The sequence below is a fragment of the Telmatherina bonti genome (genome assembly GCF_933228915.1).
Source record: "Telmatherina bonti genome assembly, chromosome: 7".
Taxonomy (NCBI): domain Eukaryota; kingdom Metazoa; phylum Chordata; class Actinopteri; order Atheriniformes; family Telmatherinidae; genus Telmatherina; species Telmatherina bonti.
The window spans coordinates 34001335-34145513 of record NC_136625.1 but is presented as its reverse complement, the minus strand read 5'-3'; the positions used below and the strand labels follow the sequence as shown (position 1 = coordinate 34145513).

The 144179-nt window shown below is 40.9% G+C and overlaps 1 protein-coding gene across 1 annotated transcript; it reads left to right on the top strand.

The window, feature by feature from the left end:
• Window positions 1–38789: 38789 nt before the first annotated feature.
• Window positions 38790–98625, top strand: ephb3a (eph receptor B3a; the record flags this gene model as incomplete). The annotated part of the gene is made up of 15 exons (XM_079243588.1): window positions 38790–38847; window positions 52843–52907; window positions 56310–56982; window positions 59035–59190; window positions 66583–66918; window positions 67585–67709; window positions 70666–70822; window positions 71009–71117; window positions 71351–71403; window positions 77618–77740; window positions 78437–78684; window positions 82512–82727; window positions 85486–85635; window positions 88505–88698; window positions 98514–98625. 15 exons carry the CDS (start codon window positions 38790–38792, stop codon window positions 98623–98625), a joined length of 2775 nt encoding a protein of 924 aa, XP_079099714.1.
• Between the last annotated feature and the right edge of the window lie 45554 nt (window positions 98626–144179).

Genomic DNA, 144179 nt, shown 5'->3' with positions numbered 1-144179 from the left:
TTTACTGTCACAATTAATGTGGACCACTTTAAACTGCAGTCAGAAACGCAAACATTATGCTTTAATTCCCTCAAAAGTGCAAATATCTCACATGGTCAAGAGGTCAAAGCCAAGTGTGGCAGGCATTATATCAGATCCTATTCAACTGAATAAGCTGTGAGATGTCAAAAAAAATTTTCATCCACGAAGCAACAGCAAAGCGAGAACCTGTGAGAAAATAAACGGGTGCTGTTGCACAATGACAGCTCAAGGAAGGTATATGGCCTCACCTTTACAGCAGCAAGTGCAGCCTTGAAGAGTACATTTCTCCTGTGTGTGTTTGTGTGTCTGTGCACTGCTCAATAAGGCAATTAAAAAGGCTGGCAGTGAGTGGACATGTCTTCTTGTTTTAATGTCTCCTCTGTGAGTCCCAGCGGCACGTTTCTGTCACAGCATCCATGAATGGAGACACAGTTGGAGAGGCTGTTGGAGTGTGATCTATGTCACACTGAGTAGCAGCTCTTTACAAGACTAAAAATTCCATTCTCAAAAAGCTTTATAGGATTTGATTATAACTGTGTAAATACCATTGAATGTAAATGTATTGATGAAAGAGATTTTATACAAAATAGGTCAAGAATTATAATATAATATAATATAATATAATATAATATAATATAATATAATATAATATAATATAATATAATATAATTCAAAAGAAACACTTCACAGTTTTCCAGACTGGTTTCTGTTTTTCCAGTGATGTAAACTGCTTGGTAAAAATATTAGACCATTAAAAAGCATGGCTATATTTCAATCAGAAAATGTGTGTTTTAATTCCTACAACTATGCATAGGCTATACATAGGCTATTACACAGTGTGCTTATTAGAATATAAACTAAAGCTAAATACAGAAACAGTTTGCAAAAAAGCCAAATTGCTCCTTTATTGTTTTGTTTGGAGAAAAAGGAGAAAGAAGCATCCAGGCAGGAGTGGAATAGGACAAAGAAATAGCTCTGTTTATGATCAGCACATTATAAACCTTTGCATTCCCTTAAATGTGAATATTAACTGTGCAACCGTTAAAACAATGCAGTGAGTTAGCAAGAATCGCTGAGAGTGATATCAAATACTGAGAAAAAGCGTAATTTGTTAACAAAATAAACGCCTATATTTCATCATAACATGGAGGAACGTTTAGCATACTTAGCTTGTTCACAGCTAACTGTTAGTTTGTTCACCGCTAAATGTTAGCTTGTTCACCACTAACTGTTAGCTTGTTCACAGCTAAATGTTATTGTTCACCACTAACTGTTAGCTTGTTCACTGCTAAATGTTAGCTTGTTCACCACTAACTGTTAGCTTGTTCATTGCTAAATGTTAAGTTTGTTCACGGCTAAATGTTAGCTTGTTCACAGCTAACAGTCAGGACAGGAATTTATCCTCTTTAATTCTCTCTCTCTCTCTCTCTCTCTCTCTCTTTTAAATTATCTTCAATTCTCAATACATTTAAGTGACTAAAGCAACATCCCAGATTTGTTCCCTAAATTACGAGAATATGACTCCATAAGTGTTCAAGTCACCTGAGACCCCCGAGCCACCTGCTGATGGTGGTCTTTATGCATTTTTAGCTCTCAAAGAGGACACATCCAGGTGAAAGAGGACACCTTGTCACTGTTAAACTAAATAATGACAGATGGTATCAAGAAGCAATTAACATGTTATGTTAATTGATTACTCTAAATAGTTGCTAGGAGTGAGTCTGAGCGTAAATGGTTGTTTTTTCTCTGTGTGGCCATGTGATGGAGTAGCAACCTGTCCAGGGTGTACCTGCCTCTTGCCCTATGATTGCTGGGATAGTCTCCAACTTCCCTGTGGCCCTAATTTGAACAGGCAGTTGAGAAAATAGATGGATGAATGGAGAAAGAAAAGCAGGAAGAGTTTGAAAAGGTCTGCACGTCATTTATAGACATAGACATTTATAGACATTTATATATCATTTATATATATTGTGAAATGCAACAGGGGATGAAGAGGAATGATGAGAACTGTGTTTTGTACACCTTGACCTTTTCTTTTTTTTTTTTTAATAAGAACTCAGCTTAGTATGGATACTGAATTAGTCAGATTATCAACTTGCTGCATGTGACGTTAATGGGGATGTCTTATGTCTGTGATGATGTCCTAATATTTGTTATTTACATTGTATTTAAAATAAATGCAAACAATACATTGTATTAAAATTTTTAAAATTGTAAATATATGAAATGGTAAAAAAAAAATCTTGATGATATGGCTATATTTTCTAAGGTTTTTTTAAACTAAATATGAATTTCATTAAAAGATAAATTCATAATAAAAGCTATAATTATGCTGAGCTACTTGAAGACATGGAGATGATCTAAACATATACAACTCTGTGAAAGTGCTGTGTCTGTCCTGAACACACAACGAGAATGAAAACAGCATGTAATTGCTTTGAACTGGGAGTGTGAAATCAGGATAATGGAGATAAGTGCAGAAAGGTACATGCTGTATGTTTCCTTTAATTACACACGACTTTCTGTTTCTTGGTACTGACAGGTCTGAAATGTAGGACATCAGGTACTTGACAGGCTGTTTGTGAGCTCCTGCTGTGTTCTGCTTTACAGCGCTGCCACTGCTGCTTATTTATAAAATTGGACACAGAAGTTGTGAATGTGAATACCCTTTTGTCTTTTTGTGTTGGGCTTGTTGTGTGTCCAGAATACATCTTTCTCCTCTGCCAGAGTTAGGAAGAGGCTCCAACCCGTGGTGATCCTGTAGAGTGAATCTAAGGTTTGTGCTCAGAGGACGACCCATTTGCGGTAAAATCTGGAAAAAATTCACGTTTTCTTTTGTTTCATATGTCACAGAAGTTTTCAGCGTATTGATTTACATGTTCATGCTCTATACGCTGAAAACAACCCTGCAGGTTCAATGTAAAACAACTCAAATCCAACATGTTAGCTTAGCAGTAGCAACGATTAGGTTAAATAAATTCTCCATTATAAACAGTCTGCACACCAAAGAGATGAAGCCCAATGTGGCAGAGAACAGGCTGATTTCAGGCCAGCTTCCTGTTGCACAAGCCATATGCTGATGATACCAAAGCAGCTTGGCATCCTACGGGTCCAGCACTCACATACACTGCCTGGCCAAAAACCAGCCACCACCTGGATTTAACTAAGCAAATAGGTGGGAGCATCCTAATGGATATTTATTGCATTGGTGATCATCCTTCAGCTACAACTTATTTGATACCAACTGAAGCAAAATGTAGCTTCTCGCATCCTGCCTTTACCTACTGTTGGGCCCCTGGGCTCAGAAGTTTTGCGTTCTCCAAATGTAACATCAGTCCCATTTTTTGCCCAGCTGGACCTGTCTCAGTCATCATGGCCCGTTCGAATTAAAAGGAACATATGATTGAAAAGTATCTTAACTGCATGTTTTAAGTTTCAAGATGGCAAGATATGTAGTACCGTTTACAAATCCTCCGACTGCCCCACCTTTCTTTTGTAATATTAAAAAGTCATATAGGTGATACCATGCTGATTTTTCTTCTTGATGAAAAGGCAGCGGGCTTGTGTGCAGTAGAACACTAATGCTCGGATCTACTGAAGGTTTGCACATCCAAAAGTGTGTGTAAAGTAATTGCACATGCAACAAAAATAATTACGAGCTGATTTTTTAACAGCTTGCATTGAGGTTTGTGTCTTTTAATGATGCACAAAAACAGCAAATCTGCATCCAGTTGGTGCGCCTAATGTAATATTTAAGATGGGGTGTTCACACTCCATTTAACCTTTCCTAGGCACTCAATGAAATACCTTGAAATAAGAAATTTTAACCTAAAATTGCCCTTCTGGTATGTACTACGATCTCTATTCTGTTGTTACATTTAAAAAAAAAAAAAAATGTTTTATGCTGAAAATGAAAGAAAACAAGGTGATCAAAAATAGTCACTTGCCTGATAAAGGGTTAACACCTGGGAGCAATGTTGCTGCTAGTAACTATGTCTATATTTAATACGTTTCAAAAGGATGTGAAGACAGTTTGTGTGCGTTATTGCGCACATGGCTGTAGTTATTGTCATAACAAGGTGATGTTGAAACAAAGCAAGGAGACACAGAGAACATGTTCTTCACCCTCCTGTGAAGATTTGTAGGATGAACCAGGAGACAGTCATCAAAACAGGTGGCTTATCCAGCATTTTGGAGCTTTTGAGGGAACTCAGGATGAATGTGGAGAGGAGTCACGCACACCTGCAGATGACAGATGTTGCGTGTTGCAGCTGTGATCCCCAGGTGTGCTGTCCAAGTCCTAAATGTGTTACCGGATGGTTGCGGTTATTGGGTTTCCACGCACGTGGCAGTCATTAACTGAAACCAAAAAGTTTTCTTTTTCCAGTAGATGGATATTTTATTTTTCTGTTATTCACCTTCTAATGTCTTTATATGTCTTTTCACTTCATCCCCTTTTTGCATTCAACCAACATCATTAACTTTTTTGTAAATTTGCTCCCATACAGAGTTTATTTGTGTGTCAGATTTCTTTACTGGAGGTCATGTTTTCTTCCCAACTCGCCTTCTAAGTAAATCACCCGCAAACTGTGGTTCAGCCCTTTGGAAAATTCTAGATTGCACACACAGATTGGAAACATAACAGATCCGGCTTTAGCTGAATCCATATGACTACATACGCCATTGCGCATCCATGTCAAAGAGCTGGGCTTCGCAATTTGAGTTTGCACACGGGTGGCGGGATTTGGCGTGGTGGGAACGGGTTCATTTGGATCAATCAGCACTCTCAAATGTGCATAAGAGGCTGATTGACTGAAGAACTTACAAGTTACATAACAATTTTTTAGGTAATTTCATCCCAAAAAGTGACAGGCCCCTAAACTCCGTGGGCTCCTGGGCTTCAGCCCAGGTAAGCGGCCCTGCACGCATCATAAAGAGTGTGGAAAAACACGCCTTGTGGTTGTGGAGAAAATGTTAGCTTGTTTCTGGGTCAAATCACTGGCATCAAGCAGAGAAAACATTGAAGGAGATGCAAAGACTGCTTAAAATGGGTTAAAAATTGTTCTTTTTTTTTTTTTTCTTGTCCAGCATTTAAAGCAGGCAAAAAGGATTTTCTGGATGCTGTGTTCTGCTGGGCATATTTACTTTGCCAAGGGAAGCATCATGGATATAATGCTCCCCTTGATATTCTGGATTTATATTTTATTTTTCTATTTATTTTGAATAATTGTTTGTATTACAAAGTTTGTACTGCTGGACCGGACCGGAGAGGACAGAAGAGAGACAGAAAGAGAATCGAAAAGAAGAGAAAACAGAAAACGCCTCATAGAGAGAAAAAGAGAGAGAGGAAGAGAAAAGAAAGAATGAGAAAGAGAGCACACATACACACCAGGGTTAAGAACTGTTCAACACACTATTAATAACTAAGTGTGCAATCATGGTCCTCCAGGAAAAAAATGTGGTCAGAAAAAAATCCTGAATGATGGTGATCAGTGATCACTAAAATGCTTGTTAAAATGAAATGAAAGAAAAACAACAGTAAACCTCCAGACTAGGTTTAATAGTAAAGTAAGAACGTTTCCACGTGAACAATATGAAGGGAACTCAAGGAATTGGGACTGAACAGCTGTATGGCAGAACAAAACCATATTTGTGTTAATTTTGACAACCATGCATCATTTCTGTTCCACTTTAGATGCCACTTTGTGTTGGTCAGTCACATCGAATCGCAATAAAAAATACATTTAAGTTTGTGGTTGTAAGGCGACAAAATGTGAAAAAGTTCAAGGGGTGTGAATAATTTTTCAAGTGTGTCCAAAGAACGAGGTCAGCTGATCCCTGAATATACTAAATGAGCAGGTTATGTCATTTTCCTCGATGGCTTGGCCATATTTCAAGAGGACAATACCAAGATTCATGGGGTTCAGATTGTGAACGAGCAGTTCAGGGAGCAGGAGACATGGTTTTCAGACATGGATTGGCCCTCAAAGAGCGCATTGCTTTATGGCCCCCCCCCCCCTCTAAACACAGAAGGCTCTGCTTTCTGATACTTTTTCCTACTCTAACAAAATTGTGTCATAAATGAAGTAAGAAAGTTAAATGGTGTCTAAGGCCAGAAAGAGAAAGAGGGGCAAAGGATCGCTCCAGAGGCCATCTAGAGGTGGACAGCGGTAACAGGTTTAAGTGCTTCTTCTGGTGACACAGCTTGGTGATGGTCGCAATGTTGCAACTCTGCTGTTTAGAGTGTACATCTTTTAACCTGGCTCTGCGATGGATTGGCAACAACAATTCCACAACTCTGAATTGAAATAGGCGGTATAGAAAACTAATGCATAAATATTTAATTGTATTTTATTGAATTAATTTATTTAATTTTAATTTTGTTTCTATAAAACTGCAGTTTAATTCAGATATTAAGGTTTTAGTGCAGTGCCATCTGAGGGTCAGAAGATTCATGCAGACGTCTCAGCTAGTGTTTATTTCTGATAGGCTCTCTCTCTCTCATGTAACTAATCTGTAGCAACAGCCTTGGAAAAACAGACACCTTCAAAATGATCAAATCATCTATAATTATGCTTTAAAAACTAAAAAAAATCCCAAATTAATTATAAATATGTGCACCACGAGAACATCAGACAAGTTGACGATTGATAAACTGCAAATACTGACGCACCATTTCATGAAAACATTCATTCATTATCCTAACCACTTAATCCAATTCAGGGTCGCGGGGAAGCTGGAGCCTATCCCAGCAGTCTTTGGGTGAAAGGCAAGGTACACCCTGGACAGCTCGCTAGTCCATCACAGGGTCACACAGAGACAAACAACCACTCACACTCACTCCTATGGGCAATTTTTAGAGTAATCAACCCAACATACATGTCTTTGGATGGTGGGAGGAAGCCAGAGAACCCGGAGAGAACCCATGTATACACAAGGAGAACATGCAAACTCCACTTAGAAAGGCCACTGACCAAACCTTGCCACAGTGCTAACCACCATGCCACCATGCAGCCTACTTCATGAAAACATATTAGACAAATATTTAATAACAAGAATGCAGCCGTCTTTAAATCTGTTTACTTCCCTGTTTGAGTTAACAAACTGGTTTCGTCATTTCCAGCAAAAAAAAATCCTTCAAAAACAAATCCTGAAGGTAACTGGACTGCACGGCTTCGTAACGGTTCCTCAGTCTAGCGACGCTACAAGGCAATGACAACTCCAGGAATTTAGCTACATAATAAATGTCAGGAAGGGATCAAAACAAGTAACTTGGATCGTGTTGAAGCCACTCAGTGTTTATGGGGAGAAGGGAGGGTTGACTCTGGCAGTTACACCCTGTCCAGGTTAGTGTCTCATGAGTTCACCTGTACCTATGTTCAGAGTGCACCTCAGGTCTTCTTATGACTTACAGAGAGAATTTTTACCAGTTCTGATACATTTCACACCCATTAAATGTTACTGCAGGCGACACAAGCTGTGGTAAAACCCATAAAATCTGAAGCAAAAGCACAAGGTGTTGAACTTTTAACAATGATAGCTTGATATGGTTGAAAAGTCTTCCAAGAACTGCCTGATTTTTGTGGCATTTTGTTCTGCGTGTGAACGACAGTGAACAGTCTAAGTGAAAGATGAAAAGTGAAATGGAGCAAAAGATCACAGCAGAGATGCGATCCAAGGATACTGTGGCTCATGTTTGGCACTTCTGTCCAAAAGTAATAAGTCCACTGCATGTCCTGACAGCTTGCAAATAAACTGCTAAATGTTACTCTGAGCAGGCAAATGAATGTCTTTCATCATTTATATGGATAACTAGTTAGTCTCAGCAAGTGAATCACGAGTAATAATAACAACTCTGCACTCAGACTCTTTCATAATCCCTGCATGTTTGTTTAAAATGAAACCTTTTTAAAAGCAAATAATGCATCCTTCGTGTGTTTTAATTAGGTCCGATGTGTGATGAGGTGGAAAATCCTTATTGAAACCTTGAAATGTCAGTGTGTAAAACGGACTCAGCACAGAATGAAGCCTGCTGTGAAGAAACCCGAGCTGTTGTGTTTGGCTATTGCACTTCACCTTTCTGACACTGGAAGGCGCTCATGCTCCATAAAGAAATGATCTTCCATCCATCTGAAGGCACGAGGAACTTGCACAATGAGGCATACAGCAGGTTGCATCATGATGTCATGATTCCGTTGCCTTCACGCTGGATAAAATCAATCATATCTTGCTACATTCTGCACTACAGTGAGGCTTCACCCTCTGCTGACTCTGCCCAGTGCTCAGATGGAGACGGTTCGGAGCGAGCAGGCCGTCACAAGTGCTCATCATCATAATCATCAACACCACTACCTATGTGTACTCATAAAACCATGGCCCTGGGGGGAATTGTGTGCAGCAGAAATATGACATGAACCTATCTCAGGGTGTTTGCTTTGACTCATACACATAAGGGCGCATAGACTTATACTTGATCTCATTATGAAGCGGCCTCACAGAGAGCACAGACTGACTCCTCTGTGTTTTTTTTTCCTAGCCTAGACCAATGAGGTCATGCTACATTGATCACCGTGGGGAGCTTTGCGATGCACAGGTCGTACTCGTTGTAGGATTATACTAATCTGTGTGGTCTGCCATAAACAAGAGAAAATCTGGTATTACATTATATTAAGACCTAATACCTAATGGTTGTTTTTCTTTTTCTTTTTTCATTTTTAATTCAGGTTTATTTTATTGCAAAATATTGTACATTTCTTTGAAAAAAACAAAACAAACAAATAAACATGAAATCTTAGTATTAAACTAACATTAAGAAGTTATTTTCCATTCCAACTCTATCATTTTATTGGAGTTATGTTTTCCATCTCATCTACCTTTATTCATCATTCACTCTCTTTTCCGCTTTGGTTTCAGTGCATGTAAATGGGGAGACAGAACCAGAGGACAGAAAACCTAATTAACTGCTACTGCAAAAGGGGCTAAAACACTCAGTAGAGGTGCAAGAGATGCAGGTTTAAAACTACTTGAGGCTACTTTAATATACTGCCTGGACAAAAACACTTGGACTTAATTAAGCAGATAGAGGAGAACTCCCACAGGAGAGTTACTGCAGTGATTAATACAGTATGTTTTAGCTGATAACAAGTTATGTAAGTTTAACTGCTGCGGTTAGCTACTCATTCCTTAAACACCCATGTCAGAGGACAAATGACTGTAGAAAAGAAAATACTATGGAGTTGTGATAACAGCATATTTACATGAAACTAGATCAAATTATTGTGTTACTAGGACCAAAAATGGAATTTTTCAAATGTATGTTAACATGCTAACCTGGCCTCTGATGAAGTGATTAAAAGTCTAGCCTTGCATGTGATCCAAAAACCTTGAAGCCCTTTTAATTTTAGTTCATTTGCTAAAAATATTGCACATTTATTTGAAAAAAAGGAAAGAAAAACACAAAAACACCCCAGAAACACTGTGTCAAGGATTTCCAGCTAACCGCTAGCTGCTATTAATGAAACTGACCGACAAAAAGTTGTTGCTTTTATCTATGGAGTTATGCTGTTTTTCTAATTTTCAGATTCACTTTTCCAGTTTTTGCTTTGTTGGCCATGACTGTAATTGAGGAGACAGTCACATAAAGAGATAGCCTTTGAACTACTACAAAACCAAAATTAGCCGCTACATGAGGCTAAATTATCAAGGTACGAGAGATTCAGGATTAAAAACTACTAAAACTTCTTTAATTTGTTGCCTAAACAAAAACATTTAGACACCCACTGGAGAGTTTAAATCACTGCAGGGATTTAAACAATATGAAAGAAACGTAACAACTGCAGTTAGCGTCTTCTTCCTTCCAGCGCACATATCACTGTAAATAGAGAAAGTTATATGGAGTTGTGATAACCAGTAGTGTAGTCCAGGGTATACGCGGGTATATGGAGTATACCCACTTCTTTTTCAGTCAGAATTGAGTATACCCACTTCTAAACCCCCTGTGATGCTACTTTTACAGTTACAAATGTCCCTACACATGTACCTACGTAGCGCAGCAGCTCAGACGAGGTTACCAGTATGCTACACTGGTCCAGTTAGCCATCAGCTGCATTAACTTCAGCCTGAACATAGACATAATACAGATATATATGTCTATGAGCCTGTCCCTCTCCAGTCTGTGTGCCAGTACTGGTTTCGTTATTCCCTAATTCCTCCTCCCTAAAACCGAAGAGCAGAAATGATGTGACGATGAACAGATATACTGATGGATTTATGTATAGTCCTACAAGTCACTGTTCCTGAAACTGTGTTTTCTGGGCTACTTTTATGCTGTTTTTTTTTTTTTTTGTTTTTTTTTAATAATAAAAGGCAAAAAAGTTAAAGTATGCCCACTTCCACCACTGGTGACAACAGCATACTTTCATCATGCAGGTGCTGTCTCAAAGCACCTACATGCCCAAAATGAGCTTCTCTTGCCAAGACAACGGCAAACTCAGATTTTTAATATGGCAAGAGTTATAACTTTATTTATACATTAATGTTGCTAGATAAGGAACACACATCCTCAGGTTGTACACACGCTTGGTGGGTTGTTTCACTGTCCACAACAGGCCTAGCAAAGACACTTAATTGTTTCCTCTCCTGTCCATGTGGAGGCAGTTTTCACTCTGCTGAGTGGCCTTTTTTAAGATGCAAAAAGGGAAAAATGTGGGTTTGTGCTTGTAGTTTTTGTGTAAAAAGGCCTTGTAGTTGTTGCAGGTCCGGTTAATGAGACCATACAGCGGTTACTGATAACAAATGTTAACCAAGCAGACAACATCATGCTGCATCGACTCATCCTCACAGAGTCATTTATTCAATATTTAAACATTTAAATAAATGCATTTGCCAGGTTCCCTGGGAAACAGTCACAACCTTTTTCCGTCCAGTTCAACTCCACCACAAATTGTTAAAGTCCAGGTTTAAGTTATTTTCACCTTGAACAGGCTTTGGAACGTGCACAAAGTTAACATGACAAAATATTTATTATTGGTTGCATAAGCTTATGACTGAATCCCAAAGGCATGCTGACGCCTACTGGCGTAAACCCTAGTTTACACCCCACATAACCCCAAATCAGGAATGACATTGGATACACTAACCCAGGGATCCTCAGTCCTGGTTCTCCAGGCCCAATGTCCAGCAGGTTTCCCAGTGTCCCTGCTGGAACACACCAGACTCAGATAAATACACACTGATGTGAATCAGGTGTGTTGCAGCTGGGATGCTTGGAAAGCCTGCAGGACACCGATCCTCGATGACCTGGATTGAGGATCCTTGCACTAACCCACTGATAAATCCTTAGCACAAGCTGGAATACATATTCTTACCCAAAGCAGTGGGAAAAACTTGAATAAAAGTTGGGACCACATCTTTTGTGTGTGCCACATAATGAAGCTTCAACTTGCTGCAGAGCAAGAATATTGAGGTCTGGAGCAATAATAAGAGATTGTGATGCTGTTGCAGAACGATGGGCGCACCAAGGCAATAAGAACAATGGATGAAGCAGAGTTAAGAGCAGAAGTCTCCAGTCTGTGAAGGCTGAAATACGATCCAGGGTAGATTGAGTTAGTCAGGTCTGAGTTTAGCAGTGTCACGTCTTAAAGTGAGGTCAGCTGATTTCCTGAAACTACAGAATGACCCTGTTTTCTGTCTAATAATAGATTTCTTGATGATCTGATGTAGCTATACTTTTAGGTGGTGATGATGCCAGAAAGGATCAGTTCAATTCTGAGAGGTTAAGGGAGCATGAGGCATCATTGCCAGACTTCCACAGAGAAAAGTCTTCCACAGACCTGGAAGACTTTACAGAGTGGTCTGACTCTTCCATCGTCAATGTCAGATCTTATTGAAGAACTACAGCAACTCTAGATTGTAAATTAAGATTGCGACCCTGCTTATTGACAAATGAAGCACTGAGTGATCTCTGGAGTTCTTTATGGTAGTGTCTTCTGGGAAGGGAGCAGTACAAAGACAGGAAGAGCCTTAAAGTGAGCTGGATCTTACACAAGTGTCTTGCATTTAGGGATGGACGCATCACTGTGGAGCCGATACTTTGATATCTGCCAGTCAAAATATTGGATTTGATACTATTCTGAATATCTAGATACCACTGTGCTGATACAAAACATGCCATTTTTTAACTTCTCAGAGTTTAATGCAATAAACTGTGTGCAAAGCCCCGCAACAGTGTGCTACTTCTGACACCACCATCAGGTTTCATGATGATGATTTTTCTTGTTACTAATGCAGGTGAATCATCTTTAATCAATCTGTAGTTTAATTATTTTATAATTTTAGAAATATATTTTTTTAATCTGATATTTGTTTAACTTACTAACCAGTATAGATTATTACTGTTTTAAAAGTGTTGTGGATTTAGGAAGAAGTGGAGCCAAAATGCAGGATGGAGAATGAAGGCAGACGGATGCTGGAGCAAAGGTTTAAAAGAGCAAAAAAAAAAAAAAAAAAGCCATCAAATACGACATGATGGGGAAACGTGACAGATGACAACAGAAACTGAAAACCAAAGAGAATAAATATGCAGAAGGACCAATGATGAACAGGTGATGTGAATGAGAAAACAAACCAAGAGCGTTTATAAGCAGGATGTAAAACAGGATACAATACAAGAAGGAAAAGAACCTACAAAATAAAAGAGGAAACCAGAACTAAACATGACAGAATTGTAAAACTAAATCAAAGAACACGCAGTTCATTTCCACCCATCTGTTAATTCCCAGCTGATGTTTCAGTCCTACATTCACTTTACATGGATAGATTCATTAATAATGGATCCACTATGTCTTGGATATAATGTGATATTTGTTGCATCTTTACACCTTAATTTGTTCCCTTGCACTGATGAAATTTCCACCATTTTTCCTGTTCTGGATGGTATATCCAGAATTTTACCCAGATCCAGATCTAACTTTGATATCTTGTAAAACCTGTTGGGAACTTCTGCATATTTTGGGCAAGCACCCTGATCATTTATTGTGAAGTTATATACATCAGAGGCTGATGTTTCTACAGGAGTCCCATGGGTTTTCTGCAGGATTCCCACAGAATGGGAGTCAACACTACTATTTATCATGTGATTGGAATGGTACAGGGTAAAACGTTACTGGGAGCATATGGGAGCGGGAAACAACCAACCAACAACCGACTAAAGAAAAAGACAAAACAATTTTGTAGTTTTCACTCAATAATCCTGCTCTGTAACCCAAGTAAGAAACGAACTACACTACCCAGAAGCCAACAGTGCTTCCTGCCAGAATTTAAATAAGAAAGAAATGGAGTTAGCAAACACCTGCAGAGAAACCAAGAAGCAATGTCAGTAATGATGATTAGGTTAGCAGAATTTAATCATTTAATCAAAATCAACATATTTCCTAAGAACCAAATAAGTTTTAAAAAATCCCAATCATTCTGAGTGGTAGTGGGACGGGATTGGGAGTATTTTATCAGGATTGGGACGGGACAAGATCTTTTCTGTGGGAGTGGGATGGGACAGGAGAGATAATCCACACGCGTGTCACCCTCTAACATGCATTTACATTGAAAATGGTCAAATGTCGCGAAGATGAAGAATCCTTCAAATGATTATGGGTCCAGATGGTGACCTGGATTACTCCATAAGTAATATGGCACCTAAGTTAAACCAAGACCTGTTCTCAGGAAGTAAATCATCAAAATCTGTTCTGTAGTTTTAACAGACAGACAGACAGATAAATACCGAACACAACCTGCACCACCTCCTCGGTGGAGGCAACACGGAGCCTGCAACCTGCACACAACGAGAGCGCTGCTTGTGTTTACCTCACTGTCCTATCTGCCATCGGAGAGAATTATGAACATTTAAAATCACACTTCTGGTCATTTTAGAGTTTTACTTGCTTTACAAGTCGTCTGGAGTTGCAGCAGAGCAGGACACGGGACTTCCTGTGCTAACTGAAGTCTGCCTCCAGGGAACTCGGCAATCTGCTCAGCTTCTCTGATCTGTTTTTTTTTTTTTTTTCTTTTGCTTGAGTACAGCCTGAAGAGGCTGCTGCTGCCTGTGCAGGGTGAAGAAATGCTCTTCTAGCTGGAGCGAGGCACCGGTACAGCACACAGGTTTCACTCTGAAGGAAAAAGTGTAAAAATCTAAACTGTCTGACGTCATTTAGTCCGTCTGTGCAGAGGATGGTGTCATAGAAACTGCTTTCCTGAACACTGTTGAGGAGAATAATGTATGATCAAGAGGCCAAAAGCCCTCCGGTTTTCTAGCGAAGGAACAGTGGTGAGTGTTAATAATAGATGTGGAAAAAGATCTGGCTGTCACATTTCTCAGCATCTGCATGCATGAGATTCAGAAATGCAACATGATCAGAAAGAGTTTGCATTTCATGAGTAAACACAGTGAATTTTAATGACCACAAGCTCACACAGAGACCTTCTCTCAGATCTGCTTTGCCTGCAAAAAGAAAGAAAAAACACAGTTTTCTTCATGTGAAGCTATAAGGGGGCCGAGCAGTTATTAACAGCCAACGCACAGTTAAAAACATAAATATGTTTACAAGACGAAGCAGCGACGGGAACACAAGGCGCGCTGCGTCTCAGTCTCCATCCTCTGTTATCTAATTTGTCTCAGTCCGTTTTGATCATGTCCCTGCGCTCTCTCAGCTGATGAAAAACAATTGTCTATATTCATTTTCTGTCTCTGCTGTTCCCCGTTCTCTTCCTGTGGGAACCCACTTGGCTGCACTGAAGGCGGGCACGGGATGCAAGAACAGAAAAATTAGCAAACACACCAAAGCTAGTAATTGTTAAATTGGAGCAAATGGACCCCATGTGGACCAGGCAAATAAACTCAGAAATCAGCAAAGCCTACCCAGACTCAGTTTATCTAAATTCCAATAGTATGCTCAGTAATGGAAAAACACTGTAGAAATGGCTTTTCAAATAGACCCCAATGTAATCCCCCGGCCCACTGGGGTCCATTTAATCAATGCTACAGACATGAGCATAGAGGAGGAACAGTCTGCAAACGGAAGTGGAGTTCTGAGTCAGCTCGCAGGAGATTAAAAAGTAGAGGTGGATGAATAATGGAGGAGGAGAATGGTGAGAAAACTGCAGAATGTGGCGAATCATCAATAACACCTCCTGCGAATTATTCTGAAGGAAAAAGACTTGTGCTGAAAAACTGTCTGTGCCCACCGAAATGAAATTGTCTTAATTAGTTTTTTTTGTGTGTGTGTGTGTTGCCTCACTCCTCCCCGGATGAGCGCTCATTATTCCGCAAGTGTGTTTGCTTCAGATCACCTGAAGTCCTGAAAGCTGCAGCAAACGTTGAAAGTCCTGCGAAATAACTGACAGCTCTCCACTCATTAGCTCGGGAAGTCGGAGGAAGTGCAGGCGGCGCTTTGGTGAAGCTCTACGCCCTAACCTGGAGCTGCTGCTGGCGCTGACAGCTTCAGCAGTCGATTCGGGAGCAGCCTCAGCAAGACTAGCTGCAACCAACACCGATTCATAATCAATCAGCAGTGCTCGACAGCACACTGACAGCAGTTTGTGGAAAGCCCAGCAGTGCCTCTGCCCTGGAGCAACAGATAGCCAGCTCCTTGTCTGAGTAATCATGTACTCGAACTCCTGCAGCAAACAAGGGCTCCTTGTTTCAGAGATCACAACATTTATTAGAAAACTCCTGGAAATCATCTCCTGATTGTTTACTCTCATTATCTGCCAATGTCATCCTGCAACTCTTCTTTTCTGGCTTTTGTTGACCGAATATTTCCTGTTGGAGCTCTCACAACTAATTGGTTTAATTGGCTGGAGGTCAGTAAGACAGCTGGGTATAAACAGCTTTTCGCAGAGTGTGCGTGAGCGGTTGCGTACGGCACAAGTTGGGAGGGGTGATCATCTATTGGCTTAAAATAAAGACTCAGAGACTCCCCAGAAAGCTTTGTATTGAAGGGGAAAGCAGAAAAAAAAAGCCAGTGAATGGTTGTTATCTTGGAGCCCTCGGGCAGTGCTGCCTTTAAAACAGGAAGAACTGCATGAGCTTAGGAACTCTTCTATAAACCGCTGTCATTGCTGGATCTTCTGTACACATATATAGAATATATGCAAACAAAATCCAGACATGCTGCTGCCCTCTCTGGGCTCATTCTGACTCACTGAGGTGAAGCAGAAAAATGTCTAGTCTGACAGAATAAAAAGAAAAAAAAAAAAAAAAAAGAAATTATTTCTATTTTGGGACACAATGGCTACCTGATACTGCAGACTAAAGAGGAGAGGATCACTCCAGCTTATAATCACTGCAGGGCAGAAAAGGCAGCATCTGTGAAGGGAACAAACCCACGTCTTTTTCATAAAAAGCCTCGCTGCATCGTGGACTAGAATCATAAACGAGTGACTAAAGGAGGCAGCAAACTAAAATAAAAAACAAGAAAAAGTTTCACTTTCAGACCTGCAGCGGTTTGTCTCTTAAACATGCTGCTGGCATCGGATTTAATGATGTTTGTAAAACTTTCTGATAATTCTTGAGGTTATACAGTTTTTCTCGACATGTTTCATGTTTTTTTGGATAAAAAGGTTTGAGGAATTTTGCACAGTTGTGTTAAAATGTCAGTCAGTGAATCACAAGCTGAAGGCCACGTCTAATTTACTTGCTGTAAGCAGACCTGAAAAAAAGAAGGAAAAATAAAGCATCTAGCAGATGTTTCTGCTTTCTTGTAGAACATTTCCCTTTCATGGACCATTTAGTATCATAAACATGAATCATTTTATTCGTGGAACACATTTTTTCTTGTTTTCATAACCGTGGAGATGAAAATAAGAAGAGAAATACCTTCTGTCCGAAGTTTTGCTCCCATTTGTCTTCTGATCAAAGCAACAAAATGGCTGAATATCACATCAGTCAGTCAATATTTCAATAAATCTGTATTCATGTAGTACTTTTTATACATTGTGCAGCTCAAACTGTTGTGCAAATCCAAAGCAGACTGTTGGGTCAAACAGTCAGCCCACCCCACCCATGGACACAGCAAGGAAAGGCTGTTGTGAGGAAAACCAGATCTGTGTATAACATGGCATGTTGGTGAGCTCATTGTAAACCAGTGTGTTGCATACATGTGTTCTTGATTTACTGAAAATGTCTCATGTTTGAATTGTTTTTGGTATTAACTTAAGTTGTGAAATTGTTCAGTGTCTTTCGCAGGGTGGTCAGGCTCTCCCTTAGAGACACGGCGTGAAGCTTGGTCATCCGAGAGAGGCTTAGAGTAGAGCTGCTGCTCCTCCACGTAGAGAAGGGCCAGATAGCTAGGGCATCTGGCTAGGATGCTTCCTGGACACCTCCCTGATGAGGTGTTCTGGGAACATCCCTCTGGAAGGAGATCCCGTGGAAAACCCAGGACACACTGGAGGGATTATATCGCTCAGCTGACCTGGGAACGTTTTGGGATTCCCCCTGACAAACCGGACGAATGTAGCTGGCGAGCAGGAAGTCTGGGATTTCTGGCTGAGGCAGTTGTGACCTGATCCTGGATAGGCCATAGAAATTAACGGCTAGACTAAACTTATTACCTTGAAAATAGAAGAGCGAGCCAAGGAGATGAAAGAAAAGTGGTTTGTGAAACTTTTGCTGGAATCGAAAGGAGTCGAGTAGCGTGTCAGAGTTTAATGATTTGTGAAAGGCTGGAAAATTACTTTACTTCAGTTGTTTAAATTCCCTCTCTAATAGCTTCTGCTAGGTTGTGGCAAAAATCAAACCCATGGGGAACACAAAGTTCACCTGTTCGACAATACGTCCCTCTGCAGTACCATCAGCAAGCTGGATCTTTTTCTGATGAAGACTCCATTAGGATTGCTCTTCATCACCAGTCCTGTTCATAACTTTTATGGACAAAATTTAAAAATTCCACCGGGGCATTGCGAGGCTCTTGTTAGGTGGAGTCCGGTGGACAGTCTCAGCTTTTATGTGGGTGATATGTTTCTATTTGCATCATGATGTTCAACTGGAGCAATTCCTAGTGGAATCGGTCAACAGGCGGATCATTGCTGCATCAACAGTGATGTCACATCAGCATTGGCCTGTCATGGTGAACAAGGAGCTGGGCCAAAAACCAAAGTTCTGGACTTACCAATATATCAACAAGCCAAGCCTCCCTGATGGCCACGAGGTGTGGGTAGTGACTGAAAGAACAACATCATGGCTGAAATGAGACTCCTCTCCAGCAGGAATCACCAACTCTTGAGCTGTTGTCCTGCAAGATGTTTCCCTGCTCCAACACACCTGCCTAAAATTGAAAGTCATTGAGCAGAGCTTGACAGCTGTTGGGAAAACTTTTTGTGGTGGTGAGCGCATATGAATGTCATGTGGCTCAGGTTGGCCCCTCCCTGCTAATCAGCAGGTACCTATAAAAGACACCTGCTGATTTTCTTGTCTGCTGGCTGATTCTGCATTGGTGGTGGTGACTGGCTGCCCTCTGTACTCCTCTTCCTGGCTTGGTTTTACCTTCAGGGTGGTGAGTAGAAACAGGAACTTGAAACGAAAAACTAATGTTGTAGTTTTACTAATTGTGTTTTCTGTTTTTATAGATCCACCTGCTGCTCTTTTAATTGGCATAATTTTATTGTAGTGTTTCTTTTAATCAGTTCTGTTTGCTTCTTTTGCTTTAGTTTTGTAAGTTGACTTTAGTTTTCTTTTGTTTGAATTGTTTCCTTTAGGCAGCTGAGAACCATTTGGTGGATGGGCTAGGCACTCGTGGTTGGGGACCCTCACGTTTGGTTTGGTTTGTTTGATGCACTGGGCATAGGAGGGATCCACAGTTATAGTTTGCAGTGAAGTGTGGTTGTATTCATAAGGTGAGAGGTAGCAACACACTGGGACACTCCTTCCCTGTAGGCTGCCATCCACTGGTGGCCTGGTTTCTTTAGTTTATATAGTTATTTGCTTTTAAATAGGTCTTAACAGTGGGTTTTATACCCAACTAATTTTAGCCTTAAATTTTTGTATTTAATAAATCGTTTAAACTCCCTCCCACGTCTCTTATTTCAACAGGAGCGACCCTGCATTTATTTCCTGGAGCCCTGTGCCCAGGTGGTGTCTGGCATTAGTATTAAATAAAAGTTAACTTTCTCATTTTACCTTTTGTTGTTCAGTTATTTTTGTTAAGGCCTTACCACTTTACCACATTCTTAATTTTAACTTAAATCAAGTGTGTTGCAGCAGGGAAACACCTGCAGGATAGTGACCCAAGATCATACCACCTCATCCAGCTCTTTTTGATGCAGAGGAGCAGCAACTTTAGATGAACTCCTGCCTTATGGAGCAGTTTGATCCCTGATCCACAGGGTTTCTGGCCTTTCCTTCAGTGATAGATGAGAATATTGGCCATTTGCATCAAAAAAGGTAATATGAGAAGGCTTTGTCATCTGGTTAGGCCCTGAGAAACTCAGGACACCCTGGAGGATCTACTGGTCTACATACCAGCTCGGAAATACAAAATTATAGTAACTAGGCAACACCATTAAAGACTGTGTAGGTTGTCAAAGTTTTATTGCTATGGTTACAAAACCAATACTCGTTTTGAAAGATTACGTGGTAAATTGGACCCATCATTGTTTTTACGTACACAAGGGAATAAAATGGTTCCTGAAAGTGTTACAGATTGACTGAGACCATTAGCAGAAGGACTGGTGCTAAAAATCAGTTTAACTAAATAACCAATAAAGAGCTGGTTTTTGCTCTGAGCTGAGGTAAGAGATGACTACAAAGGGGAAGCCGACAGGTGGGTGAGTGAATCAGTCCAAGATTTGGGATGAAAATTTTTCTATTGATCCAGCTTACCTGTTGCTGAACGGCAGGTAAGCTGACTGTTAAAATGTTCTCCACTTTAACAGCCAGATGCACTGGGCTGCTTGATCCAGCACTGGAGAGACTTGAGACAAGATTTAGGTTGGCTATACTGCAGATATAGTGGAGGGCGGACCTGGGCACAAGCAGGAGTCGGATGAGCCATCAGCCACTAAGGAATATACGCATGTGGATAGCAGGGGCAGTGTAAGGAAGAAAAAAAAAAAATGTGTAAAGTTGGGTGGTGGAGGGTGTTACAAATCAACAAGTAATGATTATACACTGTTATATCCAAGCAGCAACCTCCAGCGGTTAAAAGTGAAACGTATACGAAAGTGACTAAAATTACACTTCCTCTCTGATCCATTAGGGGCTCCAAGACAGAGCAAATCTCCATAGACTCCCATGTTAAAAAGACCAATATCCATCCATCCGTATTCTGCCACTTTTACAGGGTCGAGTCACGGGTCAGCAACCTAAGCAGGGAAGTCCAGACTTCCCTCTCCCCAGCCACATTAGCCAACTTTGTGGGGGGGGGATTCCGAGGCGTTCCCAGGCCAGCCGAGAGATATAATCCCTCCAGCGTGTCCTGGGTCTTCCCCGGGGTCTCCTCCCAGAGGGACGTGCCTGGAACACCTCACCATGGAGGCGTCCAGGAGGCATCCTGACCAGATGCCTGAGCCACCTCAACTGGTTCCTCTCGATGTGGGGGAGCAGCGGCTCTACTCTGATCTCCTCCCGGATGATCAAGCTCCTCACCCTATCTCTGAGAGCCCGGCCACCCTGCGGAAGAAACTCATTTCAGCCGCCTGTATACGAGATCTCGTTCTTTCGGTCACGACCCACAGCTCATGACCATAGGTGAGGGTAGGAACGTAGATTGACTGATAAATCGAGAGCTTTCCCTTCTGGCTCAGGTACTTCACCGCGACAGAGTTCGCATAACTGCAGATGCCACACCGATCTGTCTGTCGATCACACGCTCCATCCTTCCCTCACTCATGAACAAGACCTCAAGATATTTAACCCCTTAACCGGCGGTGGGCCGCTCACGGGGCGTTTTACGTATTTTTTTTAATTTATTTTTTTTATATCATGCTCCTACAATATCTTAGATGTTTCCTATTTCAATAAAATTACGCATGACGCACCTGTTGGCTCTCCTCTTCTGATTGACACCATTTTTGAACAACTGGATTGATCCATGGTCCTTCCGTAGCCAATAATACCCACTGAGTGTCAACCCAAGGGGACTGACAATCCCATACTTTTCCGCTTACAGACCTTGCCTATCAGCTCTGATGCCAGTTCTGACACCACTGTCGTATAGCCATTTAAATTCCCATCACGGTGATGTGTGGCTTCTGTGTGTGGAATGTAAATGGCTTCAGAAAGTCTCTGCGTAAACATTTCCAACAAGTAGTGTACTTGTGTGCGTCTGTGCGCAAAAGCTTTTTCCCTGTATGAACAATCGCAAAACACTCAAAAAAATGGAAATGCATCCGCAAGGAGGTGGTGGAGCCATTTACACAGAGGGACAGTGATTTTTACAGAGGAAGACGTCTGACTGCAGAAGATGTGGTTCCTGAAGAAGAGCATGGAAAGTAAGCACAAACTTCTATATGCAGCTACAGTGTCTTTATAAGCTGTTTAGATAAGCAACTTTGTCGTTTATGGGATGGAGGGAGGGGGTGCTTGTTTACTTTGTGTGTCGGGATGATGGGGAGGAGGGGTGGGGGCGTCCGCATTGTTTCTTTTGTTTACATTCTCACTGTTGGCGCATTTACAGTGGTTCTGTTTGGTCTGCCAAAGACGTGGGACCTGGTTTGAAACTTGGGGTCTTGGCTCTAAAACATAGGACCCCCGGTTTATGTGTGTTTCGTTCAGTCCAAGTCTTCGTGAAAGCAAAAAGACCAATTATCGAGGAGACGCAGCAGTTCAGTATCTATATTTCCCTCCAGTTGTAAACATTTGTTTAAAAAAATCATAGAAAGAAAGAAAATAAGTTGCTGCTGATTTATCTGTGTGTGTGTGTGCGGGCCGCTTTCATACTCTGTGTGCGCATGCATGTAGGGATGCGTGTGTGTTAGAACATACACTTATTACAGTCACAGTATTCAATTCAATTCAACTTTATTTATATAGCGTCAAATCACGGCAATGCCATCTGAAAGACGTTTCACAGACAGAGAGGAAAACATAATGAAAGTCAATTCATAATAGCCTATGTATGGAAAACAACAGATTGAGTTGAGTCCTACTCAATCTCCCATCCTGAGCATACTGGCAACAGTGGGAAGGAAAAAACTCCCTTTTAACAGGAAGGAAACCTCCGGCAGAACCCGGCTCAAGGACAGGCAGCCATCTGCCTCTGCTGTGTGGGGGGAAGAGGACAGAAAGACAACAGACAACAGGAACTGCTACTCCCGGCCAGGGAGACCTGCTGAGACAGGAGACATACATGTTAATGATGCAACACTGTTTTTTGTTTTTTTTTGGGGGGGGGAATAAAAGAGAGCGATACTGAGAAAAAGAAAGAAGCTCAGTGTATCAGGAAATGTCCCTCAGCAGTCTAAACCTATAGCAGCATAACTAAGGGATGCTAACCATCCCTAGCTATAGGATTTACAAAAAAGATAAGTCTTCTAAGGTCATTAGTAACTTTCACCAATGCCGTCTCAGTGCTATGATGAGCTCTAAATCCTGACTGAAACTCTTTGAATACTTTATTTCTGCTCAGGTGGGCATGTAGCTGAGCTGAAACTATTTTCTCCAGAATTTTGGACATAAACGGGAGGTTAGATATAGGTCTATAATTTGCTATCACCTCTGGATCCAGAGATAGCTTTTTAAGTAAAGGCTTAATTACAGCAGTTATAAATGATTGTGGTACATATCCTGTCACTAAAGACATATTGATAAGACTTAGTAGTGATGTATTAATTAGAGGGAAAATGTCCTTAAAGAGGCTCGTTGGGAGAGGGTCTAAGATACAGGTGGATGGTTTAGATGAAGCTATTATTTTAGTTAATTCAGAGGGTTGGACAGGACAGAAACTATTTAGACACAAGTCAGATCCTGGTTCTAAGGATGCTTCAGAGACCACAACAGGCTCAACATTATAGGTAGAAGGAAGAGTATTGTGAATTTGATCTCTAATAGTGTCAATTTTATTCCTGAAAAAATACATTAAAAATCATCACAGCGAAGTGAGAAAGTAATACATGGCTCCACAGCGCTCCGGCTCCTAGTAAGCCTAGCTACAGTGCTGAAAAGAAACCGAGGGTTGTTTTTGTTTTCCTCTATCAATGATAAATAATAAGCTGTTCTTGCCATACATAAGGCTTTTTTTTGTATACAATTAAACTTTCTTTCCAGGTTAAGTGAGACTCCTCTAGTCCTGATGAACGCCATCTGTTTTCCAAACGCCTTGATGCCTGTTTTAGAGCTTGAAGCTGGGAATTAAACCAGGGAGCCTTCATAATCTTACCTAATTTCTTCTTCTTTAGGGGAGCAACATTATCCAAGGTTGTACGCATTGAAGCTGTTATAGTATCAGCATGTTGATCAATCTGAGCAGGAGTAAAGCTTAAAGGGGGACTCTCAGTCATGCTAACACATGTTAGAGGTGAAAAAATTGATTCAATTGATTGTTTAAATTTTGTAATTTTATTGTCTGAAAAACATCTACTATAAGTAGAATTTATTTTTGGTCAGTGAGTAATCAAATAAAGTGAATTCAAAGGTTAATAAGAAGTGATCGGACAAGACAGGGTTTTGAGGAAATACTTTGAGCTTATCAGTCTCAATACCATATGTTAGAACAAGATCAAGAGTGTGACCATGAGAGTGAGTGGCTCCATTGACATTTTGTGAAAAGCCAATTGAGTTTAGAATAGAGCTAAAGGAAATGTTTAAACTATCATTTTCATCGTCAACATGAATATTAAAATCACCTTGTATAATGACCTTATCAGTAGTCAGCACTAACTCAGACAAGAGATCAGAGAATTCGGTCAGAAACTCGGAGTAAGGTCCAGGTGGGCAATACGCTAATGCTAAAAGGAGCGGTTTCTCTGAATTCCATTTTGGATGAGATAAATTTAATGTCAGGAATTCAAAGGATTTATAGTTAGTTTTGTGCTTAGGATTAATTAATAATTCACCTCCTCCTCTGCCTGTAGTTCTAGGAATGTGAAACTTTAAATAGTTAGCTGGCGTAGCTTCATTATTACTAACATAATCCTCTTGCTGTTACCAGGTTTCCGTAAGACAGAATAAATAAATGTGGTGATCACCTATCAAGTCATTGACTAATAAAGACTTATTTGGGAGGGATCTGATATTCAGTAGGTCACATTTTATTGTCTTATTTTCAGATTTTATTAGATCTATTGTTTTTATTTTTATGAGGTTTTCACGATTAACCCCAAAAGTGTTTTTGTGTTGTTTAATTCTTACTGCTGGGGAGTTGTATAAGGTCGGAATGGGGTTTTGGGTGGGCGGCGGCAGATGGGAAGCTGCAGAAATGTGTGTAGGACTACAATTCTGCCTCCTGGTCCCAACCCTGAGTTGTCAATTTAGCTGACTAATAAAAGAGTCCATATTGCTAGATAAGAGAGCGGCTCCATCCAACGTGGGATGGATGCCATCTCTCCTAATAAGACCAAGCTTTCCCCAAAAAGCGCTCCAATTATCTATAAAACCCACGTTGTTATCGGGACACCACCTAGACAACCAGCGGTTGAAAGATGACATGCGGCTAAACATGTCATCACTGATTAAATTTTAATGTAATGTACTAATGTGGGATAAAAAACTAACTTCTTCTTGTTTGTCTTTATTAGTCTGTCATCTGATTCTGAGTGGAAACCCACCAGTTCTTCAGATGAAGAAGGACCAACTCCTTCCAGAAGAACAGGAAGAGGAAGAGCAGTGAGGGGAAGAAGCAGCAGTAGCAGGGGAGAGTCATCAACTCCAGGTTTGGAAAGCTGGCATGGTGTTGATGAGACAGATATAACACCACCACAGCCTACATTCCTGCCCTTCAGACCACCAGTACCCCTGCTCATCACAACAGCTACATATTCTGCTCTCCAACTTTTTCACTTATATTTTTTTACAAACACTCTTTATCAGACAATAGTTCAAAACACAATTACCCCCTAATGTAAATATGTAAATATATTGTGCTATGGTGTTTTTATTATTCCATTTTGTTTACATTACATAACATCGCATTATATCTTTTACATATATAAAAATGACCTTGAAACTTATTCTGACTCTTTTATTACAACGCACAATAGAAAAAAATAAACTTTTTAGTGTGTTTATGCATCACCTGCTGAATTTCAATAATGCTGAAAGTAAATAGGAATATACACCAAGATTCCTTTTGATGCAACCTTTCATTAGAGGTCTAATTGTTGAACCGTCTGGACTTATAGCTTACTGAATTTGGAATTTTCCAAAGTGGCCATTTGGAGACTCCAAATGGCCACTTTGGGGAACGCGTGAACATACTTACAATAAAGCACTCATAGAATAGTCATTTTGGCCGCAATTGTCACCAAATTTTAACTTGTCAGAGGAAAGGCTTCGTGCTACAGCTACATTTGATTTTCCAGTCCATATCTCCATCTCTCCATGTGCAGCATGTTAACAAAATAGAAGAAAAATTCAGGCGAGGGAAAAAAACTTAAATTTCCTTGTGTTCCAACTTCAATAACTTTATGATGGTTACAGTTACAATATATTTGAAAACTCAGGGTAAAACTTTACAGTGCTATCTTTACAAAGAGACCATGCCTTTGAATGTACTCCAAAGTGTGTAAGAACAGCATCTAATTTAATTTGGGTATGTCTTTTTTAGGCATTTTTGGCATTTTGGGGTTAAACTTTTGACTGTTAAGGGGTTAAACTCCTCCACTTGAAGCAGGACCTCACTCCCGACCTGGAGAGGGCAATCCACCCTATTCCAACTGAGAACCATGGTCTCAGATTTGGAGGTGCTGATTCTCATTCAAGTCACTTCACACTCGGCTGCGAATCGCTCAAATGAGAGCTGGAGATCACGGCCAGATGAAGCCAACAGGACCACATCATCCACAAAAAGCAGGGACCCAATCCTGAGGCCACCAAACTTGATCCCTTCAACACCTCGACTGCGCCTAGAAATTCTGTCCATATAAGTTCAACCCGCACTTGAAACAAATCTGACTTACTGCCGGCACTGCGGACCAAACTCTGACACCTGTCGTACAGAGACCGAACAGCTCGTACAAGGGGGTCCGGTACCCCATACTGCTGGAGTACCCACAAAGGAGTCCCTGGGGGACACAGTCGAATGCCTTCTCCAGGTCCATAAAGCACATGTAGACTGGTTGGGTGAACTCCCATGCCCCCACAAGGACCCCAAAGAGAGTCCACTGTTCCAGGGCCAGGATGAAAACCACACTGCTCCTCCAGTGTGACCAAATTCACAGCAGAAATAAACTTGTTTACAGTCGGTAGAAAAACCATTTTAGGTGTGATAGGTCAGGTTTACTTTAATGACAACTGTGGAGTATCACAAGGGCTAGGTTATGGACCCAAAGAGCAGATGGGAAATCTAGAGTAGAGACAAACTTTTATCGAAGGAGGAAGTGGTCCAGGGAGCCAGTTGAATTGCAGTCAGGCAGACTGGAGAATGGAGGTTAGGAGTGCTGGTGGATGCACGTGTGGCACAGGACTGGTTGAGGACATTGTTCCATAAACTTGAGGCTAAAAGGGATCAGACTGGCTTCTCTAGGAAGAGAAGCCAGTAAAATGTTAAACAAAGAACGAGCGCTTAGACAAAAACTCTCAAAATACTAGAGACCAGATACCACTTTATTTGTAGTTAACAATCTGACGTTGAATGCTGGAGGGACTCCACAGTGATAAAATCGCCCATAAATCGAGTGGGGAGGTGTTCTGGCCTTGGGTCCTGGGCGGCACCAGGTGGCCCACGTCCAACAGGTTTTTTTTTTTTTAAAAAAACAGGTTTTGTACACAAACGGGTGGAAACATGTTCTTGTAAAAGTGTGTATGTGGTGGGATGGGAAGGTGGGGGATGAAGAGCTGAAGAGGTGTTGGGCAGTTTTTAAATGTGTAAAGCACTTTGTGTTAAGTTTTTAATATATGAAAAGTGCTTTAAATTTTTTAAACTTATTAAAACCACAAGATGTGACAACTGAAGTAAAACTGCAAATAGTGATGAAAAAACTGAATAAAAAACCATAGACTGTATATAAAAAGATGAACGTAGCCTCAGTGACGTCACCCGTAGATTTCTGAAGAGCTGAATTGAAGCCCGGTGGGCGGTTCCTACCATCACCATCTTGGCAGGGGCATGTGTGTCATCTCACCCGGAAAATACAAATATGGGCAAAGAGGTGGAGCTGAGAGGGGGGCTGTGAGCGTCATGGTGGATGATTGACATCAAGCGAACTCTTAGCTTTCTGTAGCTAAGAGCTAACCGAACTAAACTGGAGATAACAGGAGGTAACCAGCTAATGGAGGTAAGCGGGCTAAAGCTAAGTCACGTTGTTAACCAGCAAAAAACCACAGTTTTGCTACATACTTCTGACTTGAAGCCAGAGATTGGATACCTGTCAATCGAAAGGACACGCCCCTAAATATGCCGAACTTTGAGATTAAATTACTTTTAAACGGGTGAGTTAGAAAAAATTCACTCCCCGCACAGTTGTCATGAAGGTAAACCTGACCTATAAACCCAAAAAATTAATTTTTGAGCCAGGCTGTAAACATGTTTATTTCTGCTGTGAAGTTGGTCTTTTTAACATCCGAGTCTACAGGTATTTGCTCTGTTTTGGAGCCAGCCTCTAGTGGATGAAGGGGGAAATGCAGTTTTATGCACTTCCGCATAGGCTTTACTTTTAACCGCCGGAGGTTGCCACTTGATAAAAACACATTCATCTTTGTTTTATTACTGAAATGTGAAACTTTGTGCACCAGGGATAGAAATACTGCAGCACAGGTTCAGCCAAAGTAAATGATTGTTAATGAAATAAACTATTTGTTTCAAAGATTTTATTGTTCACTTTTTTACTTTAGATGATCACTTTAGTTGTAATAATTAGTTTAATAGTTCATCAAATCTAGACCTTAAAAACAGGCTTAGTTTGTGGTCCCCATCAAATCTTTTCTCGACCTGTTCCTGCATGGCTGAAGCAGAAATCTTTCTCACACCTGTCAACTACTTTGTTAGAAAAATGTCCAACCAAAAACAATACTTTAGGGTGAATATTTTTTTCTGTGAATCTCCTCAGCTGAACGGTAAACAAACGTAAAAGAGGCGAAGCTTGAAAGAATCACTGATCACTGATAACGAGAACGACGAGAGAAGAGGAGGCACAGACACAGTGGAGCATGTTTGTGCAACAAAATTTTTTTTTTTCAAATGTGGGAAATGTGTGGGTGTTAAAAATCCCTCATCCCCCACAGGAGTGATGCCCATGGGTTGTTCTATTCATGGCGCATTTCAGTTTTCCTCCGAACTGAGATTTCTGAGGCATTTTTTTGCCAGAAATGACAAAGTTATTTTTTGTTTTTTCTAAATGGTGAAGTTTCAGAAGACCCTGAGATTCCAGGTTTCAAAACTACGGCATCCAGTTGGACTTGTAGTTTCTTGTTTTCTTTGTTAAAATGCTTTATTATACATCTTGTGTTGGTTATGCTTGTAAAGTAAACATCAGAAAACCCGCTGCAGCAACATATAGATAATGAAGTTGTTGCATGTTTGTTAAAAATTGGCTGGTGATCACATTTTTAAGACGGGTTTGTGATTTTCTTATTACATGCAGCATTACTTGATGTTCGAAAATGGTGTTGGAAAACAAGCACCATTACAGTCAAAGCCATCCGCAGACAGATACACGTGGTGGTTAGCACTGCAGCCTCACAGGTTTAAGCCTCAGCTAGGTGGGGGTGCAAAGTTTGTGTGTTCTTTCCATGTATGCATGGGTTCTCTCCGGCTTCCTCCCAAAAAAAACTTTATTTAACCACAAAAGTCACACTGAGATCACAAAATCTCTTTTTCAAGTCAGGGCAGGTCAAGCTAGCAGCAGTCCAGTTTCCATTACAAGCATAAATCATAAAGACAACCTTTAAAAAAGCAAACAGGGAAAGAGTAGTTCACTGGACAAGCATTACAGACACCTGTTGCATCACCCTCCCAACTCTTTAAGACATTTTTCAAAGCTCTAACTGAGACCAGCTCCTGCAGTTTTAAGTCAGTTTGCAACTTGTTTCAGACTACAGTGGCAGAGAATTAAAAAGCCTTCTTGACAAGTTCGTCGCGATCTTTAAGCAGTCAGTAAAAGAAAATCACAGAATACAGACAATAGTTACTCGACCTTAATGGAATATAATCACAACGGTAAGAGGCAAACAGGCCAGTGATACCAAGAAGTACAAGCAAGAAGCTGAATGAAACATGCCAGGCAACAATGTGCCTCATGAGCAAACAGGAGAACGTTAGCATAAGCTTTGGGGGGGGAAAGAGTGCATAAGCTGTGGAGACAGTTCAAACGAAGCTGAAACAACAACCTGAACTGAGAATCTTTACACTCCAATGTGAGCATGACTCAGCATGTCATCAACCTCCAGGACAACCCAGGTCCTCGAGATGTGCTATCCTGCAACTTTTGCTGCTGGTCATCCCCTTAATCTGTTTTAAAATACATCTGAGCTGAGACTTGGACGTTGAAATTTAATTTAATGTTTCTGGTTGTATACTGACTGACAAGAAAGTCTGTCTAGTCCAGTACTTGCAGTTCTGTCTGGAGCAGGGGTGTCAAACTGGAGTCCTCGAGGGCTGGTATCCAGCAGGTTTTTGTTGTTTTCCTCTACCAACAAAGCTGTTTTAAATTAAATGGATCCAGAAGCTTCTTGTCAACCTATTTATGAACTTTGGTCAGGTGTGTTGGAGCATGGCAACAACAAAAACTTGTAGGATACTGGCCCTCGAGGACTGGAGTTTGACCGCTGTGGTCTGGAGTCTGGAGAACCTGCTGCTCCAGAAAAGCAGTTACAGCAGATCACAATGTCGCAAAAACATGAGGGGTCTGGAAGGGAGGGTACAGAACTGCAGGGTTCTGGGTCTGCAGACAAATACTGTTACTACAAGCAGCATGTATGGGGCATAGTGTGGACATTCAGACACAGGATGTCTGAATGGTGTCCGAGTGTCCAGAGAGTAAAAAGTAGTGCACTCAAATTTACCTACAATGCATCTTGAAAAGTAGTGAGCATCAATGGTTACTAGATGGATCAATGTAGACCATAATGCATTGCTTGCAAGAGCTCAAGGTGGAGCAAGTGACACAAATGTCAAAGCAGGTTGAGAAAAAAACTACAGATCAGTCATGTAATATTTTTATTTAGTGAACAGATGTTCAAGAAAATAAATACAATAAAAAATTAAAAAATATTTTCACGCGTTTAGATTAGATTTGGACTGACATGTTGTGGTTGCTGTGGTGTTCACGGAGAAAATGGTTAGCTTTGCGTTCGAATCGCCAACAGAATGAGTTCACTAAGTATCCCTTTGTTGTGAATGAGGGGTTAGAGCAGGGGTGGGCAACTCTGGTCCTTGAGGCCCGTAGTCCTACAAGTGTTTGGAGTTTCCCTGCTGCAACTCAGCTGACTCACATCAGACTTGATTAGCAGACTTCTGCAGAGCTTGACATCCAACTGCACTAGTCTGTTAATTACCCACTGATTTGCAGCAGCTGAGTTGCAGCAGGGAAACTCCCAACACGTGTAGGACTGTGGCCCTTAAAGACCAGAGTTGCCCACCCTGGGTTAGAGATTCGTGTGGACATTCAGACGCAGCCCACGACTATACCCTATATACTATTGTTATTATATATCTATATATCTATATATCTATATATATATATATATATATATATATATATATATATGTATGTATATATATATATATATATATATATATATATATATATATATATATATGAATATATATATATATATATATATATGAATATATATATATATATATATATATATATATATATATATATATATATATATATATATATATATATATATATATATGAATATATATATATATATATATATATATATATATATATATATATATATATATATATATATATATATATATATTAGGGCTGTGATGATATGCTTTTGACCTGATTCAATTCAATTTTTTGGAAGTCAAATTGATTTAAATTGTGATTCTCACAATTCTTTAATATTGCTGATTTTCATAGATTAAAAACAAAAAAAAAAATGTATAAAACTTCTTGATTTCAATTAGGAGTAAACGACCCAGTAGCCAGACCATCATTCTGCTGATATAATGCCCAAGAAGATAAGTAAAAAGATCAATAAAAACAATAAAAATGACAATTTTTATTTTATTTATTTATTTTTTTTTAATTTCGAGCCAATTTTTCCACCCCCAATATACATATATATATATATATATATATATATATATATATATATATATATATATATATATGTATATATATATATATATATATATATATATATATATATATATATATATATATATATATATATATATATATATATATATATATATATGTATACATACACACACTGCTCAACACTGCCCCCTATGGGTTTTGGTGGTACTGGTCTGTCGCTATGGCAGCTCTACGCCTGCAATCTTTTAAAGTATGTGCAAAAAACACTTGAAATTTAATTAATTTTTAGAGGGCAGAAAGAAGATAGAAAGCTGATCCATATGTGATTTTAATGTTAAGCACAAACCAGGCCTGTTAGAGACTCTAGTCTCTAACAGACTCATCAGGTCAGCTAGAAAAATGATGTTTAATGAAAATGCTTGTTTTAGTAACAAATGAGAAGCATACACCAAACAACACAGTTATTGATTTAAAAGTTTAATCAAAAGGCTGCTGAGAGGAAGTTAAAAGAAGTGACTCTATAAGTCTTATAACTCCATCAACAAGCGTCTCTGATTCCCACATGCAGTTTTTTCCCCCTTTTAAATATGATAATCATCCTTCATATGTTGACAGGACACTTTTTCAACATCACATGCACTTTTTCATCTGTCACCATAAAGAGAAGGATGAGAAAGTACTTTAAAGCTCTCAGAAAAAAGAGAAAAAAGAACTTTTTTATATCTCTACATCAGTCTGCAGATGGCGAGAGACGATCTAAGGCTGCGTAACAGCTTGTAAAGGATGGCGATATTGTGTTGTTACTCAGTGCTGCCATTTTATGGGATTTAAAGTGAGAAAGATACAAATTTACTGGCTATTCTTTTAGCTCTATAAACTGAAAGAGAATGAAAGGCAAAAGATCCTTTTGATTAACTTGCATAAACCATTCTCGCCCACTGTTTATCCCTGGTAACTGGCTTTCAGGCTCTGGTAAATTATGCATCTAAAGCATAAATATAGATTTTGGCTTTAATAAGCTTTGCATTTTTATTCTTATAGATATTTTTACATGCTGCTGCAAACATGTAACATGCACACAACACTGCATGGAGGATTAGTGTAGAGCTTACAGCGTTCATATAAAATTAAAAGAAAATAAAAGCTGTATGTCTGTGACAGAAATCCACAACTACTACATGCTGCATTATACACACTGTGTTTGACTGGACAGACTTCATAACTCATTAGTGGTTTGCAGCCGACAGCCGAGCTTTGTGGAGATGTTCTGTCATCTCTTCTTCGTCTCTCAGCGCTCGCTCTCATTCCCTCCACCTCATCCTGGGCTCTTCATGACTTCACTCCATGCTCTGTAAAATATGTATTTGTCCCCCATGAGCCTGGGAAGTGATTTCTCTTCTGCAGCAGGATGGGAAGACTCTCCAGAGCAGCGATTCTTTATTCCACCTGTCACATCAACAACAGAAGCTCAAATAACTCCAGTTGGACCAGGAAGTGTGGAGCTGGGGATTAAACTGCCAGTTCATCTCGTCTGAGCAGGTGAAAGGTTGTCCTGAAACAACACCTGAACGCACAGCATGGCTGAACCTGGAAAGATATTACAATCCCCTCTGCTGTTCACACGCACAGACCTTTCAATGGGTCTGAGGTTCAACATTCAGCCAAATAAGACAAAGCTGTGGAGGGCCATGGATGTCATACACAGTGTATATTTATATATGTGTATAATTAGGAAATGTTTGTTACAACCTAACCTTCATTTAGAAATTAGTAAATATCCTTCAGGCTCCAGTAGCTTCTTATGGTGCATTCACATCAGGATGGTCTGCTAGACTCAGTTCGAGTAGTGACTCGTCTTGGTTAAAGGGGGTTGTATCCACGTGGACCGAGATCGCGTTCATGATGGTCGGGCTCTTCAGACATAGGATGAGAACAAGCGGCAACCTCCGAAGGTTAAAAGTGAAACCTATGAGGAAGTGCATAAAACTGCAGTTCCCCCTTCATCCACTAGGGGCTCCAAAACAGAGTAAATCCTCATAGACTCCCATGTTAAAAAGACCAACTTCACAGCAGAAATAAACATGTTTACAGCCTTGTTCAAAAATCCATTTTCAATTTAATAGGTCAGGTTTACCTTCATGACAACTGTGGGGGGAGTAAATTTTTTTTAAAAATCGCCCGTTTAAAAATAATGTAATCTCGAAATTCTGCATTTTTAGGGGCGTGTCCTTTTGATTGACAGGTACTCGATTTGCCGCTTCAAGTGGGAAGAACATAGAACAACCGCGGTTTTTTGCTGGTTAACAACATGACTTAGCTTTAGCCCGCTTACCTCCGTTAGCTGGTTAGCTCCTGTTAGCTCCTGTTAGCTCCAGGTTGCTTGGTTAGCTCTTAGCTACAGAAAGTTCACTCGATGTCAATCATCCAGCCTTCAGCTGGGGATCCCTTGGCTCACTCTCTTTAATCCCTTTGCTCCCCTTACATAATCATCTACACACACACACACACACACACACACACACACACACACACTCACACACACACACACACACACACACACACACACACACACACGCTATGCACTTTACTTGTACAAGTCTGTACCCATTTTTTCTTTTTTTTAATATATATATTGATTTTACTGTATCATTGTTATGCCTTGTCTTGTGTATACTAATGTGTTAATGTATGGTGTCTGCAGCTGAATTGGCACTACGTGCCGATGACACATTTCCCCTGGTGGGATAATAAAGTTTAATTAATTCATACAAGTGGAACCAGGTGAGGTGGCTCAGGCATCTGGCTAGGATGCTTCCTGGACATCTCCCTGGTGACGTGTTCTCCTGTCCTTGCTGGAAGAAGATCCAGGACTCAGGACACACTGGGAGGACCATATCTCTTGGCTGACCTGGAACACCTTGGGATCCCCCCCACAGAGTTGGCAAATATGGCTGGTAAGAGGGAAGTCTGGGCTTCTTAGGCTTCTGCCCCCGCCCCCGACCTAGATAAGCAACAGAGAATGGACTGGCGACATGTCCAGGGTGTACCCTGCCTCTCACCTAATGATTGTTGGGATTGGCTCCAGCTTCCCGTGACCCTTAATCAGACTACAGTAAGCGGTTAAGGAAATGAATGGTGTACGATGTAGGCCTACGAGGACTCAGGACTCATAGTGCATCAAGCTGCACGGCAGATCTGTCCCGTGTGGTGAAGTCGGCACGGAGGAACTTCGGAGCTGCATTCCTACTTCTACTCAACTCAACTCAGCTTTATTTATAAAGCCCTTTAAAACAACCAGAGTCTAAACAAAGTGCTGTACACAAACGGCCAAAATAAAAACAGAATAAAAGAGTTCAAATGCAAATAAATATCATAATAAAACAACAGGTCATACAAGGAATATGGAATTACAACAATAAAACAAACTGAATGAATAGTAAGTAAAACCAATAATAAAAATAAACTCTAACACACTGACTGGAAACTGTCTTACGCTGGGTTGAAGGCCAAGGAATAAAAATGAGTTTTAAGGTGCATTTTAAAAATGGACAGTGAGGAGAATGTCTAATGTGGAGGGGAAGCTCATTCTACAGTTTTGACCGTTGCGCGTGTGTGGCGCCTGCAGAGGAAGGAAAGGTCCACCATGCACACACACTGTTTGTTCTCCTTCCATCATAGAGAAGATTAAGACATTTAAAAAACACAACCTCCAGATTGGCAAACAGCTTTTCCCCCAGAGCTGTTGCCTCCATCAACTCTCTGCCCCCCCCCCCCCCCCCCCCCCTTACTCTCTCCCTCTTCATCCTCACTTTGAACTGGCAGCAGCTGTCTGACATAACACATCTTAAGATATGCACTTCAGAAAACAACTTTCTAACTGAATATTGCTTTTATTATTATATGTAAATCATTGTTTTTAAAATTTCATTGCAATGTCAATAAAGTTCCTTTTGTCTTTATGTCCTTATATATGAAACATGTTACAGTAGATGCTGAATATCTGTCAATCAGTCAATAATCTATCTATCTATCAATCTATCAATCTATCTATCTATCTATCTATCTATCTATCTATCTATCTATCTATCTATCTATCTATCTATCTATCTATCTATCTATCCTTCAAACCACCCATCCCCACCCCTACACACACACATTTATTGTGATGCAACAATGAAATGTAGAAATAAATTAATTTAGAAATAGACGAATGTTATAAATGAATAAAGAAATAAATAAAAGAGGGAAAAAAATAAACAAATGCAGGAATATATAAATAGATAAAAAGAAAAAACTGAATTAATAATAAATCATTTCTAAATCCAGAATTATTTATTATTTTATTTGTTTCTTTGTTTAATTATTCTTTACAGCCCGTTAAAACCATTTATGCATTTATTGCTGCATTTTGAATTTGGCTGGAAAGAAGCAGCTCTCTGCTGTGAATCTGGGATATAAAAAGAGGCTAATTAAAAACTCTGCAGCAGCATGAGCTTCATGTCTCATACAGGTTCTTTCTCTCCATCACCTGATCAGGATGACTGTACTGACGCTGCCCAGAATGACACTGTTTTTCTTGGTTTTGTATTAGTCTGAATGAAGCTGATTAAAACGAGCTGTCCATCACTGGTTTCAGTAGCGCCGGCTGACCCGAGTCTGCTGGGAACTGAACTGTAGTTAATTAGTACACAAAGCCTCGGAGACAAAGAAAGTTTGGGAGGTGGAGGAGATGCTTGGAAGAGGAGGGTGGGGTTGAGCTTTGGGAGGTGGTGGTGGGGTCTTAAGTTTGCAGCACAGAGGGGAAACTTTGTCTGTTCCTATGTGGGATTGAGCAGAGAAAGGGGGGGTGGAGCAGTGGGGCTCACAGACGGATAAATTAGCAGTGTGAAGGGAAGCCTTGTCCCTGAGCTGGGAGCCACTACCAGCCAACACACACACACACACACACATTCGCTCTGCTGGAGCCCGTCAGGGGACAAAAGACCGGGTGGGTTTGGTGGAAAAGACCCCAAAGGGGGACACTGTGAGACACAGGCTGCAAAAGGTCAAACTATGACAAGAACTAATGAGGGAACGCAGTCTGTCAAGACACGGCTTCGCTCTGAAGATATCACTTTGATGAGTCGTAAACTGGAACTTCTTTCCCAGAGGAAAACCAGTTTATGTCGCAGGCAGCATGGAAAGCTAATTATTTCTGCAGCACTCAGGGTGTCAAATAACTCTCCATTATTCTGCTTATTCTGCTGCTTCTTATGATCAATAACCATTCACGTCCACAGGTTCGATTCCCACTGAGGCAGCTCCAATCTGTGTGTTTGTTTCTGTTAAAGCTAAAAGCACATATGGTTATAATGTAGTATCAGCTTCAAATGCCACTCAGTACCCTGCAGGAAGCGCTGTGTGTTCTCAGAGCTCCACCAGAGCAGCTACAGTCCATTTAACGCCACCATTGATCGGCTCAGCAGCAGCGAGCGCAGCCACCAGCCATGGTCTTACCTGCACCAACAACACACAGGTCTGCCGGCACATCAACCAGCTTCCACCTCCTCTCCCTTCTCACACACACACACACACACACACACACACACACACACACACACACACACACACACACACACACACACATACACACACACACACACGTCTGCAACAAGCTGCACATAAACAGGAGATCAGTGGGAAGTTGAGGGCTTTCCCTTCAAAATAAAAGCTTAACATGTCTTCTGTGGGTTAATGTTAGACAAGAATTAGTACTCAGTTAGAAGAAAGAAAAAAGAAAGAAAGAAAGAAAGAAAGAAGGAAAGAAAGAGAGAGAGAAAGAAAGAAGAAAAGGAAGAAAGAAGGAAAGAAAGAATGAAAGATGGAAAGAAAGAGAGAGAAAGAAGGAAAGAAAGAAAGAAGGATAGAAAGAAAGAAAGAAAGAAAGAAAGAAAGAGAGAGAAAGAAGGAAAGAAAGAAAGAAGGATAGAAAGAATGAAAGAAAGAAAGAAAGAAAGAGAGAGAGAAAGAAAGAAGAAAAGGATAAAAGAAGGAAGGAAAGAAAGAAAAATGGAAAGAAAGAGAGAGAAAGAAAGAAAGAAAGAAAGAAGGATAGAAAGAATGAAAGAAAGAAAGAAAGAAAGAGAGAGAGAAAGAAAGAAGAAAAGGATAAAAGAAGGAAGGAAAGAAAGAAAAATGGAAAGAAAGAGAGAGAAAGAAAGAAGGAAAGAAAGAAGGAAAGAAAGAAAGAAAGAAAGAAAGACAAACATTAAAAACAAAGTCCAGCTGAAACATTAAAAATTAAACTGAAAAAAGAGGAATAAAAGTAAACTACAAGGACAAAAATCAAACTTACTGGTGACCAGTCTCATACTGGGATAGGAGTCAGCCTCTCTGTGACCCTCAACTGGACTAAGCAGGATAAAAAAAATGAATAAATAAAAAAAAGTAGCGAACTTTAACTCTTAGTTTGCTGTTCTTACTGACAGGAGGGAACCCGCTGTGGTCTTCTGCTGCTGGAGACCATCTGCTTCCAGGCTGGACCTGTTGTGTGTTCAGACATGATGTTCTGCAGATCTTAGTTGGAACCAGCACTGATTTCATTTCACATCATCTCCAACCAGTCTGACCAGTCTCCTCTGACATCAACCAGACCTTCTGGTCCAGAAATCTGCTGCTCGCTGGATATTTTCTCTCCTTCAGACCTTCTCTGGAAACACTGGAGATGGTTGTGTGTGAAAATCCCAGTAAACACTCAGACCAACAACCATGCTGCGTTCAAAGTCACGTAAATCTCCTTTCTTCCTCATTCTGAACAGTTACCACGTGATTAAAGTGTCTCAGCAGACATTTTGTTAACAAATAGTTGAAGAAAGAAAAATATGAAAATAAATTATCTTTTAAAATAAAACATAATAAACTCTTATTTTGAAAAGTTCCACCAGAAGTTGGACATGAATGGTTTCTGCCTTGACTCTGCTGTGCCCCCCCTCTGAGCCCCCTCCGTGTCTCTTGCCATTCCTTCGCACATCCCTCGCAGAGGAGCAACAGCCTCGCGGAGTTGGACGGAGCTGACTTCCCAAGACTCTCCTCTGCGCGCGGACACGTCCTCCCTCTCTGGGGAGCTGTGGGGGGGAGGCAGCAGCACCCGCAGCTCGGAGATGCGCCCCTGGACAGGAGCTCTGGTTCGGTAAAGTCACACAAAGACAATGAGACTGAGGAGGAGCGCAGTGTAGCGGAGGAGGAGGAGAAGGAGGAGGAGAGATAAAGAGGATCTGATCGGATCGGGGCTCCTGGAGCTCCTCGTCGCGCGCTGAGGACATGAGAAGTGGAGGAAGAGGAGGAGGAAGCTCGGCTGTGGCGCTCTGAGTGTCGCTCCATCCAGTCTGCACACCTCCATTCATGTTGCAGACTCCTGCTTTGTGACGATGGATTACCTGCTGTGGGTGTGCAGCCTCGTCGTCCCCGCGGTCCTGGCTGTGGAAGGTAGGTCGTTTCACGTCTGTGTGACTTGATGTCTGCTGGATGAACAATAGACTGTCAGTGAAACACATTGCTGTCACCAGGAGAGACTAAACACACCGGATCCATGAGTGGAAATGAGAACACACACATACATGAAGGGGTCTTTATGTGTAACAATTAAAATAACATTGTGTGTAATTACCAGATCACTGATGTATGTTGTCTCCATTCATGTTTTTGTTTTAATTAAACCCACTAATACAGCAGAGACCCCCACCCCCTTTCTGTCAAATAATCCCGATTTAAAACCAGCTCCCTGTGTGTGAGAGTGTGTGTGTGTGTGATGACATCCAAGCGTTTCCATTGCGGCTTGCAGGACTGCCCTGTTGCTATTGTCCTTGTTGTCACACCCACGAGCCCAGTGAGGATGCCCACCTGCCCCACCTCTCCTGCGCTGGGAGGCTGGGGGTGTTGCTCCGCCTCCACCGCCACAGTAAAACACACACACCCACTGACATGATGCGTGCCAGAGGTTTGAAGACGCTTCTTGCATCAGGCAGTGTTATCCCTGAGACCAGAGCGGATCACTCTCAGCTGCCCCCCCCCCCCCCCCCCCCCCCCCTTCCATGACTAGCCACAGGGACACACATGTGAAACATATTAGATGACAAGTGTGTATTAAAGGTCAATGGCTTAACAAGTGTGCTGCAGCCCCCTCTCCATCAACAAGGGAGCGTTGCCCCAGGGAGAAGCCCACCCTCACCAGCGACTCCTCTGTGAGCTGTAGCTACATTCCCCTGCCTCCCCTCTGCTCCTTCACCTCCCCACACACACCACCCTGTCCAATCTGCCTCTTCTGGACCGTGGCCAGCTTGATCCCTCATCAATTCTGGTGTCAGCAAGTAAATCAATGCAGCGGCAGCAGCACTCCGAGTCCCAGCGGGCTCCCACACAGAGATGATCTGCCCCGCTCCCCCCACCTCCCCCCCGCCACAAAAAACCCTCAACCGTTATGCAAAAGCTCAGGGGTTAACTAATGTTTATGTAGGGTGGGACCAGAGGGGTCACCCCTAAATTCTGCCTGGCGCATCTCCAGGGCCGGTCCAAGTCTTTATGAGTACCCAAGCGGATCCCCAGGATAACTCAGCCCATTTGGTGTTTGAGCATTTCATACACCGTAAATATAACACACCCACTCATTTGAATTACTTGTAGCTGGTTTACGTCCTGCTGGCGTCTCGTCTTTGGTTTTTTTTAACTTGAATCTGATAAATGTTTTAGTATAAAAGTGTGTGTTTTAAAGCAGTGTGATGTAGCTTATAGCTACTGAATTTCTATTTCAAAGTATGAGACATCAGCAGGTAAGACACACTTAGAGTACAGGTGAACTTATTCAACTTCTTTCAGGACAGACATACAGTAGTCGGCAAAAATGCAAACAGGAAAACAAACCCCACATCGTAATACCCGTCTTAGGGCTCATTTATGCTCGATGACGGATGTACGGACGGGTGGACGGAGTCGGTTACGCCCTTAATTTGGTCTGTTTTCAAGGGACTTAGTTCTCTGTTACTTGAGAAAAAAATGCAGCAACATCACTGGAAATCACGGGGCAGTGTGGAGTTGTGTGGCTGACACACAACATGAGCAATGAACAAACCAGAGAAGAAGAACAGGATCAGGAAACAACTAGCAAAAAACAGCCAAAGAAGATGCAGAAGTTGAGGAGAATAGGAAAAAAATCACGTTTTATTCTTTTACTTTTTCTGGTGTTTTCCAATGGTTGGAAACAATTGATAGCGGTACATTACTGCTATCAACCAGTGTCAAAATCATAGACTGTATATAAAGAGACATTACCCATAGATTTCTGAAGAGCTGAATTGAAGCTTGGAGGGAGTCTCGCCCGGAAAATACAAATATGGGCAAAGAGGTGGAGCTAAGAGGGCAGCCATGAGCGTCATGGTGGATAATTGGTATCGAGCAAACTCCGAGCTTTCTGTAGCTAAGAGCTAACCGGCTAACCCCGAGATAACAGGAGCTAACCAGCTAACGGAGGCAAGCGGGCTGAAGCTAAGTGATGTTGTGAACCGGCTAAAAAACCGCGGTTGTTCTACGTTCTTCTGACTTGAAGCCGGAGATTGGATACCTGTCAATCAAAAGGACACGCCCCTAAATATGCCGAACTTTGAGATTAAATTACTTTTAAACGGGTGAGTTAGAAAAAAATTCACTCCCCCCACAGTTGTCATGAAGGTAAACCTGACCTATTAAACCGAAAATGGATTTTTGAACCAGGCTGTAAACATTTTTATTTCTGCTGTGAAGTTGGTCTTTTTTGGGAATTAGCTCTGTTTTGGAGCCCCTAGTGGATGAAGGGGGAACTGCAGTTTCATGCACTCCCACATAGGCTTCACTTTTAACCGCCGGAGGTTGCCGCTTGGTCAAAATGCAGAAGTGAACTCTGAACTCAGCACTGCCCACTAGTGGATGAACTGGATAAACATAAACATAAAAGACGCATGGAAGGATGAGGGAGAACAGACGTCCCTATTTACGCTCAAAAGGGAGCATAAACGGGCTTGTTAGTATCTTCCTGCATGAGTGCAGTAGTTCTCTAACTTAAGATCACTACATCCATGAAGGTCACCAGATTACTGTAAAACATATATAACTTGCATTTCTCAAATAAATTTACAATATTAATCAGAGCTGTAAAAATTCAACCATTATTACAGACATTAATAAAAAGGTGCAAATTTAACAGATTTAACACATAAATAACAAAGGATACGTTCAGACTGCAGGGAAATCCGAAATCGGAATTTTTTGAAAGTCTGTTCACATTTCAGATCAAATGTGACTTGTATGTGATCTCCTGTATGAACCTCATGCACACCAGAAGCGTCTCGCATGCGTAGAAGACACGGCGACGTGCAGCGAGCGTCCGTGTGACGTCTTTGTGTTTGCGAAAGTAAATATGGATGGCCGGATTAATGCGAGCTGACCGTTCAGACTGTAGTCGCATGGCAAAAGATCAGATACATATCGGATTTAGGATCACATATCCAAGCGGCCTGGGTCGCATTGGAAAATATCAGATCTGTGTCGTTCAGACTGTTAAGAAAAGATCGGTTACAGGTCGCATCGGGGCAAAAACATCAGATTTAAGTCACTTCAACCTGTAGTGTGAACGTAGCCTAAGTTACCAACATTGACGAATGTCATCTTGGGGGTCGTGGCTCAGAAAGTTTGAGAATTACTGCAATAGTGAACCTCAGTGATTCTACAGTGTTCTGCTGCACAAAAACCCCGTGCATGCATCGCATGACAAAAGCGGCAAGGACTGGTTCAACTGTTTGCATCCATGCATGACTAAAATAGCATAAAATCCAGTTTTTACTTGTATTACCACTTTTATTTTATATATTCAGTTAAATATTTTTCTTTTTTTTTCCTAATTTATTTTTAATTGAATGGGGGGTCTTGTGATGTGGGGGCTAAAGTCTGGTGGATACAGCATGTAGACTAAAACCTATGTGTTGTTCTGAAACCACCTACCATGCAGCATTCATACAGCATTATCTATCCTACTGCCTACCTGTGTGATTGTGTTTGGACATTCTGCAAGAGGATGTAAAAGTAATACAACCAGCAGATGTTGTTACCATGCAGCTAAACAGCCAATGATACTGAAGAAACACAATGTTTGTTTACATTTTCACCAAAAGTCTTATTATTAAATGATTTCTGAAGCTATCACTCATTCTAGTCGTAACGAAGACAGGATGATCTGATTTGCTTTATCAGATAATTGCAGTTTGTCAAAGATTTTTCCTCAACGTTGATGTCTTTGTGCTTGGAGACCTGTCAATCTGATTTAATATTCTTTTTTTTTTCTGCAAAAGAAGTTGCATCCACCTATTTTAGTGTTTTTCCATAAGAAGTGAGCGGTTAAGAAAAGACATGATGGTGGGAAGCAGGTATAAATGAAGTAAAGCATTTATATGGTAGCTGTTTTGTAGGTCTGCAGCTAATGCTAATACCACCATTTGTTTTTTTTTTTAGCAATGACACATTGTTTGGACAATATCATGATGATTGAGCGTAGAAGAAACCTGTTTTGACTAAATATAACAATCAGACTGAATATTGATCAGATAATTACAATTTATTACAGGTTAATATCAGTTATCAGATTTTGATAATCATGTAAAAAACCTCTGACTTTCGCAGTATGAATAAAATGTTTCTGTAGAAAAAATTAAAGCCAAACAATACAGACTCATCAGACCTAAACAATTGTTTATTAAAAAAAAAAATACTATTAGCTGTTTGCTTTAACAGATTTTCCTTCACGTTTTACATCAGATAAACTTCTTTTTCTGTAGTAATCAGTTAATTATTTCCTAAAAGCTTCCCATCTCACACACACCTTTTTATCATTTGATTTTATTTTTTAGAAAGATCTTACCAACAATCTCCCCACCTCGGCCCGCCCCCCCCCCTTTAAAAACCTGTAGAACCGCCCCTGATGTTCGTCCTCAGAGGAAAAAGATCATAAGGCACGTTTTAATCGTTTGCCTTCACTTTCTCCGTCCTTTCCTGTGAGCTTGAGGTTGTAAGATACAACTAGAAGAGTGCGACTTATCTGCTGTTTGCACCAACATGACTGCAGTAAAGGCCTCAGCGGCCCTGACACTTTTACGTTGCAGCTCCCTCATTTACAGTCAGCTTTTACTGTCTTCCTATTTTAAAAGGTAATAAAGCAGACGGACGAGCGCTCGGAAAACATTTTACAAAGCGATCTGCAGGATATAGCGGGGAGCATCGTCCACAGTATTCCACACGTAGCTGTTGACCTGTGAAAGCAGATGCATGCAGGCCTGAAGAGAGACTGAATTAGGTCAGCTCGACTTGTTCAAAAGAAGCTGCTCATCAAGCGTCAAACTGAGCATCGCGCTCAAGCCTTACGAGCGCGATTCCCTCCAGAGAGATGAAGCCAAGAATGAGCCCCAGGCCCCCTTTATATTCTGCAGCCACAGATCTGATCGCGCTGCAGTCGCCACTGATGATGATGATGATGATGTTTGGCTGTTAATATTTCATATGTTTGCTCAGTGTAGTACAAGAAGAAGAGACCTCCCCCTTTCATGAAGCACCCCCCCCCCCCCCCCCCCCCCCTCTCTCTCTCTTTCACAAAGTGAATAAAACATCAGCATGTGTGAACTCCCGGAGCACACATTGAATACAGAGCTGTGTGGCATTTCGGCTCCAGCAGGCAATCAAAAAAAAAAAAAAAAGAAAAAGAAAACAGTAAATGCCAGGGGTGGTGATGCTCTGAAGTTCCTACCGCTGCATTGTTTTCTTACCCCGGGGGCAGAGTGACTCCACCGCTGCTGTTTTACGACACAGGCTGGGGGGGTTGAGGAGGGTTCTGGGTTTGAGTTGTAGCTGCTCTGCGATCTCAGAGGTATTGTAAATTTAACAGGAAAAGTCAGGAGGGGGTGTGTGTGTGTGGGGGGGGGCACACAAATGTGGAACAAATGGGATCTTTTTCAACCTTAACTGGTCTCAGGGAGGCAGAGAGTTGAGGGAAACGCACGTTTGGGAGGGGAGAGGTGCTGGAAAAGGAGCCTTCGCCAGCAACTATGCATCTATTATTCATCTTAGATAAGTCCTCGTGAGCGTCTGAGAGGTTCCTTTAACCTCTTTTATGCCTGTTTCACGTTGGTAAATAAGTACGTCAAACACCTCTGCCTAAATACTACCAGGTTTCCTTAACACTGGCATGGCTGTGCTCCCTTCCAGACATAAATGGTGACTCCTGGTTTAAACGCCATCATACGTTTCTGGCCTCATACTTCCATGAGTTTGTTATGTTGCCATAGTAGTTAAGTCAGTTCATCATTCTTCTTCTTTGGTTTGTTCCTTTCGCTGGTTGTGTGTCAGCTTTGAACAGGGTGGTACTCCCTTAATGACTTGCTGTCAGTTTGTCCTGCAAATATGGGACAAAAACATGGGTGATATCTATATGTAGATCTATAAACTGATCTGTAGATTAATAGTTTTATAGCACAGAAATGACAAAAAATAAACACAGCAAGTTCTAAATCAAATCCATATTTGCCAAATTCAGAGTACCATGAAGACACTTTTATGAACGTCAAGCCTCATTGCTGGACAATAAAAATAACACTGAAAAGTAAATACATAAACTTAAAGTTCATTAACCCTTTCATGCATGAATTAATAATAAAACAATGCAACAATTTTCACATTTTTGGAAGAAAAAAGAAAAAAACACTGAAGTGGTTTATTTGCCCACTTAAAGCACTGGATATGAAAACTCCACACTGTCCTGCCGACTTCCATGTTGTCTCTAGGAGCGAGTGTGAATGGATGTTTGTCTCTTTGTGTGGCTCTGTGATGGACTGGCGACCTGTCCAGGTTGTACCCGCCTCTCGCCTGAACACTGCTGGGATAGGCTTCAACTTCCCCGCGACCCGTGATCGGATTAAGGGTTTCAGATGATAAATGATTGAATGAATGAACCGCCGACTTCCAGCGGTATTGCGGCATTTTCTGCGTCAAGAGAAGGATAGCTAAGGGACCAAATTATGCATCTATCTGGATAAAACTGTCCGTTTGTCTGCATAACCGTCTTCTCTGCCTTTAGGCTACGTATCTACAAGAGGGAAGTCCGGGGTTCATTTGCAAGTTTCAGTTTCAGACAATGGCAGCCATGATGCCGATGGATGAAACTGTGATAACGTCCATTTTCAGAATGACGCATACAGGAATGTCCACACTAGTCTCTACCCCTCATTTTACATCACAGGGCTGCGCTACATAGTCAACTCATTCTGTTGGCGAATTGGAAACAAAACTTGCCATTTTCTCCTCGTCGCAGATCACATGACTGCCAGCTGTCACCATGGCAACCACGCGTTGTTCCAAATCCAATCCAAACTCGAGTGAAAAAAATGTTTTTTGTTGTATATTATTTTATTCTTTCTTTGTTGCATATTCATTCAACAAATAATGATCTGTAGTTATTTTGTTAACCTGCTTTGACGTTCGTGTCGCTCGCGCCACTTTGAGCTCCTGCCTGCAGTGCATTGTGGTCTATATTGACCCGTCTAGTGACCTTCGATGCTCACTACGTTTCGAGATGCATTGTGGATCATTTTGAGTTCACTACTTTTTTCTCTCTGGACATTCAGACGTCCCTAGAAAATGGTGTGAGCACCATATGTAGGTGGACATTTGGACACAGCCATAGAGACAGTGTAGTAGACATTCAACTCACTGTGGCATCTTTTTCTTTGTTCCTTTTGTTGGTCATACGTCAGCTATACTGCGCAACACTGCAGTATATTGATCCCAATACTAATGCTGATGTGTTTTTGTTTAATAAAGTAGTTAACTTCTCAAAGCACCCGCAGGAGTCACGTGAATACATTATTTATTCTTCATGTATGCTGGATGATGGTAAGCTACATGTATCGCCACAGCTGCTCTGAGGCAGACTGATGGGAAGGTAGCAGCCAAAGTCTCCCAACGGCGTCTCCAACAACAAGCGAACATGCATTCATTCATTCACTTAATGCTCATTCATGCTTAGTGCGAAATATGCATACGCAGTCTGGATGTGTGTATGTTTCACCACTTTTCAGCGAGCTTGCGGGTGCTTATCAACCAGAGCAGTACCACGAGAAACCACAGGAGTTTAGCTGACATCCGATGAGTGAAAAGACCAAAAATGAAGCGGCTGCAGTGGACTTAATGGCCACACAGATCATGTGTTGCACTGCCTTTTTAAAAAAATCTATTTTCTGATAAATATGTGCTTGTTTGTTATTGTCTGAAACTGAAAGTAAACTGTGAACTCTGCACTGCCCTCTAGTGGATGTATTAACTAACAACCAGCGTGAAGGGCGCATGGTATATGTGTTCAGCAATATTTAATATTTAACCTAATATGTGGCAATATAAATGAGGCTTTAGAGCAGGGGTTTCAAAGTCCAGTCCTCGAGGGCCGGTATCCGTCAGGTTTTTGTTGTTTCCTGATTCAAATCAAATGGATCCTGCAGCTCTTTTTCAACCTATTTATGAATTTCGGTCAGGTGTGTTGGAGCATGGAGACAACAGAGACCTGCAGGATACCGGCCTTCCAGGACTGGAGTTTGACACTTCCGATATGAACGTTTTTCCTTTCGACATGATACTTTTATTGTGGTACTTTTTGTGGTCTCAATACTGATACAGATATTTCTGTCCCTTAAAGGAAAACCCCACTGTGGTTTGCAAGTGCCACATGACATGAAAAAAAAAAACTCAAATATAAATACATGAAAGAAATGCTTATTGAATGATAATAAAAATGTATCAGTGAGTAAATTAAATAAAGACAATTAAAACAAATAAAAATGATCACTGAAATGATCAGGCTGCAAACTTATATGAATTAATTACACTTTTTGTTTAAATTGAGAGAACAGACATGAACCTGCATGAAAGATACTAAAACGCAACATCAAGACCAGCTCTAGCATCTTTAGCATCACCATCGTGGCTTCTGATTGGCTACCGGGTCCATTTCATTTGACTCTGAAGACAGAACAGGCCGCCTGGCTGTTTGCAGGTTTATTGCCTAAATCTGAGGAGTGGAAACAGATAGCAGGGTTCGTATCAGCGCAGCGGCATCGCCGTGCTGGAAAAGGATTAAAACCAATATTGGGAGTGGCATATATTGACGTATTGATTCCAGAGTATGGATACGTCCGTCCCCGGGCGTCCTGCTTGAAGACAGCTCTTCCAGAAGCAGGACGGCGGGCGTCCTGTCCGTGCATGTGCGCTGTGAAACGAAGCCTGTTCAAAAAGCAGCAGATCAGACCTTTTTTAGCCGAGGGTGAGTGATTCTGTCTCAGTTGCCTCGGGGCACCTAGAGAGACGGGAAGAGGGGGGGTTTGAGCCACCGGATGGCAGGCTCAGGGGACAGGCTGGATGCATGGCTCAGTGGCACGCGGCTCCAGCAGCATTCACTCAGCCGAGCTCCTCTGAGGGCCGAGCGTGGCCAAGCAAAGACAACAGCCGCTGATTTTAGCTGATTAGTTCCTCCTCCCCGGCTCAAGTCGTGCTAATCAGTAAAACAACCTTGTTCACAAGCTTGTACTTTAGCTCTACAAGTGAGGTTATTAGCTGCTGTCGCTCATTCCCGCTCTGCACACATGCATGAAGGACTGCGAAAGCTCTCCAAAATGAGCTTCATGCAAACGGACATCTGCTTTGTGCATAAATATGCCTTTGTAATTATCATTGATGGAGAAATGAGACTTCCATTGTCGACAGAAACGGAGGCAGATGTTTATTCCTTTTTAAAATTCATTAATTTTTATTATCAGACCTAAAAATACTCGTATTAGCAAACAGAGAAAAGCCTGGTTGAGGTTAAATCACATGCACAGCATATGACTGCTTTAACTCTCCATTAATTACGGATGAAATCACAGAAAGAATGTTTTATTAATGAAGACTTGATGATTCATCATTTAACAGTGGTTAATTCACATATTTGTTCCTCATTAAAATGCATGCTGCAGAGGAAATAAAAAAAAGCCTGAACCTGAATCTCTCCGCCGCGGCTCGACTCGCATGAACTGATGAGGATTCCTGTACGGTCGCTGCATAAAACCTACACACTTTCAGAAGTCCACATTTAACTTTTTATCATTGTTTACCTGCTTTTATCTCACTTACATGAATGCTGATCCCGCAAAGCGGTCAATTTAGGAAGGAAACCAAATAGTTTTTACCAGTTTGATGACAGGAACTTTCTCCAGAACTTCTGATTGGTCCTCTTCCTTCATAGTTGTATAATGATACCCCTGACACCAGATGCTCATGTAAGGATTAATTCTCATGTTGAAGTATTGATATTTCCGTGGAAAGCAACTGTACTGTCAGGATCTCGTCTAAATGATATCAAGCTGGTGGGAACTATTTGTCCTTCCGCCGGCCATGAAGACGAGGAAAAGGACAGGTAATGACACCTTGATTTGTCCCACAGCAGCAAAAAGAACAGACAAAAGAAAAGGCATTGAATAAAAGAGATATAATAATAAATGTAGAATATAAAATCAGATAAAAGATAAGAAAAACAGTTTTTTATCACTTCGTTGTTTTTTGTTTTTTTTTGTTTTTTTTTTTGTTAATGTGACAACAGAATGGATGTCTTGGTTCATACCAGAAGCACAATTTTAGGTTAAAATTTCTAATTTCAAGGTATTTCATTGAAGGGTTGAGTAAAAAGTATCGTATTCCATCAGTATCATCAATACTGTCCTGAACTTTAGCATCAGATCAGAAAGACAACCATGTGGAATGGCACCTCACTGCTCGCCCGTTTCATCTGCAGGAACTAAATACACAGAAGCAGCTCAGGAAAAACTAATCTAAACTATCTGAAACTTTCCTAAAAACGCTTTGAATCGAGGCCTAAACTCAGATTGTTTCACAGCGGTTCTGTTCAAACACCAACCAGCTGTAGAAGCACAGAGTTTTGGTTTCCCGGCAGGTGTCCGGTCCACTCTGAAGCTCAGTGGGAACACAGAAAAACACCAAAGTCTTTGACATCGTGGCGGCTGTGGGTCTCTACAGCTGGAGAAGGAAACCAGGAGGTTGTGTCAGTACTGGAGGAGGTGTGATGGACTGGTGGCTGTCCAGGCGTACCCGTCTCTCCATCTACGTTTGCTGGGACAGACTCCAGTTTCTCCTGCGACCCTCAGCTGGACCAAACGGTTGATGAAGTGAATGAAAGAATAAATGCAGGCGTCATATTTGTTATCATGAAGGAGCCTCTGCTGTGACGTCGCTGTATGCTGACCGCTCCACCAGGTCTTTCATCTTTGCCTCAGAAGAGACAGATCACAGACAGAGACGTGGTTTTGACTCTTCAGCGTTCCTACAAACCTGGGAGAGGTGTGGCGTCGCTCTGTTTAACACTTTTACTCCTGGTGTCGCACATTTGTGTCAAAGCACCACTGGTTTTTGGTTATTTTATTTCTTTACATCTAGTTATTCTATTTTATTATTAGATTTCTGCTTTAATCTTATTTATTTATTGGCATAGATTTAGTTGGTATTAAATGGACTTTGGGCTGCACGGTGGCGCAGTGGTTAGCACTGTGGCCTCACAGCAAGAAGGTCGCTGGTTCAATCCTTGGCTGGTTTGGTCAGTGGCCTTTCTGTGTGGAGTTTGCATGTTCTCCCCGTGTATGCATGGATTCTCTCCAGGTACTCTGGCTTCCTCCCACCATCCAAAGACATGTATGTTAGGTTAATTGGTCACTCTAAATTGCCCCTAGGAGTGAGCATGAGTGTGGTTGTTCGTCTCTCTGTGTGGCCCTGCGATGGACTGGCGAGCTGTCCAGGGTGTACCCTGCCTGTCGCCCAAAGCCAGCTGGGATAGGCTCCAGCTTCCCCGCGACCCTGAATTGGAATAAGCGGTTCGGAAAATGAATGAATGAATAAATGGACTGCATTCAAATGGCTTTTTGTTTTAATTAACTGTAAGTAAATTTAGGCATGAAAGGGTTAAATGCACCTTTCTCGTACTGTTAAAGCCATGAGCTGCTTCTCTTCTATTTATACAGTATATCGTCAGGAAAATAGAAAGTAGGATAGAAATGTACAGAAACGTGCAAACAGACTGAATCTGAATACAGAATGCAAAACAAGAGTTTGTAAATGAGCAGCTTGAAGCTTTCTCTAGTCTTCAGGAACAGTTTTCCAGGCTTCTTAAAGACTTTCCAAAGCTCTAGATGTTTCTGTTGTTTGTCCTGGTCCCTGTGCAGACCAGGGTCTCCTACCTTTATGATCCAAAGAGCCATTTTAGCCATCAGCCCAGCTTAGTGTGTTGTTAGAGCTGCACATGACCTTCTGAAAAAAGACTACTTATAATTTTTTAATAAATATCTACTATAGAAATGAGCTTTTTTCACCAACCACCATTTTATTTCTATTTTAGGTTTTAAAATGAAGAAATATATAGAAAAAAAGGGCAAAAAGAGGGCAGAAACACTGCTCTCTAAGGGATGTATTTTTGGGAAATGATGAAAAAAGCGCATCGTTTCCAGTGTCATGACAAGAAAAACAGTTTCCTGCATCATCAGACTGAAATTTAATGCATTTATTCCATTAACAACATCCACAAAACTGCTAAAAAAAACAAAAAAACCAAAACAGCATTTCTTACTGTATTTAAAGATATTTGTTGTTTTCTTTTTTAATTTTATTAGAAAATAATATTCAGAGCCGTTATGGAGACTCCATAAGGTCCAGGTTCTGGGGTGGACTCACCCCTCCATCAGACTGGTTCCCACTGATCCTCAGTCCAGTTCTGGTGTCATGTGGCATATCTCTGCCCTTTCATCCTTCATGGAGGCTGTTTCTGATGGATCCAGAGACTCCTCCATTTCTTTCAGACTTGTCCATTTGCTGTAGATGTCCTTCATTTGTCCAGTTTTCTATGTTTTTCAGACACGCTGCACATCATACATGCCAAGTTCTCAGTTAGCATTTCTGTGGAAATCACCTTCTTACTGGTAAAATCCTGTTTAATATCCATTTAACTGGGTTGTCTCCAGTATTTTCATAGATTCAGATAAAGAAATGGGGAAAAAACATTTGTGACAAAGACCCTAAAGATATGATTTGGTTCAGTGGTATGCTACGTGTTGACAGTATCCTCTGGAGTTCGAATGAATAATTAATAGGTCAACTGCTGCAGTGGCTGAAGAAACGCTCTGAAATGGTCCAGTGAAAGGCCTGATGGGCTGAAAAAGAGCCAAAAAGCAGAAAAAACTTTTTACAAATGTTCAGAAAGTCTGGAAAACCGTTGATTAAAATCGTTTTATACGATTCAAATCTGGCTGTTTGGGAGGGAAATGTGAAGAAATGAGGCTTTGATCAGAACCTTCAGAGTGTCGTAGACACTAGGATCATACAAATCAGCATAATTAAATCATGTCTGTCAGGTTTTTTTTTTTTTTGTGGCAAAGCTCCTCGTGTCTGTCGGCGGCAGCACAGGGAACCCGTCCGTCCTGCTGGATGCAGACACCTCTGTACATTATCTCCCCCTTACATGAAGAAAAACCGCCGTGGTTTCTCTAATGAACCCACCGTGCACATTGTAAACGCTGTTTATGTCTGCTGCCCAGCTGTTACAGAACCATGAGAGATCTATTAAGTGAAACAAGTCTTATTACTGGAAACAGAGGAGTGGGAAGACGCTGGAAGCGTCTCCAGAACATAGCCAAGCAGAGAGTTCTGTTTGCTTTGGCCTCTCGCACCCTCCTTCTGCAACGTTATCAACAACTTGTGAGCAAATGGTGCACAGCAGGCGTCGTGCCATCGAGTCTCCACCAAGAAAGCCTAATTGTTTTGCTGATTACGTGGGAACAGCAACAGAACGGTGGGAGGCGGCGCGGCTGCAGCTGCAAGCCCAGAACCTGTAGAAGGTGTGATGGACTCATCAGACCACCATCCAGGTGACACCCCGGCTCTGGACTCCAGGCATCATCATAAACCATCAGGACAAATAATCTGTTAACTCAAGCCTGACCAAAACTTCCTCTCCTTCTCCTGCATCTCTGCTGATCTAAGCTGCTTGTTCTGACGCGACCTCTCTGAACCAGCGGAGTTAATGGAACATCTCCCTCTGAAGACATCGCCCGGCTTTCTTCTTATTTCCACAAATGAATATTGAAAGGAGTGCATTTGTGCAACACACAGAGAGCCTTAATTAGGCTGCATCACAAATACGCTGTGATTGTCAGTGCTTTCAAAAACTGAGTGCGTGTGGGTGGAGGTGATGAAATAGCAGGAGAATACCTGCCTTCCTTTGTTCGGCTGAGGGAATTGTGTGTGTGGTCCTTAATGCTCTGCAGTCATCTTCTTCCTCACACCATTTAACTCCACTTTGCGTACCTTCCTTCTCCTCTCAATCTGCAGAAACCCTCATGGACAGTCGGTGGGCCACCACGGAGCTGGCATGGAGCACGTTTCCAGAAAGTGGGGTGAGTGAGTGTGCATTTGTGTGTGTGCTTTTCAGTTTTTTTCTCCAGCAGCATTTGTTCCATTTGCTTGTTAATAGAGCCCAATCCGCCTCAAACAGGCACGCCTCCTGCTGTTTTATGTCTTTGTTTTTGCAGTGAATGTTTGCTTTTTGGCTACTATAAAGCAGAAACTCACAGTGTGACATTGTGTGGAAGAAATTTAGAGATTCACGAGTGTCGACCAGGTAAAAAAAAAAAACCTTGAGAAACGTTGCGTATTGTAACTTAAACAAGACCAGAACAACAACACAACGAGGCAAATCCTTGCAGTTTGTAAAGATAATTAGGTGGTTTTACCCCTCGTCCCTCCCCAGGAAGGAGAAGCTGCTAACTGAAGGCATGTGTCCTTTGTAATCTGGGCCCAGGAGTGCATTACAGGCAGAAATGAAGGTTTTGGGTTGATACCCCCTGTAGGAACTGTGAGAAAATAAAACAACATGAATTTGACCTCAGGGCTAACAGCCTGACAGACCTCCCCCACACCAGGCCGGTGTAATTTGTCTTCGCTACGTGAGCGCAAAGCCAGTCAATGGAAATGGTAGGTTACCATGGAAACGATCTCCGGCAGCTCCCTTTTTTTTTTTTTTTCTCCTACCCTACAAGGGCTCCGGCTCTGAATGTCCTGGCATCCATGAAGTCATATGTCAGGAGTGGCGAGCCAGCCCCTCTCCTCGCGCTTGACAGGCCCAATACGTTCGGGGGGCCGGCAATTATCATATTTGTCAGGTAGTGCATCAACGTGTTGCTGGTGATTTACGACGCCTAATGCTGACTCCTGGGCTCATCGTTTGGGGATAAATTACCCAGGAGCTGAGAGACGTGAGATGAGTTATGCATTATTTTCCTCCAGTTGAAATAATCAATTCCAGGGACAGTCATTTGTTATGGAAACTAAGCATTTAGTCCAACTGGGAATTAGTGTGGAAAAAAAAAGGAGATTGACTTCTCACAAGGTTATTTCCTAATGGACTAAATTTATTGACCAATGACTACATATATCATGACTTCCGACTTTAGTTACATTTGTAAACAGCAGTGTCAACGCCGTATGACGCCACGCGTGCTCCTCTTTTTATAGGACTCTCTTCCCAGAAGAGTTTGGATGTTGTGTAAAATGTTAAAAGAATAATAATAATAATACAGTGAGCTCATTTAAAATCCGATGGCAGCAACACGTCTGTAAAGGTTTGAACAAGGGAAACAAAAGGCTGGAAAGTTGTTGAAATTAGTCAAAACAACATGCGCAACAGGTCAGTAACACGACTGGACATAAAAGGAGCATTTCAAAGAGGCAGAGTCTCTCAGACGAGCAGAGGTTTACCGGTCTGAGACAAACTGGGTCTAAAAATCCTGAACTAATTTTGGAAAAATGTCTCTCGATGTAAAATAACAAACTCTGAAGATCCGACAATCTACAGTCTATAACAGGCGTGTCTGAAGTCGGTCCCCGAGGGCCGCTGTCCTGCAGGTTTTACATGTATCCCTGCTCCAACACACCTGACTTCCATCCTTAAATGGATCCAACATCCTATAAAGTTCTGAACAAAGACTGATTTAGTTGAGTCATGTGATCAGAAGCATGGAAAACCTGCAGGATTTCTATCTATCTATCTATCTATCTATCTATCTATCTATCTATCTATCTATCTATCTATCTATCTATCTATCTATCTATCTATCTATCTATCTATCTATCTATCTATCTATATATACATGCACATATATATATACATATATATATACATATATATATATATATATATATAGCATCGTTCCACATCTATGGCTGCTACAGAGAAATCATCACAGCCTCAAGAGGAGATTTCCTTCTCCAAAACAAATCGCACCTTTTAAAGGGAAACATTCCCAGTATATCCATTATGCATAGCCATCTAAACACAGAACTGCCAGTGTGACCAGACTACGGCGGCAGGCCAGCAGACCTGAGGTTACGTAGACTCTATAAATACTCTACTTTTTACATATATTTGTTCATCAACCTGCTAGATATATATATATATATATATATATATATATATATATATATATATATATATATATATATATATATATATATATATATATATATATATATATATATATTAAAAGAATCAGAGATTCAGGAGGAGTCTCTGTGTGCATGGGACAGGGTGATCTTGGAGTCTACATGCAGCACTGCATTCAAACCAGACACAATTCTCTACTGGAAACCACTGCAGGGACTGCATGTCTATGAACACTGGTCGCCCTGAAATCCAGACATGCAGGTTAAAGCTCCATCATATGGGAAGAGGATCCAGAAACACGCTGTCTCCTCTGGACCAAAGCTCATTTAAAATGTTCTGAGTGGAAACCTGGATGAAGAAGTGGAATAGTTTGTGGACAGCATGGACGGCGTGTCCTGCAGACTAAAGAGGAGAGGGAGCATCCAGCTTGTTATCAGCCTGCATCTCTGATGGGATGGGGTTGCATTAGTGCCGATGGCGTGGGCAGCTTCCACATCTGGGAAGCTCCATCAATGCTGAAACATCTGCTCCCATCCAGACAACGTCTCTTTCAGGGAAGACCTTGCAGGTTCCACCATGCTGGACCACATCCTGCATCATCACAGCAGCATGGTGGAACAGGAGAACTGGTCTGCTGCAGTCCAGTTTCACCAGTACAAAACCTCTGGAGCATCATGGGAGTTACAGATTTAGTTTTGTTTTCATGTTATGAGTCGTGTTCATTTTACATGAAGAAACTTCCTGTCTAGCAGGTTGATGAACAAATATATGTAAAAAGTAGAGTATTTATAGAGTCTACGTAACCTCAGGTCTGCTGGCCTGCCGCCGTAGTCTGGTCACACTGGCAGTTCTGTGTTTAGATGGCTATGCATAATGGATATACTGGGAATGTTTCCCTTTAAAAGGTGCGATTTGTTTTGGAGAAGGAAATCTCCTCTTGAGGCTGTGATGATTTCTCTGTAGCAGCCATAGATGTGGAACGATGCTTCCTAAAGGTGTGTCTGCAGTTTATGTTCCCTCCACTCTGCAACCGACACATTTGGCGCGATCAGAGCTGAGAAACGTTCCTTTCTGCAGACTTCCAGCTCGCAGACGGCGTCAGAACGAGTCACAATGCATGAAATGTGTTTTAATGGGAAAACGTTAACAGGCCATAATGACTGGAATTTTATGACTGATTTGTGCAATCAGAAGTGTTTTAACTGGAAAGTATTGCCTGCAGGCCACTAGGAAGTGTGTGAGTGTGCATGTGTCGTACTTTATTCATATCGCTTCACAGCTCTGTTATAAATTTTTTGCGTTATTTACAATCGACTTAGCATCTGCATTGTCTTCTGACATGTTGTTTTTTCCACAGTGGGAGGAGGTCAGTGGCTACGATGACTCCATGAGTCCTATCAGAACCTACCAGGTGTGCAACGTCCGCCAGCCCAACCAGAACAACTGGCTGAGGACAGACTTCATCCCCCGCAGGAGTGTGCTCCGCGTCTACGTGGAGCTCAAGTTCTCCGTCCGTGACTGTGCCAGCATCCCCAACATCCCCGGTTCCTGCAAGGAGACCTTTAACCTGTTTTACTACGAGTCCGAGGGGGACATGGCTACAGACAGCAGCCCTCTCTGGAGGGAGAACCCATACGTGAAGGTGGATACTATCGCTCCGGATGAGAGCTTCTCTCTGCTGGAGGCGGGGCGGATCAACACCAAAGTACGCAGCTTCGGCCCCCTCTCCAAGTCGGGCTTCTACTTAGCCTTCCAGGACCTGGGAGCCTGCATGTCTCTCATCTCGGTCAGGGTTTTCTTCAAAAAGTGCTCCACCACCATTGCCAACTTCGCTGTCTTCCCTGAGACCGCCACAGGGGCGGAAGCTACTTCCTTGGTGATCGCTCCAGGGGCCTGCGTGACCAACGCCATGGAGGTATCCGTCCCTTTGAAGCTGTACTGCAACGGAGATGGCGAGTGGATGGTTCCTGTGGGATCGTGCACCTGCATCGCCGGCTACGAACCCTCTGCGGACAGCACACAGTGCCAGGGTACGTGTATTTAACAGACGCTTTGACTTTAATTCAACCAGAGCTCCTTTATATGCTCAGCGCAAGTCACCTCAGCCTGTGGCCTCTTCTCTGCATTTATTGTGTGGCTCCTGAAAGAGTTGGGGGCGGGGGAGAGTAGGTGAAGGAGGGTGGAGGAGAGTATGAATTAATGAGGTGTTGCAGAGAGGAGCAGCATACAAATATTGTGCGAGCTGGACAGGAGGGAGAGAAAGATAGCGGGAAGGCACAAAACAGGGAGCCAATAGATTTACGGGAGTAAAATGCAGATAAAAAAAAAAAATGGAGAGATGAAGCCCGGAAAAGAGAGATACAAACAGCGGAAGGTAGATTGCTGCAGTTTAGAAGGCGTGAATTGCCAGAAACAGCTGCTAAGAGGAGATGGATGAAAATGGAGGGAAGGCTGCGGGAAGTCAAAGACAGACATGCGAAGCCTTCCCGTCACCTGGGTGTGAGAAATAGTGTCGAACATCCGCTGGAGAGCTCATTCGTTGCCATTTGGCTGCTCAAGGTTAAAAGCTTGCCGCCAAAGCCTGATAAAAAGCTCTCCAGGGCGTCAGCCAGCGCTTGTGATGAGGAAGTGTAATTTCCTCCGCGGCCTCCCGTTAGTTAATCTACAGGCGGCCACACTCATTAACACCATTCAGACCAACGTGAGCCAACACCGCCACACTAACATTAATCACTCAGACATTTCATTTCTTACCTCAGTCTGGCCGCGCGCTCGCAGCCAAACGCTGCATGATGACGGAGAGAGAGCGAGCGAGAGAGAGAGAGGGCGAAAGGAACAGGAGGAGAGAGACAATGGATGGAGAAAGAGAGGATAAAAAAAAAGAGGAGAGGAAAATCACTGTGCCCTCTAAGGAGGTTAATGGATTAAAACAAGACAGAGGGGTGATTCAGCAGCCTCTTGTGAAGAAGTGAGGAAAACAAACAAAGGAAAATGATGATGCTCTGCGTTTGAGTGGGAAAAAATACTCGCATCAGAAAGTGTCAAGCCTGAAGGTGATGAGTAGGAAGGCATTGTGATGGGAGGACCGTTATTTTCATCTCTGCCGCAGCATTAGCCGCGACGATTCCTCCAACTCCGCCATTGTTGGGAATTCGCGTGGAGCTGGGGTTCAAACTGAAAGACCACTTAGCCTAAAAACTTAATCACGCGCTCCCACCTCCCTCAGGCTGCGCTTTACGAGCCGTCATGCTGACAGGACAGATGTTTGCCAGAGACCCCACTTTTACACCACCGGTTAGGAATGTGGTAAACAGTAAAAACACAGGTCTCCTGAGGCAGATATATCCAGACCTTTTTGCTGCTAATCCCCTTTATCTGCATCTTTCTTTAGTCTGGGCTTATGCCGGTTTATCCTTAAGACTTGATATCAGCCAACCTTCAGCCTGGCACTTAGGAATTCAAATGAATCTCACAGACACATCGCCTGAGATTGTATACTTTCCTCATAACTCTGCTCGGCTAATTTACGTCTACTGTGATGTCCCTTCATTTGGTTTGATTTATTGGCTTATTATGGAGCTGTTCTGCATGCATGTGGATGCCTTGTTTGTATTCAGCCGTCTGGTTTAGAGAACTGAAGACTGAACAGACACTGATTGATGGGTTTTGGGTGTATCCCTTTTCTCAGAAGCATTCTCCATCCTTGTTTGTTTGACAACAGCAATCTCCCGTCAGCGGTCGGTCTTCATCTTTATCCTCCTTTTCCTCCCCTTCAACATGAAACTTTGCTGTCATCGCCGCTCCCTGTTTAGGGAGATTAATGTCACCTCAGTAGAGAGCCTGAAATTGAAAGAGCCGATGCAAATGTATAGATAAGCCCTTACGCTCAAGTGCTCGCTGTTTTGCGTGCATATGTGAACATTTTCTTCATAAATATTGAGTTTCGCAGGTACTTCACTGAGTCGCTGTTTTGCGCCGTGACAGATGTGACAGCTGCTGGGCTTTTAGATAAGAATTGTTCGTTCGCCTTCTTTTTTTTCCCCCTCTTATTGCCTCTTTTGTTTTCTCTCCGACTCATCCAGCTTGCACCCCTGGGACCTTCAAATCCAAATTTGGAGAGGGATCGTGTGCTCATTGCCCTCCCAACAGTCGCACCAGTGCACGAGGAGCCAATATTTGTCCCTGCCAGAATGGTTTCTACCGTGCTGACAGCGACCCTCCTGACTCTCCCTGCACCAGTAAGTCATCCTCCTATTTCCATATTTTAAGACTCTGTTGCCTTCTAAATGTTAGAGAAAGAGTTTGGAAACATAAAATAAGGTTTTATTCCTGTCTTTATGGGTATTAATTCAAAGTTTCCCCACAAATTTTGAAATTGTTATTAGGGGAATTGTAATTATTATTTTGTCTTTACTGGTCTTTAGTTGTTTGTTTGTGTTCAAGATAACTCAAAAAGTTCTGGAAAAATTTTTTATGAAATTTTCAAGAGTTGTTGGAAATGTGAAAAGTGATTTAATTTTGGTGGTGATCCGGATTGCCGTTTGGATCCAGGAATTCCTTAGAACTGTGACCGTTGGGAGAGGTTTGTGCTCTCCAAGTGATTTTCTAGTTGACAGTATTACTGCAGCCTTGGAACGACACACACGTGCACAGATACTAACAATAACGTAATATCAGGTGGTAGAAGTTAGTGTTTCCTTTGAGGGCGGCTATAATCTGTATTCTGTGATGTGATTCAGAATATTGAGTACATGCAGTGTTGTAGTTGTGGGAATGTTGTTTGCAGTCACAGCGGTTTAATATATTGGAGGGAAACAGCTAACGCTAGCTAGCTTCACTAACAGCTAATGCTAGCCAGCTGCTAGCTTCACTACCAGCTAATGCTAGCCAGCTGCTAGCTTCACTACCAGCTAAATTTACATATATGTTTACACCATACTTCTTTGGCAGAATTTTGTTAGCTTGTCATGTTGAATGGTTACAAGACTGCAAGTCAGTATTTAGTAAGTTTACAACTGTAATTGAAGTAGTCACAGCAATCTTAATTAATCTTTATCTTAACATAAGTCCAGTGTATAAGAACAAACAATTTATGTATAATAAATCTGGTGTTGTTTATTAAATACAGATTCATTGCTTGTTTGTGGAAAAATACATTCAAAGCGGACCTAAAAAAATAATCGTAAATTAAATCGCAATTGCAATATTGAGAAGAAAAATCGCAGTTAGATTATATTTCAAAATCGTTCAGCCCTACAGCTATGCTAGCTAACTACTAGCTTCACTACCACGTACGGATGGACATGACTCAGCAGGTGTCAAACATACATCATAGAGCTCTATTATAATTTCCTTTGATAAGTCTACTGAAAAACGTTTTTGTATTTTACTTGCTTTTACTGTTCACAGTTGCCGAGATATGCCAAGCTGTGTAGCACGAAGCAGTGGTCAAGCTAGCTCATTGTAGGATTTCTGCACTTCTGGAGGCTAATAAGGATGTCCTTTAGCAGTTGGATTACAGTACAATCAATTTAAATCAGTTGTGATCTAATTTTGATTTATTATATTTAGGATCAACCAATTGATATTATTTAACAATATCTCAGATAATTAAACAGTCATCTCCATTCATATCAAAATGACATAAAGCAACTAGAACATCATTGAAATTTATTTCCCTGAGCTCAGGTACTTAAATTTATCAATTCATATAAAAATGTTTCCATTACATGGATAGACTAGTATTAAAAGAAAAACAATGTTCCAGAGGAACTTAAAAAACAGCTATTTTCAAAATAAAATGTGTTTGATAAATGGTTATTCTGTTGGTAGTTGAACGATGTTTGTATTTTGAATCAATGTCATTAGTTCATTAGGCACATGAATATATTGATCAATGTATTGTTACACCCTTTCAAATTAACATGAGAACTTTGCCTTGACTTTGACCCTAAGCCTATCATTATATATGATTACATATTAGTGAACTTTGGCAGATTTTTCCCATTGTGATGCTACTTAACAATTCTAATTCAGTCATCTCGTATCCTGTCTCATCTCTGAGCTCTGTCCAGCCAGTAAAAGTCAGAATGACTAGTCTTATCGCTTGCTCTGTCCCTGTCTCCCTTTTTCTAATAATATCCTCTTGAACTTCCTTGCTGAATCAGCCATGGGGCCAGATCAAAACAGTTATTTTGTTGATATCCAGTTGCTGGCTTGTGACGAGATGTCATAAAGTAAAACACAGCTGGAAAAAAAACTTGTAAAGTGTGGTTTGTCAGCCTTGGTAATTACAGCTCCAGGGATTTACATAATAAATGTCAGTGTGCCATCAAAATGAGTCAGAAACGCAGAGTGTTCAGGCTGGAAACTCATGTAAAGCTGTTTTAGGAACATTAAGTGACAAAAATGAAAATGTGTATCCACTGAATCCGCTCTGTTGAGATATCACAGTCATGCCCCTGACTGCACATAAGACTTTTTCTTAAGCACAGGGCTCTGTAAAATAGACAGCTGCTGGAATGGTTGTTCTCTGATTTTAGCCCTTTCTGTATGCTATTAGCAGTGTGTATGTCCTTATTTTGTCCAATGTTCTGTCTGTCCTTTTAATGATGCAGCTCCCCATGCCTTTTCAATTGCCCCTCAGGGATAAATAAAGTGTTGAACTAAATTGAATATCTGTGATTGGCAAACACCACAGAAGTTGAAAATAAAGGATCTTAAAATTGCGGTAGTGATAGTGCAGCCTGTGAAACCGCATCCTGGTGTGTGTAGCAAATGTGTCTGTAGCTGGATCATTCCTCATATTTGTGGCATTTAAAAAAAAAAGTTTGATCTGTTTAAATTGTAAAACTGATCAATTTTATAACGGTTCCTCATGAAACCAGACGAGAAGTAGAGGGAGTGAATGATAGATTTAATGAAAAGCCATTGAGAAAATTGCCTTTCAAATCTTTTGTTCAGATCAAAAGGAGTTGAGTCGAACATGTCAGAGTTCTGTTAATGGTTTGGAAAGCCCTTTACTACAGCTGGTTGGGATTCTTCTCTGTTATCTTCTGCTAAATTGTGGCTACATTGGACTGGCGACCTGTCCAGGATGTACTCTGGCTTCTCGCCTGTAAATTGCTGGGATAGACTCCAGCTTTTACGTGACTGAACTGAACTGAGTGGTTAAAAAAATAAATGAATGACTGAATGAATGAATGTTGTGGCTAAATTAAATGCTGTGGGTTGTAAAAACCTGCATACTTGTTTTGCTAGTCAAGACTGTAGTGAATTGAGCTCATTTTACCATTTCACCATTTAAGCTTCATTCACCAGGGCTTCCAAACAACAATGATGAAGACCGCTCCTATAAAGAATTTAGGCCATGAGAGAGGGAAGCACTCTGTCATGGTTTGCTTTTACTGAGCACATGTAGCAATGATGTAAAAAAAAACAAAACAAAAGCGTAGGCTCCTTAGAGGTGCAGAAAAACTGCATGGTGAGGGGTCTTATGTCACATTCACATCCAAATCCTAGTCTGTTTGTTCAAAAAATTAGCTTTGTTTGGGGAAATGTGAATCCACCAAACAAATTCTGATACGGACCAAAGAAACAGACTCAATCCGCCGACAAACGCAGGTCTTGGTCCTTTCAAGCGGACCAAATACAGGAAGTGGGCTACAAAATTGTTGTTGTCCATTGTTGCAGTGTATTTCTGCAGTATACTTACACAAGACACAATAAAAACCCAAAGCAGAGATAGTTTCATTTCCATGTTTAACTCACAGGTGGAGGAAACAGAGTTTTCTTCTTCATGTTCGTCTTGTCTAGTGGGAATGGGAATATATTATTCTAATGGTTTGGGTCATTTTACCAAAGTGCAGCGTGAACACAGTTCTGGTCCACATGGATACACCCCCCTACAACTGAGCCGAGTCCCTAATCAGACCGAGTCTGGTGGACTATCCTGATGTGAATGCTCCTTTAATCATCCTTCCACACAGAAAGAACTTGTAGACTTCCAGGTCTCTCTGGGTTTTTATTTGCTTTGCTCTTTTGAAAAGCAGCAGCTCTAAGATTGTCTAAAGGAGACTTTGAGGTTGTGAGTAAAAAAAAAAAAAAATCAATACTCTGACTTATCGATAATGAAAATTTGTTTCAGTATGAATATTAGCGCACCAAATAGCCCCGCTCCTTACTGGCAGCTGAACACATGGACACCAGGTCCACTGGAAGAATCAGAATAAACTTTATTGTCCCTGAAGGGAAATTTGTCATGGTATCGCAGTCCTACAGATACCAACCAGGCAAAACAGACCTGGTATCAGCAGTCAACGACATGGATAACTGCACGGTAATATTCAGAAGAAATACATATAACAGGTAATAATAATAATAATAATAATAATAATAATAATAATAATAATAATAATAATAAATCAACCAGGAAATACCCGTTGAATAAACCTTTTTACTAGAATGAAACCAATAAAACAACATTAAAGATACACTCACTTTTAAAATCAAATTAGTGAAACTTCATGGCAGGTGAAATTACCCTTCAAGGTGCAAGGTGTTACCTTAATTCCACTTCTGATATTAAAATATTGTTTTGAGTATCAAACATTTTCCTAGGTGTTGGTATCAGTATTGAATTGTATCTTTGCAACAACCCCAATGCAAACATGATGTAACTTTGTAACCTAAAAAAAACCCCCAAAACACTATAAACTGTTAGTCTTTCAATGACAGAAGAACTCTTCATATATACAGTATATATGTATGTATGTGTGTATATATATTTATATATATATATATATATATATATATATATATATATATATATATATATATATATATATATATATATATATATGTGTGTATATATATATATATATATATATTTATATATATATATATATATATATATATATATATATATATATATATATATATACATATATATATGTGTGTATATATATATATATATTTATATATACATATGTATATTTAGTCATGTGAATATATTTTTAATGGTATTTGCTGGTGACTGCTCTGCCTCCTCTGGTGCTGGCCATACTGCCGTTGCTTCCTTTCGTTGGGGCTGATTTAGAGCGACATGTGCTGCTTTGACCGTGTAAAGTCAAGCCCCGCGGGCCTTTCGCCATGTTAAATGACAAACACGGTCCGCAACTGTCCTTCCCAGATCGTCGTCACAGGAACACTGTGGACTCTGACACTGACCAGCGCACTCAGACAGGCGGTCAGGGACACAAGCACCACCTTCGACTAAACATGCAAACACACACAAACACATAAGCCTGACAGCGCTGTCTCTGCGGTCTGTCAGAGCTCATGCCGGGCGGCCTAAGCTTTTGTGTTTGAGGCTGTGTGTTGCACATGAGCGGCTCAGCCTTTCAATGAGCGGCAGCTTGGACTCAGCGTGGGTCTTAGATGGGTGTCCAATTAGAGGAGCCTCCACTCTGAACTCCGTCTGGCTAATTAGAAAAAACCGAGCGAATGAAACCAAGCTCAGGGCCGAGAAGCTGAACTCTGTGGACAGGCAGGTTTTTTTAAAAAAAATATTTTTAGTTTTAGGCTTGACAGGCTGATCGCCTGAGAGCTTTCAGTTTTTCTTCAGGTCAGACTTTCTGCTGCAGGAAGCTGAGATGTTTAGATGTTGTGGTGATTGAAAATAGCAGTGTTTACTTGGACCGATATGGAAGTAGGATAGGAATGCCAGTTCTGTTATCAGCATTGTCATATTTGAAAGTGTAACAACAAGTACAGCTATAACTACCAGACAAAAATACAAGTAGCTGAATTTTACAAGTCATAATATAAATGTCAAGTGTAAAGGCAAGCTGCAATGTCTGGCAGTTAAAAGTGAAGCCAATGCAGAAGTGCCTAAAACTGCAGTTCCCCCCTCATCCACTAAGGGTTCCAAAACAGAGCAAATCCCCATAAACACCTATGTTGATTCTACTGGGGGAGGCCAACTTCCCAGGAGAAATAAACATGTTTAAAGCCTGGTTTAAAAAAAGAAAAAAAAAACATTTTCGGTTTAATAGGTCAGATTTACCTTCATGACAACTGTGGAGGGGAGTTATTTTTTTTCTAACTCCTCTGTTTAAAAGTAAGTTAATCTCAAGATTTGGCATATTTAGGTCCTTTTGATTGACAGGTACCTTATATACCGCTTCAAGAAGAAGTAATGTAGAACAACTGCAGTTTTCAGCCGGTTAACAGTGTGACTTAGCTTTAGCCCGCTTACTTCTGTTAGCTGGTTAGCTCCTGTTAGCTCCGAGTTAGCTTGGATAGCTCTTAGTTACAAGCAGGTCGGAGTTCGCTAGATGCCGATCCACCCAAACACTCACAGCCCACTTGTCAACTCCACCTCTTTGCCCAATTTTTTATTTTCCAGGAGAGATGACATGTGTGATGCTGCCAAGATAGTGATGGTAGGAAGCACCTAATTAGCTTCAATTCAGGTCTTATGAAAACTCTGGGTGACATCATGGAGGCTCCGACCATTTATATACAGTCTATGGCTACAGGACTGAAAATAACATACATTTTACGGGTACGGAAGTCAGATAAAAGGTCTATTCAACAAGCTAGAAATGCAAATTTTTTCTAAAAGTCAGTATATTTGCGTTTCAAACATACAAAACAACTGTCAGACATTTTACCTGCCTACTACTAAACCAATCAGACTTCTCTAATCCTTAATCGAGCTTAACCTTCGATAAGCAGGTCTAGATGGGAAAAATGTCTCAGACGTGGAAATGTTTGGTTAAATCCAAGACTGGTAGGATCTGATGCAGCTTCATGCTTAGCTGTAAAGTACGAGAAACCAAAGTTGTTCTGCATTAACTGTTGGGTGAAGCGTTTTCTTCTTTGTTTTTGCGTCTTGTCTTCAGTAATTCTTGGTGAAGGTAGCACCACCTCTGGCGAAGAGTGGGACACGTTATTTAAAAGGACCCAGCGTGAACGTAGTCTTCCCTCCAACCGAGTCCTCCGTCGAACCGACTAACCGGCAATCTAGCAGGCTATCCTGATGTGAATGCAGCCTTAGATTCATAAGATGGACTTGTGTTTTCTGATTAGTAAACCTGACTTGTACTTTCAGACTTGCAGAATTCATTCAAACGTGTAAACTTGATCTGTACCTGTGCTTGTTACAAATCTGGACATACAAGTCACAAAATGTATGTCCCAGTCGAAGCTCCATGTCAGTCCAACTACAGACCACCATTTACAATTACTGTATACATGCAATGTACAAGTTCTAAAACTTGTGCTCTTATCCGAGATCCATAGAGTGACTCATAAACAAGAATGTATGTCATAAAAACAAATCAATTAACTTAACAGTAGCAGCATCGGGGATTTGCTTGTGACAAGAAGTTACATTCATTCCATCAGCAAAGCTTGCTTTTCATGCATATTCCTCATTTCTTAGAGTACATTTGAGTCATCCCTTTATTGCCTTCTTAAAAATAAATAAAAGGTTTCTTTCACCATCAGGGAATATTATGTCAGCGTTGCAGAGGGAGCATGACTAAAGCCTCACTTGTGTGTTTTTTTACACTCTGCTTGCCCACCTTCTTCAAACACCTACATGCGTGTCTGTGTTTTTCCAGCGATCCCCTCAGCGCCTCGCAACGTTATATCCAGTGTGAACGAGACCTCGCTGTCCTTGGAGTGGGAGGAGCCCGAAGACACGGGTGGGCGGAGTGACCTCGTCTACAACGTTGTGTGTAAGAAGTGCCTGCGTGACCGCAGCCCGTGCACACGCTGCGACGACAATGTGGACATCGCTCCGCGAAGGCTTGGACTGAGGCAGAGGAAGGTGGTGGTGAGGAACCTGCAGGCTCACACCCGCTACAGCTTTGAGGTCCAGGCTGTCAACGGGGTCTCTGGGAAAAACCCCACCTCGCCCAGTTACTCCACAGTCAACATCACCACCAACCAGGCCGGTTAGTAGATATGCCAATGACGTTGGATTTGTCCACAAGTTAATTCATAGAGCAGCTCCAATCAATACCTCTTAACATTGCGTTGGAACATGCTGGTTAGCAAAGCCTGCGTTCAGTCACTGTCAGTGCATGTCTTAATGAGTTAAAAGATTCTAACACAAAGAGTAAACACTGTAGAGGAAGGTAATTTAGAGCGACAGATGGATAAAGCTTGAAACTTGCTTTTCTGAGAGTTACAGGAAAGGCAGATAAATTCTCATTTATATCTCCACTGTCAGCACTCAGCTGACTAAGCAGCCTTCTTATCATACATCAATGACAATGTCACAGCTCAACATCGCCATCTAATATATGCAACGTCATCATCAGCCAAACTGCTCAGCTCCTTCCACAGACTGCAATTACTCTCCCAGTTAACCGGCACTTAATCCACCTTCCTGCAGTTTATGGACCCAGCACAGTGACTGTCAACTGAGTCACTTTCAGGCCTCATAAATCAATAAACCGCAGAACAGTGAAGGTGAATCATCTGCCGTTTTCCTTAAACTGTTCCAGCTGGGGAATTTTGAATAATCATTTTCTCACTGGAATTGTTTGTGATTTTAATGGAGAAAAATCTTTCCATTTGATTAGAATTAAACTGTCTTTTCCAATGTTCACCTGCAGCACCGTCCGCTGTGCCCACGGTTCATCTGATGCGCTCCACCTCTGACACTCTCAGCCTGTCATGGCTTCCTCCTGAGAAGCCCAATGGGGTCATCCTCGACTATGAGATTAAATACCAGGAAAGGGTAAGCTTTGACTGTTGCATCTGCGTCACACAGGCAGAGATTTAGATGGATGCAGATTTAACTTATGGATGTGGGGGCTGGGGATTTTTTAATCGTTGCACAGTATGTGCTGGTCAGACTCATCTGATGATGATATGTGGATGTTGCATCATTAGTATGGATCTCTTCCCTGGTCATAGCCTTTGATGATTGCAGTAGCCTTTGATGATTTCAATCACAGGAGGAATGTTGACTCTCAACACTGCTGCAATGGTCTGAATTGAATTGAAGCTCAATGGCTGGTTTCTGCCGTCACCATCTTGTCGGTATCAAATGTGCGATCTCTCTTGGAAAATCAAATATATGGGCAAAGAGGTAGAGCTGAGAGGGGAGTTGATTTACATATTTACATATGATTTACATATTTGCATATGATTTACATATTACATGATTTACATATGTCAAACTCTGACCTGCCTGTAACGAAGAGCTAACCAAGCTTACCCGAAGCTAATGGGAGCTAACCAGCTAATGGACGTAGATAGTCTAAAGTTGAGTTTTTGTTCGACTAAAAGCTGTGGTTGTTACATTTCGCCTTCTTGCAGCAGGCTATTGAGTACCTGTCAATCAAAATTACAAACCCACAATTATGCTTGTGTTATTGTGATTTAATTTCAAGATTAAATAACTTTTAAACACTAATTATAAACTAATTGACATGCCCCACAGTTGTCATAAAGATAAACCTGGTCTATTAAATCTGAATAATTTTTTTTTGTACCTCGGTGTAAATATGTTTATTTCTGCTGGAAAGTTGGTCTTTCTAACATGGGACTCTATGGGGATTGACTCCTCTTTGCAGCCCCTAGTGATACGAGGGGAAATGCAATGTTTGGCATTCATGCATAGCCTTCTCTTTTACTTAAGCTTCAGTTTTATGATAAATAACCGTTGAAATCTCTTCTAAAAAATTCCAGATTTACTTTAATAAATCAGGCTTGCATTAAAAATTCTACTGCAATGAACTTACTGCTTGACAGTGTTTTGCCTAGCATGTTAAGTTTGTCTCTTTGATATAAACTGAGGGAAAATGTAGGCCAATTGATCTCTGATTAGCATTTCTAAAGATGGCTGCAGATTTTTTTTTCCACACATCATTTTGTAATGAGAGCTGCCTTAAACGTTGTTTTCATGAGTATTTCAGTAAGCATGGGTTGTTAATGTTCATTGTTTCAACTAGGTTAGTCATTTGACAATTTCTGTTAAGAATTAGCCAACATCATGAACTTTAGCCACCAAAAGCTACAGCTAACATAAGTGGTAAGTAGGCAAAGAAAAAGAATTAAAACTATTGAGTGTAGATTAATCAATAAGAGTGGATTTCAATATCATTACTGACTTGTGTATGGGAGATATTTAATATATTGTCAAGCTTAGCATGTTGTCTAAGGTTAGACCAGCAGTACTAAACATCAACCATATTTTAGCCACATAACATGAACATGAACATTATGCTAGCAGCTACTTAAAGTACCTGTACAAGAAGACATGATATTGATCAAAGTCATAGGCTGCAAACCTAGATATGGCTAAAAGTACAAAAAAAAAACTTTATCATAAGCTAACTTTAGCTATTTCAGTGACAGTCAAACATTAGTATTATGCTACATTAGAAGTTATGCTTTCTTATATCCTGAAAAGGTAGCCATCTAGTATTTTTTAAACAAATGTTGTCTGGTGAAATTTTGTCAAGCACCAAACACCATATAAACACTGTAAGGAGTTACAGTATTCTGCCAGCTAATAAAGTGACATGTTACAGCGGAGATAATATATTAGCTCCAAAGCTAAAGTTAGCTAAACGGCAGGTTAATAAACATACTCATTAGCAAACTTTTGCTAACCTAGCCACAGTCAAACACAACTGTTTATGCTACATTATAATGTGCTGGTAAAGTTATGCTCTTCTATTATGTATGTTTTAATGTAATTCTGGCCAAGGCATATGTTTTTTGTTTTAGCTAAAAAACTACCAGTTTGGGTGGAAAAGGAGAAGACAGAGAAAAAGGAGAAAGAAAATGGCCATTTACTGAGATTAAATAAATTGTATCGCTGAATGTGTAAAATATATGTGCTTATCTTTTAACTGTACCCTAATACAGTTGTTGCTGACCTCTTAGCCAAGTCACCTTTAAAAAAGAGATTTAGGTTTTTTTTAAAAAAAAAGGTTAAATAAAGTTTTTTTTTTTTTTTTTTTTTTAAAGTTATTGTAACCCAACCTTCATATTTTGTCTAATTTATTAAAGTAAACTTAATAAAACAATTCAAATTGCATTTAGTGATGTCCTTGGTTAATGTAGTCATGTTTAGCTGTGATTTTGAGTCATTACATTAATAATAAAGATGCATTTTAATATTTATTATTAGAAATATGCTAGTCTGAAACTGATGCAACAGTTTGAGCATGGAAGGACTGTCCTGGAGTCTGATTTTAAGCTCTTTGCATCAAAGAGCAAAAGGAAATATGATATGGGGTGAAAAAAAACAAAACAAAAAACAGTGCATGACTTCAACTTCACATTCTCTCCAGCAGAATTGTCAAATTTCAGTAATCAAGGGGTCCTGCAGGTTATAGATGTTTCCCTATTCAACATAGCTGATCCTGTACAAGCCTGTTAATGAGCGATTAATTTGAATCAGGAGTTTTGAAGCTGGAAATTACCTAAAAGCTGCTAGACAGTGGAACTCGAGGACTGTAACTTGACAGTCCAGCTCTAAAAGGGACTACAGGGCAGATTTAGTTGTGGCAGAGCAAAAATATGTTTTTCAGTAATCATAAATATAACATTTAATTTTTAAATGAATGGGTGTGTTCATACCATTTTTATTGTTCTGTTATGCTAACCGATGACCAGCCTAAAAACTCTAAATACAAAGTTGCACAGCTGTGTTTTCATAATCTTTTGCTTCATGTCAGGGCCAGGGGATGTCTCACACTGTAACATCTCAGCACAGCTCTGCCAAGGTGGAAGGGTTAAGGGCTGCCACACCTTATGTGGTGCAGGTCAGAGCTCGCACAGTTGCCGGATATGGACGCTACAGCAACCCTATGGACTTCAGCACCAGCTTACACAGTACGGACAAATTCTCTGCTGCTTTTAACAGGGTTTATGATCTGCTGCAGTAGTTTTCCTAATGACAGCTCAGGCTTAATAGTTTTTATGACCACCTTAATTGGTGGCCATTACACATGCAGCACAAGCTGCCCTTTAATCTTTCCTCTGTTATTTATTCATTTGCCTGTGTATGTTACGGTCCAGGTGACCCTCAGAAATCAGTGCAGGACCAGCTTCCTCTCATCATCGGCTCAGCGTCTGCAGGCCTGGTGGTCATCGTAGCATTAGTGGTCATCGCTGTAGTCTGCCTAAAGTAAGTGTTTGATTTTCCCAGACGACCTCAGCGACATGTTTTAACTTAGTTTGCTAGACTTTGAACAAAAACCTTTGTTGCATGTGTAATCTATAGCTGCTTTAACTCCAAAGAGTAGCCCTCTGAGTCAGATACTGATGCCGGAGTTAGTTATTAGTGTGATTTGCTGTACCTGGGAAGAGCCAAGCCTGATTATGTGAATGTGACTCTGTTCATGTGCTGCTTGTTTACAGGAAGCAGCGCAGCGGGTCGGAGCTGGAGTACACCGAGAAACTGCAGCAGTACAGTGAGTTTATGTGTTTAGCTTGAAAACGGTCTCCTCTGTGCTCTTACAGTCATGCTGCTACAGTTAACCAACTGATTTGGTCAATTATCCAATCACCTGTTTGAGTCAAGGAATCATTTCCCTCTGCCAGCTAATAAATTAGGCCACACAGATCAGAGCTCAGATAAAAGATGAGAAAGTAGATGTACATGGAAACGATCCACATGCTAAAATGTTCAATTTTAAAGATCTGCCTTTTTTATTATAAAGTATATAAGGACGTTTCAGCATGCATTACATGTTTATTTTTGTTTCTGGCCTTAAATACCAAAAATGGTGTTGCGTCTACAAGTATTCCACATATATTAAATGTGATCATATTATATCAATGCATGTTCATTTGCAATCAGCATAAACACGTAAAGCGATGTTTGTTTTCATTATTCTGTTCTCTAATGAATGGCTGCTTGCAAAATTTGATTCAATAATTCCAGCTTTGTGAGTTATCCTGGAGGCTAAACCCATCACATGAGCTGCAGTGTGTCCACTGTGAATCAGACTTTCCCAATGCTTCCCATCCACCTCTAAATATATACTGTCAGCTACAGGTCTAATGCCTGAATGAATAAATAAAACCTAACTGATTATGAAGAAAATAAATCAATTTTGCATGTGAGTGGAAAATGCATTTCATAAAACGCCATCTTGATTGCATATCATTAGTCTGGAGCCATGGGTTTTTGCACTGTGATTATGTGCATGGCAATATTCTGATATTAATCATAAGAATCACAAGCTGCCATTTGGTCACCTTAACATGAATAATTCGTATACTGAGTACACAGTCGATGTATTAACCCCTTCAAGCTGGTGGAACCTGTACCAGGTCCAGCATCTATATTCACCAGCTGATTAAAAAATACTTAAATCATACAGGAATATTTTCTTTTTAACGTTTCTCAAACAAGAATCTCTACCACTACTAAATCAACACTCAAAGTGGACTTTGCTTCATAAAACCTTTAAAAATATATACCACAAATAGCTGTGACATCAACATGAGCAACACCTGAAACAAAATACGACAGAACACGTGATCCGTTTACTCCACCACAAAAAAACTAGAAGAAGTTGCACTTTTTGATCATACCAGGTATGATCTGATGGGGCCGATCACCTCGCATCAGGCTGAAGACAAACATAAAGCCAGCTTTTTTGCATAAAGTCATTCTTATTGTGATATTTTCAACCGTGTACAGTACAAAAACAATTACATAAGGATAAAAAGGCTTTTTTTTTCTTTGATTTATCACATTTTGCTCAGGCACATGAACATTCACAACATTTCTGACACTGGAATTATATTCTGTGAGGTCTTGAATATCTATTGAGAACATCATTATGCACACTGACCCAATTATGCTGGAGTTATTTTTTATTTAATATGGGTAGGTCAGTTAAAGCAAACCACTTCCTAAAACCCTGGGGTTTAACAGGTTAAGCTATGCCACTAATACCAATCTTACATTATGTAGACATTATTAAAACTACTCTAATGATTTTGCAATATATCTGGTCACACGCAAATACATTGTATTTCAAAGACATTTCAGAGATGAGTTTTCATAAAGAAAGAGGATTACAAAGATGTCTTTGATATATTAATTTCTTGTATGAAAGCTTTCTCAATCATAAAGAAATCAATGTGCTAGTTTTGCAGAGTGATGGTTTAAAACTGCAGATGTGGGGAGTAACTTATACACACAGATAATACATGTGGATGAGAGAAGAATGTGGGTGTGATTGGAAATAATTGAGAATAGGGGTACAGGATGAAGCACCTTGAAACAGAGCGGTGAGGATACAAATAAAACCGTAAACAGGAATGAGCAAACCAACCATTAAATCAGAATTTTCCTGTTGTTCAACACTGGTGCCTTCAACTCATTCTTTCAGCTCCACAGTTGCCAAGTGTGCTTATTATGAGCAACTTTCGAAGGGGCTCATACTCAGCTGTCAGTCAGTCGTCAGGCAAGTCGAAAGCATCAATGAGCATCTGCCTCTCTTATATTTTCAGCATATGAGGGCTGAATCATACTTCCCTGCAGTAATTCTCAGGATCCCCTGTACACGATGTATATTCAGCCCTCCTGGAGATGAGGGTACCAGCGGGACCCCTTGTACAGGCTGTCCGGTGCTTGTACAACCAGTGTCAGAGCTTGGTTTGTATTATTGGCAGTAAGTCAGATTGATTTCCAGTGAGGGTTGGACTCTGCCAAGGCTGACCTTTATCACAGATTCTGGTCATAACTTTTATGACAGAATTTCTAGGTGCGGGCCGAGGTGTTGAGGGAATCCGGGTTGGTGGCCTCGGGACTTGGTTTCTGCTCTTTGCAGATGATGTGGTTCTGTTGGCTTCATCTGGTCGTGATTTGAGTGATTCACAGCCAAGTTTGGAGTGGCTGGGATGAGGATCAGCACCTCCAAATTTGAGATAACGGCCCTCAGCCGGTTAAGGGTGGAGTGTCATCTCCGGGTCGGGATTGAGGTCCGGATTTTAAAATAAGGGAAATTCTCTGGCAACCGCCCAGAGGGCTGCGGTGGGAGTTGGAGAGGTGTCGATTACCGGTTCCTGTCCCGATTGTCAGTGAGGGGGCGGGGCATTTTGGGTCACTTGACAGCCATGACAGCTATGGCCCTAAGTGGAGAAGTTCAAGTATCTTGGGCTCTTGTTCACGAGTGAGGGAAGGTTCGAGCAGGAGATCGACTGGCGGATTGGTGCATCTGGACTCTGCGCCGGTCTGTAGTGCTGAAGAAGGACCTGAGTCAAAAGGCGAAGTTCTCAATTTACTGGTAGATCTATGTTCGTACGCTCACATATGGTCATAAGCTGTGGGTAGTGATGGAAAGAACGAGATTGGCGGCTGAAATGAGTTTTCTCTAAAGGGTGGCTGGACTCTCCCTTAGAGATAGGGTGAGAAGATCGGTCATCCGGGAGAGGCTCAGAGTAGTGTTTTTCCGCATTGAGAGGCCAGGATGCCTCCTGGACATCTTCCTGGTGAGGTGTTCCAGGGACGTCCCTGTGGAAGGAGATCCCGGGGAAGATTCAGTACACCCTAGAGGTATTATATCTCTCGGCTGGCCTGGGAACACCTCAGTATCCCTCCTGGTGAACTGGCGAATGTGGCCACAGCTCATGTTGCTCCAAATGTTTCTGTTACTGCCTCCAAATGGCAGCAACAAGCTGCAGCATGTAGAGAAGCTCTGCAAAGCTGCAATGCAAAATGGCTGCAAGCAAGTTCAGACCCTAATTTTACATGTCCCACAATCTCCTCACATTCCATAAAGACACCTCTTCTTCATTTTGTCGTTCTGCTCCAGTTAACTGTGTCATCTTGTGCAAGTATAGAATGTAAATTATATTATCTTTTCAGTGTGTTCAAATGATACTCTGTTTGGCCAGATGATATCAGCATCAGGAGACTCAGGAAGGGCGGACCTTGTTTCCAAGACCGTTAAGAACCTAATAGCGTGTTTGGACCTGTTCTCATAGATTGAATTGCTTGTTTTTTATCACCACTTCAGTTTGTGTGGAACAGAAGGAAGACTTTTGACCAAAGAGACACAAAAGCACATTTTTTTCTTGACATGTGGACACAGTGAGGCCTTATATGGGGCAAACATTGCAGCCGAATTTGGAGACATCAGCGGCTAAATTGGCACGATCTCTAACAAATTCTTTAATGCTGCATCATCTGATCTAAAGAAAAAAACCCTGTGTCATAATTTTCAGCTCTGAATAATTTAAACAATATTCTAATAATTAAGACAGTGAAACACCTTATCAGATACCAAGTGCTTTTCTCTCTCATAAGTCTGATTAAAGCCGTATAGTAATATAAGATTCAAGACTCAATTTACCGCTAGGCTGTAGCTCAGGAGGAAGAGCAGTTGTCTTTCAACTGGAAATTTGGGAGGTGAATTCCAGGCTTTCCCTGACTACATGCCGAAGTGTCCCAGGGCAAGACACTGAACCCCAAGTTGCCCCCCGATGTGCCTATCAGAGTATGAGTGTGTGTGTGAATGGATGAATGTGACAAGTAGTGTAAAGCATTTTGAGTGGTCTGTCTGACTGGAAAAGCGCTATATAGGTACAAGTCCATTTATCTTTTGTTTTTTATTTCTAGTTAGCGATGTCGTTGCTCATCAGTAAGTCTGTTACAGGGGCAACGGGAAAATAATAGGAGATATATAAGTTTAATGGAAAGGAGCTGAAACCATTAATTGCACTACATCTGAAAAGAGTTTCTTTCAGGTGTTTCATGAGTCAACTTTACCTAGAAGTGGGACAGAGAAGATCTTTATTAGCACTAGAGCTAATGTCTTACAGGCTAACGTTAAAGTTATTATACTACAACCCTCTGAGTTACTAACAATTAAAATAAACAGACTTTTGTCTTTACTGGATCAAAGCAGGGGTCATGCAGAGGGTCATGCAGGAGACCTGAAGAGTGCCAGACATGCGAATGACGTTTCGTAAGGCAAACAGCTCATAAAGTTTATATTATGGAGGATCCTGTATTGGATGTGTTCTATCAAAGTTGCACGGATTCGTACAAATAGCAAAAGGTTATCGCTCAGTCATCACATCGGGTGGTTTTTAATACTTTTGCATTATCTCTAAAGAAATGGAAACATTTTGGACAGATAACTATCCGCCCACACCGGCAGTTGGCTAATTACTTAAAATGTTTTTCCTTAGCACCCATCAAGTGCTAGCATATTAACCCATAAAGACCCAACCCATAAAAAAAAGAGATAAGTCACATTTTGTAATGCAAGTCTTCATTTACACCTTTGACAAAAAGTAAAATAAAAAGTACCAAGTTGTTTTATTGGATATTTACCATTTATTACCATGTGACATGTAATTTTTTTTATAGTGTATTCTTCTGCTTTCTAGTCTCCATTAAGGGGCAGAAGGTTAAAAAAAAAAAAGGTCAGATTGTTTGTCCGAATGTTTGTTCCGTAAAATGATGCCAAATGTCTCAGAAACTTTGTGTCATAGATCTCACGCTGGGTTTTCATGGGTTCATACACACTGTCCCATTCAGATAAACTGATTGAAACTAAATCCTCTATGTCAGTATTGTTAAGGCTCGTTTATGTTCCCTTAACGCACCGTTAAACAGGTATGTCTGTTTCAAACATTAGTGTCGTCATATCTCCATGCATCCTTTCCGTTGGCATGTTTGACAATGTGTCCACCAAAGGGCCATGGAGAGTTCAGAGTTCACATCTGAGTTGTAACAGTGAAATGATGATGATGGAGGAGACTGTAACAACATGGATTCTCAGAAGGAGAATTAAAAGGAGGCAGCGCAGTCTCTATGACTTTTCGCTGGTCGTATATCAGCCATATGGCACAACACTGTCCCCTGCAATTTTCATTGGCACTACTCTGTTTGCTCCATCAGGGTACGCATCTGCAACCACTCTAAAAATGGACAAACCTTTGGCCATTTTTAGAGTGACAAAGCTTACGTACAAAAAGTACGTAGAATGACGGATGTAAAGTAAGGTAAAAATGAATGCCCGTATTCATCTGTACTGTCGAGATCTTTTCTGTCCTCTCCACCCAAACCAGTCCAGACAGACAGTAGCCAGATGGTTGTTCCCTTCAGCAGGGTTCTGATGAAGGTTTTTCCTTCTTGTTAAAAGAGAGTTTCTTCCCTTTCCACCATTGCCCAATGCCCTGTGCATGCTCAGAATGGGAAGTGACTCAAAGTCAAGATTCCATTCAGTCCACTGGTTTCCTTCGCCGGGCTATTGCGAATTGGCTTGTATAAAAACTGATTGGATCACAATGAAATGGCAAATTGATTTGTCTGTAAAGTGTACGGTGATTGTTTTGTGAATCAGTGCTAGTCTGTTACTTATAGTTAGTATAACAACACCAGAGTGTCAGAAGTGGAAATATAAATGGAATATCCAGTATCCCACTCATGTAACTACCATAATCTGCCAGTATCTGTACAAAAGCCCATGGCAACTTACACCAGTAACTGTTGAGCCGGTTCAGGTCGGTGCGGTAGAACCTTGCATAGCTGGAAAGATTAAATATTGATCATGATTTTCAGCTGTGGACACATGCAGCTCCTTCTGCCTGCTTAATAGATCCATTCATACAACGCACTTTACAGATACTGCTTTCTGTTTGACTTTCCTCACGCAGTTTCTCCAGGCGTCAAAGTTTACATCGATCCCTTTACCTACGAGGACCCCAACGACGCCATCCACGAGTTCGCCAAAGAGATAGACATCTCCTGTGTGAAAATAGAAGAGGTCATCGGTGCAGGTAAACACACCGGCGCTATTTTTGTGCAGAATTGTTCAGGTTTATTAATCATTCATTTGAACTGGAGTGTGCCATCAGCGTGGTGCTGTGTTAAAGTCCCCTGCTCGGAGAAAAGGCTTGGCATTTCAAGTGCGCATGAAAGCTGCAGGTGGAAAGTAGAGAAGGCACTGTTGCTCTACACCCTCTAGTCTGTTTTTTTTTTTCTTTTCTTTTTTTACACTCCAGCAGCATGTTCTGTCCTAACTTTACCTGAAATGACAGTCTGCTCCTGCTCGTTCAACTTTCCTCCCTCCTTATCTTTTCTTTCTCTCTCTTTCTGTCCCTTGTAAACATACTCGTACTCAGGCACCAAACGAAAAACCCCCAAGTACCTCGCCCGTCCTCTGTCTCCTTTCACCGCTCCCAGGTTGCACACTCGATCGATACCGGTCACACCCTCTCTCCCCAACATCTTTAACCCCTGACCTCCCATCATCTCCTCTTTATCTTCTCTAAATCGCTCCCACAGTGAAGTTGACCCTCAACTCTCTCAAGTCAGCTCCTTCACTCCCAAATCCGACCAGTAACGCTCCCTCTCCCTGCATTTTCCCCCCACCCGACATCCCCCCACCCCCCCTCCACCCCTCTGGTCACTCAACTCCCCTCCCCTCCCACCCCCCTACCTCCTCCTCCCACCACTTTGTTCTCCTGCTCCAGGCGAATTTGGCGAGGTGTGCCGTGGGCGTCTCAAGCAGCCCGGCCGTAGGGAGATGGTGGTGGCGATTAAGACGCTGAAGGCGGGCTACACGGAGCGCCAGAGGCGGGACTTCCTGGCGGAGGCGTCCATCATGGGTCAGTTTGACCACCCTAACGTAATCCGGCTGGAAGGGGTCCTGACACGGAGCTGTCCCGTCCTCATCATCACTGAATTCATGGAGAACGGAGCGCTGGACTCCTTCCTGAGGGTGAGCATGGTTTCCTCTCTCTCTCTTTTAACAGAGATTAGAACACACACATAGTAACATTGCTTTGGGTTACCAAAATGTTTTAGTCTCTGTAAAACACCCCGAGGCGCTCACTTGCTGAGTGATAGAGATTAAATATGCAATATAACGCCTGGAGACAAGCGCGGCGTCTCTGCATGACGTGACTGACTGATGCTGACAGCCTTTTCCGCGGCGCAAACTCCAGGTGGAAAACTGTCACAGGCAGACCTCTGGATAAGTTTGCTCTGGTGTATTACAGCGTCCTTGTACAACCGTTGAATGAATTACCGATCAGAGTTTTCGGTTCAGACCACACCACAAACAAAGGCGGGATGAAAAATGAGGTGTCACGGGGAGCGTTTCCAGCTGCGTGGGGACTATTACACGTCATTTACATTCAATAAAACATGTTTTTGTGCATGACTGCTCTGTGAAGACATCTACATGCTGAAGCTGTGAGTGAAGTTACTTCATGCTTGTGCTGAATCAGTTTTGGGAATTTGTGGACAACCTTGATGTTAATAACTTTCATTTCTGAAGGTTTGATTCCTTTAAACCAAAGATTAAACTGGTTTTATTCCAGTTTTATTAGGTTTGACAAGGTCATTGCATTGTCCGTCAGCCTGACAGCAAAATTTATCATTGTCGATAATAAATCTTGTGGATGTAAACCTGCCTGAGTCTTCTCTACCATCTGGTTTGGGTATTTAGTGCCAACAGTAATGTGTGCTACCCCATTACTGTTTTAAGTCTTTTTTAATTACTAACCACGGCGAAACAAGTGCTTATTTCAACCTTTTACACCTGAACAAACCAGAAGACTCCTGGTGGAACGTCTGTAGGACAGATGACACTGAAATGGGCATGTTTGGTGAAGATGCACTGCAGAACATCTGGAGTTGAATGTGTCTGAGAAACAGCAGCAGATCTGCAACAGAATGGCTGAAATTAAAAGAATAAAGACCTTAATCTGAACGACATGCATGATGATGGGATGTTCGGAGAGCTAAGGAAGGAATTAGTGCTGCGAACCTCGTAGTGATGAAGAGTGGAGCAAATTCCTCCAGAATGATGTGAGCGATACAGAAAACAATAATGACTTTGTGTAAAATGTCACGAGTTGTTGATAACTTCAGGGATTTTTTTTTTTCCCCACAAAGACTTAAAACCACAAGATCTGAAAGAAAACATGCTTTTCTACATTAGAGTCATTCTTTTTGATTAAAAGTAAAGCGGTACATTTCATAATACATTAATTAAACCATTCATAATTCTTTTTAGTTGAAATTATTTGGTCACTTTTCTTTGTTTTTCATACTTCTAAATAATGAAGCTGGCCCAAATAACAAAGTCCAAATAAAATGGATTCTTGAACTACAGACATTTAGTAACTATATGATTAAATATTAAATAGTTTAATTTACTCAGGTTTTCAGAGCAGAATATTTGTACAATCACATAATCATTTATAACTGAGGTGAATGAGGTTATAAAGCACTTCATGCTGCATGCTTTCAAATATCTGCTTTCCTGATTGTTTGTACATAATGAATATTAAGCTCCACTTTTTACCTTTAATTAATTTCCCATTAATGTGATTCAATTGAAAAGACTGAACACAAAGGAAATGAAAATGTTGAAGCTCAAGCACAAGTCTGACAACCTTGAAATCTCTTCAGATTTAAAGTAGATGCAATGTTGTGTTGTTGTTTTTCAATAAAAGTGGCTCAAAATATGTACAGAAGCAGTTTTATTATAATAATAATAATAATAATAATAATAATAATAAAAATAAAAATAATAATAATAATAATAATAATAATAATAATAATAATAATTATTATTATTATTATTATTATTATTATTATTATTATTATTATTATTATTATGTTATTATTATTATTATCATGTTGCCCTGCAGCATCCCAAGGCTGATACATTGCACTTCACAACTGTTTTTTTCAGTCTGGAACATTATGTGACTGCTGTGTTTCTCTTCATGGCGCTGCATCACATGCCAGCAACTGGCTATCAACACAATGACAGTTTTGAATGTGCATCACAGAAACCTTAGAAGACATTGTCAGAGAGAAAAAGTGAGAAAAAAAAAAGTCAGAAAAGCACAAAGCATGAGACATGAGTCAACATCTGACTTTTACTAACTGGAGAGAGCTCAGAGAAGAGACAGGATGTAAGAAAGAGGCTGACTTAGCCGTTGCCAGGGAAACCTCACTGAGAAAATCTACCAAAAATGGGTCATGTTGCTTTAAAATAAATATATGAATAAAAAAAAAAAAAAAAAATTAATCTTTTCTTAAAACTGATAATTTCATATTCACTGATTTTTTTTTTTTTTTAAAGCATTTAATTAGGATTTAAAACAATAACTGGACGTAGTGTCACATGTGATGGTCCAGCCGGAGCTTTTTCTGTCCTTCGCACTCACTCCTCTCAGCCAGCTGTCCCACAAATAACAGTAAAAGCTGCCTGGTCACACTCTCTCTCTCTCTCACACACACACACACACACACACACACACACACACACACACACACACACACACACTCAGCCCATGACTCAGAGGAACTCGGAGTTCTGCTCTAATAAGGGAACTATTGGGTTAACTCACACACACTTTCACATGTTGTCCCAGTGCGTCACACACATGAGAATATGAACCTCAGCTCCAACTCAGTAGACATGGACACAATTTCCCTGTGCACGCACACACACACACACACACACACACACACACACACACACACACACACAGACATACACGGCACGTAGAAGCTGTGCAGATGTACAGAAATAACACATCCATTGATGCCAGCAGAGCTTTGAAGGCCTGCTATGAATCATGGCTGTTTATCCATCCATCCATCCATCCTGCTTGTTTGGCTGTCAGACTTCAACGGAGTGTGCCGACTACAAAGCAGAATGTTTACGCTTTTGTCATGTCACGTCTTGTGTTCTTTGGTTTTTTTTTGTTTTTTTCCACTGTGGAGCCCAAAAAAGGCAACGATTATCTGGAAAATGTTTTTTTCTTTTTTTTCCTTTTCTCCGTCCCGCTTCCAGATTTTCCTCCTGTTAGAGATTCAGGTCACGAGAAAAAATCCTGCCTGCATAGCTTCATTCAGTTTTCCAGAAACTTCTCCCCATTTTTTAATTGTTTATTGACGTTCCATTGATTCGTTTCAGCTCCCAAACGCATCAAGGTTCACCAGCTTTCTCGGGTCGGGGTGCTGATTTATTCTAAGCTCCAGTGTGCGGCACACTTGGCTAATGTAGAGAATGGCCAAATGAACCCTGAAAGCCCTAATCTAAGATTTGTGTCATGCTTCTACAATGTTAACAATAAAAAAAGGGGGAAATTCTGCAAATGAAGGACTTTTAAACGGGGAGAATTGCCTTTAAGTGGTGTGCCGCTGTAATTTAGTGGGAGGTTGGTGAACAAAAACAAAAATGCAACCAAAGCGACTTGTCTGTCAGTCAGAGAAAATGATCCATTTTGGGATCAAGTGTTTCAGTTCCCTCTGATGGTATTTTGCTGAGTCTGTGTTTGTTTGACAGTAAAGACTGTAATTAATCAGCTAATCAGGCAGCTTGTGTGAAAAGGTCAGCTGTCTGGGAGTGTCAGGCGCAGCCGTGAAGCATTATGACACATGTCATGTTCATGTGGCCTCAGTGACTGATTGGCTTCCCCCTCTGGTCCTCTCCTCATGTCCCATCCTCCTCTTCCTCACATCTTATGTCTCGCTCACTTTCCGCTCCTCCTCGCCTCGGTGCTCTTTCTCTCCGTGCAGCTGAATGACGGGCGCTTCACCATGACGCAGCTGGTCGGGATGCTGCGTGGCATCGCCGCGGGGATGAAGTACCTGTCAGACATGAACTACGTTCACCGAGACCTCGCCGCCCGGAACATCCTGGTCAACAGCAACTTGGTCTGCAAGGTCTCCGACTTTGGACTATCACGCTTCCTGGATGACACTTCAGCTGACCCCACCTACACAAGCTCCCTGGTGGGTGAAATGAGGGGTTTCTAGGATTGCAGTAAGACACAACATTATTATTACAGATTATTAAAGACACAACATTATTAAAACATTATTATTTAGCACAATTACTTTACAAGTTTTCATCAGTCTTGTTTGTTTTTTAATCAGTATGTTACAGAAGGACATGGACACTTAAAACTTCATGGTGTCTACAGGTCACATTGACACTATTATCCCTTAAAACTGTGCTTGATTCCCAGAACACCATCAGGATATATTATCTACTTTATATCTACTTTATATATTATTAACTTATCTTATATTATTATATCTAATATCTTATATATACTTATCTTATATATATTATTATATCTTATATTATTATATTATTATATTATATTACCACTATATTATCTACTTTATATCTACTTTATATATTATTATATCTAATATCTTATATATACTTATCTTATATATATTATTATATCTTATATTATTATATTATTATATTATATTACCACTATATTATCTATTTTATATCTACTTTATATATTATTATATTATCTTATATTATTATATCTAATATCTTATATATACATATCTTATATATATATTATATCTTATATCTCATATTATTATATTATATTACCACTATATTATCTATTTTATATCTACTTTATATATTATTATATTATCTTATATTATTATATCTGATATCTTATATATAATTATCTTATATATATATTATTATATCTTATATTATTATATTATATTATCTACTTTATCATATATCACTACATCAAAAACTAGTCAGGTACAGTAGTCTGTAACTGTGAGAGGTTAATCATGAAGGAAAGATTACTTTTAAAGGAGTCTACAAATGTTATTTAAGGCATTTCTATCCCATCCAGGTGGTTTATAATCCAGCCACAAACTGCAGGGTTTATTCAGACTCTATATGGTAAATCCACAATGATCCATGATAACACCGTTATTTATCACATTTTCATCATAATATAAGATCGCTATCACCACTTTGTTGCTAAGAGACCTCTATTTTTACCCGAACATGATAATAAAGCCAAATTCTGTCAAGCTTTCCACCGATCAGAGAGCTTTATTCGATGGTAATGTCTAATCAGGAGCAGCTAAAGATCAGCTAGTGAGTAGAAAGTTCTATTGTACGTGAAAAGAAGAAAAATGATGGCTCTATGTGGCTGGTAAAAAGCTGGAAACCAGCTGAATATGAGTTGGTTTTGTGAGGATAGCAGTTACATAGTCGTACACATAACTGTAAATAAGTGTAAATATGTAAATAGTTTCTGTTGTGTGATTTCCTCAGTGTCAATATTTTCTCTCCTGAAAGCCAAGACTTATGAGAATTATCTACACATTAGAAAAGGCTTGATCACTGTTGATCTGCGTGTTATTTCTTCAAACTACCACTTCAAACTGCTGGTAATAAATTCAGTTTTCTGGTGGTGGTTGGCCTTTATGGTGCTCGATCGATTGATACATTGATTTTACGTCATTTTAACCTCCAAATCTGAAAAGCTTCTGCTTCCACGTGCAGCTTTACATTAAAAAGAACAACAAAAAAGGAGGTAAAAGCAAAAATAGCAGAGAATTTCTCAGCGATTGAAGGGTTAATATCTGACTAAGTCATGGTCGGATCAGCTTTGCACGCATGCAGTTACTGTTTATTCTGGATGCGGAGCAGAGGTTAGCGTCTACTCTAATGGGAAGGGCTGCATGTGAGGACAAGGCCTCCTGAGACTGCTTTGGAAAGGTGAAGCTCTTCAAACGATGCATGCTTTCACATCGATCTCCAACAACACCCAGAAGCATCATTAGATTCGCCGTTAGTCGCAACAGCGAATCAAACAGCTTCGAGACAGATGCACTTAACATAGCAAGAAAGTTACTAATTTGGTTCCAGTTTCTGCAGCTATGGTGCAAGTGTGCATGTCATAAACACATGACAAAGTAGCCGAGTGTCATATGGCAAAAGTATCTTAATAATCTTCTTTTTGTTAATATCACTGTGTTTTATGAGTTTCATGATGTTTTATTGTTTGGAGCCAAATTTCAAAATCTAAAATTTGATATATTGCTCGGTCGCAGATTCAGTGTCTTTCATAGGGTTCAATTCAATTCAGTTCAATTCAACTTTATTTGTACAGCGCCACTTCACATGTTGTCACAGGACACTTTACATACACATCATTTCAAGCCAATTCATACATGTCCTATAATAGAAACCAACTGATTACATCGAGTCGTGACTTGGATCCAATCCCCCATCCTGAGCTGCACGCGGCGACAGTGGGAAGGAAAAAACTCCCTTTTAACAGGAAGAAAACCTCCGGCAGAACCCGGCTCAGGGAGGGCAGCCATCTGCCTCGACTGGTTGGGGTGGAGAGGACAGGAAAGACAGATCAACATGTACAACTGCACTTATTCAGGAAGACCTGCGGAAAAAAAGAAGAAACAAGTTAGAGACGGCAGTATTGGCATATATTTATACATTAATATATTAGAGAAATATCGCGAGGTACTTCTCAGTGCATCAGGTAACATCCCCATTGCTACATAAGTAATGGTTGGCTAGACTACCCATAACTATAAGAGCAATGAGCATAACCTGGACAGTTGGGTCCCGTACATGCAGACTCCAACTCAGTAGATGCTCATATCCTAACTATAAGAATCATGGAAAAGGAAGGTTTTCATACCATCTGTGTGTGCTTGTGTGTGTGTGTGTGTGTGTGTTTGTGAGCAGGGAGGGAAGATTCCCATTCGGTGGACGGCACCAGAGGCCATCGCCTTCAGGAAGTTCACCTCCGCCAGCGACGTATGGAGCTACGGCATCGTCATGTGGGAGGTGGTGTCCTACGGAGAGAGGCCTTACTGGGATATGAGCAACCAGGATGTGAGTTGGCTGAAGAGTCTAACATGCACACACGCACACATCTGCAGACCAATCCACATGGAAGGAGTTTTATGTCTAAGTTTAGGGCTGTCTGAGAGTTCTTGGGAGCTGCCGTGGCTTTGATTTCCAGCGTGACACGTTGGACCTGGGCCTGCTCTGCTGTCTTTATCTCCTCGCTGCAGATGCCGATGCAGCTATGTTCCTGCGTTCTACTTTTTTCTTTTTTTTTTTTAACCATCTTATTTACAGCACTAGCCTGCCTACACCCCCCTACAAATCCATACTGCAAAGCCTCCCTCCTCATACTCACAAAGGCATTCTCAGGAAATGCTTTTTATGGGCCTTGTTACCTGTAGGCCATCTGCACTGCACAGACATTGTTACTACAGCTCTGAGCTTGTAGGAAAGAAAACAGAAATCTCTGGGTTCCTTCTAGCCGAACAAAGTACTGAAGCGATGCATAGTGTACACCTCCACTTAATTCTCTGAGGAATACCTGCTCTGTATTGTGCTTCAAAAGGAGACTTGAAACACTGATAGTAATAAAGCAAAAAGAGGAGCTGAAATGAAAAATGGCAGTAATGTATGTATAACTTTCACAGCGAAGCCCACATGCAGTAATGAAAGCATCAAAGTTGAGGCCCTCTTTTGTTCCCAGTAGCCTTTGTGCCACAGTCATCGCTCAATAAGCAACACAGTCAACAAATAGGAGATATGAAAAGAGGTACTCACAGGCTGAAGGCACGACACAAAATCAAAGGACAAGCAGCAGGAGGAGAGGAGTGCAGCAGAAATGCTTCATTGTTCCCAAATGGCAGTGTTTTTTTTTTTTTTTTTTTTTATTGTTTTGGGGAATTAAACCCAATACAGAGCTTATGGAGGCAAATGCAGTTGCTAGGCAAAATCAAATCAATGAGTCAACGTATTATTCCTTCGCTGATTGTTTTTCCTGTCAGTCAAGCCAGATTTGAAGTGACAAATTGTTGACGATGTTTTTTTTTTTTTATATAGTTTGGTGTAGACGCTGAATGAAGTTTGGAATAATGTGTGAGCATGAGCTGAGCAGCTGTCAGATGCAGGACATAACACAACCTCCAGTGATAATTCTCCTACGACAACAAAACAGGCTAAAGCTGAATGATCTTAATGTGTGTTTGTGTCATGACCATAGACTGTATATAAATAGATGGACAGAGTCTCCGTGACGTCACCCGTAGGTTTCTGAAGAGCTGAATTGAAGCTCGGTAGGCGGTTCCTACCATCGCCATGTTGGCAGCGTCATCCGCGTCGTCTCGCGCGGAAAATACAAATATGGGCAAAGAGGTGGAGCTGAGAGGGGGGCCGTGAGCGTCGTGGCGGATGATTGACATCGAGCGAACCCTGACTTTTTTGTAGCTAAAAGATAACCGAGCTAACCCCAAGATAACGGGAGGTACCCAGCTAACGGAGGTAAGTGGGCTAAAGCTAAGTCACGTTGTTAACCAGCTAAAAACAGGCGGTTGTTCTACGTTCTTCTGACTTGAAGCCAGGGATTGGTACCTGTCAATCAAAAGGACACGCCCCTAAATTTGCCGAACTTCGAGATTAAATTACTTTTAAACGGGCGAATTAGAAAAAAATGTCACTCCCCCCACAGTTGTCATGAAGGTAAACCTGACCTATTAAACCTAAAATGAATTTTTGAACCAGGCTGTAAACATGTTTATTTCTGCTGTGAAGTTGGCCTTTTTAACATGGGAGTCTATGGGGATTTGCTCTGTTTTGGAGCCCCTAGTGGATGAGGGGAAAAACTGCAATTTTTGGCACTTTTGCAAAGGCTTCAGTTTAAACTGCATGAGGTTGCCACTTAGTTTAGACTTTGTACCAGTGTTTTTCAACCTTTTTCAAGCCAAGGTACACTTTTTTCACTCACAAAATCACAGGGCACACCACAAACCAACAATGTTTTTTTTTTTTTTTAAAGCCTATATAAATAATATAAACTTAATTAGATAAACAAAAGAAAAAGGTATTTTATGGTCTTTCAGAGGCCTGGGTCTGTTTGGATGGACACAGAGAGGCTTTTTAGACAAATTTGGTGAAATTAGATCATTTTTCATGGTACACCTGATGATCTCTCATGGGACACCAGTGTGCTACGGCACAGTGGTTGAAAACCACTGCTTTGTACCAATTTTAACTTTTAAATTTTAACATCATTATTAGATGTTTTAGTCAGATTTAGTGACACGTCTGCCCTAAACATGTTAAATAACTAACATTTTGTCAACATTTAAGAAACCATAACATAAAACACTTTAAAACAACCTCATGTTAGCATCACTGTAGACCTTTAGCTTTCAGTCATTCTGCCTTTTTTTTCTCAAATTTCTATTCATCTTACATGTTTTTAATTTTGGAAATATACTCAACATGTCGAAAGTTTGGACAAACTGTAAAAATGTGTCCAAATCTTGATTAGTGAACCCACATGTTAAATATAACATCATATCAGCTACTTTAACCGCATTAGCATTCATTTTATTAGCATTTAGCTAAATTTTAAACAGAGCCAAAAGTAAACCTTTATGTTGTTGTTAGCATTGCAGGAGACCATTAGCATTTAGACATTCTGCCATTTTTTTAACTTTCTATCCTTATTACATTTTTTACTAACTGTAATTGTTGCCAGTACTATATTGAGACACCCCTCCTCTTAACATGTACAATTTGAAAGTTTAAAACCCCTTTAAGGAAGCTACTTGCTTGTGTTAGCACTTATCTTAATATGCAGCTGTGACAAAAGTGGAACTTCATGGGGTCATTAGCACTTCTGTAGACCTTTAGATTGTTAAGAACATACTAAAGCCTGCGATTTGCTGTCCCTCAGGTGATGACAGCAGTTGAGCAGGACTACCGGCTTCCACCACCCATGGACTGCCCCATGGTGCTGCACCAGTTGATGCTGGAGTGCTGGATGAAGGAGAGGAACCTGAGGCCTAAATTCTCCCGTATTGTTAGCACCTTGGACAAGCTGCTCCGCAACGCCGCCAGTCTCAAGGTGGTGACCAGCGCCTACTCAGGGTGAGCCCACCTAACACAAGCTGCTGTCATCAACCCTCATCCTCACCTTTCTCTACCATGTTATGGTTCAGCAAGCCCCATAGAAATAGGTGCGTTGGTTGAAAGTCAGAGTACATGGAAAAATGGGCTCATTGGCCAACTTTCAGCTTGCAGACTGCAATCGGCCTATCAGCAAATAGAATAACATGAACTGATGGCAGTGGCAAATATTTATATTTATCTGCTGTGTCCCGCTTTTGTTGCTTTGACCTTGCTTTGGAACTGTAAACATTTATTTGCATTTAATCTGGTTGGAAATAAAACAGAGGGGAAAAGTTTGGGCATGTAATCACAGAAGAGTCATTGAGTTAGAAAAACAAAGAAAAGTCTATGAAAAGACTTGTTCAAAGATGTGATAAATGTGCGCTAAATGATACTTGTAAACTGTTATTTTTTATGGTGCATATTAGGTTGTTTTGTTGGGATTAAAGGAAAAATAAATGACAAAAATAATCATTATTAGTTATCAGCAATTAGTATTTCAAATACAGCAATTTGAAAATTATTTCCTGTTTTTTTATGCTTCAAAGATCTCACTCCGCAGTGTTTTCCTATGCTTTTTAAAAATAGGGCCAGATTGAAGTCGTGTATTTTCCTGCCATTTTCCTAAAATTGCCTTATTTGTGTTTAAGTGAAAAAAGACAAATTGCTAACTGGATGGAAAGTGTTTGCTTTTGGAAAAGTGTTGCGTGTCATTTTTTTTTCTTTCGAGAGAAACATTCTTCACTGCGGCCAATATGGCAAATTTGATGCTAGATTTAAAAACTATTGAAAGAAACCTTCTGAATTTACTTCCTGTTTGTTGAACATTTTAGTGAAGTTTTTGTTTTTTCTGATGACTTTCACTTTACATCAAGAGTTCACTGTAAATGCAGGAAGCACCACTTCCAAAACAGATGAGGCTTTGTGTGTTAAGAAAAATGTAAAGAAAAGCCAGATACAATGATTTTAAAATTTTATCAACTCATATTTAATTCCAAGTAGACGATAAACAACATTTATGATGTTGAAACTGAGACATTTTATCATCTGATTGCATCTGATTGCTACAACATATCGAAAAAAAAAGGTAATTCCAGGGTGATGTTAAGTGTTGCGTAGCATCTCGTCTTCTTTTCACATTTTATACCCAGTCATGTTACTGACCGGTTGCCAATCAATGTGTGTTTTCACACACACTGAGCAGCAAATTTTAATCTATCATGTGAGCAGTGGGTGTCTTGCTCACGCCAGAGGTAACTGGCCAATTACAATCGGTTGTTTGTCAAGCCAGCCTCTTGTATGAGGCAGGCTCCCGGCCTCAGAAGACACAAGTCACATGTGATTCACACCCAGTGCTCAGAGTTCAGGCCGTCGGAGCTGCTCTGTCCTCCCGAGCCCAGCGCTGCATCGCTTTACCTGTGAACTCAGAATAAATTCCTGCTGAGTTTAAACGGATCCTCTCCTGGTTTCTAATAAAAGAATCAAGTCAACAGTAAAGCCATTTTTTCTGTGACTATAATAAAAACTTCAAAAGATGAGAGAAATAAACCTGCCTGAGCCATTTCGAACATCTGGTTTGGGTATGTAACACCAAAATTAAGCGTTTCTAATCTCATTGTTGTTTTATAGTTTGGTGCTTTACAGTAACTGTTGTTAATACATCATAAACTGTCATCATAAACATTACTTAAAAGCACAGATTGGTAAGATTATTGTCCAAAAAGGAAAGAAACACTTTTCCCTGACTGAAAGACTTTGAAGTTTTAAGCCAATTGGTTACTTTTCCTGCCTTTTGTTGCTCCTGTTTTTACACGTTTTGCTGCCATCAGACTTAAAAATTAGCAGATTTTTCCATTAAAACAGTGAAATGTCTGAGTTTCATCATCTGATATGCTGTTTATGTTCTATTGGGAATAAAATATGTGTTAATGAGATTGTCTTTAGTTACATTGAACACATCATCCCACCTGTTTTATACTCTGCGTTGTGTGTTTGATAAGTTACATGAGGCTGAATATGCATCTACTGTAGCTTGAATTATCTGCTAAAATTATCGGCATCAACTTGCTGTTTTCTTCATTTTTATGTTGGTCTGAACAGAAAAACGGGTGATGCACTTTTCTTCTTCTTCACCTGGTCTGAATTTGTTCTGAATTCTGTGCAAGCTGGCTGTGAAGTGTAGGATGAAGAGTACATCTGCGGCGCTGTTGCCTCAGGGTTGTTGGAATAAGATGTCACAGTAAAAAAAATATGGCTGGCCCAAAGAAAAGCGCAACGTGGGTTCATGCTTGTTGGGTTTGTGCTGTTTTTTACTCCCAGTTAACTTGGGAGAAACCCTTTTTTTGTTGGAGGGTTCAGCTGCCAGAAAGACGTCTGCCTCAGAGTCTCTCTCGCTTTCTTGTGGAAGTGGAAAAGTCGACTTATTCATAGGTAGCTGTCTTCGCCCCGAGGAGATGTTTTTCAGCTTTGTGTTTCTGAGCGCCGACTCCAAATGCTCTGGTTCACTGACGTGTGTGTTGTGAATTTTGTTAGCCTGGCATTCAGTCAACAGTATGATAAGCACTGCTTTAGATGCTAGATTCTCAGCTCCTCTGTGATGTATAATGAATCAAGCGCAGATCCTCAGCTCCGTTTCTCTGATGCTGGCAGTCAAATCCTTTTTCCTGACTGACGCAAAAGACAGGATTCATACGTCCAGGTGTGATGCCAGCCCCTTATCCCACAGTTTCACTCCATCACGGAGCCCCAAGGGCGACTCCAATGCCAGGATTCGGGCTGCGTGAAGCTAATTGTGTGTGGAGATGTAATGGCTGACCTCGCTTTAATTCCCACTATACTTGGCTGAATGCTGGAATGTAGGTGATAGGACAGCCAGGGCTGCTGATGTGGAAAAGCAGGAGGTGATGAAGTGTGAGTAATAAGGGAGATTGAGGAGAAGCTAAAAGAGAGGAATGTGTTTAATTAGGTTGCTAATGAGCTTTTTAATGCATCAGGGGAGGGCGCGCCCAGTGCTGTGATGGACGAACAGGAAAGGGATTTGTGTGCGAGTATGTATGTTATATTGTCGTTGTGTGCTGACGACACGGCAATGATTAATTTATGGCTTCATCTGTATGCAGCAGCAGCAAGTGATGGATGGAGAGAGGGCAAAAGGAAGAGTGGGGAAAAAGAAAGGATCATGTTGTCAGAGCATGATTTAGAGAGGGTCTCCTAAGTTGTGCATGCACGTCTGAGGCGACGAACGCTCTCTGTTGCCATTGGCCGCTCGGAGATGCTGGGGCAGATAAGGGATGGAGAGAGAGGATATGAAATGTGGATTATCTGTGGAGTATCAGCCACCAGGGCCTCAAAAGAAAACAGGACACTGGCCGAAGAACAGAGGACATTCAGAGGCTGCGTCGCTTTTTACCCCCAAGATTACTAAGAAATGTGTCAAACTTTTATTAAAACTGGAAATATGATGGATGAATTTGGCATTTGAGCTGTTTTACAGCAGACCAAGCTCTAGATCAGCAGTTTCTAGCCTATTCCCATGGTGCTCTATGTATTATTATTCATAACCCAAAATTAGAAAAAAGAGATGGCAGGGACTAGAAAGAGAACTTAAAAATCAAGTATTATTTAATTGCAAGATATTTTATCCTTGTGGGATGTTTTAGTTTACTAACCATTCAGATCTTTATTGGAAAAAAAAAATCTCTTTTAATGAATGCTATTAAAACATTACATATGAATAATTTTTTCACTTTTTTGCTCAGATCTTTTAAACAACTTTTATTTGGTATTAAAAATACCAAATATGTAATCATTTGAATTATTTTAATCCATTAAATACAAATTTACTGACATTATGTTTCTGTTTTTATTAATAAAATCGACATATTAAATGGTTATTTTTCATATAATGGCTGTTGAGGAGCTGTAATTTCTTTCTTTTAAATATAAGTCTTAAAGTATTCTATAAATTATTAACAGCATTGATTTTTAAATACAGTTTGTGTTTTCTTGCACTTTTCCATTTTGATATTGATCACCATATTGGTCCTTTGAGAAAAAAAAAGTCCTCATGCAAAAACCAAGTATAAGAATATTACAATTTTAATCTTTAGTATATTTAAGACTGATCGAAGAAAGATGATTAATGGAAAATCCCTCCAATGCGCATTATGTGAAAAATAACTCATTTAGAGCCGGCTCTACTAAATGTTAGTGTGTACTAAAACATGTGGAAACTCCCTGCACATGCAAAAGTACTAACTGATTTACTATATTCACAAGGAGGTTTGCGTCTTGGTGCAAAATAGCACGTGTGCATCCAGTTACAAAGTCAGCTGCAATGAATATGCAATATATGACGTATGTTGGAAGGAGAAAATGTTAATATATTAATTTTGCACCCACAATGTGATTCATTAAACCTGAGAGCAATGTTGCTGATAGAAACTGTCAATATTTAACACGTTTCAAAATGACGTGCAGACAGTCTGAGTGCGTAATTGCGCACATGGCTGAGATTATTGTCACAAGAAGCAGACATCAACACAAGACAAAGAGACACAGGGAACGTATTTTTCACCTTTGTGTGAATATTTTTTGTATGAACGAGGAAACAATCATTAAAACATATCCTTTATCAAGTATTTAGGAGTTGGAGGAAATAAGGATGGATTTGGATGAGGCAGAACAAGTTGTTTGTTTGTTTGTTTTTCAGTAGTGAGATTTCCTTAAGTAATTGGGGCAAATGATCTTAGGTCAGTGCATGATTCTTTTACTTTGAAAAACACTTTTCTGTCTCCAAGTTTGTCAGTTTTTAGACTGACTTGTAGGTGGGTCAGTTTATGAAATCTTGAGTAAAAATTAGGTTTATGTTAAAAACAAGAGACTGTGTCATATTCATTCATGGGTTGTTTTTTTTTCGTTTTCAACGTGACAGTACATACACGCTTGTATGCAGTTGTTTTGATATATGCTGACCTTTTTTTTATTCACCTTCAAATGTCTTTATACCATCGTTTTACTTGATCATTTCACTCCCATACAGTGTTTATTTGTGTGACAGTCAGATATCTTTGCTCTAGGTCATGTTTTCTCTCCAAATTCGCCATGCTGCAAATCAAGAAACACACAAAACCCTCATTTAAATATGGGGTCTGCAACACGTTATCCCCTACCGCCCATTTACGCAATGGGCTTGTAAATCCTTGTAAATCATCTGCAAACCATGGTTCAGAACTACTTGCAAAATTCAAATGCACACGCAAATTACCACTCACATACTGGGATCTTAGTAGATCTGCCCTTAAAGTGTATTTTTTTACATCATATAACCAGATTGGCAATAAAAGGCACAAAATAAAGTAATTCATTTCAGATATGAATTTTTACCTTTCGAAGCATAAACTATTTCTAAAAAATAAAGAAAACAGATGTTCATGCAGGTGAACATATTTAAACTGTTCAGATACAATTGTCCTGAAAGAATGATTTGGAGGGATTTACATATTTTGTCCTTGATTATGCAGAACATCATTAAATCCTTCAATGGACCTGGAGGAATTTTGCCTTGTAAAGGTCAAGGGAGCGAACCTAAGCTGGACCACCCTGATCTTTATCCCCCAGTGGGACTGCAGCGCCACAATGGAAAGGAGGACTGCTGGAAGAATTTCTGGCACTTCACTATGGAGTTAAAGTTAAATACTCACAGTGAAATAAAAAAAAGAGCTACATGTTCACCTTGTCCAGAGACATCGTCAATCTTCCTGGGCTAGGAGGCGCCTGGGATGAACTTTACACAGTGAAAACTTGTGTTATGGTTTACAGCAACATTCTAGTTGGTGCTGTAAAGGTGTTTTAGTTTTCTTTTGTAGGACTTGGATGCTGTGTGCTTTGGATAAAAACCAAAAAGTACCATGCAGACGTTTAAAAATATGAGATTTATTAACAGATATTAATGTTGCTATAAACAACATCTTCATTGGGAGAACCCATGTTTCCATTCACCTCCCAGTCTAACACAATCTTTTCAAAGGCTGCTAAATTAAAAAATAGTTTTTATGTAAAAAGAAGCCAAGAATCTTGTCATCAACATTGTTCATGGTAATGATTCATTGGAAAAGTAGATGTCCAGGAAACTATGGATGGAAAGTTTCACTAATCTGAATCAGTGGTTCAAGACAGATCCAACTACAGCTGTCTGCAAAATGCACAATGTATCTATCTCAGTATGTCCACATCTATTAAAATCCCTGGATAAATCAATCAATCAATCTATAATAATAACAATAATAATAATAATAATAATAACAACAACAGCAATAAATAATAACAACAGCAATAATTATAATAACTAGAAAAAGCACTCAGAGAGCGCAAACCTCCACATAACCTTTAAGGATCCAAACGGTGATCCAGATCACCACCAAAATTCAATCAGTTATTCCTTTTCACATTTCCAACTAGCCCTGAAAATTTAATGAAAATCCGCCCATAACGTTTTCAGTTATGTTGCACACAGACAGACAAACCAACAGATGAACGCCGGCAAAAACAAGTACTAAAGAAAGAGAAGAAAATATGATGGGGCGTATCTGCCCCTGCTTGACTAGGTCACAGTCAAGCAACAGTGGGTAATAAAGAGACCACAGTGTGTTGTGTGTATCAAAATAATATCATATGACAATATGAAGACTGAAGGTACACAAGTTAACAACACTCCTTGGGGACTTTTTACCCTGAACATAAGGAAAAGCCTGTTGGTTACTTTGCAAATAAACACTCAGCTATCTTAAAGCAAAGGGTTTTACTAAAGCAGCGTCCGTCTCATTGAAAACTCGGCTCACCTGAAGCTTGCAGAGATTCCTAGTTTAAAACATTTCACACCACAAAAGAATGGATAATTTTAGGTGAATCATATGGCATCGTATCGGTTGTGTCGTTAACGTGTCATATCACTGGCAGTCCATCGATGTGGGTATTCCATGGTGTGGTGGAGGTGTGCATCTCTACAGGGAAGCAAGCTTGAGGAGGAGAGAATAAACAACAGATAACAGAAGCAACAACTTTCCTCTCTGGCTGTAGCTATTCTTGTATCAGGGAACAATTTTTTCCCAGTTACGTGAGTTAACTGTTTGCTAACTTGCATCATTTTAATCTTTTCAAGGTCAGACATTATTGAGAAAGTTGTTTTCACCCCAATTCCCACCAAGCCTTTAAATAAGCTAAAAGCATAAAAACCTTTGTTGTGCTTTGTTTGGATTTATTCTTTTCTCCACAGTTGTTACTTTTTCCATCATACAGGAGGAGAGCAACCATGTCGGCAAATGAATACCATTATTTCAAGATCACAAAGCTTGTTTGCGCATGATAAGTTGATTTTTTTCCCTTTATATCAAGGAATCGGCCCCTTGTTTCCTCAAGATAACTATTTACTGTTCAGTTTAATTAGGTTCAGCTTCATTCATTTACACTCAGTCATTGTAGTCCAATTAAAATCTAATTAAAACAAATCCATTTCATGATCCACATTTATAATAACTATCTTCATATAAAACAATCATAAAAAATAATTTACCCGGCTAAGGGAACCATTTATTTTCCTTTTTATTTCAATCCTCTACCCTCAGCTGCACCAGGAGACAGTAGAGAGGAAAAACTCACCTTTAACAGGAAGGAAAACCTCCATCAGAACCAGGAAGTCCAGCCATCAGAACAATACAAGAAACAAACCAACAAGAACAATAACTCTAAACCAGGAATACCTGCTGAGAAAGAAAACGAGAAAGGCAAACAGTGACAACAACAATGTTTATACGAGGAGAATTAAAAGCAAAGAGAAAAAACTGGAGGGTGAAATGCATCCTGAGACGCTCTAGTAAAGGGATGAATGAGCTTCACCAAGCCAGACTGAACAATAACCTTGATGGAAAAGCAACACTCAAAGTCTAATCTTAAATTGAAATGTTATTATGAAAAAAAAAAAAAACCTACCAAAAAAACTATTTTGTTTTTTTCTGTAAGATGAAGATGATCTCAGAGATAAGCACCTCATTGGTGAATGTTGCTGTTGGTCAGAATGTAAAACAGTAAATAACGCCTGCATGTGTATTTAGTCCTTGCAACGGCTCTCCCTAACTAAAAAGGAAAAACCTCTTCATTTTATTATAGTTACTAGAAAATAATTAAACTATTATCTCAAGAAACAGCCCATCTTATCTCAAGATAATGATGTTAAAAAGCTTTATTGTTTTAAGCATGGCTGCTCTTAGCTTCTAAAACAATTAACCTATTTTTCCATTTGTTCCAAATCTTAATCAAGAACAGTAATGGATGCCTTTCTAATACCAGCTCCATTCAGCAGCCGTCAAAGCAGCAAGGCAGCAGAAGGGAGCAGGAAGTCCACCATTCCCAAATGAGATTTCATGAAGAATTTTCAGCTCCACTTTGTTCCTGCAGTTGAGCGTGAACAACACTGCGTACGCCAAAATCAGATGATATAACCTGGAATAATGGTCAAGGGACGTGTAAAGATTAAGTCAGACAAATCTATGAAGCTAAATTTTAAAGCTGATGAAAGAAAAAGGTACTTTCTTCCTCCCTGGAAAAGGAAACACTGAGATGTGTTGTTTTATGCCATTTTCAAGGGGAAAACCAGTGTCCAGTTTCCATCTTTCCATCTTCTACTGCTTATCCGGGGTCAGGTCGCAGGGGCAGCAGCCTAAGCAGGGAAGCCCAGACTTCCCTCTCCCCAGCCACATTTGCCAACTCTGCGGGGGGGATCCCAAGGCGTTCCCAGGCCAGCCGAGAGATATAATCCCTCCAGCGTGTCCTGGGTCTTCTCCGGGGTCTCCTCCCAGAGGGACGTGCCTGGAACACCTCACCAGGGAGGTCCAGGAGGCATCCTGACCAGATGCCCAAGCCACCTCAACTGGTTCCTCTCGATGCGAGGAGCAGCGGCTCTACTCTGAGCCCCTCCCAGATAACAGAGCTTCTCACCCTATCTCTAAGGGAGAGCTCGGCCACCCTGCGGAGGAAACTCATTTCAGCCGCCGGAATACGAGATCTCGTTCTTTCGGTCACGACCCACAGCTCATGACCATAGGTGAGGGTAGGAACGTAGATCGACTGGTAAATTGAGAGCTTTGCCTTCTGGCTCAGCTCCTTCTTCACCACGACAGACTGGCACAGAGTCCGCATTACTGCAGATGCCGCACCGATCTGCCTGTCGATCTTACGCTCAATCCTTCCGTCACTCGTGAACAAGACTCAGAGATATTTAAATTTCTCGACTTGAGGCAGGACCTGACTCCCGACCCGGAGAGGGCAATCCACCCTTTTTCGACTCCATAAAATTATACAAACAAATCTCCAGCTGTGTTTACGTTCTTATTGTTCACACAATAAAAGCGATATTTCTAAGATTTCAACAAAGTAGAGATGCGATTTGCGGGCGTTTCCACTGAATTTAGAACATCTTCTCCATCTTTACTTGAAACGAACTGGTTACTTGACCTCCTACTTCCAATGAAAACGGACTTTCCATTACACTCTTTCCATGTACTTTGCAATATACTACATCGACATGTCCTCATGGGAATGTAAAAACCTTTTAGAGATATTTGAGAGGTTTTTGTCTTAAATTTAGGTGTTTCCATTGTGGTAAACTAAGGAGGTAAAGGAAACACAGCTACTGTGTTTTTCATACTGAATATCCGCCGTCAATAAGAAGTAATGAGTGGTCTCTTTTGTTTAAGGTGTGTGTGAGCTTGCGGCTGACCTGTGTGGCGTTGTGTTGGCAGGGACCTGCTGCGGCTCGGGGGAACGCTGCCGGGACACAACAGGAAGAGTCCGGACAACAGTCAGGAAATCATTCGGCAACAGATGAGCCAAACTCTCCCCATCAGAGTGTGAACTGCCGCCAGGCGAAGGATGCAGAAAGAATTAAAAGCTACCTAGAAACTCTGCCGCAGAGAGAGAGGCTGATGTAAATTTAAAAAAGAGAAGATAAAAGATGGAAGTTCTCGCCACGCAGCGAAAAAGAGGAGCGCTTTGGAGATTTCTTTCCCACTGAAGACTTAATGTCTGTATAAAGAGAACTCGCCATTGCAATGTGTGTGTTCATTACTTGACACTTGTGGATTTGTGACTCTTGACATGAAGCCAAACTTCTTACTGCTCCCTCTCAGGTTGTGTTTGCATGCCTGCATGTATTTTTTCTGCTGGTTGGGAATCATTTTTCTTCCTCTTCAAGCTTCGCTCCGAGGAAGGCGAACTCACAGCGATGATCAGATTCCGTGTCTACATGATGCAACAGTGCCAAGATGATGCAAACATTTGCTCAGAGCCAACTCCCGGGACAGCTTCACCTCTGTAACTTCAATCCAGTCGATCTTTTGCTTTTTTTCCATGTTGTTTTATTTGCTTTCAACCCAACCAAATATGTTCTTTTAGTCTGCTTTTTGAGAGACGAGAAGAAAAGACAACAATCAGACAAAGTAAAAACTTTTTGCCCGCTTCCTTTTGAATAGCGTCTTCCACACGTCCTGGGAGAAATCCGTGTTACAAATGTGTACAAAGCATCCGAGTCTTCACACCGTCCCTCCTGTCGGAGGGGGGGGGTACAGCTGACACTGTGCGGGACACGTCTTGTGCATGCCAAAGTGAGAACTGCTTACCGACGAGCTCCATGTCCGCTGTCGCTTTGGTGGCATAATGTTTCACGGGCTCCATGTTTTCTTATTCTTTGTTTCTTACTTGCATCCTTTTGAATGCTAAATTATTATCTGTTGGTTCAAAGATGTGATTTGTTTTTTTATTACCGGGGCTCAACTTTTTTATTCTGATGCTTGTTTTTGTTTTTGGACATTAAGAAACCACACAGATATGAATGAAAAAGGCGTAAATTAAGCTCAGACCTTTAAAAACATTGAGTAATCTGTCAACTTGGCTTCCAGGAGGTGGGGATTTGTTGTAAAAATTTAGAACAAAAAGTGAGGAAATCCACGTTTGGTTGAATATTTTGCTCCTTTTATATCACCAGCTGCTGCTGTGTTATACATGGTTGGAAAGCCTGATCAGTCACCTTTACAATGAGGTACGACTTACTTCTGTGGACCGAGCAACAAAGTCAAACATGCTGGGAATGCCCCCCCCAAAAAGACCCTGCAATATTCTTCTGTCGATATGCACACTTGTTCTGAGATAAAATGCTACCAGGTGACCGTCAGTCACGTTTTTATAGCTGGTTGACAGACGGCATGCTGGAATGAGATACTGAAGCCAGTAGTGATCCCATACCTCCAGAAATGGGAGATGACTCCATCTTCTGTGATGACCCCCCCCCCCCCCCCCCCCCCCCACAGAGCAGGGATCCTCACAGAACCTAGCTGAACAATTCTGGGATTAGCAGGATGTGTTATGGGCCATTTAACCTCTGTTGCGTATGTAAATGGTGACGTTTGTTTCAAATGTTGCCATGCCCTCATACTTCCATACCTCATACGTTGCCATAGTTGTTAACTCAGTTCATCCACTAGTGGGCAGTGCTGAGTTCAGAGTTCACATCCACGCTTTCATACCAGTTGGTTGCAGTATTGCACCACTTTGAAGTTGTTTACAACCCTCTGAAAACACCAGAAGAAGAAGGAGAAGAATAAAGCCACAAAGTTTTTTTTGCTGTTCTCCTCAACATCTTCAGGCGCTTTTAATGTGGTGGTTTCTACGTTGTCTTTATCCTGTTACTGTCCTTCTTCTTCTTCTCTGGTTTGTTCCTTTTGCTGGTTGTGTGTCAGCTTTACAACTCAACACTGCCGCCGTGATTTCCGGTCGTATTGCTCTATTTTTTGCGCCAAATGACGGATAGCTAAGCCGCTTAAAAACAGACTAAATTATGCACGTAACACAGTGTTTCCCAATCCAGGTCCTCATGCCCCCCTGCCCTGCATGTTCCTCCTCCAAAACACCTGAGTCAAATGATAGAACTTCCTCATCAAGATCTTTGCAGCCTGTTAACGAGCTCTTTGTTTCATCCGGTGTGTTAAAGTGGGGTTAGCATTACCAAAACATGCAGGGCCGAGGGTCCTGAGGACCTGGATTGGAAAACACTGACGTAACCGATGCAGGAGACGGACAAAACCTGCCTGCATATTGGTCTTCTGCATCAAGCATTAAGGCCGTTAGAGCAGGAGTGGTAAACTCTAGTCCTCAATGACCACAGGTTTTTGTTGTTTTCCTGCTACAACAATCCCAAGTCTAGTCAATTGGATCCAAAAGCTTCTTGTCAACTTCTTCACAGTGATCTTCTAATTTTAGTCAGGTGTGTTGATTACGGGGAAAAAAAAAAAAATCTGCAGGACATCGGCCCTACAGGACTAGAGTTGGACACCTGAGCTTTGGAGTGACCAACAGAACCTTCAGCAACTCCTCACTGACAAACAGGATGCCATCCCACAGCTAGACGTGAGGAGGCACCAGGCCTAATGTGGTGGCATTTAGATCTTCTACATCACAGGTGTCGAACTCCAGCCCTCGAGGGCCGGTATCCTGAAGGTTTTTGTTGTCTCCATGCTCTAACACACCTGACCAAAACTTAAAAACAGGTTAATATGAAGCCGCTGAATGCATTTGATTCAAATCAGCTGTGTTGGTAGAGGGAAACAACAAAGACCTGCCGGATACTGGCCCTCGAGGACTGGAGTTTGACACCCCTGTTCTACATGGTACTGAGGGTCCTGAAAAAACGAATAAACTGGAAAGATACTGTGGGAGAGTGAAATCATTCTATTCACATAGAAACTCAAAATCAGAGTGAAAGCCAGCAGGAGAATATTACAGGCAGACCTTTGGGGTTACAAAAACCTCTCAAGTTATTTCATGCAATACGGGAAGATTAATCAGTAGAGGGGGTGTGGTTTCGCATTGGTAGATGTCTGTGCCTTTAAATGGCCTCTGTGTTGTATAGATTTTCACTCAAAATGGAGAAACAGCAACTTTCCACTTTACGTTTCTCCATTATGACCACGCCCACTTCAAATTTCTGACCAATCACAGAATATTTCTCAGATGAGTCGAGAACGAGCAGCAAGAACTCTGAAACCAGGTTGGCGGGACAAAATGACGACATTCTGTTCCTCACTGCCTCGGTAAGAGCCGGCACCCGTCTGAAGGAAGCTGAGTCTTTACGAGGGGTAGGACTGTAATTTGATTGGCACACCATAAGGCCAATTACATGCAAGGAAAGTGAAGGATTCTACCATTATGTGGAAAAAGAGGAGGCAGTCAATGATTAATGATCAGTGAGTGCAAATTACAAGTGCATCAAGAATAACAAAGAATTTCAAGATTCATAATTTTGGTTCTCATGGTTCGGTGTTTAGTTGTCCGATTAAAGCAGTTTTTCCCAATCCTGGTCCTCAGGTACCGCTGACCTGCATGTCTTTTACTGGTTCCTACTCCAACACACCTGATTCAGATTTTCCTCATCGAGGTCTTTGCTAGGCTGCTAACAAGCCGTTCATGTCATTCAGGTGTGTGAAGTAGGGTTACCTCATGCTGGGCAGTAGTGGGATAGGACTGGTAAACAATGGTTTAAAGGTTTATTTACCATATTACATAGTAACGTAATTAAAACAAAAAGATGCATAAAAATAAAGCTTTAATGAAAAAATATTAATTAGGCTAAAAATGAAGCTATTTCAAAGTCAAACTTCTACTTTTTACCGTGTTCCTTTTTCCACAGAAACACAAGTTATTCCTCGTTGTAAAGGTGATTGATCGGGCTTTCTGATGGTTTATATTACAACACCAGTTGGCATTAATGGGGTGAAATATTTAGATAAACAGAATGGTCTTTACTTTGAGCTCGAGTGTAAAATGAGTGGGAATTTAGGGGGTTGCTGACTTCGGTTGGGTTTCTCCTTATCACTGTTTTCCTTTTAAAGCAGCTGCTTGTATATAACTATATTTGTATCGGACGAACCCGCCTAGCATCGACGACCTTCTGAGCCGACTTTGGCCTCTCTATGACCCTCATTTATACGCTTGTTTGTTTCTTTATTGTTGCGGAGTAAACAAAACGGAGGAATTAGGCTTTTAAACGGTCATCACATCTCTGAAAACTACAGTATGTATCGCTGAAAGAAGTGTCTGTTAGGGCAGATTTCTTTTCCTGTGCAATTAAAGGTGTATTAGATTGTAAGAAAAAAAACATGTGAGAAAACTAGAACAAAAATAAGCATTTCTCTTTCAGTATTTTTACGATAATCATATGCTAATAAATTATTAAACTGATCTCTGGTATTCTCTTTGATTTCTCGGCGGGTTCACTAGGCCGAAGTTCCTGGTCTCTTCTCATGTAGCCGTGGGATGAAACGAGCAGGGAAAAGCGAGCGTGTTTTACCTCCTCAGTCAGAATATCACAGCAGCTTCATGTGGACTCATTAAGCTTTAAGATTAATCAAAGCCTGGTCTTCGCTGCTCGCCAATTAGCAAGACCACAGGGCTGTTTGGGGATTTTCAGCCGCTGTTGCTGCTGGAGAGGCTTCAAGGAGACCAAGTTAATCTGGCTTTTCACCAAATGTCGGTGTTGTTTGGCTTTAATCTGTCAGTCAGGACGCGGGTTGTGTCTCTTCGTGGCCGTGCAGACGAGTGAAGCTGTCACACTCAGTTTTTATTGACCAAGAGAAAGCTGGTCGGTCCATGGGAGCTCAGAGGGATCATGTTTAACCATCTCTGACTCTATGCTCGCACGCAGATGTACGTTCAGCCTCCGAGGGGAAAAAATCAGTGTCCTGCTCGTGTTCTGTAATCATCCTGGATGCTCTCACAAGATGCAGGCTGACCGGGTCAACACTCGGGGCCTGTGGCATTTCCTGTGTGTGTGTGTGTGTGTGTGTGAGAAGCTTTCTGCAGGTAGAAGAGCAGATAAATGCTTTGTGACCGTGAAGCTGCTCTTTTTGGGATGAAAAAAAAGAGCACAAGCCAAGGAGGAGGTTCTTCAGATAAATAAATCAGCATTTTGTCATGTGTATAAGTTTGTCTAACACAGCAGCTCGCAGGAGGTTCATCCAGCCTTCATTTCTCTTTCAAGCAGCCACACTTTATTGTAATATTTCAAAGTGCTCTTCAGCAAGAGCTCTCCAGACTTTCGGAAGGTCTTATAGAGTTTTTATTTTGGCATTTTCTGCTTTTTAACCATTTTTTCGTCAATGTGTCTGACGGCTTTCGGAGGAATCTGGTTTCATGTCTGATCTGTGCATCCGGCTAAGTGGAAAGAAAGTCTCACAACTAAAGGGATGAGCCAGAAGAGCAGCTCCTGTATTCCTGTGCTGGTATCCTGGAGGTTTAGCTGCTCCAACACCGCTGATTTAAAACAAAATTACCTCCCTAATAGGAAAAAGTTCTGCAAAAGCCTGTAAATTATCCTTTAATTTAAATGAGGAATGTTAAAAATGTCTCAGAAGGAATAAGATGTCCCTGATCTGGTCAAAAAACATATTTTAAATAGGACCTTCAGACTCTTTCATATAAAAATAACATTTTTTTCCATCTCTTTATCTGCATCTATGAAAAATTTCAAAGAAAACTTCTGTGGAAACATGAAGTAGTTTCTACACCAGCAAGGTGATTCCTAAAGAGCTATTAGCTGAAAACTTGGCATAATTCTCATGTTGCACCGTGTAGAGCAGCAGTGTCCAGCTCTGGTCCTCAAGGGCCACAATCCTGCAGGTTCCATGTATCCCTGCTCCAACACACCTGACTCAAACTAATCAGTCATTGTGCACAACTTCATTTACTATTCGATCCAATTAATGTGAGCCAGGTGTGTTGGAGCAGGGTTACATGGAAAACCTGGAGGACAGCAGCCCTTCAGGACTAACCCCTGGTGTGGAGGACCCAAATGAAGGCTCATTCGTTCTCTTAGCAACCCAAACACACTGCTGCGGGCCGGAGATCACCAAAGCATGTAGTACAACAATAAAACATAAACCTGAATCTAATCACACGGGAGGAGACGGAACCACAAGATGACGACATCAAGCAGGAAAGACGAGGGTCCAACACTGAACAGAGGAAACTGAAGCTGAAGGAGCTGATGACTGAATGAGGAGCAGGGCTGAAGTTTGGATGAAAACTGTGGAAAACCTGAAGGAAGACTAGATCCAAAACACACAGACTGTGTCAACCTCAGCGTGGCGTTCTTTGGGTTCTAAAGCTGTTTCAGGAACCGTAAGGGTTCCCTAACCCTAACCTTCATTAACAGAAGAAACGGGATCTGGAAGGGATGGGACCAAACCAGCAAAGACCTGAACCAGGACCTGAGAGATGCATCTGGACCTAAACCATCAAAGACCTGAACCGGGACCTGAGAGATGCATCTGGACCTAAACCAACAAAGACCTGAACCAGGACCTGAGAGATGCATCTGGACCTAAACCAGCAAAGACCTGAACCAGAACCTGAGAGATGCATCTGGACCTAAACCAACAAAGACCTGAACCAGGACCTGAGAGATGCATCTGGACCTAAACCATCAAAGACCTGAACCGGGACCTGAGAGATGCTTCTGGACCTAAACCATCAAAGACCTGAACCAGGACCTGAGAGATGCATCTGGACCTAAACCAGCAAAGACCTGAACCGGGACCTGAGAGATGCATCTGGACCTAAACCATCAAAGACCTGAACCGGGACCTGAGAGATGCATCTGGACCTAAACCAGCAAAGACCTGAACCAGGACCTGAGAGATGCATCTGGACCTAAACCAGCAAAGACCTGAACCAGGACCTGAGAGATGCATCTGGACCTAAACCATCAAAGACCTGAACCGGGACATGAGAGATGCATCTGGACCTAAACCAGCAAAGACCTGAACCAGGACCTGAGAGATGCATCTGGACCTAAACCAGCAAAGACCTGAACCAGGACCTGAGAGATGCATCTGGACCTAAACCAACAAAGACCTGAACCAGGACCTGAGAGATGCATCTGGACCTAAACCATCAAAGACCTGAACCGGGACCTGAGAGATGCATCTGGACCTAAACCAACAAAGACCTGAACCAGGACCTGAGAGATGCATCTGGACCTAAACCAGCAAAGACCTGAACAGGGACCTGAGAGATGCATCTGGACCTAAACCATCAAAGACCTGAACCAGGACCTGAGAGATGCATCTGGACCTAAACCAGCAAAGACCTGAACCAGGACCTGAGAGATGCATCTGGACCTAAACCAGCAGAGACCTGAACCAGGACCCGAGAGATGCATCTGGACCTGAACCAGCAAAGACCTGAACCAGGACCCGAGAGATGCATCTGGACCTAAACCAGCAAAGACCTGAACCAGGACCTGAGAGATGCATTTGGACCTAAACCAACAAAGACCTGAACCAGGACCTGAGAGATGCATTTGGACCTAAACCAACAAAGACCTGAACCAGGACCCGAGAGATGCATCTGGACCTAAACCAGCAAAGACCTGAACCAGGACATGAGAGATGCATTTGGACCTAAACCAGCAAAGACCTGAACCAGGACCTGAGAGATGCATTTGGACCTAAACCAACAAAGACCTGAACCAGGACCTGAGAGATGCATCTGGACCTAAACCAGCAAAGACCTGAACCAGGACCTGAGAGATGCATCTGGACCTAAACCAGCAAAGACCTGAACCAGGACCTGAGAGATGCATCTGGACCTAAACCAACAAAGACCTGAACCGGGACCTGAGAGATGCATCTGGACCTAAACCATCAAAGACCTGAACCGGGACCTGAGAGATGCATCTGGACCTAAACCAGCAAAGACCTGAACCAGGACCTGAGAGATGCATCTGGACCTAAACCAGCAAAGACCTGAACCAGGACCTGAGAGATGCATCTGGACCTAAACCAGCAAAGACCTGAACCAGGACCTGAGAGATGCATCCCGACGTAAACCAGCAAAGACCTGAACCAGGACCTGAGAGATGCATCTGGACCTAAACCAGCAAAGACCTGAACCAGAACCTGAGAGATGCATTTGGACCTAAACCATCAAAGACCTGAACCAGGACCTGAGAGATGCATCTGGACCTAAACCATCAAAGACCTGAACCAGGACCTGAGAGATGCATCCCGACGTAAACCAGCAAAGACCTGAACCAGGACCTGAGAGATGCATCTGGACCTAAACCAGCAAAGACCTGAACCAGGACCTGAGAGATGCATCCCGACGTAAACCAGCAAAGACCTGAACCAGGACCCGAGAGATGCATCTGGACCTAAACCAGCAAAGACCTGAACCAGAACCTGAGAGATGCATCCCGACGTAAACCAGCAAAGACCTGAACCAGGACCTGAGAGATGCATCTGGACCTAAACCAGCAAAGACCTGAACCAGAACCTGAGAGATGCATTTGGACCTAAACCAACAAAGACCTGAACCAGGACCTGAGAGATGCATCTGGACCTAAACCAGCAAAGACCTGAACCAGGACCTGAGAGATGCATCTGGACCTAAACCAGCAAAGACCTGAACCAGGACCTGAGAGATGCATCCCGACGTAAACCAGCAAAGACCTGAACCAGAACCTGAGAGATGCATTTGGACCTAAACCAGCAAAGACCTGAACCGGGACCTGAGAGATGCATCTGGACCTAAACCAGCAAAGACCTGAACCAGAACCTGAGAGATGCATCTGGACCTATCCAGCAAAGACCTGAACCAGGACCTGAGAGATGCATCTGGACCTAAACCAGCAAAGACCTGAACCAGAACCTGAGAGATGCATCTGGACCTAAACCAGCAAAGACCTGAACCAGGACCTGAGAGATGCATCTGGACATGTAGAATAAGGCCTCATCTGAATCGGTCTCTGTGGAAGTCTGGCTGTCAAGAAGCCATTCTTAGGACACATTCACATCATCTTTTCTCATCTGAATCCGAGTCCGCTTCGTTTGGGGAAATGTGAACATGCCAATTGAATTCTGATTCGGATCAAAGAAACGGACTCGATCCGCCTATAAACGCAGGTCTCAGCAGACCAAATACAGGAAGTAGACCACAATGTCACAAAACAAGCCTCTTCCTGCAGTTGCTGTAGCATTGCATCGTGGGTAAATACACAGCGATGGCGTTAAGAGTCCTCTGCCTCGTCTGGTGTTCATACTGCATCCATTGTTGCAGAGTATTTCTGCAGTATACTTGTATAAGACACAATAAAATCCCAAAACAGCCATAGTTTTGTCTCCATGTTTAACTTGCAGATGGAGGAAACAGTTTTCTTCTTCACGCGGATCTTGTCCTCTTTTGCTAATATTAGTTCAGCACCACCTTTGGTGGGAAAATATTATTCTAATGGTTTGGCTGGTTTGACCAAAGTGCAACATGAACGGGAACTCGGTTCGTATGGATACAACCTCCTACAACTGGGGGGCCGAGTCCACAACCAGACCAAGTCTAGTGGACACCCTGATGTGAAAGCACCCTTAAAGAAGAGAAACTTATTCTCAGTCCTTCTGTCCTTAAACCAGTTTCAGTGTTTATTCAGACATGAATTACGAATTATTCATGTTTAGAAAAGACTCCTAACTCAACAGACCAACCAGACATCACTTCAGCCCCATTTTCACCAGCAGTTCCAGCTCAGAACGGGGATCAACTGGCTGGTGGATAGAACCAACACCTACCCTGTTATTTGGCACAAACGAAGCGAGAATAGCTTGATGTAGAAATAAACTCTGAATTTTGTTGTTGTTTAAAGTCACATGCCAGTAGAAAGAACACAAACTGCTTGATGTCAACCATCACCTCCTTTGTTTCTGGTTCTTTTATATTATAATTCAAGGACATGATCGTAGCAGAGACATCTAGCGCTATCCACATGATGCTCTGACTAAATGGCTTTTGGAAGCACAGCAGAGATCAGGGTTTACTGAACCAAACTGCAGCAAACCGTCCTGTCCGGACTGGGATTGTCTAATGGTTTTACTGGGACTTTCAACAGCAGCTTGTTGAAAGTCTTCATTTGTTCTTGTCTTATTTGGTGCATCTATGCAAAATACCAAAGATAACACGGTCTGACAGGTATGAAAGATGTTTACCAAAAGCTGACAAGTTGGCATATCTCAGCATGGTGTGCAGTGATTTGTTAAATCCTCCCGGGGATCCACTGAAGGCAGAAGCAATGTGGAAGCAATGTGGAAGCATTGTGGAAGCATTGTGGAAGCAATGTGGAAGCAATGTGGAAGCATTGTGGAAGCAATGTGGAAGCAATGTGGAAGCATTGTGGAAGCATTGTGGAAGCAATGTGGAAGCAATGTGGAAGCATTGTGGAAGCAATGTGGAAGCAATGTGGAAGCAATGTGGAAGCATTGTGGAAGCATTGTGGAAGCAATGTGGAAGCATTGTGGAAGCAATGTGGAAGCAATGTGGAAGCAATGTGGAAGCAATGTGGAAGCATTGTGGAAGCAATGTGGAAGCAATGTGGAAGCATTGTGGAAGCATCGTGGAAGCAATGTGGAAGCATTGTGGAAGCAATGTGGAAGCAATGTGGAAGCATTGTGGAAGCATTGTGGAAGCAATGTGGAAGCAATGTGGAAGCATTGTGGAAGCATTGTGGAAGCAATGTGGAAGCAATGTGGAAGCATTGTGGAAGCAATGTGGAAGCAATGTGGAAGCATTGTGGAAGCATTGTGGAAGCAATGTGGAAGCAATGTGGAAGCATTGTGGAAGCAATGTGGAAGCAATGTGGAAGCAATGTGGAAGCATTGTGGAAGCAATGTGGAAGCAATGTGGAAGCATTGTGGAAGCAATGTGGAAGCAATGTGGAAGCAATGTGGAAGCAATGTGGAAGCAATGTGGAAGCATTGTGGAAGCATTGTGGAAGCAATGTGGAAGCAATGTGGAAGCATTGTGGAAGCAATGTGGAAGCAATGTGGAAGCATTGTGGAAGCATTGTGGAAGCAATGTGGAAGCATTGTGGAAGCATTGTGGAAGCAATGTGGAAGCAATGTGGAAGCATTGTGGAAGCAATGTGGAAGCAATGTGGAAGCAATGTGGAAGCAATGTGGAAGCATTGTGGAAGCAATGTGGAAGCATTGTGGAAGCAATGTGGAAGCAATGTGGAAGCAATGTGGAAGCATTGTGGAAGCAATGTGGAAGCATTGTGGAAGCAATGTGGAAGCATTGTGGAAGCAATGTGGAAGCAATGTGGAAGCGCTGCAGTGCGCGGGGAGAAACTGGACAAGTGGAAGACAAAGAAGTTTCAGGACTAAATATCAAGATCTGAAAGAAACGTACTGAAGACGAAACCATGAGTATTAAGCAACCAGAAACAGGACCTGAAAGATGCATCTGGACCTTCAGATGATTCATTTTCTGTTGACTGAAGCCTCATTAGAAATGGTCTCCATGGAAACATGGCTGTAAAGAAGCCATTCTTAACTCTTAGGACCCCCTCTTGAAAAAAAACTTTTCTTCCACTTAATGACCTTTTCCTGGTGATCCCTGGGTTATATATAGAAAACATCACATGAAAAAAAACAACCATTTTATCCCCCCCCCCCCCCCCCCCCCTTTCTTCACAGAAAACAATGTTTTAAATTATATTTGTTTAATCTGAAATTGTTTTTCTTCCTAGAAGCGTTATCGGTCTGGAACATGCCAAGCATCAGTCCTTTGTCTCCTTAAGGACCTTTATGGTACCCGGGACATATCTGGAATAATCAAAGGAACATCAGTGGCAACAGGTAATTTTAACCTGAAAAAGTGTTTCTGAAGCCGTAAACATGTAGAAAGCTTTTCCACCATTACGTCGCTCACCACAAACAGCACCCACAGCCTTCCACTTCAGCAGAGCTTCTTATGCAGAATAGTTCTCACCGCTGCATCCTGAAGATGATGCGAAATGGCAGCAAACCTGAAGGAAAATATCTGGTGATTGTATTACGGACCAGTAGTGATGAGAAATCAACTGCGACGCGTTCTCGCTGAGGTTTTAATGAGCGTGCTCGGCAGAGATGGCAGCATGAAAGTCGCTTTTTATTTCATGGCTGCTGGTTGCTCGTCTTTGACCACACAGTCTGTAGTTCAGCATCAAACACCAACATCGCCATGGTGATCCTGACGATTACTGGGAGATTAACAGTAAAAACCTGTCCGTTACATGCTGGATGGAAACCGTCACGCACAAACATCAACCCAGAACTGGATGCCAAAGGGGGGGGGGTAAAAACAACACATGCATCCATTCAAATGCATAACTGCAACCACCTCCACCCAAACCCCGCCTCTTATATTCACTCACAAATCTGTTGGATTGGCAGTGATCTGTAAGATTTAGCTGCACCCTTCTGAAAGCACCAGTCAGTTCTCTTCCAAGCTCAAAGCGATCATTTGCCATCCTGTCCAAAGCAAGTTTAATGCCTCCAATTACAGAGGGGTCTGCAAGCAGGCAGATTTGGAGCGAGGAGGCTTGGCAAGAGAGTTTGCTACGCATCAGGGCCTTTTAACAGAGTAGTGATTTGCTGCTGCTGGTGCTGAAGCCGCTCATCAATGGAAAACTACCCTCTTTATGGCGAAGGCAGGAAAGCACTAAGCCTAAACTGCGAGGAAAGAAACAAAAAGTCTCTGGCTTTTTAACGACGTGTTTCTGGCTCCTTAACGCGCTCGGTGTGGAGGAATTTCTGCATCTCTGCACCGCAAGCACAAATGGAAATCAAAGTCCTTTCAGCAGCCGTTTTTATGGAAAACGGCTTCTTCTTTTAATTTGAATATTCTGAGTTATAGCGAACAGCAGAGCGTGAAGTGAAAGGACGTGGAGGAAACAAGCATGCATGACAGCTGCAATCATGCCAAACATACCACGTGATGCTCAACGCTAATTACACGACAGGAAAGTTGGAGTTCTTCTCAATGTTTTTCAGCCACATTGGCTGCAGTTTGGAGTCATTAGCAACTGCGAAGGTCACGGTTACCTGTCAGAGAACAGGAAATATGTGCAAACATGATTCCTATTTATATTAATATATTCCGAACAGCTTAAAACAGGCATATAAAAAACAAAACAAAGTGTCCGAAAAGGAACAAGCAGAGGTAAAGAAGTCTATTTTCTATTACTTCAGCTTTACATTTTACATCTGGATCAACGATGAAATCAGTTTATTGCATTTAGTTTTTGACCTCTGACCTTCTGGGTTACAACAACACACACACTTCGCTCCCAGTCAGGTGGCTGCAACTCCACATTTACCACCAGAACAACTTATTTCCCAAACATTTCTTTACTGCAGGCCTCTTCAAACGGCGGCCCAGAACCAACATGTGGTCCAGCTTCTGTAAAAGAATAAAGATAATAATCAATAACCTTCAGTCATTCCTTCGCTGATTAAGAAGCCTACAATCCTACAGTTGTCAGACCATGAATGCAACATTTGGTTGCCTAGCAACATTAACTCTAGCTTGTGTTGTTGTGTTTTGAAATTGTAGGAGTAGCGCTAGCTAGCATGTCGCTCTCTGTCCCAAAACACTAAATTGACAACTAAAACCGCAGATTTAACCCCGTCTAGACTGATACGTATTTGTTTATTTTGTCGTTACATTCAAGCGCCAAACCGATGTGTTTAATATGCAACGAGTGTGTGGTGGTGTTTAAAGATTATAATGTGAGGAGGCTCCACATCAAGAAGTTTAGTTGGATATGAACTTTTTAGGTTTAAAAGTTAGTAAAAAAAATTGTTTCTGACTGGAATTTTCATTATTTTATTTTGTGCATTTGCCCTTGTCACGTGGGACCGAATTTAAAATTGGAAAATTAATCAACTACTTACTTTTCAAAATGTAAATGTAACTTTTTTTTTTTTAAATTATTTTTACTAATTCATTTTCCCTTAAATATTTACTGACTGACCATTTTTTTTTATGTGAAAATCTGGTCCACCTGAATATCTAACTGAGTAGCCCTGGTTTTACTGCATTCATTTGTAAATTTATTAACCCCTGTGATGCACTGCGTCCACCACAGCAGACTCCTATTTAGGGCTTTTTTCTAGGATATTCAGAAGCGAAGATTTTTTAGATTTTGCCACTTAGTGGACATCACCACTTACCAATTACCCAGTTAACAGGACAAGAAGACTTGTCCATTTTTATAACTATTCCTACTATATATATATATATATATATATATATATATATATATATATATATATATATATATATATATATATATATATATGGATGACAATATATTATTTTATAAATATTTCGGTAGAATACATAATATCAAACAAACAAAATAAAAAGTTATTAATATTAAAGACAAAGAGAAGTGTCTCTGTACATGTCTGGGGTAAAATATTATATGTGAAAACAATGTGGCGATGTTTTTAATAATTCATGCATAGAGGCTTCATATGTGTGCTTTAACTCTCATTCCTGAACGCTCCCACACACGAATAAATACACAATATGGTCAAGATTTTTTTGACAACCCCCCCCCCCTCTCTCATGTGAAGTGAAGTGTTTTCTCTTCGACCCGGTTGGTGTGTGCGTTCCCTCGGACCTACATTGTGTACTTTTCTCAGTGATGGTAATACTACGGATACAGAATATTAAGTATGTCATGCGTTTTTCCCCGTGCTGCTTTGCTAATTTAGCTTAAACTTGATGAATTTGGGGTTTCCAGGTGATCTCATGGTTCAGTGCAGGGGTAGGAAAGTTTGCTCCTATATGACACTGCAGTGCTGGAGGTTTATGATGCTTCCCTGCTCCAACAGCGTATTCTGCTGCCTCTTTTGTTTTAGTCAGGTGTGTTTTAGAGCAGGGAAACATTGAGAACCTGCAGCACTAGATGGAACTGATTAGCTCTGGCCTGGCAGCTATCAGGCTGTTTGATGGGAAAATGTCGTGGAAATACTTTAATCCTCGTCTGCAGCCATTAAGAAGCCACTTAGGCAAATTTTTATTGTCTTTATATAAAACTAATCTAAATAAACTTATTAATTTTTTTAAGCTTTTTTGGGTTTGCTGCCTGTAGGCCACACTGATCTCAGGGGAACTTGCAGGACTGCAGTTCTCTTGGACTGAACTTGCCTGGTTAACTGCTTTCACGTTTTCAACATGAGCAACATAAATCGAAATACAGCCTATTAAAGAACCTAAAAATCAAAATGAGCAGTTTTTTATTTCTTTAAGTAGTCCAGGAATGGTTTTCTTGGCTTCTTCAAGGACCATCCAAAACTCTGCCAAGATAATCCCAACGAAGACTCTGGGGAGGATTCCTCCTCCTGCTTTTGCTGATTTTCAGTCCAGTTCTCGTGTCTTGTGTCATCCCTCCGCTGTTTCTCTCTGTTTCCAGTCTTTAAGAACGGCTTCTTGACAGCCACACTTTCCTCCGGACGAGCGTTCAACCAGCAGTAGATGGATCAGCTGACGTCCCAGATGCATCTATTAGAGATGCATCTCCCAGATGCATCTCTAATAGATCCTGATTTTTCAGGATGTTACTGTCAGATCATCTGCTGCAGACACTTCTTTCTTTTTGTTTTTGGCTGTTTTTCCTCCACTTCTTCAGTTTCTATCAATGTTTTAAGGACACAGTGCACACTCAGATGCATCTCTAATAACCAAGATAAACCAAGATATACCTTGGTTTCAGCTCTTTAGGAATCAACTTGCAGCTGAAAAATAGAACTTTATGTGTATTATGTATTATTTTTGTCATTTTTTATACATGTAACAGATAAATACTATACTATACAGAAAATCACACCAAATAAATACAACCTATCAGAGCTCCACTTTGTGTCTCAGGTGGATTTTTATTCCAACCTTACTTTCAGACTTGTTTTATGCCATTACTTGGGCCTGTATGTGTTTGGATAGTTTTTCTTTTATTTCCTCCTCTGTCACATCCGGTTATTGATCATCATCCATGCTTCCATATTTCTGCTCCAAGTTTTCCTTTGTTCACTGCCAGATTATTGGTTTTTTTGGGTGTCAGTTGTACCGCACCCTCCCTTGTATGTATATATATATATATATATATATATATATATATATATATATATATATATATATATATATATATATATATATATATATATATATATATATATGTGTGTGTGTGTGACTAACACACTAAAATGAAGCCAGAATAGACTTTTAAAGAAAAAAACAAGCTAAAATTAACACGCATTTAAAAATATTTTATGTCGAGTAACAGGTTAACGGTAGGGGTGCCTAGATGGGGTATAAAAGGACAGTTAATTTTTTTCAAACAATGGTGGGTCATGGATCTTCACTTTCAGCAACAACTGGTTAAAACAAAATCCTAAGTTCAAAAGCTGGATAAAATGTGTGTTTTTCCAATTTCCACAGCGTTTATTATTGTCAGATGGAGTCTTGGAAAATCTGTGCACATAAAGGTCAAGACTGTAAACAGCTTGTTTATATTTTCTAAAATCGGTGAAGTTATACAGTTAAGGCTACTTTTTCTCCATCTTCTATTGTCCAGTTCTGGTGAGTCTGTGTGAATTGTAGCCTCAGTTTCCTGTTCTTACTGACAGGAGTGAACCCGGTGTGGTCTTCTGCTGCTGGAGACCATCTCCAACCAGTCGGTCCATTCACCTCTGACATCAACCAGACATTCTGGTTCAGACAACTGCTGCTTCCTGGATATTTTCCCTTCTTCAGACCTTCTGTGTGAAAATCCAAGTAAATATTTAAACCAACACAAGTTAAGTCACTTTAATATGTTTTCTTCCTCGTTTTGTTGCTCAGTTTGAACTTCATCAAGTCATGTTGACCATGTTTACATGATTAACTATACTGAGTTGCTGCCATGTGATTGGTTGATGAGAGATTTGTGTTAACTAGCAGTTGAGCATTGTATTGATAAACTAGCTGGTGGATGTATACTTTAACTAGCGTCATCTTGCAAAACCAGCTGTCATATTTTTATACAATTTTAACATAAAATTGTTTGATTAATCTAAATAAATAGTGCAAAACTTATTTCTCCACCAAATAAAACCAAGAAAAAGCCTCAGAGTTTCTTGTCTGTCCTTAAACTCTGTGTGAAAAAGTCAATAGAAGGTGTGTATGTCTATATTTCCCAAATATTTCCTCACTTTCACGCCTTCCTTTCATCCTGTGCCCTCCAGCCTGATGTGAGAAACGTCAATATCAGTGACAGATGGTTGAAACACAGCAAGAGACAAAGAGAGGAAAGAAACAGCTACATGATGCAGGACTGTTTGTACCATGGGTGCATCCCTTTTTTCAGTTTCCATCTAAAGCCAAGGAATTTCCATTTCTGCTGGTGTTTAACGGAGCGTCCTGTTCCTGAATATTCATCCGCTGACGTTGGAGCGCTCTCAACTGACTGACATGAATTATAGCGAACCATTAGAGCCAGTTTTGCTTCAACAAATTCACTTTTACCTGTCTCATTAACAGTTGTGATTGGCAGTTAATACAGAGGGAGGTGCATAATGCACCTGGACACAAGCTTCTCACAAAAGTACACAGAGATGGAGCAAAGCTTTAATACCATTTGCTTTTGAACGCATCGCCGTGTTCTGGCATGTTTTGCGTGACTACTTCAGTCAGCAGTGGCTGTAAAAAGTTGACTGTGTGACTTGGAGTTCATATGGGCTGCATGATGAATAGCTAGTGTCAGGTGTTACCATGGGGATGATTACTGGAGAGCAGCTGAGGCAGTGTAAGCATTTGGGATTTCTAGCCAACCCATCAAATACATGGCAGCCCATTTATTTTGAATATACAGCTCGTTTCAGGTGATAAGAATCAGCCGTCATGTTTGTATCTCGGTGCGATAGAGTCAAAAAGCAATCACGCCAAATTTCTGTCCAAAATGCCTCCTTCCATTTCATTTCCAACCTGCGGTGACAGATATGAGCGTCACCATGGACGCCGTGGCCCCCGGTAACAGGACGAGACAGTGCGGCGACACACCGGCTCCCTGCTGGTCATGGCCCGGACGCTGAAGAAGTGTTTTGATTCCTCGTCTCTCCTCATCGTTCCAGTGAACTAGAAAGCCCTCCAACATGTAGAGGAGAATCCCTAAACCCCAACCAGCCAGCCTTTTCACTCAAGGCCTTGTTGCTAACACATCCCACAGGCCACAACAAAAGAGACTGAAAACAGCCTCTCAAAACCTTTGACTGGCAGCCTGGTGATGCGATCCGCCCCGACGCTCCACACGGATACTTTAAAGATTTACTGGGATAGGAGTTAAGCTTTGGATCCACCAATCTCTTTGCTCCTTTTCTTTTCTATACCAATTTGGGACATCTGCTCTAAAACCACGGCATTACACACCCCCACTACGTTTACTAAAAGGCCTAAGTCCGTCTCTTCCTGCTCTCCTTCCCCTCCCTTGTAGGAGATTTGTGATTTAAACTGGACAGAGGGACCTAAACCCCTCTATCTCATCGGCAAACACACAAATGCATAATCTGCTCTTTCTGTCCGTGCCATTCACTTGCATAATAATGATCTTCGCTGGCCCCTCTTTTCACAAAGAGCACCCTGCTTTGGTTTTTTTTAAACCAGGCCCTGGCAGTCCTACATGGTCTTGTAAAAGCTGCATCAGGCTGCATTTTATTCCATTTTTGCAGTCTCATTATGCACTGTGTGACAGCAACAGTGTTTCCTGTGGTGTTCCACCTTGTGGTGAGACCATGGCATTCTACTGAAACAAGCAAAAGTCACATCTGCGCCCTGTCAGAGCCCCAATTAGCGCCAATGATTATTACACGGGTAATCTGGGAAATAAACCCATTCATCCTAGTTTAAATGAAAAGATATTTCACCATGCTGGCTCTTCTAAGCAAAACTGGGAAAGTTTGTACTTCCAGAAATGTTCAGATGAATCTGTGTGTTCGGTTGTTGCTGAGCATCTTTGCCTGATACTTCCCACATGACCCTGAACTGAACGCTTTGTCTCCCCTCTTAGCTATGCAGATGACAATAAATGCATGCTGGCGGTGGGATGTTCAGCTCTTTTCAGAGAACCGGCTCTTTTGCTCTGACTCCCAAATGGTTCTTGATTTAGGATCTTTTGTAGCAACATATTTTAGCCTAACTTCTCAAAAATGTAATGCTTTGTGTTTTAAAAAAAAAACATTTTGGTGTTCAGTGTTTTTATGAGAAGCCATATATTTACATTCATTTGTGCATATATTTTTATTATTTTCTTTAGACCAAAATCTTTTAATGTACAAATTAACAAAATAATCAGCAAAAAAAATCAACAAACCAGAACAAAAACCAAACTCAAGAAACAGCATTAATGTCCTCATTAATGTTTAAAACTGCAGCCACTTTTGAGCATTTGTCCACACAACAGCCTCACGCATTCTTCTCATGACTGTCTCACTTGCAGTGTAGCATCTATCCCTCTCTCTGTTTTCATATAATGGTATATTCCCATATCCTCACATGTGATTAGTCGCATGGCTACGAGGGCCAATCAAAAGAAAGCACTGCCTTGGGTAGGACTGCGGCTGAGCACTGAGAACCAAGCAGCAAAAGAAAAAAAAACTGTGAGCCGGCTCTTTTGATTCACTGCAAAGACACTGCTCTCAGAATCGGCTCTTGATTCATTACAAAGAATCGGCTCTCAGAATCAGCTCTTTTGATTCCCTACAAAGAGTCAGTTCTCAGTCACGGCTCTTTTGATTCACTACAAAGACTCTGCTCTCAGAATCGGCTCTTGATTCATTACAAATAATCGGCTCTCAGAATCGGCTCTATATTCATTACAAAGAACCAGCTCACAGAGTTGGCTCTTTTGATTCACTACAAAAAATTGGCTCTTATTTGCGGCTCTTTTGATTCACTACAAAGAGTCAGCTCTCATTGTGTCATCACTCTTTTGATTCACTACAAAAATCGGTTTCCAAAGTCAGCTCTTTTGATTCACTACAAAGACTCAGCTCTCAGAATCAGCTCTATTGATTCTTTACAAAGACTCAGTTCTCATTCGCTCATCACTCTTTTGATTCACTACAAAGAATCTGCTCTCAGAATCGACTCTTGATTAATTACAAGTAGTCAGTTCTCATTTGTGGCTCTTTTGATTCACCACAAAGAGTCATCTCTCATTCTCATCACTCTTTTGATTCACTACAAAGAGTCAGTTCTCATTCACAGTTCTTTTGATTCACTACAAAGACTCTGCTCTCAGAATCGGCTCTATATTCATTACAAAGAACCGGCTCACAGAGTTGGCTCTTCTGATTCACTACAAAAAATTGGCTCTCATTCACGGCTCTTTTGATTCACTACAAAGAGTCAGCTCTCATTCTGTCATCACTTTTTTTGATTCACTACAAAGAATTGGTTTCCAGAGTCAGCTCTTTTGATTTAGTGCAAAGACTTGGCTCTCAGAACCGACTCTTGATTCATTACAAAGAGTCAGTTCTCATTCTCTCATCAGTGTTTTGATTCACTACAAAGAATCGGCTCTCACGAGTCGACTTATTTGATTCACTACACCGAATTGACTCTCAGATTCGGCTCTTTTGAGCATGACACACCACTAATACATGCCATGTTTTCAACTTTAGTAAAAGAAATAATTAGAAACACACCAGAAACATAAAAACAAGAACATATATTCAACAGGAAATGAAAGTGATGAGTCTGCGACGGACTGGCAACGTGTCCAGGGTGCACCTGCCTCTCACCTGCTAACATCTTGATCTAGGCTCCAGCATCCTGCGACTCTGATTGGATGAAGTGGGATAGAAAATGAATAAATTAATTAAACGGATGTGTTTGAATCAGAGATGGAGGAAAGTTAAATGTTTTATATACACTTAAGCTAATAGATGGTGCAGGCATACTTGTGCATTTTGTTTTAGCTCTTCTTTGGAATGATTATTGATATTTTGGTGATTTGGAACCAACCTTCAGAAGATACTGGAGTTAGACTCTGTTTGTTTCATTTCCACAAGTATTAGACCTGTAAATCATTCAGTCAGCTGATACTTTTATCTGATTATCCATCTTTCACTGATGATGCAGCATTTTCTTTAAACTGTGATCAAGTGCTGTTTATGGTTTATGGAAGGAAATACAGTTTGTTTTGAGCCATAATCAATACAAATAGGCAAACTAACAAACTAAAAATCGCTGAAGTTACTGCAATAATGTCCTGAAAATCACCTCTCAGTCACACACAATCACAGCTGGATCAGTTTGGTCCAACATCAACGTTGCTGCACGTCAGTGGAGGGTTGAATCCACAGGAGGAGGTTCAGAGAGAGCGGCGCCTCCATCACCTGAGAAATTCTCTGACTTCCTGTCAACACATGTGGGAAAAAGCCGGAACTGAGAGAAGCGGCACGGACAGCTTTGGGTCAGGAGGTGGACATGGATGAGGTCAGCAGCTAAGCTATAGCAGCAACAGGTGTTTCCCAGCAGGGACACACGATTGAGGATCCCTGAGCTGCGCCACATCTGCTGATGAGCTTCTTCTTAGTAAATAAATATGCAAAATCAAACTAAGTGATGCTTTAAGTTCCATCATGAACAATTTTCTTCTTTCCAGTGATATTTGGAGGAGGTGCTGCCCTACTTCCATGACATCCATAGATCCGGCTCTGGTCCAGAAATGGTTATCAGATGTAGTCAGGTTTGGGATTTGTGGATCAAAGCCAGCATTGGGTGAAATGTGGTGACCTACATATAACCGAGATAAAGACCTGATTTAGCTTCATGTTGTGCAGGCGGGTCCAGTTCTGGTGGGATGAGTCCAGCCATACTTTGTCTGCTCAGCTTGGGGTGGAACTGGACAGCAAAACTCCATGCAGACACTTATTTTGTATCTTAATTTCAAGCTTTTTAAGATTCATTCTGGTTTCTTCTCTCCCACCATTTATGAAAAATGTTTCTAAATTAGGCCAGTTAGTGATTATCCGTGACAGTTGTGTGTTATTAACTACAGTGCATGTGGCTAAGTGTTTCTGAGAGCATTTGTTTTACTTTATTTTGGGTTTTTTTTGTTCGTCTACAGAAAGCGGAAACTTTTGTAACCTGTACTTAAGTGCAGACTTACACACACACACACATATATATATATATATGTATATGTATGTATATATATATATATATATATATATATATATATATATATATATATATATATATATATATATACACATATATATATACACACCCTGGACTGCAATTACTGTATGTACTTTTTTTAATAATGTAAAATTATAATAAAACACAATATTTAAAGAGTGCAATGTCCTCCATAATAATGCAACAACATCTTGTTATATATTAACATAAATATAACAGCTTGATATTATTTTGCTGGACAGCCATAAACACCACAACATTTCTGCACCTGCAAGAGTTGATAACCATATTACGGTAAAATGAGAAGATATGAAGGCTTTTGAAATCTTGCACACCTGGTAACATGAGACGATGAACTCCTTTCACACTGCCATCAGCATGTTGCCATCAGTGCACCGCGTGACGTGCACATCCTCAGAACTGCAGCTACGTCCAACAACTATTATTTCCTCCCAGGAGCCAGGACTGACGCGGACCATCCTGCAGGACGTGGTGGAAAAGCACACCTCCGTGAGAAAAAAATTATTTTTTAACTGAACTGCAGGAGTCTGGACTGGGAGCGTGAGCTGCCAGGTGCTGTGCACACTGGCAAATTGGATCTGTGGATTTATCTGCTGGTTTGTTCTGTCAGCTTTAGATGCTTCACGTCTGCAAACGTGTGGGTTTCAGACTGTGGAAGTCATTCATGCAGCTGCAAATAGATTTACCTGCTGCAGCTACTTCAGGTTGTTCTGCAGCTAAATGGGCTTTTAGACCACTGTGAAAGTTTTGTTATAGTTGGTATTAGTATGTTGGTAGTTGTACACACATCAGCCCCAACGTCCGTGCCAGGTTGGACCGACAAACTGAGAACTTCCTTCATACATACAACAAAATGCTGGAAACGTTCCTCGGAGGTTTTGCTCCATGTTGACATGAAGCATCACACAGTTGTTGCACATCATGATGAGAATCTCCCGTGATCTTGGTTGGAACAGGTTCTTACTGGACTTCTATGGAATCAGATTTATTTCAGAATCTCCAAGCAAAATTTTTTTTAAGACTGAAGTAAAATAAATGATCTCAAAATCAAAAATTATCAATCATCATGAAAACTATTAGGCTTTTATTTGGTTAAATTGAGTAGTTTTGTTTGTAGTTTCCTCTTCCTCTTTCTCTCTTCTCTCTATTTTGGTCGCGCTTCACAGTCTTTGGTTTTGATTCTCGATTGTTTGGTTTCATTTCTGACACAAACCTTTCATGGGCGGGCTCTTTCAGGAGTGCAAACCGATTGGCTGGTGAGTTTTCGGAATATTTATTTTACTCAAGTTTTAGAAAATTTTGGTTTTAATTGTTGTTTTTAGCTTGAGTTTATAAAATTTTGCTTAGAGATTCTGAAACAAATCTGATTCCATAGACTTCCTGTTGTCCTTCCATCATCTCCAACCAATCTGACCAGTCTCCCCTGACATCAACCAGACCTTCTGGTCCAGAAATCGGCTGCTCGCTGGATATTTTCTCTTCTTCAGACCTTCTCTGGAATCACTGGAGATGGTTGTGTGTGAAAATCCCAGTAAACACTCAGACCAACAACCATGCTGCGTTCAAAGTCACGTAAATCTCCTTTCTTCCTCATTCTGAACTTCATCAAGTCATCTTCACCATGTCTACGTGACTAGATGTGATTGGCTGATTAGATGTGTTTACTAGCAGGTGAACGGGGAGTGGAGGGGGGTTGGTAATGTAGCTGGTGAGGATATAATCAGGTCGAAATAATTCATTCATTCATTCATTCATTTTCCGAACCGCTTATTCCAATTCAGGGTCGCGGGGAAGCTGGAGCCTATCCCAGCCGGCTTTGGGCGACAGGCAGGGTACACCCTGGACAGCTCGCCAGTCCATCGCAGGGCCACACACAGAGAGACGAACAACCACACTCACACTCACTCCTAGGGGCAATTTAGAGTGACCACGAAATAATTCAATTCAGCTTTATTTGTATAGCGCCTCTACACAACAATGTTGTCACAGGACACTTTACATACACATCATTTCAAGCCAATTCATACATATCCTATAATAGAAACCAACTGATTACATCGAGTCATGACTTTGATCCAATCCCCCATCCTGAGCTGCACGCGGCGACAGTGGGAAGGAAAAACTCCCCTTTAACAGGAAGAAATCCTCCAGCAGAACCCGACTCAGGGAGGGCAGCCATCTGCCTCGACTGGTTGGGGTGGAGAGGACAGGAAAGACAGAACAACATGTACAACTGCACTTAATCAGGAAGACCTAATATATTAATGTATATTTAGACATTTATACATATATTAATGTATATTTAGACATTAATATATTAGAGAAATAGAGTGAGGTACTTCTCAGTTCATCCGGTAACATCCCCATTGCTACATAAGTAATGGTTGGCTAGACTACCCATAACTATAAGAGCAATGAGCATAACCTGGATAGTTGGGTCCCGTAATGATGACAATACTCGCATGCTGACGTGGTTTCTTCACCTTGTTTCTTTGCATCTTTATGCTGAATCAAACCTCAGCTTCATGCATTGCAGTGGCAGCCCCTCTGACTCGACATGCCTCCAAAATGTTAAGACATATATATAAGACAAATATAAGACAGCTCCACGTCAACACACAACAGTGATTTATACCCGTTCTTGCATTCCCTCCCCTTCTCATTCCCTGCTTGCTCCCTGCCTCCCCCTGACCTCATTTGCTGCTCCGTCCCTGCTGATTCTCCTCACGCCGAGGTGGCTGTGGCCCAGAGATCAGCAGCCCTGGCAGCAGCAGAGAATCAGAGGTGGAGACGGAGGGGAGGGTGGCGTTAGCAGATTTTCTGCTGCACCGTAACCCGCCCTTCATAAACCCACCAGGGCCCTGACTCCCGTTAATCAATGATCGGGGCTTCAGAGGCCATTTAATGGCCCACACTCCGAGCTGTAACCCAGTCAGACCAGAAAGCCTCACACTGCACTAAACACACTGTCATGCTAATCACCCGTCGCTGCAACACTCAGGCTTTTATAACAGCAGTGCTGGAAAAACATTATTTACCAAAGCAGGAGTGTGTGTGCACATTTGAGTGGGTGTGAGAGTGTTTCTGCTCTTTTAATTAAATGTGAAGAAATCATTTGGGTGGGGGAGAATCTCTGGTTATGTTTTTTTCTTCTCGCAGCTCCTCCGTTTGTGTTTTCCATAAGATGCGAAGCTGCAGCAAAGATTACAGCTGCATGTTGTGCCAGCTGCTCCGCAAGAGCAGGGCGAGGGAGGAATGGATTATCATTAACAGGATTACAATAATCTGGTTAGAAGAAATGCTCAATGTTATCCATTAATTTGGATTAAAAGAAGAAGAATGTCTCATAACCTTGTAGCTTTTTATACTTTATGTCAGAATTAAATGCAATATTATCAACAAAGTGGGAAATTATGTGCATTTACTGCAGGTTGACAATCATTAATAATTGCTAATTATTACAGTTTCTGTCTGGAAAAGTGAAGCTCGATCTTCATCCGGATGAAATATTCTAGATGGTATGGATTATTGAGACTTTCTATTTTAGGGTTAATGCACTTTAGTAAGAAAGTAAGGAAATGTTTATTTATATACCTTTCAAGATAAAACATCACAAAGTGCTAATAATAAAACGCAAAAAAAAACCAAGGGAAAAGTTAAAATATTATTATTATTATTATTATTATTATTATTATTATTATTATTATTATTATTAATATATTAACTTTAGATTTTAGCTGGGTACAGTGCCCAGCAGACCCTGATCACATGACCTCAGCTCAGAGAAATGCTCGGGACATGTTGCTGACGTATCACAGGACTTCTGTTCTGTTTGAGAGTTCTGTATGTTAAAACCAGATTATCATAAAGTTCTCTGCAGTGGACTGGGAACCAGTAAACAGGCTGACTTATGGGTATTTTGAAGTTTTGGTTTGGTGCCTTGCAGAAGGTCTTACACAGGTTCTACAGATTTGTTATTGAAGGAAGTTACAGAAGTCCAGGGGATGTAATTGACTGGCAACCTGGCCAGGGTGTGTGAATAAATGTTTAGATAAATAAATAAATAAACAAATAAGTAAATAAATAAATAATAATTTTTATCATTAAGTTGCTGGAAATTTTCAGACATCCGTCCAGTGAAAGAGTCTGAGCTCCTGAGTCAGGGCTGCAGCGTAACAACGTTCAGCCTGATGCAGCTGGAGTGTGTCGGCGGTTCCTGCATGACGAAGACGTTCATGCTACGGCTTCCCGTTCTCCAGACCGGAATCCATTCCAGCACCTCTGGGACACCATGTCTCGTTCCCTCCACCACCACCACGCCGCTCATGAGACTGTCCAGGGGTGTGATGTCCTGATGTAGGACTGGGAGGAGATTCGCTCGTCTCTCCAGGAGCACGCCCAGTTTATAAGGAGTACATCCAGGAACATGGAGGTACCTTATCTTAAATTGTCTTGAGCAATTTCTATGAAAAGAAAAAGCTCTTTTATGGGTCCATTTTTAATTCCATCAATTATTTTACTCATTTTCTTCTCAGCACATAAAGATTTTCAACCGGAATATTTCATTCATCAAATATAAAATGTGGTTTCCTTTATTTTATTTTTTTAAAGTTTACTGAGAAATTATCCCAGTAAACTGTTACCTCTTACTTAACTATTCAGTCATCTGTGATTCATCCGAGTGTCTCTCTGCAGCTGCATTCCTGTCAATCTCCCCATATGGAACTAATAAAGCATTATCATCTCTTATATAGATAACACACAATAAGTTGACTTTTTAGATCTGATTTTATTTTGATTGTTTTAATTTGATTGCTTTTATTTTTTTATTTGATTGTTTTTAGATGTCTGAATTTTTTTTTAAGTTGTCCTAATGTATGTTATTTATCCTGTTTCTTTTTAACCCCCCACAATGTGGCACTTTGGCCAACATTGTTGTTTTTTAAAGTGCCTTATGAATAAAGTTGTATTGTATTTATTTTCCATCGTGCTTATGAGATTACAAGGTATAAATGATAAAAAGTAAAGTGAAAACCAGTCATAGTAAATACCATATAAAGCGCATGAATTAAACACACACACAAGCTGACATTCACTCACACAGTAAGTACACAGATTCCAGCACATATTTAGTTACATATATTTAAACATGTCCTGCAGATGACAACAAAACAATCTGAGCTACAGAGAATCCCGTTGTGAGAACCGGTTTGGTTGGATCCAAGCCAGTTTTTCAGACGGGATTTTAAAGTGTCGATGTGACGCGACGACTGACGGTTGACTAATGGATCAACTGATCAGCCAGCTGAGTTACCTTTAGTTAACTTTCAGTTAAAAGCTGCAACAAATGACTTCAAGAAATCCACTTACTAAAACCATCTGAAACAACATTTCTCCACCATTTGGCCTTTTACCTCATTAAGAGGACATTTTTACACAAATTAATACTAGAATAACAAGCGGGGACCTTTGCTGGGAGATTAGGAACATGACATCGTGAGAGAAAAGTAAACGCTTTCAGACGAAACGCTGGGCGACACAGTTCAGGTCACGATGCTCGGATGAAATTTAATCACAGCACAGAAAGATTGCTTTGCAAACTGACATGATGCTGAAATTCATCTCAGGTGGTGAAATACTGTAGATGATAAATGGTCCTTTAAAAAAAAAAAAATCCTTCTGGTTCCAGAACAAATTGTTATCTTGGAAGCTCGTCTTGGATGATAAGTGGAGGAAAGCTTTTGGAGGCTCACATTTTCTGTCATTAAAACTGTTGCTTGTGTGGGCTGATAACAGACAGCAAGATACTACAGAGAAGTAGAAATGGTGTAATGTGAAGATTTAGCTGGACTTTTTCAGAGGGAAATGTCAAAGAGGAACAACAATAATGTGGGGTGTTGTGTGTCAAACAGTTGAGCTGGTGTGTAATGGCTGCGAGTGTTTACCCAATCAATACGTGATCAACATTTTGCCACAGCAAAGCTGCTGACATTCGCTTGTTTACTAACATACCACTCTTGGCAAGAATGATACAGTCACTATTCAGCTGCCATATACATAAAAACTTAAAAAATGAATAAAACAAAACCTCATATTTGACAGAAAACTACTTCATTTAACAGCTGAACATTTTGGCTTTGAAAAATCCCTAAAAAACTTCATATAATTGCTGTAATTTTTATTTTTTTAGGATCAACCACAATGATTATAATTCTAAAATTGCTCAACTGTGAGTAAAAAAAATGATAGAATCGCCGTGTAATTTGCATGTGTTAAACAAATACTCTCACAAAGCTTCACATGCAAATGAGTCTGCAGTTGAAAGAGAACGTTTGCTGAACTTAATAAGCAGTTGCATCTGGATTATTAGCAGGAAACGGGGTCCAAACAGGAGGAGCCTGTTGTTTTCTGTTCCTCCAGAGGGGTTTGGGCACCTAACCAAGCTTCGCTCGTGTCCCAGGCAGGTGACTGGTAGACCTTTGTGAGAGCAGATATCTGTCCTGTCATACTGGGAAATGCACAGATGTATCAATAGCTGAAGTCAGCACAGGAGATGTTTTTGCTGTTATACGTGCTGGGTTATTGCAGAGCTAACAAAAGCACTGGAGACATGACACCTGTGCTTTTCAGATGGAAACAAATCAAAAATGTCTGTTGCAAGACAGGCTTTTAGCTCGATCGCCGTACCAGCTAGCAGGTAGTCATTTAAAAAGACAAGGCAGCAAAAGCCAGCCTGGTAAGCTTGTATGGCTATGTACATGTAAATGTTAAGCTGCTTTACGTCGTGCTTTTTATCAGATGTACAACAGCAATGGTGCTGTTCAAACACCGAAACGGATTAGTGTGCAGTCGCTAAGTTTCACCTTCTGTTGACGCCATGTAGCAAAGAATCTGCCAGGAGGACGATAACGTCAGAAGAAAAGTCAAAACCCAGAAGTAAACACATGGAAAACTATCGCTGATGTTAAAATGAGCTTAGCGAGCTGAGTTTGTAAAGATTCAACAACAAATACTCACAAGACAACGGCCACATTCGAGATTTAATTCCTTTTTAGTTCTGAATAAAAGTTAATTCTGCTTTGAAATGACGAAAAATGACCACCTAATTTTTAATGTAAAAATCAATTTGGAATTAAACTTAATTCCCAAGTAATTAGCTGGTTTATTCGCGTTTTAATTCCAAACTGTTTAATTCCTCTGTCGTGTAACCCTTCATTCCGCTCTGACGGCCCTTTTCCATTAGGATCAGCTTGTCTCAACTAACTCGCCTCGACTCGGTTTGGAGGGTTTTCCACTTGGCTTTTGGACCCGTTTACCAGTTCTAAGCGAGCTGAGTCGGGTTGTGTGTGACGTCGCCAGACTGCATGCCGCTATTGGTCAGGGGCGTGGCCAATCAGGGGTCAGGGAGTGACATCACTGGAAGAGCAACTCCAACTCGCAAATTGTTTATGTTATGTGACAAGCAATGGCGCAACAAAAGTGTGTTCCATGGTCCAACTCTGAGGTGGAGACATTTCTTTGCTTGGTTGCTGAGGAAAGGATACAGAGGGAACTAGATGGACGGACAAGAAATAAAAAAAATCCATCAAGAGCTTTCCGACTCAATGGCTATGGCTAGCAACGGAGTTTCCAGCAGCATCGAGAGAAGCTGAAAAAGCTCAGAAGTGACCATCGGCAGGTCAAGGACCACAATGGTCGGAGTGGATCAAACAGACGAGACTGGAAGTGGTTCCAACAAATGGATATGATTTATGGTCAGTGCTGAGCTGGTTCTTCAAAATTATAATAAAAATAACGGCAAAACTGGTATTTATTATGACGTTTTCCATGTTACAACCTAAAAGACAAGAAGCAGGAAGTGAACTTTGTTAATTCAAGTAAACATAAGTACGTCACGTCGGCCCAGTGTCCAATCAGAACCTTTCCCAACCCGCTGATATAAAGCGGAGTTAATTAAGGACGTGTTTCGTGTTAACTGCCATTCAGAATTATTATTTCCATGTAAACCTGTTGGAGAAACTGTTAATTTGGAATTGTTTAATTCTGAATTATAAATTTCCAATAAAAAAAAAAAAAACAAAAACAAAAAAGCACCATGTAACTGTACGCAAAATGTAAAACTGTGAAGAATTTGCAGGTTGAAGCACAGAAGAAGCACAATACTGTGTGGTTTGCTGAGACTTTTTGTAGGAACACAGGACCATGGAGGATTTCCTCACTGCAACAGGATACTGCATCTGACTGGAAAGACTTTTATTTCTCTCTTTTTGAAAAACTAAATTATCAAACTTTATTTTTTCTCTTCTATTAGTGTTGTGAGCATTTGTCAGTGCATCTTATGGAAACTAACATACCTAAAATTAAAAACAGTAATATTAGCACTTAAGTAACTACAGAACCAGTTAGATAATTTATTTTGCTGTGTTACTAGTAAAACCAGCATGTTAGCGGGTTAAGCTGATATCTGTAAAGGATCATCAGTGTTCCCAAGTCTGCTTGTTTAGTCGGCTTCTGTAAAGTCATTTGGAAATATTGTTACCAGTAAAACTTAAAAGGTTAAGCAGATGCTTAAACTAGAACAGAAAAACAACTAGATAAGTAGAACTTCGCCAAGTAACTTATTTCCACCCATAATGTGATTTCCACCCTCTTACCCACTATCAGGGCTGTACATTTACACCCACCAACCAGCTAAATTCCTGCTAAAACTAAACTTTGCTTTGCCAAACAGGACTAGTTTGATGGACAAACCAATCTGTGGCCAATCACAGAGTTGGATCATACCGTTAGGCATGAAAACGATAGGAAATGGATGCAGATCATAGATGTATATAAAAGATGGACGGAGCGTCCGTGATGTCACACGTAGGTTTCTGAAGAGCTGAATTGAAGCTCATTGTGCGGTTCCTACAATCGCTATCTTGGCAGCTTCATGCTCGGTCTCTCCCGGAAAATAGAAAAATGGGTATGACGTAGCGTTAAGAGAGGGGCTGTGAGCGTGAGAGTAGGTGATTGACATCTAGCAAACTTTGCGTGTAGCTAAGAGCTAACCGAGCTAACCCGGCGCTAACAGCAGCTAACCAGCAAATGGAGATAAGCAGGCTAAAGCTAAGTCACACTGTTGTTGTCTTTTCCCTCTGAAGGAATCGCAACAGCAAAGAATCATACATTTTGAATGTTTTATGCCAGATGCCCTTCCAGACTCAATCTTCTGGATATATCCGGGCTCGGGATCTTTCCTCAGAGACCAATCATGCTATTCTACAGGCATTTAGCTGGTGCTTTTTTAACAGGATGTCTAATATGCGTCGCTCTTCATTTCAAACCAACACACAACATAGTGTACAGGTGGGGCTCAGAGGTTAAGACCCCCCTCTTCTTCTCTTGGCTTTTATGTGTCTCTGAGCTCATGTGAGGAGGGAATGAATACAGAATATGCAGACAGACAGAAACAGAATCAACGTCCTTCATCTGGACCAGTGAAAAGTTAATGCACCAGTACAACCAAGAAAAAAGTCGCACTGAGTAAATTTGTGGTCGTATTGTGACCAAAACAGTGACACTGTAGATCCCCGTTGGGACTAGTGTGCATCAGAAACATCTTGGCTTAATTCCAGCCATAGAGGACCATTATTTTTGTTCTTCACATGGTCACATGTTGATGGCTGCTCCTAATTGGACATTACCATCAGTTTAAGCTCTCTGATTGGTGAAAAGCTTGACAGGAAGTGGCTTCGTCATAATTTTCAGGGTGAAAATAGGAGTTTCTTGGCAACATTTCCGTGAGAGTGATCTTTTATTAAAAAAATGTGATAAATAATGGTAATGTCATTCATTTAAGATGTATCTAGAGTCTGAATAAACACTACATCTTGTTGCTGGATTGTACACCTCCTGGACCTACCTGGAACAATACTATAGACCAGATATCCATCACAGTTTACCGCAGACAACAGCTGTAATGATAACATTAATTGCCTTATTCATTTTTTTCCCTTCTGCTTTAAAGCATAGAGTACAGGAGAGCTGTGCTTCTGACTGTCAGAGGTTCCCAGTCAACCCTGCCAGACCAGAGTGTCTGTCTGCAGAGAATCGCCGTCTCATCCAGTCAAATGGCAGCACACGCTTTTTGTAAGTAACATCCTGAATTCCTCCAGGTTTAGTGTCTCCATCAAAAGCAGATCAAAAGGAAGGGATTAGAGCTACATAACAAAGGTAAGTGTGCAGAAGAGTCTTTGCTAAACTCCACAGCTCTTTTGATACCACTCATCCCTGCCAAACCGTATCCATGGCAACAGTGGAGAGGAAAGTGTGCAGCATTGATAAGAGTGCGACAGGGGATGAAAGGGCTGACAGATCATTTTGGAGAAGTCTGACCCTTCTGCAGAGGAACCGCGGTCTTGTTTCAGAAATTAATGCCGTACGCAGATGGTGTGTAGAGATTGACAGTCTTGGACCCAGCTCGCTCTGTGAGGGCAATTTAACACATATCATACTACAAAGTGTTAACTTCAGACACCGCTGAGGGTATTTTCACACTGTAAATGTCTGTGACTACGGGTCTCATCTTCAAGTCCTTTAGGATTTATCTGCTCCGCCAAGCTTACTCTGCTCCTCATTGTTAGGAAAATATGCACAAAACGCCGCCGCTGTGCCTTCAGCTGCGTTTCTGCACGGCTCTCCAGTAGCGAATGTCATGCAGAAACTAGACGTTCAGCATGAAGGCTTCCAGCTGAAAAAGAACCAGATCGTGCATGGAGACCAGTATCGACACTTCTGCCCTTCCCTCATTGTTAAAGCAGCGCTCCTTGCAAGCTGGAGTTTGTGTAAACAAGGCTGGAGGAAAATAAATAAATAAAAACCTGCTATAGGAACCACAGGGAATTCTTTATTTCCTCTCTTCATCTCTAACACATGAAGGAAGAGGAAGAGCGAGGTACAGTAGAGAGGCCTCCAGCCTGCCTCAGGGGCAGCAAGCCGGATACAGCGTATGATTTGACAAACAATGTTAGTCTTTGCACCACTGATTCAGACAGAGTGTACTTAATTAGCAAAAATGGACACTAATTGAGCCCCAGCTGTATGTGAAAAAAAAAGAAAAAAGATGTGAATCTCTCAGCGCACACACCAACCCAAGAGCTCCGAGTCTCTCTGATCCTCTTCTCCCCCCTGAGCTCCGTCTGTTCACTCACTGAGCGAAGCAGCTTGTTAGCACACTGGGAGATTTGTAAGGATAATGAAAAGTCGAGAGAAAAACACGAAGAAGAGGGACTTCAGGAAACAACACCATGTCGAGCAAGTGTTGTTGAGGTCCTCTGAAAAAAAAAACCCAACAACAAATTTTCCATTTTCATGAGCAGTAATTGATGATTCGCATGCAAATGTTAAGCCTCCTGCATAAAAATGAAAAACACGCGCGTTCCGCAGCGTCGTTTGCATGTTTTCAGGTAATTGTTATTTTCAGGACCTCTGCCAGTCTGATTAAACCTCTGCAGCTAAAATAAACCAATTCAACAGACTTAAAAGCTGACTTTACTCAAACATGCAAATGTGCTTTTCACCATAGAAATCAAAATGTAAATATCCCTCACAAGAAATAAAAAAATAAACGTGCAGCCAGAAGGGATGAGCAGAAACAGTTAAATGTCTGTAAAAGGCTGGAAGTCGGTGGATTTCCTGTGATGTTACAGATTTGCTGCAGTGTATGTTTATTTTCATGTGATGATTGGCTTTAATGGTGCTACAGATGGTTTACTGACAAATGTTGTCACGTTCACACGTAGATGCTCGAACATGTCACACAGAATGATCATAATTATCGCTGCTTATTATTTTCTATTCATCCGTCTTACTGGATCATGCTCCGTGTTGATTTCCGGCCCTTTCATTCAAGCTGACTAAAGCTTTGCTGAAGCACACAGCGGGTCAAGGTCAGCCTCGGAGAAATTTCTCATGTTTCTGGATGCCTCCTTTTAAACCACATAGAGTTGTAAATAAATAACTTGCTCTTTGCTACATAACTTAAAAACATCACCATGCTCCATGTGTCTGTAAGCACCTGAGTTGAGCTAATCTTTTTGTCCTCTGGTCTAGCCATCGTTGGAAATAACTTTATCCCACGTTTTCCACCCGCCTGATGTATTTGTACATGCCCTTGTTAACCAGTAGAAGGTAACCAATCACCGAACCTTATCCCCCGGGACGTCACAAGGATTTCCAAGTAGAAAAAACTCTCTAAAACCACGCGTTTTTGTCGCCATGGAAACCGAACGAAGAGCGTGCTGGAACTCAAACTCAAACATGTGTTTAGGTGATAAAAAAAACAGTGCCGTTCACATGTCTGATGAGGATTCAACACTGTAACACTGTAGAAAGCTCAGAAAACTCCAAATACCATCATAGCACCCCTTTAAAGTTTTTTAGTACTTTTTATATGTTAACCGTTTTATCTGTTTTCTTTTAGTGCTCTCCTGCTGCACTGAGTTGCTTCTGCCTGCCTGGTGATCGTGTATAATTTCAGACTGGACCGGGTTTTAGTGGTTTTTATTGCATGTACTTTTAGCATTGTTTGCCTCTTATGTTTTTTTGGGGGTGTGTTCTGTAGCAGTCTCGGATTAATCCTTGGGATGATTTCAGGTGGCAGCCAGGTACTACATGGTTTGTAATGCACAGAAGACAAATGTGTTTATCCATATACAGGTCCAGTCTTGCTTGGCTTGCTGAAGTGCTCTGCCCAGGAGTGTCCTTACAGGGAAAGGTTAAGGGGCCTACAGCCCCCCCTGCTCCCTCTTTTGTGTTGCATGTCTTCAGCAGTTCTTGTTAGTTCCAAGCCAGAAAATCTGGTAAATCTGTTGCTATAAATTTGATTAAACTAAATCATGTGGTAAGATTAGATATTAACTGATTCTGTGTTGATTGTTACATTGTGTTCAGGAGCGTGGTCGACTTTTTGTTGTTTCCAGTTTCACTAACGACCTGCTTTATTAGATCTACCTGATCTATTGCAGAGGTTCTCAAATGTTTTGAGCCATAATCCCGCTAGATAACATTAAATCAAATAAAACTCTATTTAGGTAGCACTTTTTGTACAGGTGCACTGCAAAGTGTTTTACAATGTAAAAGCAATGTCACACATACGCACCCACACACGTAACCACACCCTTCCTTTAACCTTTATTCTAAAAACATAAAAGCATTCGAGTTTCTATCGGCTTGACACTGCTGCAAGGAATCGATATCCGGGAGATCCATCCACATCAGGAGCCGCCTCAGAAATGACCACTGGAGACACAGTCACAGGAGACGCCCAGGCCGGGGCAGGCCAGCCATATGGCTGCAGTGCAGAGCCCCTACCAACAACCCTGCCACAATGTTGATGTTATTTAAGCAGAAACAAAGAAGAAAGAATTTATTCCATAAAACATCAACATGTTTGGAGATTTGGACAAGAGAGCTGATCAAGTCATGAGGCTCCTTTTTCTCAAAATAAACAATATATTAAAATGACTAAGTAGTTCAGATGTCAACATAAGCTTATTAAAGCTTCCTACTAAAAATTTAAATCAGTTGCTAGGCAACAATGTATTCAGGTTTTATTTTTAACTATAGATTCCAGTGATTGATTGATGTAAATAAGTCGATTGGAACGTTTTCAATGGTCTTTCTCCCATTTTGATCTGAGCTTCTTCTTCTGTGGTGTCTGCTGCAATGGCTGTCCATTAGCGGGAAAGATGGGCATGTAACTCCACGTCCAGCTCCAATTTGTCCAAATCAATGTTTCTGTTAGTGTTCATTTCTCTGAAGCTCAGTAGCTGTGGTTCCCTTACACTTTTTTGCTCAATAAAATATTTGTAAATTTCAGCAAGCGACAGTTACATGGAAACAAGGTGTTTCACTTGAACGATTATTGGCAAATAAAAAAGCCGCAAATCTCGTAAAATCGGTCCGGCTGACAAGATTTTACGAGAATTGCACTTTATTTCCTATAATAACATAGCATAACATAGTCAAAGCCTTTCTCACTTATTTCTCTTTTTTACTGCTCCATACCGCGCTCTTTCTCTTGCTCTATACCGCGCCATCTTTACAAAAAGTGTACTGGTCCCATGACTTCCTATGTCACACCTGAGGATACATAAATGCAAAAAAAGTTATTCCAATTCACTTTTGTGATATACTTCTAAGTAGAAACGTCTAAAAAAAACCATGTCATGAGAGTGTAAAAACCATTTAGAAATTTTTAAGAGGTCTATCAAAGTGTAGGTGTTTCCATTTACTTTTTTAAATTGAGATATTTAGGTTTTGCACAACCATTGGAGTAATAGATTATTTTTTAATTTACTAAAACACAGTGTGCAACACAGCATTTGAGTGAACACTGACAAAGAGCATTGTTGTTTTTTTCCTTTCTCTTTAACTTTATTGAAATGCCAATAACTATTCCAGTGTTCTTGTATTCACATGAATCCTGTCTTTACCCCAATGACATCATGGTTTGTGATTGAGAACCAGTGTGTTCTGGTGGCGCCCTGTGATAGACTGGCGACCTGCCCAGGGTGTACCCTGCCTTTCGCCCAAAGACTGCTGGGATAGACTTCAGCTCCCCCGCCACCCTTAATTGGACTGAGCGGTTTGGATAATGAATGCATGAATGTTTTGGTGGCATTGGGAACATTTTTGTCATGAATGCAGTTTAAAATTAGATTCAGGAATCAGATGTTCTCCATGTAAATATGGCTCATGATACTAAGAACTGGTAAATGAGAGTACTTTGTCCCTTTTAAGTGAATGTGTGCTCAAACAGGTGAGTCTGACGACCTTCCCGTTGTGACCTCAAGAAGGGAAGTAGCCACTCCCTCTCCCAAGGTGGGGGATACTCCTATAGACTTCCATGTTAAAAAAAAAAAAAAAAGCAACTTCACAGCAGTTTACACCCTAGTACAAAAACTATATTAGTGTAACAGGTGTGTTAAAATACTTTATATTTCACCAAAAAGTAGCTTTATAAACACTTTGTTCTGTATTATTTTTCTATTTTTATTTCATGCATTTATATTATTGTGGAGCTTTTATTTTCTTAATGTGATTCTTCCCAAAGGCTGATGGAAACAAAATAAAATTAATCACGTCAATGTGCCCATTCCAATTCCTCTCTGACAGGAAGGTTGTACAATATGACAGCAACATACAGGCATTACATTTTCACTTATCTATCATACCAGATAGAAACAAAATAAAATAAATCACAAGTGAACTTACCCACTCCGCTTCCTGTAAGAAACAACAGAATTTTTGCCAAGAATGGCAACCCTGAGTTATCTCTCCACAACCATCCACATACCATAATCGTCTTGTCAACATTTACATATACATGTTGTTTTTTAATAATAAGAATAATCATTTGCACAAAGAGTATATGAAACAATAGGATGGACTTGGATAACGAAATGATTAAATGATGATGCCACCCACCTCTCCGACAGGAAGACTCTACAAAAGGGGAGGGTCACCGGGGTCTTCAGGAATTTATAGAGGAATCGCAAGAAGAAATTGAAGAGGAGCTTCTAAGATCCCTTCAGGTATATTAGCATTTATCCAGATTTTGTGGAATTGTTAACGTTCAGCCATTCCTGGTTACACAGAGTTAGACCAGCTAACATAGGTTTAATAAGTCAGGTTTCCTCCATGACAACTGTGGGGGGGGACTGAATTTTTTCACCATTTAGAAGTAATTTAGCCTTGAAATGCAGCATAAATAGGGGTTTGTCCTTTTGATTGATGGGGAGCTGATATCCTGCTGCAAGAAAGCAGAATGCAGCCAAACTGTGGTTTTAGCCAGTTAACAGCGTGATTTAGCTTTAGCCCCCCTACCACCATTAGCTGGTTAGCGTCTGTTAGCTCCAGGTTAGCTCGGTTAGCTCTTAGCTACATGCAGATTAGAGTTCCATAGACGTGAATCATTCACCCTGATGCTCACAGCCCCTTCTCATTTCTCTTTGCCCATTTTTGTATTTTCGGGAGAGACGGCACATGTGACGCTGCCAAGATGGCGATGGTATGAACCGCCCAATCAGCTTCAGTTCAGCTCAGAGGTTTCATCCATCTTTTATGTACAGTCTATGGCTCAACCAGGTGAGTCTGAGATCTTTCCCTTTGAGACCTCATGAAGGGAAGTTGCCACTTCCCCCTGGTGGTGGATACTCCCATTAGTTGAGCCAACTCTCTAAAATCACAGAGCCAGCACCAGCTAAAACCACACCCTCTCTCCTTTCAACGTTCAGCAGTCGGCGTGGACAGCACCACTTCTGAACACTTAAACGTTCAGACACAGAAACAGCTCATTTTCAGTAGAGCTCACTAAAGCCACTTTTGGATTGGCTGAAATGGAGAATCAAGACTGAATTTGGGGTAAAATACTTTGCAAACAATGTTGTTAAACCTCTCACACTCATATGAAACTGTTGAAAAAACATATAATACGAGACCTTTAAGTCCTGTATTATAAAAAGCAACGTGGACCTGATAAAGTGGCCGGTGGGTGGATCTTCCACAGGTACTAAGTTCTTTAAATATCATTTAAAATGAAGCCTGTCTCTATTTACTTTAACATGATATGAGAATTGGTCTCATTCGAGTGGGCGCTTGGCTGTGGACAATATTCAGGTCAGATGACAGATCTTTGATTAAAAGTTCTAAAACTAAACAATCTGCTTTCATAATGTTTTACAATGTGATGTTTTATGTACACAAAGCAGAACGAACGTAAAGCCTGTCGTTGCTTCCAGTGAACGCAGCAGGATGAGAGGAAGATTAATTACCTTGCTTTTAAGCCGTTTCTGAAATGCAGTGGTTAAGCTCTTATATGAAGTGTGTCTTATGGCGGCTGCTGTCACTCCGAGGTCTGAGAAAAGTCAGTTTTCCATCTGCATGAAACAAACCTTCTTATTGAGTGATTTCCATTTAAGTAGGCGGATGAAAACAGGGGACAGAATTTAATCTAATTCTGGGGGTATTTTTCAGATGTCCCGTGCAGGTTACCAGCAGCCGCTGAGCGATAGTAACAAGATATGGAACTTCTGTGAAGTGAAGGGCACATTTGATTTAATTAGATGGAACATTTTTCCCAATGCTGACGCAAAATCCTCTTGTTTTTCTTCCTCTCTGCCTCCAATTATTTTCTATCATACAGTAATGAAAGTCGGAGCTGATTGCAGCCACACTGGTGGATCCTCGGCTCATTTTAACACATTAACATAGTTTGCAACAACGAGATGAGCTCTTGATGAAAGCGATTTGATTAGAAAATGGCGGATGGTTAGGATATGAAGGCAGAAATACCTCATTTAATTCCACTTTGAAGTACTTTATATTACAATCAATGATTGCACGTGTGGGAAGCATGAAAGATTTTCTTCAACAGAATCTTTTTTCTTTTTTTTTTTTGTTACCATAATTAAATGATAAATACCATAATCTCATAATATCATCAACCATTCATCAGGCATGTGATATTCTTTATTAAAACTAACAAACTAACGTGGGCTTTTCTTTTTCTTTTTCTTTTCTTTCTGTGTTTTTTAATCTTAACCACTTGAGCAGGAGCACCTTTTCCCTCTGAGAATGTCAGTAATTGAAAAATTAGACAGTAAGCCAGTAAGTTTTTATTAGAGATTTCCATTAAAGCAGTTATGAACTGTAAAGCAGAATTACCAATTCACGGATGTCTGACTTTGTACCAATATTTGCCCTCTCACCTATTAATGTAGACTTTGAAGGCATCTAATAAAAGTTTTCTCCTTATTTCTTTTTCCCCCAATACAGTTGGTATTCACGGGAGAGTAACTCGTTGCCATGACAACGCACAAAAAAAAGCTATCAACTCAGTAATGTGGATGCTGACAAGCCTGACAACACAAAGGTTCTGTAAAAATGAAAAGAAAAACTCAAAAATCTTTCCATGAAGAATAAAAAAAATTGCCATCCCATTCACTTAACAAAAGCTGTTTTTCTTTTCTTCTAATTTACCTGATCATTTCACATAAAAATTAATTTACATCAATTTATTTCTTAATTACCTAATTTAATTAAAATACTTTTTAAAATGTTTTTTCTGGAATAGCTTTTATTTATTTATTTATTTTTTTTTTAGGATTTTTTAGGTTTCTTTAGTTATGTAAATATTTTATGAATTGGTTTTTATGAACACAGTTAAATAATGAATTTGACCAAACAATTAGTTTTGAATAGTGGCAATTCAAAGCTGGAGCACACTCAGGATAAAGGACTGGATCATAGAGAAGAGTCAGTGGATACAAACTGGACTGAAGTGGATTTGTTTTAATGAATGAATCTGCTTCAAAGTGATGACGTCTGTTAAGTGTCCTGAGACTACTTTGCTGTGACCTGCAGCTATATTAATGAAGCTGAATTGAACTGAACATTTGTAAGCCATTTGAACACATTTTTATGCATTACAACATGATAAAAAACAGTTTGGACAAATCAGCAGAAAAAGGTATGAAGGATATTATATTTGTCTATTTGAGGATAGCAAACAATCAGACAAAAATGCAATATTTTATTGAGAAGGCCATCACCTTGCTTGTAACCACTCCATTGGTTGCCTTGGTTACAAGGTTGGCTTTTGGCAACAGCTTTTATGTTAGATTAGAAAATGATCCCATTTCAGGGCTAAATACCTTCTTTTCACAAGGCAGTTTTAAACTGCCTCATAATTGACTCTGAAAGTTAATTACAATCACAACAATTATCAACATTATATAAATAGGGAAAAAAGATCTTAAATTTCTCAAAATGACTGGAAAAAAATAAAAAAATGTAATAAATAAAAAGAAAACAAATAGATAACAATAATATTTAATATAATTAATTGATTAAGTAATCTATTTTTTTTTAAAAAAGTAAAACGACCATATTTGTGTTTTAGTAAATTTGCAACACCAGGTGTAAAGGAGTTTTTATTTATTTACCATACTGTATGATGCACGTGCACATTTCAGGGAGGAGGGAAGTCTAGTTGGGAGGCTTCGAACAGTTTGAGAAAACATTCAAGACAATTCCTCCAACTTCCACTTTGGCAGATTATTACACATGTAAATATATCTGAGACCACTGCATACACATGAATGTGAATTAGAGCAGCGATATTGGAAATCAATCTGTATTAATGACAGTAAATTTGAACAAACAGAGTTGGAGAGAATCAAATAGATGTAAAGGGCAGCTGGCACAAAACAGAATACAAATGAAATCTGAAGACGACGTCCTCCCTGGACATACTCTCTCACCAGACTGACATCAACATTAGAATTATTATTGCTGAATTATTTTTATTATGATCTGCAAAAAGGCAGTTTTGCATGTTTTATTAAATATTACTGGCTATGTTTGGCTTATGAAATAAGACAATTGTTTTGGTTTACTGTTCTAATGACCTAAGACCTAAACTTTGTTGATATTAGCATATTAGCACGCTAACATGCTAAATAAAACTCATTCTAGTACAACAGTGTAAATCATGATGGTATAGGAATTAAGGGTCAGAAATTTAATAAATAAGCTGAGAGCTTTATTATTGAGAATGTTCTTAGAGGAATAATGAAAAAAGCATTCATTGAAAATTACTTTTATTTTAAATATGATGGTCGCAACACATTTGTAGGTTGAAGTTTTCAGTAGCATCCCCTCATCTTTTAACCTGGTTATAGGCACTAATGCAACCCCATCCCATCAGAGATGCAGGCTGATAACAAGCTGGATGCTCCCTCTCCTCTTTAGTCTGCAGGACACGCCGTCCATGCTGTCCATCTGACCACAGAACAGTTTCCACTTTGCCTCAGAACATGAGCTTTAACCTGCATGTGAGGATTTCAGGCTGAACTGTGTTCACAGACAGAGATTTCTGGAATCTTCCTGAGTCCATGCACCGGTTTCCAGTAGAGAATCATGTCTGGTTTTAATGCAGTGCTGCCTGAGGACTCCAACATCACCAGTATCCAGTTTACACCTTCAGCCTTGTCCCATGCACACAGAGATTTCTCCCTATTCTCTGAATCATTAGATAAATTTACATACTATAGATGGTGGGATTCTAAAGTCTCCACATGTCTGGAATTATTCCGGACGTTTTAGACCCAGTTTGTCTCACCAGCATCCAGCTTCGTCCCATGCACATAGACACTCTTGATACTCTTCTTTCTATTCATCTTTAGATGATATTCATTCGTCTCTGGTGAATCTCTGTCTGTCTTCACAGAGAGACTCCACCTCTCTGAAATGCTCCTTACACACTGATCATGCTACTGATCTAAAGCCAGTTAACCTGACTGGCAGTAAAATGTTCTTATGGTTGTTTTATTTATTTCCAGCTGCTGCTATTCCAGATGTGTTGCTGCCATCAGAGTCTAAATGAGCTCATGTTTACCATGAAATGGTAAAACGTCTCAGTTTAAACATCTGATATGTTATTTATCTTCTACTGGGAATAAATTATGAATTTATGAGATTTTCAAACCATGTTATTCCATTTTTATTCACACTATTACACAAAGGCCCATACTTTTTGGAGTTAGGTTTGTTCAACAGTGTTGCATAATTTATATCAAGCTCCGGTCACTAAGACACGTCTTTTTCAGAATCAGGTCCTTGTCTGTGTATATATAGTTTCCGAGTTTTTTGATGACAATCCATCAAATCCTTTTTGTTCGATCTCGAATGTTTTTGGTCACATTTTTCCATGAATTCCAAGCAGAGACTATAAGGACCTTTAACAGCGACAAACACAAAAACACCAAGGTCATTTTCTACTCTGTGCTCGCTAATATAAAGCTCATCTCAGCGACAGCATCTCCAATTATGGCAGACCACTGAGCTCAATGCTCTTTCCTAATAGCTTCCTCCATATCTGACACTCTTCATTTCACGTAATGAGATTCTTCAAGAAGTGAATAAAGGTATGCATATGATTTGCTACGGGAACTGAAAATGAGATGTGCCTCGGGGCTCGCTTCAAACAAGACAAAATTTACAGCTCGAGAGAAACTGTGTTTTTAAAGCAGACATCTGTTCTTCGTCCCTCATCGGGGCGGAAAGGAAGCAGTCTGGGCTTTTGTGCCAAGGAGCCTCATGTCTAAATCTTTGCCAGCGTATTTGTGACTGTGGCCTCATTGACCAAAGCAGCAGCTCAGCTCTAATGGCGCGGTCATCTGTCGGCTCATCTCACGACTCGCTGCTAAAACCCAGCGACATGCAGAACATCAGAGGGAGAGAGGAGAGAAAGGAGAAAAAAAAAGGGGGGGGGGGGGGCAAAGGGAAACCAAATCCCTGACTGGATTCACTTCTTGCTGTTAACGCCGTGGAGTCACCTAAAGTTTATTGCTTGTTCATTTACAAACTATCCAAAGGGGAGGATTTGCTCTCCCAGGAAGCAAAGCAAAGCTCCTTAACTGCCCTCCTTCCTCTGTTTTTATGGAGCAGTTTGGCAGGTTTTGGTTTTCCTGCCACTCCAGCAGTGTAAGTTTTAACCCTTAGGATGCATTGACATCAGGGCAGTCCACTGGACTCGGTTTGGACTCGGCTCAGTTGTAGGGGGGGGTATCCATTCAGACCGAGATCGGGTTCAAACGAATCAAACCTTTACAATAATATATCCCCATACCCACCAAAGGTGGCGCTGTACTGGTATTTAGCAAAAGAGAGGACAAGACCCGCGTGAAGAAGAAAACTTGTGAGAGTGAAATATGGAGAGGAAACTGTCGCTGTATCGGGTTTTTATTGTGTTTTATGCAAGCAGCAACCTCCGGCTGTTAAAAGTGAAGCCAATGCAGAAATGCATAAAACTGCAGTTCCCCCTTCATCCACTAGGAGCTCCATAACAGAGCAAATCCCCATAGACTTCCATGTTAAAAAGACCAACTTCACAGCAGAAATAAACATGTTTACAGCCTGGTACAAAAATCCATTTTAGGTTTAATAGGTCAGGTTTACCTTCATGATAACTGTGGGGGGAGTGAATTTTTTTCTAACTCGCCCATTTTAAAGTAATTTAATCTCAAAGAGCCTCATAATCTTTAGTGGCCTACATAATATTTAGGGGCGTGTCCTTTTTGACAGGTACCAATCTCTGGCTTCAAGTCAGAAGAACGTAGGACAACCGCGGTTTTTAGCCGGTTAACAATGTGACTTAGCTTTAGCCTGCTTACCTCCGTTAGCTGGTTCGCTCCTGTTATCTCCAGGTTAGCTTGGTTAGCTCTTAGCTACAGAAAGAGAGTTTGCTCGATGTCAATCATCCACCATGATGCTCACAACTCCCCTCTCAGCTCCACCTCTTTGCCCATATTTGTATTTTCCGTGCAAGACGACATGCATGGTGCTGCCAACATGGCGATGGTAGGAAATGCCCACCAAGCTTCAATTCAGCTCTTGAGAAACCTACGGGTGACGTTACAGAGGCTCCGCCCATCTTTTTATATACAATCTATGGTCTTATGCAAGTATACTGCGGAAATACACTGCAACAATGGACGTAGGATGAGTAACAGATGAGGCAGAGGACCCTTAACGCAATCGCTATGTATTTACCCACAATGCAATGCGGTAAATAGAGACAAACGCAGTAGGTGACTTTATTTTGTTGTCCACTTTCTGTATCTGGTCTGCTTGAAACAGGCCGAGACCTGCGTTTGTAGGTGGACTGAGTAGCTTCTTTGTTCTGACTCAGAATTAGTTTGATGCGTTCATATTTCCCCAAACAAAGCGGACTTTCCAAGCAAACTTGGATTCGGCTCAAAAAAGGCTGATCTGAATGTGTCCTTAAACTCCAAGTCATGTTTTGTTATATTTGTCCCAATCTAGACATGATGTTTTCAGCCTCAGCTGTCAGATTATGAGGCTAGAATTATGTAAATTGTATGTATTAATTGATATAGCAGCATAAAGTCCAACCAGAAGAAAACTGGATTTATTATGAACAGAACTGTGTGGAAAAAAACACAGAATATGAGTTACCAAACCTTTTCTCATCTGCACATCGCTCTCTCACATTTCGGCTTTCAGGAAAAAAATATTGGCTTTAAACTAACACACAACGGAAACTATTTACATGTTTACATTTTTGCTTTAGTTGGTTTTGGCTGTTTACAGTGTTTTATGCTTCTATTTACCTGCTATCCTCACTAAACCTCCTCAGCCACTTTCCAGCTCAACCATGCATGAAAGACATCTTTTTGGATTTATTTCAGCCATTTTTTTTCTTTTCAGACAGACACACAACTTTCTGCTTGCGTGTTGATCTTTCGCTGCCCCTGATTGGACATATCCATCAA